This window comes from Balaenoptera physalus (assembly GCF_965194825.1).
Source record: "Balaenoptera physalus genome assembly, chromosome: 5".
Taxonomy (NCBI): domain Eukaryota; kingdom Metazoa; phylum Chordata; class Mammalia; order Artiodactyla; family Balaenopteridae; genus Balaenoptera; species Balaenoptera physalus.
Genome location: NC_138884.1, coordinates 87,788,609 through 87,932,787, shown reverse-complemented (window position 1 = coordinate 87,932,787; position 144,179 = coordinate 87,788,609). Strand labels below are relative to the sequence as shown.

The following is a 144,179-nucleotide window of genomic DNA, read 5'->3' as shown; positions in this document are numbered from 1 at the left end:
TGACGTAGCCAAATAAATAAATAAATAAATACATAAATAAATATATTTTTTTAATAAATTAAAAAAAATAATACTGGTAGTCACAGCCTCTCAGGGCTGCAGTTCCCAATCTGTAACACGTGGGCTAGAGTAATATTTTCTCAGGGCCTTCCCACCCCAAAATGCTGTGACTCTAACTTTAATCTTTATTCACAGCAGTTTAATAGCCATTTATTTGTTCTTATTGTCTCTCTCTACTAAGACTAGTAGCTTAGCCAGGGTGTCAAAACACTTCACAAATCTCACTGTAGAATGGGAGAAATTTAGCGAGGGACAGCTTAATTGACATGTTCAAGTCCCTCCTTTAATACATGTAGTCTCAGTCAGTCGTGGCGTGGCTGGCCAGCTTGGGGCAGAGAGTGATGGCCTCTTGGCAGCAGGGCCCTTGCCTGCCTACACAAGAAAAGAGAGGCCCAGGAGCTGGAGGACCATTAGCATCATAATAAAATCTGCTGGTGATTGATTGCTTACCTGTGCCAATACCATGTATGTAATCCATGGGATAACAGCTCTTAGGTTCTTAAGATGCATATACTTAAGGAATCACAAATAGTGGAGTCTCTACAACAGGTACATGAGAGTTGACTCCCTGCCCCTGAAAATGTCCCTTGAAGTAATTGCACAGAAACCTGTCCCTAACTTTTCTTTTTTGCATTACACTTACAGTTAATATACAACCTGGTTTTTCTAGAACAACCATAATGTCAGATCAAGGTCACTCAGAGGTTGAAAGAGGCCTGGATTACTTTGCTGTTGTTTTCAAGGCTATTCATATATTAAAGAAGTAAAATAATGACAAAGCAGGATTATGAAAATTGAAGGATATTTTAAATGCTTATCTGTACAAATTTGCAATATTGCACACATGCATAAAGGTGATAAAATTTTCCTATTCTCAAGGTAAAGTATTAGTTCATAGGGAACTGCTGGTGATTTACTAGGGAAACGTGGGGCTGAAGTTCAAAGCTGTGTGATGAACATTGTTTTCTTTCAATCCTGTCCGTGTAGCTCTGGGCGTATATTTGGAGATACTCGTCAAGAGTCTACATTGAGGCCCTTCATGAATGGGAAGCCCAGGTTAGTTGACCTCCTGTGTCCCATATTCCCACATTTCCTACCTGCCCCCATGATGATAGGCTTGATGACATGAATCCTGTCATATTGAAGACTTTATGGTGTGAATAAAAAAGCTTGAACTTTGAATCCTGGCTCCACCATTTACTAGTTGTGTAACCTTATATGAGTTAGTTAAGCTTGCTAAACCAGTCTCCATATTCATAAGATGGAGCTTGTAATGCTTATGTCACAGAGTTGCTGGGAAGAAAATGAAATAATGAGTGTCAAGTACCAAACACATACTGGATATTCAAGTGTCAGATACCATCACTACCACCACCACCACACACACACGCACACACACACACACCACACACACATACCAGATCCAGAACCCAAGTTTGGGTTTTGAACATCTGTTGAGTGTAACTACACTGCCTTCCCGGGCCCAGTGAAGAGTCCTATGCCCACAACTTCCCTGAGCTCCCGTTCACAAGTGAACTGACAGCCCCACAGCTGCGGTGACTTGGACCCCAGGCTCTGCCTCCATTTCATCCCCTCACCTGCCCTTGGTAAATGAAGGTGTGAGAGACAGCATGCAGCTCTGAGACACACTTCTTAGGCCACTTATGTGAGAAAACTGAGACGGAATAGGACTTTATAAGTAGAAAAGGTAATATCCAAAGGGCATTGGAGCACCTACAGTTTACAGGATGACTGTCAGCCGTTTCTCCTGGGGTCCCTGCTGTTAAGAGGGACCCACCTTAAGCCTCTGCCTGGGAAGAGCTTGTGCCGCAAAGAGAGAGAAAAAAAGATTAACTTAATAGAAGTTAAAAATTTGGGTCTGATTCCCTGGCATCTATTGTTCAGGGTCTTTAAGTGTTTGGGAAAAGAGGATTTCTGCCTGCTGGGCAGGTTTCCCTTGGTCTTTTACCTGTATAGAGCTCTGAATTTGAAGAGCGGTGATGCCTTGCAGATCCAGCATCTCCTGGTTTATGATGGAGAAACAGCCTCCTGGCTGTCTCTAACGACTGGGTCCTATAGATCATCTTTACTTTGTAGCAGAAGAAAATTAGGAAATGGAAAGGCAAGAAAATCAAAATCATGTCACACGTTACAGTTACATAAAGTTTAATAGTCAGCACCATGGACATTGAACTTGGAAACTGCAAGGAGGGTAACTTTACTGAAAATGGAAAGTTCCAAAAATGTTAAGCGATAGAGAAAAATGGTTAATTAGCTGGCATAATATATCTTCCGTTATTAATTATATAATAATTAATTGGAATAATTTGCAGCCATTTAAAAAAATCATCATGGGGACTTCCCTGGCCACCCAGTGGTTGAGACTTCGCCTTCCAATGTAGGCGGTGTGGGTTCAGTCCCTGGTCAGGGAGCTGAGATCCCACATACACAAAAATAAACTCAAAATGGATTAAAGACCTAAATGTAAGGCCAGACACTATCAAACTCTTAGAGGAAAACATAGGCAGAACACTCTATGACATAAATCACAGCAACATCCTTTTTGACCCACCTCCTAGAGAAATGGAAATAAAAACAAAAATAAACAAATGGGACCTAATGAAACTTAAAAGCTTTTGCACAGCAAAGGAAACCATAAACAAGATGAAAAGACAACCCTCAGAATGGGAGAAAATATTTGCAAATGAAGCAACTGACAAAGGATTAATCTCAAAAATTTACAAGCAGCTTATGCAGCTCAATATCAAAAAAACAAACAACCCAATCCAAAAATGGGCAGAAGACCTAAATAGACATTTCTCCAAAGAAGACATACAGATTGCCAACAAACACATGAAAGAACACTCAACATCATTAATCATTAGAGAAATGCAAATCAAAACTACAGTGAGATATCATCTCACACCGGTCAGAATGGCCATCATCAAAAAATCTACAAACAATAAATGCTGGACAGGGTGTGGAGAAAAGGGAACCCTCTTGCACTGTTGGTGGGAATGTAAATTGATACAGCCACTGTGGAGAACAGGATGGAGGTTCCTTAAAAAACTAAAAATAGAGCTACCATATGACCCAGCAATCCCACTACTGGGAATATACCTGGAGAAAACCGTAATTCAACAAGAGTCATGTACTACAATGTTCACTGCAGCACTATTTACAATAGCCAGGACATGGAAGCAACCTAAGTGTCCATCAACAGATGAATGGATAAAGAAGATGTGGCACATATATACAATGGAATATTACTCAGCCATAAAAAGAAACGAAATTGAGTTATTTGTAGTGAGGTGGATGGACCTAGAGTCTGTCATACAGAGTGAAGTAAGTCAGAAAGAGAAAAACAAATACCGTATGCTAACACATATATATGGACTGTAAAAAAAAAAAAAAAAATGGTCATGAAGAACCTAGGGGCAAGACAGGAATAAAGACACAGACCTACTAGAGAATGGACTTGAGAATACTGGGAGGGAGAAGGGTAAGCTGGGACAAAGTGAGAGAGTGTCATGGACATACATACACTACCAAACGTAAAATAGATAGCTAGTGGGAAGCAGCCACATAGCACAGGGAGATCAGCTCAGTGCTTTGTGACCACCTAGAGGGGTGGGATAGGGAGGGTGGGAGGGAGGGAGACGCAAGAGGGAAGAGATACGGGGATATATGTATATGTATAACTGATAAACTTTGTTATAAAGCAGGAACTAACACACTGTTGTAAAGCAATTATACTCCAATAAAGATGTTAAAAAAAAACAAACAAAAAAACAGGTATGCAGATGGACATAAACTAAAACAAATCCTGGGAAAAAAACTGAGCATCTAACACAGGTTAGATTGCTATGATTACAGCTGGCTTTTTTCTGCCCTTTTCCCAAACTTTGTATATATTTGTGCATGTGTGTGTATAATCACATCTATTTTATATAATATGTATTTTACATATAAATATGTACACATACAAACATCTTTTTTTAATGAGAAAAGTTCTTTAAGCATTTGGAAAAGATTGGAGATATTTATGAGCAGAGCAGCTACAAAAGAAAATAAAAGTTTTTATACTTAAAAAAAAGTACTTAGACTTTGTACCAAGGACTAAACTTTAAAATCCATCAATAGATGAGTGAATTTTACACTTTATACTGCAGATGATCGTGCTTTACTGAAGTAACTAACTAGGGTCGTTCTTTTTTTCCCGTAGAGATTCTAGATATCAATCACGGTTTTGTTTTCCCTTGGTTTAAATGGCATTCCTCTTTGATCATTACTTCGCACTGGGAAAAGATATTTCCTTGTGCAAAGTAGTGGTTAGCTTCTCATAACCTCAGACAACAAAGGGCCCCTGTGTGAGGACGAAGGAATTCCTCTTGGAATACAGGGAAGGCCCCCAGCTGAATCGTATCCAAGGAAGATGCTGCAAAGCTTGCAAAGCTAGTTCGGAGAAAGGAGCCCAGCTGGAGATCTTTTCTTTCTATTCAGATATTGGCCCTGCTTGAGGGGTGGGGGTGGGGGGAAGTCCATAAAAGGAAACCCGAAAACAAGCCTGAATGCATTTACAAATTACAAGGAAAAGTTAATTCTGGCAAGCAGCCTTGGTGCCAACTCAGGCTTATCACGTTTAGAATTTAACTCCACTTGGGGAGAAACTTTGTGTTTCTTCTCATGGAAGTTAAAGAAGGCAACAGAGATGGGCTGTATGGTGTAAGTTGTGAATAAAAGCCTGTCTGTGGGTAAGTCACAGGCTGGCTCAGCCCCCCTCGGCCACCTCTGCTCTCGGCCCACCGTGAGTCCCACGTGTTGCTGCCATTTATTATTGTGAACTGCGAATCTCATCAAGCCGGGCCCTGAGCATGGCGTTCGCAGCCCTCCTCTGCCTAACTCCCCTGTGGGTTTATGTGTGACCATACTTCCTTTTCCACCACCCACAAGCCTCTTCCCCTCCAGCCACCTTCTCATGCCCTTCAACTTCTCCTCGACCTTGGGGAGGGTTTCTAGAATGACACGTAGTACCTGCGGGTGGACGCTGGCATGTCCTGGGCTTTGGGTAAATGCCAGTACCCTTCCCCCTTCTTCCCTTTGCCCTTCTTTGAACTTAAATTCCTCTTCCTCTCATAGGTACTAAAGTTCCTGGTCAATGATAGATCCTTTCGCAAAAGCCAGAAATCAGGGCAGTGATGAGAAGAAATGAGAGGTGAGGAGAGTCAGCCCTCTTCTTCATTGAGGGCCCCTCTTCACCTGTAGATTAAGAATGACAAGAAGATTAGCCACTGCCATTTTTGTGCTTCTGCTACCTGCTTATCCTGATCCATGCATTATCTATAAACCTCACATCTGAAAAAACAAAGGCCCAGAGAGGTTGAGAGATTTGCTTGAGGCCACACAGCTATAAGTAGTGGAGCTAAAATTCAGACTCAGGAGTTTCTGAGTTCTCCAGAACTCTCCCCTCTTTTCACGACACGAAAGTGCTTTCCCAAAGGCTCAAAGACTATTAGTCACCAGCAGCACTTGCCCCCAACATCTGTGGTCAAACAGTATCAGGACATGTAAGAAAGACCCGTTTCTAGTTCCAGCGGTGACTCCAATTGAAATCTAAACTTGGAGTAAAAATTCCACTCCATGTACAGATAACTAGTTAAATATCAAACTCAGCAAGGCTCTACTTACTAATAGACCCATGGAATGTGATCCCTTCAGGGGTTTGATGTACTTGAAAACACCGTAAAAATCACCATTTAAGAACCTGTAGACCAGTACCATCTAACAGAATTTTCTGTGATGAGAAAAATGTTCTGTGTCTACCCTGTCTGATACGATAGCCACTAGCTGCATATGGCTTTCAAGCACTTGAAATGTGGCTGGCTGATGTAACCAAGGAACTGAACTTTTAATGTACTTAATTTTTAGTAATTTAAATAGCCACCTATGGCGCTAGTAGTTACCATATTGGGCTGTGTGGCTCTAGAATATTCTGACAGGTTGATTGCTGGTCCCCACATTTTCATGATGCTTTGCCTCTAAACTCTATTATGTCACTGGATCGTTATTATTTGTTTTTGTTTTGCCCACCCCACCAGGCTGTAAGCAGTTCATCCTGCTAAATCATCTCTTTTTAGCACGTGACCTGGCCCACGGTACTAGGAATTAAATAATTATTGTAGGTTAAATAAGTGGATGGGAGTCAGCTTTTTTCAAAAGCATCATTGTTATTGCTTGCTATCATCTGGTTTACCCTTTCTCATGACTTTGCTCTTAGGACTAAATTGGTTCCCAAATCTTCAGATAAAGCCCAGACTGCTTACTCGTGAGCACATCTTTCTTTCCTCAAAGGAAATCACTTCTTTCACTGATTATTTTGGTTATTTGCCTCAGTTTCTCTAAATGAATGTTTCTATTACCATTTCTTGATTTTTTTTTTTTTAAGGGTTTCAGACATTATATATTCCAGTGTGGTAAAAGGTGGTTCAGCTTCCACCCCCTGCCCCACCACACAGGAGAAATGTTCCCACTCCCTACTGAACGCCCCCCTCCAGTTTTAGTTAGATGAATAACTAGTATTTATTATAACTATGTAAATGCAGTTCACAGCTAAGCCAGGTAGGGAATTATAATTATATTTCCTTTCCTGAACATCTTTTTCTCTGGAGGTAACAAATGGCTCGTTTTTTTCATCTGTTCAGTATTCTACATCCTTACCACTGATTGGACCCCAAAGTCTTTCCCTATTGTATATATCTTTCTCTTTGGGACACTTCAGTGATTCTATCAATTTCATCTCTTAAAAGAAAACTGCCCAGAGCCTTCTCACGTTCTCCGGTCAGAATGAGCTGGCCTCCAGGCTGTGCGCATTGCTGGCATTCTGGGATCTCCCCATCACCATCGTCCTGGGGGTTACTTTTTTCTCTCTCCTGTGTTTAATACCCTATTTCCTGTATTCCTTGCCTTCCGCTCTTGGTTTGCTACCTCATTTGTTTGTTACATCTTCTAATAGTCTCCTTCCCAGCAGGGGAAGGTATATGAATGGTAACATTTTTGAGACTTTTCTTATCTGAAAATGTCTTTATCGTACCCTCTCACTTCATTGGTAGTTTGGCCAAGTTTAGAATAATTGTGTGTGTGTGTGTGTGTGTGTGTGTGTGTGTGTTGAAGTCTAAAACCATTCTGATCCCCAGCTCTTTGTATATGATCAGTTTTTTCTTTCTTGAAGCCTGTAGGAGCTTTACTTTTATGTCAGTTCTATTTAATTCTTCATGTCTTTATCTCCTTTGCGAATTTATATGAGATTTCCTCATGTTTTTCTTCTAGACTCTCCATTGAAATATTCATTTTTGCTGTCTTGTTTTAATTTCCAAGAACGTTTTATTGTTGTTCTCTCATTATTTTTTTTATTGAAGTATAGTTGATTTACAGTGTTTCAGGTGTACACTCAGTTATACGTGTGTGTGTGTGTGTGTGTGTGTGTGTATGTACGTTTTTAGATTCTTTTCCATCATAGGTTATTACAACATACTGAATATAGTTCCCTGTGCTATACAGTAGGTCCCTGTTGTTTATCTATTTTATATATAGTAGTCTGTGTCTGTTAATCCCAAATTCCAAATTTATCCCTCCCCTCCCTTTCTCCTTTGGTTTGTTTTCTATGTCTGTGAGTCATTTTCTATTTTGTAAATAAGTTCATTTGTATCATTTTTTTTAGATTCCACATATAAGTGATATGATACTTGTCTTTGACATTTCACATACAAGCAATATCATATGATATTTGTCTTTGTCTGGCTTACTTCACTTAGTATGATAATCTCTAGGTCCATCCGTGTTGCTGCAAATGGCATTATTTCATTTTTTATGGTTGAATAGTATTCCGCTGTATGTACGCACCACATCTTCTCTATCCATTCCTCTTTCGATAGACATTTAGGTTGCTTCCATGTCTTAGCTATTGTAAACAGTGCTGCAGTGAGCATTGGGGTGCATGTATCTCTTTGAGTTAGAGTATTCTCCAGATATATGCTCAAGAGTGGGATTGCTGATCACATGGTAACTCTATGTCTGGTTTTTTAAGGAACCTCCATGCTGTTCTCCATGATGGCTGCACCAATTTATGTTCCCACCAACAGTGCAGGAGGGTTCCCTTTTCTCTGCACCCTCTCCTCCGCTGAAGTCTTGAACCCCTCAAAGTCATCCACGAGGGCTGGGATCAACTTTTTCCACACTCTTGTGTGTGTTGATATCTTGACATCTTCCCGTGGATCACAGATGTTCTTAATGGCATCTAGAATGGTGAATCCTTCCCAGACTTTTCAATTGACTGTGCCCAGATCCCTCAGAGCAATCACTGTCTATGGTAGTTACAGCCTTTCAAGTCATCTTTCTTAAATAATAAGACTAGAAAGTCAAAATTACTTCTTGATCCATGGGCTGCAGAGTGGATGTTGTGTTAGCAGACATGAAAACAACATTAATCTCATTGGACATCTCCATCAAAGCTCTTGGGTGACCAGGTGCATTGTCAATGAGCAATAATGTTTTGAAAGGAATCTTTTTTTCGGAGCAGTAGGTCTCAACAGTGGGCTTAAGATAGTCAGCAGACCATATTGTAAACAGATGTGCTGTCCTCCAGGCTTTGTTGTTCCATGTATAGAGCACAGGCAGAGTAGATTGAGTATAACTTTTGAGGGCCCTAGGATTTTCGGAATGGTAATGAACATTGGCTTCACCTTAAAGTCACCAGCTGCATTAGCCCCTAATAAGGGGGGCAGCTTGTCCTTTGAAGCTTTGGAGCCAAGCACTGACTGCTCTCTAGCTATGAAAGTCTTAAACGGCATCTTCTTCCAATGTAAGGCTGTTTCATCTATGTTAAAAATCTGGTGTTTAGTGTAGCCACCTTCATTAAGTGTCTTGGCTGCATCTTCTGGATAACTTGCTGCAGCTTCTACATCAGCACTTGCTGCTTCTCCTTGCACTTTTATGTTATGGAGACGGCTTCTTTCCTAAACCTCATGAACCAGCCTCTGCCAGCTTCAAACTTTTCTTCTGCAGCTTCCTCACCTCTCTCAGCCTTCACAGAATTGAAGAGAATTAGAGCCTTGCCTTGGGTTAGGCTTTGGCTTAAGGGACTGTTGTGGCTGATTTGATCTTCTACTCAGACCACTACAACTTTCTCCATATCAGCAATAAGCCTGTTTCACTTTCTTATCATTCGTGTGTTCACTGGAGTAGCATTTTTAATTTCCTTCAAGAACTTTTCCTTTGCATTTACAACTTGGCTAACTGGTGCAAGAAGCCTAGCTTTCAGCCTGTCTGAGCTTCTGGCATGCCTGCCTCACTAAGCTTAATCATTTCTAGCTTTTGATTTAAAGTGAGAGATGTGTGACTCTTCCCTTCACTTGAACACTTAGGGACCACTGTAAGGTTATTAACTGGCCTAATTTCAATATTGTTGTGTCTCAGGGAATGGGGAGGCCTGAAAAGGGGAGAATGGGGAACAGCTGGTTGGTGGAACAGTCAGAACACACGAACATTTATCAATTAAGTTCGCTGTCTCACATGGCTGCGGCTTGTGGCACTGCAAAACAGTTACAATAGTAACATCAAAGATCACTAATCACAGATCACTGTAACAAATATAATAATAATGACAACATTTGAAATAATGTGAGAATTACCAAAATGTGACACAAAGACACTCAAAAAGTGAGCAAATGCTGTTGGAAAAATGGTGCCGATAGACTTGCTCAGCTCAACGCAGGGTTGCCACAAACCTTCAACTTGTAAAAACAAAACAAAACAAAAAAACATGCAATAGTTACGAAGCACAATAAAACGAGGTGTGCCGGGACTTCCCTGGTGGTCCAGTGGTAAAGAATCCACCTTACAATGCAGGGGATACAGGTTCGATCCCAGGTCAGGAAACTAAGATCCCACATGCTGCCTGGCAGCTAAGCCCACGTACCACAACTACTGAGCTTGCGCGCCTCAACTAGAGAGCCTGCATGCCACAAACTACAGAAGCCCATGCACTCTGGAACCCGCGCACCACAACTACAGAGCCCACACATCCTGGAGCCCGTGTGCCACAACTAGAGAGAGAAAACCCGCACGCCACAACTAGAGAGAAGCCCATGCACTGCAATGAAGAGCCCACGCACCGCAACAGAAGATCCCATGTGCCACAACTAAGACCCAATGCAACCAAAAATAAATAAATGAATAATAATAAATAATAATAAAACGAGGTGTACCTACACTGTAATCCAAGGCAGAAAGTGATCAGAGCCATCCAAACAGTTAAAGATTCTGTGGAAATTAAAAGAATGGAGTAATTACCTTTAGGTGGGATTTTTTTAAAATCTTCATGGAGTTTTGAAGGATCAGTAGAATTCTGCAAAATACCAATGGGCGTGGAGGCTTGCCAACTGGGGGGAACAATATGTGCAAAGGTATAGAAATAAGAAAAAGTGTATATAGACATGTTTAGAAAACAGTGAAAAATCCAGGTTGGCTGGAAATAGTAGTGGCTAGAGGAATTTCAGGGATAATCTAGGAAGGCCAATTGGTACCATATTGTGGCAGGTCTTGAATGCTTAGCTGGGGACATTAAAGATTGGTAGGCAGTGCAGAGCCAGTTAAGGCTTCTTAAAGGGGAGTGACTTGTTGAGAGCTATTCTTTGCACACCTAGCTCCATCTCATTCTTTGGGTCCCAGTTTAAATGCTCCCTCTTCAAAGGTCCATCCCTCACTCTAAGGAGGTTCTCACTTGTAACTCCGAATTGCCACATCCCGTTGGTTTCCTACAAAACACTTGTAGGAAAGTTGTAATATCTGTCTACCAACCACATGGCAAGTTCCAAGTTCTTTAAACACCAGCCAATCCAGAATATTCACTCTCCCGCACATAGGGCTGTCATTCTGTAGGGCACACAGCATGGTGTCCCATGCACTGCAGTTTAGTGGTGCCTGACACACAGTAGGGGTTGAATTATCTGGTGACTAAATAATACGCCATCCTTTCCTGACTTCTCTTTGTCACATTCCCTCTGCCTAAAAGGCCCTCCCTCCACACTTCACCATCATCATTTTTCTATCTGCCACAGTTCTTCCCATCTTTCTATGAATGCATAGTTTAGGTGCTGTCAGCGCAGTTACACAACCTCCCAATCCTGAACCCCCTCAGCTCTTGTGTTCCTTTGATGGCATTATGTGCACCCTGCCTAATATTTTAGTGATTTGTAACCTAACCTTTTCTTGTCTCCTTGCCCTTCCCAATAGATGGCTAGCTCTCTGAAGGCCTGGACTTTGTCTTTCTCGTGGCTTCCTTTTCAAATAATATTTGAGTTGAATTCTAAGTACTTGGTAAAAATTAAGAATAACATTTATGTGACATTTGAGCAATGTATTAGATTTCAAGGAATTATTAAACAGTAAGAAGTAATACTGAGTGAAAAGACATTGCTGACAGAATATGAAATTGAATTTCCAAAAGGATATAACCATTCTAATGTTATATGATAAATTTAAGGCAGAATTCATTATCCCAAAATGTAGTTTACTTGGGAGTGGTCTAAGAGCATTTCTCTAAAAAGTTTTGTCTGTGTATAGTGAATTATTCTAATAATCACAGAGAAGTTGGTAAAAATCTGAACATTTGCTTTACTTTCTCAAATTCTATACCTTGTTATTTTCATTATAAGCAAAACTATTTTCTAAATTAAGTATTTTATTGAAATATTATGCATATATTCATTGAAACTTTGATTGTTTGATATGTCTCCAAGAAGTAAATTCCTTGAATTATGTTTCTGCTTAGTTGAAACTTTACCCATCAGAGAAGAGGTGTATTGTCATGTAATGTTTATCAACAGCAATAACTAACAATAGCTTCTGGTTATTGAACAATTCCAACATGCCCAGCATGTGATAAGCAGCTTTCCTGTTGTGCCATTTAAATCTCACTATAATATGTTATAGATGAAACACTGACATTTGGGTAAATTGTTAATTGATCATTAATTATCAGGAGCTGGGCTGCAAACTCAGGCTGGCAAATTTCAAAGCCCTTGCCTGCCTGGGCTAAATGTTCTAGGCCAGGAATTCTGTTCCCACACATCACTGCCTGGGCCCCTCAGGAAATGCTTTCTGCTGTGGCTTTCAAGATGCAACTTGGCTGTGAAAAGGAGGCAACTTTTAGACCTCAGTTTTCAACTTTCTTTTTTTTTTGGTTGCAGGAAGACAAGTTAAACTTCTAGAGAAACCTAATGGACAATCTCCACAACAGGTAAGCTGTTCTTTTTTTTATGCTTTGGGAAGAAAGTCTATTCTTTCCACTTTCCATTACATTTTCTATTATTCGGTCTTCCACTACAGTTCTTATTACCTGAAACATTAAAGCCAGTAGACAGAGCAATCCCCAAAGTCTATTCTTTCTGACTCATTCAGGTTTGAGTAGAATTCTCTTATTTCCTTTTTACTTTTGTTGTTTAGGGGATACAGTTCTAAAACGGGACAAATGGTATGACCCATACAAGTCTTCACACTGAAAGGTTTACAATATGGGGCTGAATCAAGAAGGCTGAGTGTTAACCTGTTTGAGCTCAGCTAGAAACGTGCACCTCAGGCCACTCCCAATTTTTCACCATTCTGCACATGCCCAAAAATGACCCCCAAAACACAGCAATTATTCATCTGGGACTTACAATTAAATTTTAGCCAGTAGATAAATTCACAACTATGGAATCCACAAATAATGAGGACCAATTGTACACATAAAGCACGTGGATTAACACCTGGTACATAGGAAACTCTGTGTAAGTTTGCTGTTTTTATCGTCATCCTCATTATTCTATGTTGTTAAATATCCTGAGGGTCTTAGACACCTTTGAAAAGTTTTAGGCCCAGGGAAATGATAAGATTCAGATTTATGTCTTAGATCATGTGACTTCCATGTGGCAAATGTATTATTTTAGAAGACACAGGTGGATGCAGGAGATGAGGATTTTGCAGTAAATTCAGGTAAGAAAAAATGATAATGTTTTAGGCCAAAGCAAGGGTAGTGCACACGTAGAGAAAAGAGTGGGCTTACTAAGAAAGAGAGTGTAAGTGGTAGTATCCCCTGGAATGTGGTCCGGAACCCCACCAGCCCCATTATCTGCTCACCTGTGGCCACAAGTCTCCTCCAATCTTTTCCCGAGATTACTCAGGTGCTCCTTGCCTTATGTAACATGTTGCATGACATAGTTTAATCTCATACTTTTAATACTCTATTAGTCATGTATTTATATATCTGTCTTCCTTGCTAGACTGTGAACTCTTTTCAGCTCCCTGGAATCAAGTTCAGTACCTGTACATAATAGGTGCTCAGGAAATATTTGGTGCATGAATGATGGGTGGTGAGCCCTTTAACAAACTGCAGAGATCTCTACCTCTTTGTGTCCTAGTTACTAGCAGAGTGTCTTGTCCTCAGTTAAGTGCTCAGGGATATTTGAGACCTCAGAACCATGCTCAGTCTTTTCAAGTGCAAAAACTATTTTTAGTGTACTTCAAAGAAACATTGGTGACCCAATTCTGCACATATAGGGTTTTCTGCAAACATGGGACAATCTGTTTTTTCTTGTCCTCTGACCAGTCCATGCTTCCAGCCTTGAGTCCAGAAGCACATTTATAAAATAAGGTGGTTGGGTGGTAGGATGTTCTCTAAGATTCACTGAGGTTTGGGCATCTAGGATACTGGGAATTACCCAGAACTACTTCATTGCAAGCATCCACCCCTGAGCTGTGCTTGCTTTTAAAGCTATCATTATTTATAGTTTACAAGACTGTATTATATAAACGTCTCTCCACGTCGCCTCCTCTGCAACTTCCTCATCATTTCCAGAACTTAACTTTTTCTAAATGCTTCAGGTTTCTTCCAGACTTCTTCCACCTCCCAGATAAGGCTACTTATCAACATTGGAGACATACTGTGCGTTGGAGACACACCTAATTCCTATGGGGTTTCAGGGAGAATTTGGACAGAACATCACCCATTTCTATTCACAGTGTCTAAAAGTCATTAAGCCAGTGGTTAACTAATATTCTCATAGACGATGGCCATGAAGATGAGAGCAGCCCACATTTACTAAGAACCTACTACTTGCCAGTCATACTTTGCCAAGCCCATCACGTGTGTAAGCCATGTGATTCTCATAGAAACCCTGCACAATTAGATGTTACTGTTTCCCCTGTCTAATGGTTGGCAAAGCTGAGATTCAGAGAAGTCAAGCAGCTTACTCAAGATCATCCAGCTTAGAACAGGCCAGTCCAGATTTTGACTCCAGAGCCCACTCCCTTAATTACAATAGACAGACTGTCTTCTGTGTCCTGGATGTTAAAATTCTTCCTCCTCTTCTTCTAAACCCATGTATGATTTTATACATGTACTTTGACCAGTCCTTCTGTTAACGTGGCCGTAAAAATGAAATCAATCATGCACTAATGCAAGGGTGTCTCGGATGTTTTTAAGCAGATTCCCTACTAAAGATTGGTGACGCTGAGCTTCCAATCAGTCAGAGTCAAGATCAGCCCACCAAGCTGAGTTGAGATGAGTTTTGTCAGATGATACAGTTACTATGGTGGTCAAGAGTATGAAGGAAGGGGGCCACTGAATCCCACATGAAAAAGACATAGAACTGCACGTGTTAAGTGAAAACACGTCATCTTCACTTCAAATTTTTAAAATCCTCTTCTCAAATAAACTGTTTGTACCATCTGAAGATTCTCCAAAGTGTACTTGTGCATATTCCCTGAAACTAAAAAACACCCAGAAGGTCATGGCCTGCCCCCATCTTCAGTTGGGTCTGAATCTTGGTGCTGTGGTCATTTATCCCTGATAATGGTCTGGTTTGGTTTGGTTTGGTTTTCAGTGATATGGTATATTGGTTCATCAGTGAACAAGATTCTACCCAAGTAGTAGAATTCAGGGTAAATACCTAATCCCGTATCATTGATGATAAATTGTCATTTTAAGTCAGATTGTGTACGTGATTAGTTGAGCTCTCTATCTCTTTCACTTCAGAGCTGTCTGTGATAATTTGCATGACTTCCTAAAGGCTTACTTCAAAAGCAATTGATAAGCACATGGTGATATCTGGATTATCGACTCTAAGAGTTTTAGATATTTGTCTTAAACTGTTGAATTAGAGACTCACTGAAGGATTTAGGGGCATATTAAAAATAAACTTCCTGCCACTACATTGATAATGGGGAATGGGTTAATATGGCCAGGTGCCCATGTGAATAATAGGAGATACCCTTCGTATTTTAGCAGACATGAGGAACATCAAAACATATATTAACCACTGTCACCCACACGCGTGAATGATGTTAAGTACTTTCACGAGATTACTAAAAATAGTGCAAAGGTCCATGTGTCCCCTATACTTTCTCCTGTGGCAGTTTTAGAATATATATAGGAAGAGTTTAAGAGCTTGAAAGGGAAGATAGGAGACTTGTCTGGAAGTTACATTACACAGCAAACAGACTGATTTTGATTGGGAAAGGGAAGAGAACTTGATGGAGTTGATGGAGGGGCTAAAGTCCCTTCCCCAGCCACTGTGGACACCCCCTCCCATGTCAGGTATTCAACAAGCAGCAACCTATACAATAGATAATACCAATTTTTGCAGAGTCCAATACTGTTATTGTATATTAATAACTTAGCTAGAAAGCCTTTGACCAGGATATTATTTGTATTAGGCAAGGTCCAGCAAGGAATGGGAACTCTTCCTTTCAGACAGAGGGACGTTATAATCAGTGGGTTATGTGGGTATTGGAAGAGCTGAGAAACCAAATGAGATGGTGAGGCAACGCAGAGATGGGCAAGGCAGGGAGACATTACCACCCCAGGATGAGACACAGAACCAGATGCTGGGGCAATGGTTGGAGCCATGGTGAGGCACCATGGTTCTATCTGGCACCATGGAGGGTGGGGCTCTTGGGCATCTATTGCTGTGCAGGAGATTTGGCCACTACCAGGATGAACAGCATACTGTCCAAAGTAGAGAGAAAGGGAAACATACCCTGACATCCCCCATCCTCCCCCTCTAGTCTTCCACCAGCACCTTCCACTGGTGGGACTACCCAGATGCAGAGGGCAAGGGTTCCTCAGCATTACGGTGCCTTGAGAAACTGAGCGGGCAGGGGGCAGGGACCAGCCTAAGAGCAGACAGGCAGTGGACCAGCCCAATGTCTTGGGTTTGTTTCATCTATTCCTCAGTTAGTAAACATTTAGGTTGTCCAGGTTGATCCCATATTATTGGACACGTGGTTTATTTTAACTTTTTCCTGTTATAACGCCCATAGAGAAGGATAAAAGAACATAAAAACTGTTATAAAGCAAATTCTGAAAAACAGACAAAATTTTTAGAAACTTAACAGGATTGTAAACTGCACCGATTGGGAGTGCAATTGGCAGTAGTGACTACAGGTATTAGTTTCGGCCAACTTGGTTTGGGCCATATCATCAGTCACCAAAGGGGGCCAGTGGTAATTGTAGCCACCTCGCCGTTGCCAGGAACTCCCCACGCCACAGGCGTTCTTAGGGCGTTAGTCCTTCCCCTTTAAGTAGAGCTCACCTAGACCAACCAGCAACAGAGCAAAACAAAGAGGCCTGCCTGCCTTCATTTCCATAAAGCCGTAAAGCAGGAACTCTCAAAGTGTGGTCCCCAGAGGGCAGCGTTAGCACCACCTGGGAGCTTGTTAGAAATGCGAGTTATCAGCCCGCACAGACCCAGGAGGATGCCTTATGGACCCCGTGCCCTCTGCCTCTCAAAGTGCTTACCAGGACCCCCGCCCCGTCACCCATACACCCTAGTCTTTATTCAATAATGAGCTGCATCTCATCTGATCCAGACAGGAGCCTACTCCCAGGAATTTACAGTCCAGAGAATAGGGGCATAGCTTCTCAAACTTTCCCTAGAACTGTTCCCACCAAGAGTACAGGAAGAAGGAACTGGTCTAGAGGGCTGACCATAAGTTACCGACAGAATTTGAAATTTTCTGCAGAGCAGAAATTGAGACACAGAAGTAGAGAAAAAACGTATGATCACCAAGGGGGGAAAGCGGCGGGGGGTGGGGGTGGTGGTGGGATGAACTGGGAGATTGGGATTGACATGTATACGCTGATGTGGATAAAATGGAGGACTAATAAGAACCTGCTGTATAAAAAAAAAATAAAATTAAATTAAAAAAAATAAATTTATATGAAATTGCAAAGAGCTAAAAATATCCAAAAACATCTTTTAAGAAAACAAGATAGAAGAACTTTCTCTGTTATTACATATTGCAAACCTAGAGTAATAAGAACAGTGGTTTTGGCAAAAGTAGATCAATGACACAGAATAGAGAGCTTAGTATCAGCACTAAGTATAAATGGATACTTGACTTTTTACACAAATATTACTGCAGATAAGTGTAGAAAACTCACAAAATTTAAATAAACTATGCAGGCATAATTGCTATCAATATTTTTTTTAAGTAAACAACAACAAGAAAAAAAAGATGAATGATAACTCTGTTCAACAACCCTCACAGAATTTGTCTTCTTCTTCTATTCTGTTGTAGCTACTGTCACGTGCTTATATCAGGTTTTTTTCCCTTCTTTACATTCACTTTCCTCTCTCTAAAAAAAAAAAAAAAAGCCTTCTGTTTAATTCTAATAATTCATGCAAATTTTGCCTTTTCAAACACAATATTCTGAATTTATTTTAAATTAAAAATAATGGGCTTCTTCCCCAAAAACTTTCAAATTGGACCATATTTATTTTATAGCTTATCTTTACCTCCTAGTTCACGGCCACTTACCCTCATCCAGAAGATGGGCCCCCAAGACCAGCTCACACCATGGGCAGCACACAGGGCCTGGGGCAGCACAAGGATGGCCATAGGGAAGGAGCAGTGAAACGGGCAGGTCCAGCAGCATCAGAGCTAACACGGGAGAAACTGAACCCCTCCACACCCCATAGGCTCCTTCCTCCTGCAGCCTCTTCCACAGAATTATTGTCCAGAAAGACAGATCCCCATTTGTGTGAAAAGAGGCGTCTATAGAATTGCCAGAGTTTTTTGACCCCGCCATGGTCTGGCCAGACTACAGAATAAATCCCATGCCCAGTCAGAGCTGGAGGAAACCCTGCCATAAGGTGGTGCCATGGCCACCAGGACTTAACACAGTAATTGTCTGAATATTTACCACATCACCTACTCCCTAACTTCACCACATGGCAAAGCACCTACACTATTTGTGCCTTTAATTCTGTGTTTGAGGCCTTTCCCATACCAAGTCCTTCCCTTGAAATTAAATTAAATAACCACTATATACTGCCATCTGGTGGCCAATAGATGAAACCACACCTATGAAATTCTATCAGAGCCCAAATCAAGAGGATCCAGTTCCCTTTTGCAAAAGCTAATGGATCACAAGCTGCTTCTTATTGTGTAATGCAGTGGACTCAGAAAACAACAAAACCTACAAGAGGTATTAATATAATATGAAATATATAAATATTATATAATAAGTAATATATAATCAGGAAGTATTAATAATAATGAAAACAATAACAACAGCATTAATGATAGCCACACTGTACCACTTTCTAACTTTTATGTCCATTTACTTATGTATAAAATACTGGCTCCCAACCTTTGGGCAGTGTTGGTGGGAATGTAAATTGGTACAGCCACTATGGAAAACAGTATGGAAGATCCTCAAAAAATTAAAAATAGAGCTACCATATGACCCAGCAATTCCACTCCAGGGTGTATATCCAAAAAAGAAAATAAAACACTAATTCAAAAAGATCTATGCACCCCAATTTTCATAGCAGCACTATTTACAATAGCCAAGATATGGAAACAACCTAAGTGTCCATCAACAGAAGAATGGATAAAGAAGGTGTGACATATATAATGGAATATTATTCAGCCATAAAAAAGAATGAAATTTACATTTACTCATTTACAACAACATGGACGGACGTAGAAAGTATGATGCTTAGTGAAAGAAGTCAGACAGAGAAAGACAAATACTGATATATAAATATGATATATATGACATATCATATGACAAATATCATATATATGATATCATATATATGTGGAATCTAAAAAATAAAACCAACGAATATAGCAAAACAGAAACAGACTCACAGATACAGAAAACAAACTAGTGGTTACCAGTGGGGAGAAGGAAGGGGGGAGGGGCAGGACAATGGTATGGGATTAAAACTATTATGTATAAAATAGATAGGCAATGAGGATATATTGTACAGCACAGGGAAATATAACCATTATTTTGTGATAACTTTAAATGGAGTACAATCTATAAAATATTGAATCATTGTACTGTATACCTGAAGCTAATGTAATATTGCAAATCAACTACTCTTCAATTAAAAAAATAATAGGGAATTCCCTAGTGGTCCAGTGGTTGGGGCTCGGCACTTTCACTGCCATGGCCTGGGTTCATTCCCTGGTCAGGGAACTAAGATCCCAGAAGCCGCGCGGTTCAGCCAAAATAATAATAATTACTGGTTTCCATCTTAAAGGATTATTGTAAAGTTGAAATGAAATTTCTTAAAACAGTGCTTGATGCATATTAAACACTCAAATGTTAACTACTTGTAATCATTAATAAGTACTGGCAGGATGCCAAACATTACAGTAAATGCCGTACATACTTTTATCTCATTTAAATTTCAAAACAATCGTGATAAGCAGGAACTGTTATCATTCCCATTTTGCAGATTAGACAGCTGAAGGTCACAGAGGCTAAGAAATTTGCCTAGAGGTCACAAAGCTAATAAATGGTGGAGGTAGAATTGGAACCCACAACTGTGGCCCTAAATTACTCATTAAACCACTGTGCTGACTTGCTGGTGTGATAAATCTTCTCAGATGCTTATACGTCTTGCCTCACGCACATACCCCAACCCCGCCCCCCCCAACACACACACTCCCCCAGCGCATCCCAGTAAACGAGGTCCAGAAGGTGCACCTCCTCCTCCCTCAGGGTCCCCCTGACCTGAGTCTTCGCCCCTCCCAGGGAAGTTGCTGTTACACACACTCTCCCCATCTCAAGGCTCCAGGGCATTGGTCAGCAGGACCCTATGGCAAAGAAGCCAAGGAGACCTTTTCAAAGAGCTGCAGACCTAAGGGAATGAGATGAGAACTTGGGGCCTGAAGGAAGGAAACAGGAGGAGAAGCTTTGTGCATTCAGTCAGGATCATGGGTTGGGGTGACTGTGGACTTGGGACCCAAATGCAGCCCATCAGTATTGGGATGGGGTAGTTCACACACCACTGAGCAGAGCTCCCCACCTGCAAAACAGTGATATTTGTGCCTGCCTTGTCTCGGTGTTCAATGATAAAGGTGTGTGAGCCAAGTCAGAGAGAGGGTCATGAGGGGAGGAACCTTCCTTCGCTGATTCACCATTTCGATTGTTAGATTTGGAAGAGAGCTTTGATGTCATGGACTCATTGGGCAGATAAAGGAACTGAGGAATCAGGAGATTACACAACTTTCCCACATCCACATGGTTGATGATGAAGCCACTGCTGGAAGGTGGATTTCTCACACCTGGCACAGACTTTGCCTGGCTGAGTTCACCAAAACACCAACCACCACCTGGCAAAAATTAGTTTGGGGCGTAAAACCCCTCCTGATAATTAGGACTGTCATGACAGTTGTTTTTCCCAGAGGTCCACAAAACACAAGTTCTGTTGGTTGTTAATATCTTTTATGGGGAAAAAAAAAAAGTTCTGTGGTCAAATAATTTTGGGAAATACTGAGTTAAACAAGGTGAAATCGTTCTTTTTCATAACTATGAATGTGTTCATCTTTCATCTCTGCTGTTTCCAAACCTGTTTGACCAGGGAACCCTTTGGCAGGGGTTTGAACACACCTCTGCACAAATATTCCATCAAACCCAGTTCTAAGTGCTGCTGATACATATATGGTAGCACATTGACTATTGGGAGTGCATTGAATGGACTGTTTGATGGTGCTGATAATAACAGTCTTCTTATAGTCTCTCCAGTTCTCCAAAATCACTGAAGTTCAGCCTCTTTAGGAGAAAAGGGAACACACCGGAAAATTTTGTCCCAGAGAGTTTTCAAAGCCTTCCCGGAAAGGAGGATATGATTCTGCTGAGGAAAGAGATTGGGTAGTAGTCAAGAATTATCTTCTTGTCCTTTTTCCACTATAGATTCAATACTGTCTATGGAGTTGGGCAGGCAGTCTTTAATTTCTTTTATAAAGCACCTGGTGGTTTCTTCAGTGTGTGGTAATTATTTTTATCCAATCCGCTTGAGCCTAAGAGGTCAGTACCCAGAAGTGACTCACTACATATTTTTCAACTTCACCTGCTGGCCAGATTAAGGTGAAATCCTGGACTGTTTTCTAAACACTGGCAAGTTGGTTTTTCAAAACGGAGTTGAAATTTAAGTGTTTAATTTTATTGTGTCTCTTCCAAACGCTCCAACTTCCATCAACTCAAACCACTTGCCAGCAGCTGCTCTGAAAGCTCATTCATTGACTAGAGCCCTCGAAGCAGGATGTCCTTGACCCTTGGAATTACATAACTGTAATTCCCAAGCTGGGAAGAGGAACCACGGTTCCTCCCATCTCTCTCAGCTCGTGTCATGCACTTGGCTTTTGGTTTTGGACCACTGGGTGGAGTGAGATTTGATCATGGAAAAGGGTAAACCTTCTACTGGAATAATTTATAAAAGCTCATACTCACCATTCATTCATTTGCACCTGTCACTCACCAGTCATTCCTTCATTTGAATAGCAGGTGTGACGTGCTCCAAGCAAGCTGGATACTGCCCTGGCTTAGGCATTGCCTGCGAGGGGCTTGTGTTCAGTAAGGGAGGCCGACAGCTGATGAACACCAGTGCCCTAGACTATAAGTCCCCTTCTGAGATGGGGCAGCCCAAGGACAGGAAGCATCTTTGCCTTCAGTGTTGTAGTGCCTGGGGCTGGGTATTGAGGAAAGGTCTTTAGTACGTACTCAGAATGACAACTAAATCCAGAAAGGCCAGTGGGCTTTTGATGAGCTCCTTTCCAAGACCTTTCTCCATGTGCTTCTTTAGAGGGAATAGCTTAATAGCAATGGTTTCCTGTAGGTAACGGGTCCTAGCCCGGGGACAAGCAGAACAGAACTGACATCAGATTAGTGCTTTTTTTTTTAAACTTCCCACTTTTTTTTTTTTCCTTTTAACTTTTGATTTTGACATCATATCAGACTTACTGAAAAGTTGCAAGAAAAGTACAAAGGACCCTCATAAAGTCACAATCCGCAAATGTTAGCATTTGCTTTATTTTTTTCTCTCTCTACACATACACACATAATCTTCTTCCTGAATCATTTTAATAAATTACAGTTACCATGCCCTTCTACTCCAAAATACTTCACTCTGAATTTCCTAAGAACAAGGGCATGCTTTTATATAACTCCAGTACAATAATCAAAATCAGGACATTTACATTGGTTTAATACTACTACCTAATCTACAGACCTTATTCAGATTTCACCAGTTGTGTCAATAATGACCTCTTACAAAAAGATCATGATTGCATTTGGTTGTCGTGTCTCTTCCGTCTCCTTTAATCTGGAATAGCTCTTTAGTCTGTCCTTGTTTTTCAGACTAAATATCCCATCCTCCTCAAGTTTTCACCCGCTGGTCTCAGCATCTGTTGATGATTCTTGCTTACGTCAACTGTTACTGTGATGGTTGTCAAATGGTGATTTCTCTAGTTCCATTATTCCTTGTATGTTTGTTAGCTGACTGTCTACTTGTAAGTCAGGGCTTTCCCCTTTTTAGATTTATATCCTAAGGATTCATAGACCCTTGTTTTATTCAATGGATTATAATCCTTTATGTTAGTATTTATTCTGATGCTCACATTGTTCCGTATTTGGCCAGTAGAACCCCTGCAAGCTGGTCCTGTGTCCGTTTGACCTGTCCCTGTCATTCTTTAAGATCATCACTATTCAAAGGCAGCCCTTTCCGGCTGGGTTGAGCCTTTTTCTATATTCCTTGACTTCCTGATGGATACTCAGTGAATTTCTCTGTCTGGTTGCAAAACTCCTGCCTCCCCCCAGTCTCCCCGTTTCTCCCCACCTTCATCACTAACTCCCTTGTGAAACCAGATTTTCCCGCAAGGGGACTTGACTAGTAACTGATGGGGCTTTAGCATGCCCATCTTCAAACACAGGACTGTGTAATTTCAACACGAAGCACAGGACAAGAGTCAACCTCCAACACAGGAGTCCAGGAGCAGGCAGGCGCCAGCAGTGGGTGGACACGCCATCCTAATGGTGTTTGCTTTTCTCCTGTGGAAACCAGATGATGGTTGCGAAGGCTTTGCCTTTTGTTTCTCTGTTGCTCTTTTACACTCCAAAGAGAAAGCAAATTCTGATTCTGCTCCATAATAAAGGGCCCCAGACAACTGAGTTCTCACCTTTAAGCCAGATGTTGTCAAAGTGAGGGGGGAGAGAAAGAGACAGACTGCCCGTTTTGAATTGGGTTTTACTTCAGAAGAGCATATATTTTTTCCCCATGTCCATGTGCCACGCTGGACCTGGAGTATTTCCTTTTTGCACCTGGAGATGGGAGACCTCCTCGCTAAAAGCAAGATGTGGTGTGGGAGGGACACATGAAAAGAGAAACAGATCAGGTTTGATGTTAGGATTCATCATAGAAAGAAGAATCATTGTAGACACAGGCAGGCAGGGGTTGGGTGTAAATGCATTAGTCCCCACCCTTTTCGTCAGCGGTCACCCAACCTTGGATGTTGGAGCCTATCTCATTGAGAGAAGGAATGTTGCTGGGGAAGGAAAACACAGGGTGGTGAGAGAGGGCAGGACCTCTAACCAGGAAGAGGCTGCCTCTGCTGGGCTGGGGAGAGAGAGGCACAGAGCGTGGCCCTCGGTACAGGACCAGGTCTGTAGGAACCCCAGGGGGTGCACCCTAAAGGGAGGCAGCTGGGGGGGTCGGGGGACTGGAAACTTGACTCGAAAGGGGAGAGTCATCAAAACACCTTTTATAACTACATGGCTTTGAAGAAAAATACAGATCCTATGATTTTCCAAGGAAAGTGGGGGGGAGCGGGTGAAAGCCACAGATGACATGTCAGTTCTCCTAGAAACAGGGAAGCAGAGGCTCTGGAGTTGGGCTCTTAAATCTCAGCAGTAATCTCACTTCCAGAGGGTGGGGACAGCCAGCCAGCCTGGCGAGGGTGCCTCAGGGTCAGGATGACCTTGGTCAGCCTCAGAGACGCTGGGAAAGCCAGGTGTCGCTCAAGACAAGTCTCTTTCGTTCTTCCTTCTTTCCAGAAGAAAACCTTCCCTACCTACGACTCTGGAACCCACCTGCCTGACATTTTTCAGTGATTCACATATCACGATTGCTTCGATTACATTATTAAGACCTGTAGTCTGCCCCTCTCTCAAACACTCCAAAGCCCTTTTTTTTCTTTTCTTTGACTTTTTTCTTGCCTTCTATCCTCCTGACTTTTTAAAAACAGATTCCAAGATAAACAAAGGTACTGCAAGCATGGAAACGCGCCAGATTTTGAGGGCACAAGTGGGGAGGGGCGGGGCTGATGGTGGGGAGGAAGCGCCCAGGGGGCTCTTCAACCTGTTTATCCAGCTGATATATAAATTATTTGCAGCAAATGGACATAAGTGGGGAGCAGAAGCTGGAAACAAAATCCTGGACTTGCAAAATGGGGTAATTTCATTGAGGGTGCATTGAAAAAGGAAAAGGTTGTACACATACTGCTGGCTAAGCCACCAATGATTTCTCTCTCTGTGGAACTCTTGTTGCACTTGGGGTGTGTGTCTTTCAGTTGGTGCCCCAGTTGATAGAAATATACCATTTGGCCCTTATTCTGGAAACAAGTATTACTTGGTATTGTTAATGCTCTTGTTTGTATGTGTATGTATGTCATGACAACTAGATTCTTTCTTTCTTCGGTGCAAAGCTTCCGTCTTTTTTTTTAAGCATGCTGTATCCAGACAGAGCTGAGTAATAAGTATACGCTTATTATGAATATATTAACTCGTATAACCTCCAGCAATGCTATGTGGTAGGTGCGTCACTATCCCCATTTACAGATGACATAGCTGAGGCCTAAAGTTACACGGCAAAGCTGGGACCTGAACCAAATAACCCAGGCAGTCTCCCCGTCTCAAATCTGTAATCACACCTGCAAAGACTTTCTTTCTTGGTCACATGAGGTAACAGTCACAAGTTCCAGAGATTAGGATGTGGATGTTGGATATATTTGCGGGGGGTGGAGGGGGGGTGTAAATCTAGTTTCCTCTAAGCAACCAACTAGTCTATACTTCGTAAAAGGCACCAGTAATTTCCTCTGTGGTTAAAGGCTTATGAAGTAGCATCCTGGGAAATTCATCCGTGATGGAAAGGAAGGAGAGAGAACAGAGGAAGCAGTGACACAGCTGACGATGAGCGATCCCTCTCTCTCCCTAGCACACGCATCTTATGGAGACAAAGGGACTAGGGCTTTAGATTCTGTCACTGGCTTGTCTCCTGAAAGGTTGTAGCTGTTAAGAGATGGAAGATGACTTAAAGATTCTTCCATACTAATTTTTAGGATTTTTCACAGAAAAGACCAGAACAGTGTGGTCAGTTTTACATGAAGAGAAGGTTTTATTCAGAGGGCACTCATGAGGAAAAAATGCAACTTGGGAAAGGCCAGGGGACAGAGGGCAGGTGGGAAATGAAAGAAGCAAAGACGTGAGTCCGTCTGCCACCAGCAAGCCCGAAGGGGCGTGTCCTTGAACTGCCAGAGAGTGGAGTCCAGGGATCGTAGCCAGGATGGGACTCGTGGTGGGAAAAGCAAAACAGGAGCAGCTTAGTCCAAGTAAAGCTTGTGATGATCCCTGCAGCTCCAACCTCCTCGGGTCTGTAACATGGAACGTATAGATCAGCTGCCGTATCCTGACCTCTTTTAATACTGAGTAGCTAATCCCCTGGCGCGGAAACCTCTCCACTCTCTTATGCCATCTGCTGCTGCACGGGGGCTGCACCCTGGTTAAGTCCATGTCCCCTGTGGAAGGCAATGGCAGAGAAAACGCACAGGTCCTTTTCAGCCCCACCTTTCTCTCCCTAGCATTCGTCAACCTGTTTTTTCCTCATGTGCAAAATGGAGATGGCGTAACTCCCAGGGTTGGGGAAAGGTCTGGCACAAGAGACAAGTGTAAATAAATGTTTGAGAACTCTGAATCGGTGATTTTAGATACGTGAAGGTATTCCGGGTAACCAGTGCCCTCCCTGAATCACGTTATCCTTTTGCCAAAAAATTGTAACTCTACTAACTTTGAGTGTATCTAGGAAAGAAAAAGCAAACTTAATTCCTATTAAAATGTCATTCAGACGCCCCGGCCCAGTGCAGGCCGAGAGCGCCCGAAGCTCGGCCGGGGAGCGGCGGGGCCGCCGGCGGGCGGGGCCGGGAGAAGAGCGGGCGCCGCTGGCCGGGAAGGTGCTGGAGGCCGCGGTCCGCATGTTGAAGGTGCAGCTCCCCGCGTTATCTAAAGCAGCTCCCAGTCCCCGAGAGCGTTGCCGGGAGCGCCCGGCTCACAGTTTCAGACTGGCTTTGGTTATTGCCTTTCCTCGGTGTACTTGCACTACCTTGTGGTTCGTCCATTCCTTCCGAAGCAAAAGCAGCAGCAGGATAACTTGATTAATCTTAAAATACAGAAGGAAAATACCAAAGTGGTGAATGAAGTAAACGTTGAAGATTTGTGTCTTACTAAAGCAGCTAATTGTAGGTGTTGGCATTCTAAGACGTTTCCTGCCTGTGATGGTTCACATGATAAACACAACGAATTGACTGGAGATGATGTGGTCCACTAATACTGAAGAAGTATAATAGTAATGAATTAGGATGGAATTCAATTCTGTGCTGTAAAATCTTATAACAGTATTTTTTCATTCTTTGTTTATAGAAGATCTTTCAAATGGTAGTCTTAATATGTATTGCTACTGGTTGAATAATTATTTCTGCCAATTTATTTTACACTACTGTTTATATTTGACACTTTGTATATTCAGTCATTTATATAGAATTAAATCGTGCAACCCTTTCATTCTGATTTCAAAGAATTAATGTATCTTCCTACAATAAAACGAACACTTTTTATTTTTAAAATAAAATAAAATGTCCTTCACTCTGTTCTCTCCTTTTTATGCCTTGTTTTCCAGATGATAACAAAAAGTAATCCAGATGGGGTGCAGGTGCTGTAAAATGCTACAAAGGTAACATTGAACAAAATGTCTCATCCGAATGGACGAATTTGTGATTACCATGCAAGCACTTTAAACACTCTGCATGGGTTCAATGCATTTACCCAGCTTGGGGCATGACCACCATTGAGAGGAAATTAAGAGTTTGGAACCACTTTAATGTCATTTAAAAGAACACGAGGCCTGGATTTTTAAACTTTTTTTGCGCAATGCTCAGAGTGTGTTGGGAACGCTATCTTTCTCTGAGGCTGACTTTGGTTTGGGTTGAACTTACATTTCTCCAGAGAGCTTCAATGCAAAGAAAAGTTTGAGTTTTAGAAGATGCTTGAAATGGCATCATTGAAAACACCCCAGTCACATATGTGCTTTTAATTTTGTCCAGATTCTATTTCATAAAAATTTGGGCAACATGAATATAATTCTGTATAAAGTAAAGGGGAAAAATTAACTGATGATTTTGCTTCCTTAACAAAACTATCTTTATTATGTTAGTTCTATTCCGTATCTATATCGATCTATATATAGATATATATATATAGATAGATATAGATATATATACACACATACACCCACATACATATATAAGTTTTATTCTGCTGTAATTATAATCTGATGTTAGGCTCTATTCAAAAAAATATTTATTGTAATTATCTTTCATGCTAGTCCAGACTTCATATTTATTATTTTAATGACTACATAATATTCCATTGAGGGGTTGAACCATCAGTTCTTAACCACTTATTTTCCTGTGGTTGGATATTTGTTTTATTTATTTACGTTTTTTGTTTGTTTTTCAATTTCATGACCCACTTTGTTCTGTAACTTCTTCCTGCCCTTTTCTGAGTCCCTTCTTAAGATCTATTTCCAGTTGGTAGAACATTTTTATACCAACTATATATATTTAATGAGGCACACATATAGACTTAAAAGAGTAATCACGGAAATTAACAGGAATCGTAGAAAACAGCAGAGCCTGTAGCAGAAATATTAATAATGAAAGTTAGTTATTAATAAAGTTAATACTTAACCCGACTGGTCTCCTTTCTTCTCACCCCAGCTATCTCTTCGATCCAGTTCAAGTGCCCTCCCCTGGTTACGTCAACGAAGTAAACAGCTGCAAGTTAGATGAAGGCGATGCCGTTAAGGTAAAAGGCAAACAGAGCCGCGAAGTGCTGGTACACAAGGATGACCCTCCGAGCGAGAGCTCCAAGAGGACCGCGAGCAGGGGCCGAACGGCTGCTCCACAGGAGCCCTGCGGGCCGCCGCAAGGACCGCTTCTCCCGGGGGACACGGCGGGGGGACCCTGCGCCGAGAAGACTGGCGGGGCCGTCAATGGCCTCGGCCCCGCTGCTGCCCTGCAGCTCGCTGGCGATCCCGGGTGCCCCCAGGGGGACAGGGGCTCCTGGGCCAGTGCAACAAACAAGGGTCACACGACTCGGCCCTTCCTTGAAGGAGGAAGCGCCAGGGAACCGGACTGCGTGCTGCTGGCTTCAGGAGAGACCCGTGTCATCGGAAGTGGCGACTCCAGCGCGTCTTGCGCGGCGGGGCATCCCGCCTGGGGAGTCCCAGACCACGTCCTCCAGATACCCGCCCCGGATTACCCTCGGCTGTGGGGCCCAGCCGACGACGACGCCGATCACGTTGATGGCGAAGAAAAGGACTGCCTTTTCAAGGGCCACACAGAGGAGGAGCCCCGGGAAGGCGCTCACCCCAGGGCGGGGGAGCGTGGTTTGAATATGCCCTTCTCCGTGAAGAGAAGCTGGGATTCGTTAAACGAGGCCGTGGCGACTGCAGTTCTAAGTGTATACGTTAAAGAAGAGGACCCTGCTCAGGACGTGCCTGTGGTCGATTCGAGAAACGGGCGGGAGGAGACCCAGGGCTGCCCTGGAGATGCGAGCGGGGAGACGGCGGATGAGGACGCGGAGGTGGCCGAAGCCCTGGCCGCTTTAGAGGCAGCTACTGCGGGAGAAGATGTGGACGAGGCAGAGTAGGGGAGCGGGTTTGCGCCGGCAAGGAAGCCAGCGTTGAGCTGGGCGTATGGGGCTGGGTTTGCTCCTTAGACACAGCTGATGACTGCAGCGCACATGGGTGCAGCCTTACCGGTGGTTGACACCCAGCACCTGTTCTGATGGCTGTGAGCGCCTGGGCCACACCACTTGTTAAATATGGAGAGTGCCACCGTCTAGATGGGCTAAAACTCGAGACACGAGAATAAAAGTCAGAGTGGGCCACAGTGCTCGTGTCCACCGCGCACGCAGACATTAAACAGCCTGCTCGGCAACCCGCACGACTCCCCCAGAACATCTGGTGCAGATGTCCTTGAGAATGCGCTGACATCCCAGCGCTTAATCCCAAGGGCACAGATTCACAGAACATTCTGTTTGACTATAAATTCTCTATCTTGCTTTTGAGGGCCAAACGTTATACCCAACCCGAGAAAGGTAACTACCCCCACTTAAAGTGCCTAATGTATGGTTTACCTTCAGGGGCAACCACGCAGGGAACTAATAACTAACCACTTGTTGGACCGAGGGGGAAGCTCAGCAGCTTTCAGGGTGGAGCAGGAGCCGCCCGTAAACAAATGGTTAGTCATTAGCTGTGATATCAGGACACCTTGACCTTAATTTTTTTACATTATTACTTTTTAATCTCCTTTGGGATTGGGGAGTCTGGTCAAAATAATTATTTAAACTGCTTTGTGTCAAATTCAGGTTTTAAGTTCATGAGATTTGGAACAGCAAAGAGATAGATGGAGTGTTTTGTGCCATGTTAATGTCTGATTGTGATTAAAATATAGCAACATACGTGTCTGTGTGTCTTAACTCAAAAGTGCTTCTAATTTTCCCAGACTGAGCCTTAGTGACCCTTGATGTTTCTTTCAATTTAAACAGCTAGACTATTAGATGACAGATGAGGAGGAGACTAGGTTGGCTTGCCAAGAATGGCTTTGACTCTCTGTCCCTGTAGTTCAAACTCTTGACACCATGATTACCTGTGCAGATCTGACCTTTAGGATGAATAGCCCTCTCTGGGTTTCAGCCTTCTAATTTATAAACAAGGACAGCCATTTAGACATGGCTTCATGGAGAATTTAGAGGATGGTCAAGAGTATTTAGAAAAATATGAACATGGAGGATGCTTTATTATGGTGTTTCATAACACAGGCTCTGAAATCTGACCTTGGTTGGATTTCCAGCTTTGCATGTGACCTTGGGCAAGTAATGTATCCCTTCTATTTACCCATTAATTAAGTGAGAATAATAATAATATGTATTTCTAGAGATTGTCATAATGTCATCACTCCATTTTGGTACTTATTTAACATAAACATGATTTCTGAGCCTAACAGACAGACATTTCCCTGGGTTTGCTTGATGACAAGCCACCTCTACATACAAGGTCACTCAGAGCTTTTAAAGGCTAAACTGTTGGCATTGCTAATTGCATTGTTGGTTTACTATTCTATTTAGTACACCAGATGCTTAATATTTCAAAGTGGTTCCTTCAACAATTTCCTAAGTGTACCTGTTGGGATCAGGTCCAGCTGCATGGGATAAATGTCTTATAAAAAGAGATTTATTTACCTTTTATGTAAAAGAAGTCTGGAGGTAGCAGTCCAGGCTGGTAGAGGATGCCGTGGTATCAGCGACTTATGTACCTTCTACCATTTGGCTTCCTTCTCAAGATTACCACGTGGTCCACAATGGCTGCTGGGGCTCCAGTCACTCATTTGCTTTCCATGCAGGAAAAAGAATAATGGGTCAGAAGATCTCACTCCCTCTCTATTAAGGACCTTCTAGAAGTGTAATTCAACCTTTCCACTTGTATCTCATTGGTCAACATCTGGTTACTTGGTCACATCCAGCTGCCAGAAAGGCTAGGAAGACTTACCTTTCTAGCTATGAGCATGGCTTTCCCAACTAAATTCAGGATTCAGTTATGGAGAAGGGGGAGAATGGACATTGAGTTATGAGATGGTCTGCTTACAATCTGCCACACCAGATCCTCAAAACACAAAAGCCCGGGATAGAGCTGATTTGCAAGAGATTGAAAAATATTGTTTACAGTCAGTGTGACACAGGAGGGGTCTGAACCTTTGGTCCAAGGAGGAAGGAGGACTGGACAGCTACAGCCTTTGCAGCTTCCCACGGGTATCTCCAAAACAGAAGGATGAAAGAAGAAAAATCGGACAAGGAGAGGGGAAGGTGAGGTATTCCTGCAGACAAGTCTCTTTCCCTGGCACGGAAACACACTTCTGCATTTACATGTTTACCTAATTTTACATTTTAGGACTGCTACAGAGAGTTCACCATGATTAAAAACTCTCGACTTTTAAAGATTCTTTATATGTGAATAACTGCTTCAAAAAAGATTAACAGAATTTCATGTGTTTTGTTAAAAGCAGCCCTGGCCCCAATATCCAGGCTCCACAAAAGGACGTCAGGGCAAATGTCAGAATCTTTAGGTTGAGAAGAAACTCCAGATTTTAGCTTTTTCCCGCAGCTTGTCTAGCAGCTGAGAATCCTGCTCTGTGTAATGTCTTCTTTCTGCAGCCTGGTGCCACCCCTTATCAAAAGTGATGCTGATGATAGTGGTGCTTTTCAAACATTCTGGACAGTCTGACAGCATAGATGCACTCTGAATGTGAGGCACTGGCTGTGATTAGAAGTGGACATCACAATCCAGAAAGCAGAAAGGAGGGGATATAGGTATATGTATAGCTGATTCACTTTGCTGTACAGTATAAACTAACACAATATCGTAAACCAGCTATACTCCAATTAGATATATTTATATATATATATATATATATATATATATATATATATTAAGAAGTGGACATCACAGTCTCCATGATCTTAGCAAACTGCATTGCATGGATATTTACCATGTTAAATCTTGATTTTGATATAAGATTATTTCTATATTACATGTAGTTTTCTTGAGCTAGGAAGTTACATTTCACTTTTTACTGATAGCTGAACTATCATATAAATATGAAATTAGATGTTTTTCACTGGTTTCCAAGGCAGATGGTAGCATATTGTTGTAACTGTCAAAGCAGATCCGCAAGGGATTGAAGAGAATTTCAGGTTCTTAGCACACGCCCATTTGTCCACGTTCAGTAACTGTTAGCCAGTCACCGTTTTCCTCTTCCTGTCTTCCTCTGCCCTGACCCTAAGGGCAAGATTATCTCTTCTTTTTTTTTTTTTTTTTTTTTTAAATTGAGGTATAGTTGATGTACAGTATTATATAAGTTTCAGTTGTACAGCATAGTGATTTACAATTTTTAAAGGTTGTACTCCATTTATAGTTATTATAAGATATTGGCTGTATTCCCTGTGTTGTGCATTACGTGCTTGTAGCTTATTTATTTCATACGTAGTAGTCTGTATCTCTTGATCCCCAAGGCCTATCTTGCCCGCCTGTCCCCCACCCATTCTCATCTTAACTCTTCATCAGTATCTCCCAGCAGGAGGCCTTAGGAAGACTGAAGGAAGCACCAAATGCAAGTACATGAGTACAGATCTGACTCCCTTAGTTTTGTCATCTGTGTGCAGTCACAGGAACGTGGCCTCTGCTCTTGAACTTGGACTTTATTCTTCATCAAGGGGACTCCTATTTGTACAATGAGTCTTTATGATGAAAATGTGGAAATTCTTGCTTTCTGTTTATTTATTTTTTCTTCTAGAGTAAACCTCATTGCTTTTAAAACCTGCTATTTTAGAGCTGGTGATAATTAAACAGAGACAAGCTGACATTTATTTTTCATGGTAAACGCTTTCTCTGTTAACTTACGGAAATAAGTTGCTCATTTATTTATGTACTAAATTTATAAGTTCCTCCAATGTATTAGGTTATAGTAGACATATAATAGGCTGACTTTTGAAGCACTCTCAGCCACTCTAAGAAACAACATGCTAGGCAAATCTATTAAATATGCTTGGAGTTGACCATTAGCAATTTTTTTTCAACGGAAGTGACTATAATAAACAAGCACCTTTTGCCTAGATCTAGGATGGTGTGTGGCACAGGTGAGACTCAGTACATTATTTGTTGAATGAAAGACTAAAAGCTTTTCACATGTAGTGGAGGAGACATCATGCAGCTGATTAAGATTCCGAATGCTAACTGTGAGATTGGGATATGTTGTGATAAAGGTATAAATGCAGGGCTGTGGAAGCATAGTCTAGATGAATATGAGAGAAAAGAAATTACATGTATTAGTCACGCGTTTCACTCTGGTGGCCCTGCTCCGTTTGAATAAGGAGGCTGCTTGGCGGTTTGTGGAAAGATGAGCACAGAGTGGAATTGAGTAGCCAGTGGAGATTTGGTCTCCATCACGAGGCCATGTTACCCTGAGGACCTTACTCCCAAACTGAGACAAAAACCTTAAGAAAACCAATGTTTGGGGCCAAGCAGTGGGAAACTTGGCTCACCACATTTTTCAGTCATCTTGAACTCAATCTTTCAAATCCTGGAGGGGAAAGAAGGAAAGGGTGTGTATTTGTCACATGAGACTCAGATGTCACTCTTCTCTTGGCGCCTCATGGTAGAAAAAGTACATGGGGGTTGGCTCCGCGATTAACCCCTGCAGCCATGCGTGGTGACCTCCAGGTCTTCGGAGGTTCTGACCACACAGCATGGGCCGGGCACTCACACTCGTGCCCCTCTTCAACCCTAATCAACCTGGGGTGGAATCAGCCTGTGCCTCTTGCTCATTGTATGACCTTGGATTTAAGTTTCTTAACATTCCTGAGCCTCAGTTTCCTCATCTGTAAAATGGGGATCCTTCCTACATCCCAAGTGGAAGGCAGACATTCTCAAATTTCAGGGTGCTTGTTTTATAAAAGCAGGTTTCTGGGTCTCAGCTCTTAGAGACTTGGATTCAGCAGGTTTTGGGTGGGGCCCCAGCATCTGCATAGTTGATGTGGGTATTTCTCCAGCCACACTTGGAGAAACTCTGAGACTAGAGCAGGACTTGCCACACCTTTTTGATCTTGCACCAGTTATCAGTAAAAAATGTCACACTCCTACCCCTAATAGAAGTATGTTTACAAATAAATGTACTGTCCTCTTGTACTATGTCATATACTTTGTAGAGCAGTATTAACATAACAAATATCAATCCGGGTTTTAATATTTTCTTCCCACACCCCTGGGTTATGTGAAACCTACTTTGAAAACCACCGATTTAGAAGCTCAAATGAACTATCTATAAAATCACTCTAAATAGACAAAACTGGACTAAGATTTTCAACAAGATACATGGCCTACATATGCACGTGAGCCATACACTTAGAATACAAGCAAACGTGAAAATACCTCGCCAATACCACTCATCGCTACTGTTCACCCTTATCTCACACTTTGAGCTTGATTTTTTAGGGGACTTCTGTATTTTCTGCTTTTAAGCATTTTGGAATGGTTAATACAAAACAAGGGTAAAATATGACCCAGAGACCAGAAGGTAGACAAAGAATTTTACTCATTTCCCTTATCAAATTTACACATTCCCAATTCACATAAGTGAGACAGTTGGAGGACAGGCTGATTAGAATATTTGTTTAGTGGGGCTCTTGCTGTTTCAAAAACAAAGCCATAAAGTTCTCTCTTGACATCAGTTACCAACCTTAGAAGAAACTCCCACAAAAATAATTTCATTTCCAGGTTCTACTCATCCTTTTTCATTCTCCAAAATAGCTCTAAAGCTATCAAGATTGGTACATATAAACTTTGGTCCTTGTATAAACAAGGGAAGATTTTTACAGGCCAAGGAGAGTTGCTGGTCTCTTCTCATTAACTAATGTGCTCTCCCTGTCTTAAATGTTCATGCCTAGAACAGAATCAAAAGTTTTAAATTACCCATTTATGAAGCCATATGATCAAGGCTCTAAGATTTTCATGATGTCAGCCATTGGCCAGGAGACAAACCAAGAACTGTACAGTATTTAAATTAAAAGTTTATAGAGATGGACTTCCCTGGTGGCTCAGTGGTTAAGAATCCACCTGCCAATGCAGGGGACACGGGTTCGAGCCCTGGTCCGGGAAAAGCCCACATGCCATGGAGCAATTAAGCCCGTGCGCCACAACTACTGAGCCTGCGTTCTAGAGCCTGCGAGCCACAACTACTGAAGCCCACACACCTAGAGCCCATGCTCTGCAACAAGAGAAGCCACCGCAATGAGAAGCCCGCACACCGCAACAAAGAGCAGCCCCTGCTCGCCGCAACTAGAGAAAGCCCACGCGCAGCAACGAAGACCCAACTCAGCCAGAAATAAATAAAATTAATTAATTTAAAAAAAAGAAATGGACTAAAATTATTTTTTAAAGTTTATAGAGAAAAATTTTATAACAAAAACATATCTGCAGACACTTTCAAAATAATTTGCCAAATAATACAGTTATTGATATAGAAATTTTATTCAGTAATAACTTCTGAGAGACAGCAAGTTACGGTTTTTGTTTTTTTATAGGTGCAAATATAGCTTAACTTTTTAAAAAACTACCATTTGTTAAGCATTTAGTACAGTTTAAGTTCTGCATATGCATCATCTTGCTTAAGTCCACCATGACCCTATAAGTTGTAGGTATGATTATCCCCATTTCACAGATGAGGAAATGGAGTCTCAAAAAGCTATCTGATTCATCCGTGGTCACACAGACAGTCAGTGGCAGAATCTCAACTGAACTCAGTTTGAACAGCAAGCTTCCTTTTAAGGAATAGGTAATACAGCCTCTCTGTGGAGACAGGCATGTTGCCATCAGAAAAAAAGAAGGGCTGCATCAAAATGTGAAATTTCTAAGAAAAAAAGCCTTTGGTCTCCATTATTTCAGGGAATGCAGCAATCACAACAATCAAGTGAATTCTGAGATCGGAAAGTTGGGGGAACTTTAAACCAAGGTGGTGGAGATAAGAACAATCCAATATTGGAAAAGTAAACTTACATGTATTGTCAATTGGGAAAGAAAGGTTTTTGGTTTTTTTGTTTTGTATTTTTTCTTTTTCTGGTTCTGAGGAAGATTTTAATAAAGAATTGAAACGTTAGTCAAGGCCTTATCTGTAAAATCTCTGAGATTGTCTACTACCAATGATATTTGTGTTTTTACAATGATCACGTGAACGGCCAGTGCAAAGTATCTTGAAATTCCTTTCCTCAGTATTGTCACCTGTAAAATGGAAGTGGTGGCTATGCCTGCCCTGAGCTGTAATGCAACTTACAGGAGATACAGAATATAAAGTGCTTAGCACATACCCAGCACCGGGTAAATAATAAATGTTAGATGTGCTTCTATTACCCAGTGAAGGTCATCTCACACTGGACCACTTTTTTATGAGTAGCATTTACACTTTTTTTTAATAACTAAATTTTGATTTCTATGACCACCAAAGCTTTCTGCACCACTTCTAATCATATTGAATTATTTCTAAACTAGATAAGTCCCTTTCTACTTACATTATTAACAATCATCTCAAGGTAAACATGCATCTTGGGGGCACTTCAAATTTAATACATTTTGTATTCTCATCATTATTTATTTTCATTATTTTCATCATTTAACCATTGGAGGATACACAGTAATTTATGCCTAGTCACAATTTTGTCATGCTATGTTTGAAATGAATATTTGAGGCATTAAAACTAACCTACTTCTTTAATCCTCCCTTGCCACAAATACATTTTTATTAAATAAAATACATTTTTAATGCAAGATAGAAATCTTGGGTTTGGTAGGGTTAGTTAGTTATTTCAGAGGGATTGTTTTGTTAGGTGTTTTTTTTATTTGGCCAACATTAAGATATTCAGCCATAATCAAACCCAGAAATTTTGTAATTTAGGGTTCATGTTATGATTCCAAGAGCATTTTCTCTATAATTTCTCAGTTAGAATGACTTGCAAATAAAAAGAAGTCAAGTTCTTTTTAAGACTATACCACATTCATGTTTTATCCTAAGAGTGATAAGATAAAATGAGAGCCTGAACATGCAGAGAAAGAACACACCCCTTGTCTTGTAGATCCGGCTCCATTTAACATTGGAGCAATGAGATCATCCTCTCACTTAAGGCATTTGACCTGGTTCCAGAAGAATCTCAGGCCCAGACAGAATCTCAGAAGTTTCCTCTTCTACCTGATCCCTCCTACTCTCCAATCGCCCCCATCCCCACCCGGGATCCATCTTCAATGTGAAGCAATTTTAATGTGGCAAAAACATCAAGAACCCACACTCAAATGGCCAAATACTCATCACTCTATCATTTATTTCACTAAAGAGGGGCTGAGTTTGGCAACTCCGAGGCAGCTCATTGAGTCAGCGCTGGCTGTGTCCGGCCCCGTGCTACATGCACTATCTGCCCACGCTCTTATAATCCTGACGGCCTCCCTGAAAGGCACATATTATCTTCAGTCTATTATCTTCAGTTAGAAGATTGGGATCTGAAAACCTTAAGGTCACAGATGGCCAGAGTCATCTGAATGCCAAAGTTGTGCTCTGACGGGAGCTACAGTCGCGAGCCCTATGGCAAATCAAGGAAAGATGGTGGAAGGGAGGTTATCCTAAGGCAATGAAGTCTGGAGAGGGTTTGCAAGAGCATTTCAGAGCAGATGCCACACCAGGGCCGGGGCCCCTGGCTATGGATCTGAGGCGGCGCTGGGCAGCCTCAGCTGTAGGGCTGGATGCCTGGGCTCCACTATTCATATGGCTCTGATACTCCTCGTGTATCTACTTTTCTGAGAATAATTGCACCGACTGTGGGGTTTTGTGATTGTTGTCAGAAGTGATAGAAACTCAACCCAAAGGAGGTGAGACAAAAGAGGAATGTCCTTGGAATGTTCCTAAAGCTCGGAAGGGCAGCTGGGCCTCAGGGTCAAATGAATCTAGGCCTTGACAGCAAACCAGGACTGCCTCTCTTCCCTCTGCATGTTCCCTTCCTTTCTTCAGACCAGCTTCCTCGGCACGGCCTCGGTCACATCCAGCTGCAGTCAGGGGAGCGGGGCGCCTGGCTGGGTTCTAAGAGGGAGGAGAAGAGCTCTCCAAAGGAGGGGGCATCATCCCAGAAGGGAGAGGCGCTGGGCTGATGGAGTTTCAGCTGCCCCCTGCACACACTACCTCTTCATCCTCAACTCTTTTTTCTACCTCTGTGCTTCTGCCTCCCCAAAATTTGGACTCTCCTCTACTCTGTGGTTCCTCCATGAGGCTTCTGAACTCTAACTGTGGTTCAGCAAAAAGTGTCCTGGCTCAGCTCCACACTTGGACAAAGCTATGTGTGCCTGGCCTCTTCACAAGCCACCTTGCTCAGCTGTGGTGGGACAGACACACACAGACCCTTTACCAAGCTACCAAGCTTGGCTGCTGACGATGACAGGGCACTCCATCAGGGTGGCCATGGAGACCATGGCAGGCACCATGACTTTGCATGCATTTTCCTAGTCCTTAAAAGTCCGGAGAGATAGGTCATTTTACAGCTGAGGCAATCGCATCTCAGAAGGTAAGGTAAGGGACTTCCCTGGTGGTCCAGTGGCCTAAGACTCCACACTCCCAATGCAGGCAGCCCGGGGTTCGATCCCTGGTCAGGGAACTAGATCCCCACATGCCGCAACTAAGAGTTTGCATTCCGCAACTAAAGATCCCGCATGCTGCAACAAAGATCCTGAAAGCCGCAACTAAGACCCGGCGCAGCCAAATAAATAAATAAATTTTTTTTAAAAAAAAAAAAGAAAAGAAGGTAAGGTAATTTCCCCAACATTACACAGCAGTGAGTGTCAGAGCCACGATTCAAACCCAGCAGCAAAGTCCAGGGCTACTTCTCTGAGACCGCACTGCTTCTCACAGTCACACCACTTCCATGGCAGGGTTCAGGGCATGGGGTTTCCTCCAAAGCAGAACTCAATTATTTCTACCAGCATCCACACGTGCAGGGAAATAAGTTCCCAGGTGAGAAACTGGGATTTCCTATGAGAAAGACAATAGAGACCAGCTAGTAGGGCCAGAAAATGAGTTGGGAAAAAAATACAAACTTCAATTTTTACTCCCATAAAATAGCTGATGATAATCTTTCATTTTTAAAGGTAGACTTTTGTTTATTTATTCATTCAGTGAATCATCGTGAAATCATGCCTACGTACTTTCTGAGCGCCCGGCCCTGAAAGAAGACACACCACCACCAATAAATGGCCCAGGAGCTATGCTTCCTGCACTTCTCTCATTCGGCCGGCAGAGGGGGCAAGTGCCAGCTCTGTGCGAGGCGGACAACCGCCTGCCTGGGCAGCCGCCGAAGCGGGTGGGCAGCGACACCAGCTGGGCGGCCACAGAATGCCGGGGACAGAGTCCCAGGTGCCCTTTCAGGTGTTTGGAGCTACCATGAGGGATCTCCAGGAAGATCTGAGAACAGTCCTGAAGAATGGTCCTGGGAAGATGAGGAATGAACAAAGGAAGCCCTGGATAGAACCTGCCCTGCAGACAAAAGGGTCAGAGGATTTGAGAACTGGTAAGGACCTCGGGTGAAAAACGGAGTCTCCTTTGACCACAGCCAAGCCCTGAATGGTGGGACCCCACTTCCAAAGCACCAACATCCTGCTGTCCTCAGTGGGAGGGAAGGAAGTGTTTCTCCACACTTCCACTATATCAGATCAGGGTGGAGGAAGGCTCGATATCTGGATTTGAAAAGGAAGTGCAGGAGCATACAAGGCCATGGACCGTCAGTCCCCGTGGCAAGTTCACCCAGGACCTGCCGGTGAGAGAGCTGAATCCTAGGGAGGATCTTAGAGAGGATATCAAAAGGCTGACTGATTAAGAACAAAACCTGTAACCCCAAATGACCCCTTTCTACTATAAAATGAGATTTGGGGGAATTCCTAGCATCCTCCCTGGTGCATATATGCTGGGTTTCCTGGTTTTCAAGAGCTGAAAATTGTAAAATCAGCTTTTCCACTTCCTTAGCATAAGCTGTTATTGATCATCTTGTTTTCAAGGCAGACACACACACACACACACACACACATACACGAAAATTCAAAATCAAAATCCAATGAGGCACCCCAAAGAGTGAAGTTTGCTGTATATAATTTTTTTTAATATTTTAATTATTGTTTATCAAATTAGAATTTGGCAGTAAACATCACTTTTCATAAAGACATTACTTATATATTAACAAATCAATCGATGCATTCAGTCTGGTAGCTTTGTAAGAATCCATGACTTCAGTTTTTCTAGCTCAGCTTTGCTTAACGCATGGTAAACACCTGGGAAGCTAGGAAACGTTGTGCTCACTCCTAGAGATTTTAACACTGAGTTTGTCTCTTCATCCCAAGAATGAAGAACTAACTCATCTGCAGTACCATGACACTGAAATAATTCAGGAAGGACACCATCACTTTTCTGAAGAGGTTGGTAAACAGCAGGTGTTTTATTCAGAAAACTAGAAAGAGCAAGTACTCCTGCCACATCTTGATGATTTCTGTGTGCTAAATGCATCGCCACGCACCCTCCCATAGAAAATCCTCCTACCGATATCCTGTTCTTCTTGATACCACTTGTTACTTCACCATCAATCAAATCTGTAAGCACCTGACACATGACATCAATTGATTCAAGGTGCTCTGGGCAGTCATTAGATCTTTTAAACCTGTCAAACCATACACTGGAGATTCCTCCTTTCAAAGAAGTGTATGGCCTGGGAGGAGCTGTTAGAGAACTAACTTTTATGTGTTGGAACGTTAAATCTTCATTTAAAACTTGCTTGATCCACGTTCTCAATCCTTGTCCGGAATCTCCTGAGCCGTGCAGGAAGATCAGAGAGGTGCTGTGCCTTGCAGCCGGTGACCCATGCAGCGGGGCAGGCGCCCTGAACCCGACAGAGCCGCCACGACTGCCGCCACGACCCTGCCGCATATAAATTTTAAGAAATTTAACCGGGATGTGAAGGGAAGATGGAACGCAGATGATGACAAATGACTCTGTGTTAAAACTGAATCACACAAGCCCGCCCGAGGTGTGGGGAACAAAGGCGCTGACCTAAGTAAATTTGGCAAACAGGCTTCTGGCTGTCGAATTCTCTAAGGCTCAAAACTAGAAGAATAAGTACACAGCATAGTGCTCTAGTTGGAAACCTATTCCTCACAGGAGTATGTATTCAAACTACTTGATACGTATGCTAGGGCTGAGACATTGTATAAAAATATTATAGATTGTAAGAGCCAGGTTTCTTTACTGTTGGGGAAAAGTCACAAAGAAGGAAAGTGGGAAGGTCAGAGGGAACCCCGTGGAGCTAGACTTGGGTCAGAGGCAGCAGTCACGACTCATGCTTTTGTTCTAAAGAGAGTTACATAAAGATGTGTGTATATGAACGGGCTAGTAGTGTGTGTGTGTACGTAGTTGTGTGCTCAGAAGCAGTAACACCCCAGTATCAATGAGCACACCCAGTGCTCTGATCTCTAGTTCTAAACACCATTCTCCAATAAAAGGAACCAGGGCTCCTTGATTAGTTAGTGGTGGATTCCAAGGCTAAGACAAGGAAAACACAAGATGAGAAGACGAGCCTGGAGCAGCTCGTGGTTCTAGAAAGTAAGAAAGGGCAAAAGGGATAAAGAGGAAGGCAGAAAGAAATAAAGAGAAGGAGCCATATCGAAAGGACACAGGCACCAACCTGAAAGAGCCCCTCCCACAGTAAAAACAGCTGCAGACAAGATCCACCAATGGATGGTGCAGTGGGTTGAACTGTGTCCCCTAAAAAAGTATGTTAGGGCTTTCCTGGTGGCGCAGTGGTTGAGAATCTGCCTGCCAATGCAGGGGACACGGGTTCGGGCCCTGGTCTGGGAGGATCCCACATGCCGTGGAGCAACTAGGCCCGTGAGCCACAACTACTGAGCCTGCGCGTCTGGAACCTGTGCTCCGCAACAAGAGAGGCCGCGACAGCGAGAAGCCTGCGCACCGCGATGAAGAGTGGCCCCTGCTCGCTGCAACAAGAGAAAGCCCTCGCACAGAAATGAAGACCCAACACAGCCAAAAATAAATAAATTAATTAAAAAAAATTTTTTTTTAAAAGAAGTATGTTTAAGTCCTAACCCCAGGTTCCCATGAAGATGATCGTATTTGGAATTAGGGTCTTTGCAAATGTGATCAAGTTAAGATGAAGTCATCCTAGATTACAGTGGGTCCTATATCCAATGACTAGTGTCCCCACGAGAAGAGGAGAGGACAGAGGCCCACACCCAGTGAAGCCAGTCATGTGAAGACAGAGGCAGACAATTGGAGGGAAGCAGCTACACAGCATGGAACGCCAGGACTGCCAGCAACCACCAGGAGGCAGGAGGGGGCGTGGGACAGCTTCTCCCTTGGGACTCAGAAGGAACCAACCCTGCAGACACCTTGATTTCAGACTTTTGGCCTCCTGAACTGTGAAAGAATAAATTTCTATCGTCTTAGGCCACCCAGTTTGTTTTTTACAGGAGCCCAAAGAAACTAATATAGGTGGTAAAATTAAAGGGTGAAAGTTTAAGCAGAAATAGGGTATGTGCCTAATCTCAAAATATCTCCCCTCAAATACTTATTAATTACAAAGGGAAAAATAGTGACTTTACCAGAATGAAAGCTGGTGGCCACCACCTTGACCAAATGGTGGAGGTTGACATCATTAGTGATTCATACCGACATCATGGCCTCCCCCACCAGCCCCCGATACGGAGCAACGGGAAGGGCGTCCTTCGCATAATGCAAACCCTCAGTCTAGTCAGGAGGAACAGCTGGTACACTGAGGTTGAAGGGCACTCTACAACATGACTGACCAGTACACGCTATAACATGTCAAGATCATGAAAAATAAGAAAAGACTGAGGGAAAATCACAGGTCAGAGGAGATTTAGGAGGCCGAAACTAAATGCAGTGGGAAATCTGGAACAGAACAAGGATGGTAGTGGGATAATTGGTGAGACCGGAATAATGCTGTGACTTAATTCGTAGTATTATACTGATGTTAATTTCTTAGTTTTTTTAGATAAATTTATTTATTTTATTTATTTTCATTTTTGGTTGTGTTGTGTCTTTGTTGCTGCGTGCAGGCCTTCTCTAGTTGCGGCGAGTGGTGGCTTCTTTCATTGCGGAGCACGGGCTCTAGGCGCACAGGCTTCAGTAGTTGTGGCGCATGGGCTTAGTTGCTCCGCGGCATGTGGGATCTTCCCGGACCAGGGCTCAAACCCTGGTTCAAATCCCCTGAATTGGCAGGCAGATTCTTAACCACTTCGCCACCAGAGAAGCCCTAATTTCTTAGTTTCGATCATTGTTCTGCGGTTATGTAAGATGATACCATAAGGGAATGTGGGGTGAAGGGTATACAAGAACTCTTTGTACTGCTTTTGCAACTGTTCCTTACATCCAAAATTATCTCCAAATTTTAAAAATAATAATCGGGGGTGAGGATGGTATTACTATGGGGGGAAGGAGGAATCCAATGGGGAAAGTCAGCCAAATGATCACTTGACAATTCAGACGTAAGAAATCAGGCACTGTGATATTAAGCTCGATAAATTATACCAACCACAATTGTACTTTCAGTACCCAAGGCACCAACAATTGGATCATTCAAAAACAACTCACTCTGTTTAACGTTTTTATTTTTAACTCTGCTTTGGTAGTACAAAAGTCATAGAAGTACAAACCAGACAGTTAAAAATACATTTGACACTCGGTGAAAAATTTCCTTTACAAATTTTTACATTGAGGTGGTAGCCAACTCATTTATTACATCAGAAGTTAGTCCATCATTAGTGTTTTATACAGTAACTTTGTTGTGGGTCTCCAAGCCTTCTAAAGGAGGAAAAACACAAAAGGCCTGTAAACATCCGTTGCTTTGGGAACACTTGAAGATTCTTATTAGGTAATATAAACCAGTAAAAAGCATACATGTTGAAAATATTGAATGCTTAACTTTTGGCATATTTGGAAGCCAGTCAGACAACAACTGCTCAAGTATTAGAAAATATTTAAAACACACTCTTGGTATAAATACAATTTAAATATTTTGAGTATTCTCTTGCCTGTTGTATTGCTATTAAAAAAAAACAAGCGATCTGACCTGAATAAAATTATAAAATAATTAAAGCTGAAGAATATCTTACACTTTATCCCTCACCATTCCGGGGGCATAATATTTTTAAAACAAAAAATGATTCCTCTTTATAAAACTAAAACTATTGGTCTAGACTGCACGCATATTATTTACACTAATACACACCCCCAAAATTCCTATATTGCTACTTTCTGGACCACCATGAAATTTATTTCCATATTGCCTTCCCCTGGTCTGCTGTGTGTATGCACGTACACATGTACAGCTTTTAATTAGTTGTCAGCAAAAATTCACATGAAATTGAACCTACCATTCATTTAAAAGGTTAGAAATTTTTAGTCTGGTGCCAGAAAAAGAATGGATACTTTAAAGTACATTTTCATGGGAATCATCTTTTGGGAGTCAAATGAGAATTGTGCTTTCTTTTTGAAATAAAGGAAGTGCCAAGGCACCATACCAACATGGAGGCAGGTCTTGAAGATTTCCCTATACCTGGACTCCCCAACCCCTTGGCCCAGACCTCCCATAAATGTACTACTACCTTCACCTCTGGGTTCTTTGAGGTGTTTTGTAAACTGTAAAGCTTTTTTTTTTTTTTTAAAGTGGGGTATTCCACACCTACAGGGGAAAGTAACCCTCAAGAATCCTTTAAATAACAGGCACTAGCTACAAGATGGAGAACAGGAAGAACACCAAGCAAAACATACCAGAGGAAGGTGTGGGTCCATCTTGCACCAGAAGCGGAGATCGTCTTGTTTTGTTTTAGCCTTGAGTTGTCAAAACAAGACTTTTTTTTTAGTGACTTTAAACCATTTCCCCCTTTATTCAATGGCTAAATAAGATTTTCTTAGCTTGAGTTAAAACAAACAAACAAACAAAAAAACAACCAAAACTCTCAATATTTTATAAGTGACCTAGGAGTGGCATGCTGGTAGCAGGTCAGTGCTGATTTTTTGTCTCTGAATCCAAAGTCTAGCATCTGGTTCCCTCTGACTCCATGATCTCTTGGGGGATCAACTGCCCAGGGTTAGACTATATCTTCAAGGAGCCTTAACCACCAAAGATTCATCTTTTATCTTTTGTAACAGTTAAACTGTAAGGGGATCATCTTACAACCAGTAGCAAAATGAGATCTAAGGGTTGGGGGAACAGAAACCCAGGCACACAGACATGTGTGCACATACACACACACGCACACACAGACACACACACCCTGAGCATTAGCTCAGACTATACACATATAGTTCACAGACACACACACCCTGAGCATTAGCTCAGACTATACACATATAGTCCACAGACACACACACCCTGAGCATTAGCTCAGACTATACACATATAGTTCCACTGTACATAGTTATCATACTGGAAAAATTGCAGTGTGTACACCAAGGCCACAGATGGGGGATTGGGAGGGGTGGTGGTTGGGAAGACAAAAACATGAGCTCTTTTCCTCCCTGGAAATGTAATAAATTTTGCATCAGACATTTTTAAAGCAAAACTTGTTTCAAAGCAAACTGAATTCTGTATCCAGCATAGCAACAGTATTCCCTTTTAGCTTTCATCTACATGCCTGCAGACTCCACCATAGAAATTGTATAAAAGATAAAAAAATAATTCCCTAGGCAACTTTATATGTCATAAGTTTTCAGTCTCTTAGAAGTCTTCACATAAAGTCACTCCTGCAAGAGAAAACAAAAAAGGTAAAGCTTGACAAGCATCATATCACATGTTAATCTGGCCTAAATATTTAAGAACACAGAGGAATTGTAATCCATCCTCACCCCGTCCCACCCCATCCCACTGCATTCCTTCCCCCATTACACATTTCTTCTTTGAAATCAGTCTAAGGAAATCTAAGCACGAAAATTTCCAAAGGGCCTCTTTATTGAGGTTTTATAAACCAAGAAAGAACAGAACTTGAGAACCACAGTAGACTGACGGCAGCAGTCTGTTTTAATACAAGTTTCTGGGGTGACTGGTGGGCATTCTCCCTGTGAGTCCTTTAGCACTTCTTCTCAGGAACCTGTTCTTTAACTCTTCAGCTACATTCTGTCAAGTAATGAGCAACAGGGCGAACGTGGTCAGTCACAAGGAACCCTGTATGTGTCAGGTAATGTGACTTTCCCAGGCCACACCAAATTGAGTTAACTCTGCATCTCCACTGAGCAAACGGTGCAGCTTGGCTGGGACTTCACTGGGCGAGTACGAACACAATGATAAAATGCTCAATCTTCAGCCTTCATTGTACCTTGGAAGGCTCTGTATTATATTTTTAAGTTCTTCTAACAATTGGCCCATGTCAACATCTGTGTTTACATTACAAATGAAGCCCCCTATAAACCTGCAAAATAATTTTTTATTTTTCAAAGTTTTGTGTTTGTTTTTTGTTTTTCTACAATAGTCTCATCTACGTGACAGTTGTGTACCCCTTTACTTTCCTGTTTTGAAGACCCAGGATAGGATTAAAATTCTACACTTGACTGTGTATATTGAAACATACACACAATGCAGGCAAACCTACACCAGGTTAAGGAACAAAACATTCTCTTGTCTCCCCAAATTGTGTTTCCTATAAATGCTAAACAAAAACAGAGATGAAACCAGCTTACAGAAATATGAAGAAATAGCAAAAAGTCAATAGGTTGTCTTCACTGAAGTATTACTTTGTACTTATTTTATAGCTCATCCTTCACATGTAGCCTAATATTATCCATATTAATCTTTTCTGTCACTATGTCATTTATAATAATCAGTGTGTGTGTGTGTGTGTGTGTGTGTGTGTGTGTGTGTGTGTGTGTGTATACGTGAAGGAGAGAGAGACAGAGAGGGGAATCTCCCAAACTAAATGGGTTGGGGAAAGGACCCTTACCCCCTTAGCTGAAAAGGAAATAAAGCATTGTCCTCTAAAACAGCAAGAACCAAGTTCTTAATTATAAATGAATAAGTAATTCCCTGCTCTGCATTGCTACAACCTAGCATGGCTAAACTATGGATTTGTACAATAAAACTGAACAAAGTCAAGTCTGGGAATACTGTCATTTGAGAGTCGATTAATGTGGAAGACACTAGCAGGGAAACAAGTAGAAAAGCCAGGGGTGGAAAAATAGAAAAATTGTCCTAAGAGGAAAAAAAAAAAAAGCTAAAAGATAGGAGAGAATTTTCCCAGTAAAACTTCAAACTAGGCCATTATCTAGAAAAAAGGTTTTCAACTACTTTTATGTCTCCTCTTTTTATCAGTGGCTCCCTTAGACCTGGACTTTTTTGCATCAAGGAAAAGAAGAAGGTCAAGAGCAAGGGATGTCAGAATGAAATGTTTCATCACAGTAAGAGTTTTCATTCCAACGTAGTAGAACTTCCCATTTAGAGTTCTTTGCACAGGTTTGACCAAGTTTAAGAAGTGGGCATGTAAGACCAAGGCTGGGCTACAAAGGAGGGGTCTGGAGCCAGTGGCCTGTCCCCAGATCCAGACCCCTGTGACTAGCTGTTGAACCTTGGCCTCTCTGCAGCATCCCTCGTAGGGCTGTTGGGGGTTTTACATAGGATGATATATGTACAATGCTTAATACACGGCCAAGCAGTCAGTACCCTCCTAAAAGTTAGCTATCGTGACCATTACCAGCATCCCAGCACAGTGGCTCTCTTCCACAATGGCCTTCGGCAGCTGATTAAAACTGCACTGCACACAATATCTTTGAAAGAGAATGTGAAAAATACAAAATGCTGCTTAAAAGTCTTCATTACTAGTACCAGAAACAAGGCAGAAAAAAGGAAAGTTAACCTTTTCAGGCTCTATTGAAAACTACCCAGCACTGATTCACAGTTCTGGGCTCTCTGTCTTCACACACACTTAACAAAAGGGAAGCTTTGACCAGCACAGCAGCTCTCAATTTCCAGATAAATACCTGTCTTATCTGAGTGATAATCTAGAGGAAAGAAGATACCACATTTTGTACAGCTTGTAAACTTCCAACTGCAGCCTTATTTCTGGGACTGTGTCATGGTGCATTTGACATTGTTGAATTTCTTCTCATTTCATTCTACAGCTGTGCATATGACCATATTGGTAAACAAACACATACTTTAAAATAGTATTTCTTTACCGCAACATATTAATATTAAAAGGTGCCTTCTCTACAGGCACACAGCAGTCAGAGACCAGGAGCAGGCCGGCATGAATGCTAGGGAAGGCTAGCAGCCGCGGACCAGAGGGAGAGAAAACACTCCACCCACCTTTTGTTCTCAGGTCGCATCACCGTGGGACCCCACCATATTTAACAAGACTGATCTATCTTTTTTGGGTGGGATAGGATGGGGAAATTTGGTGATTACTGTCTTACACAAGTGAGTGCTCAAGCTGGGAGAAATGAAGCGAAACTTCCTTACATTGAAAAGACGATTCAGAAATCCCAAGTGTGACCACGTCCATCATACAACAAGACTGATGGAGAGAAATTAAGAACCTCAGAAAAAATTTATCTGGAAAGAAAAGGTCATCTTTTTCTCTAGAGTTTATTGCTTTTTTACACAATTCTAATTAGATAAAGCTAGAATTCCATTATGGTGTTAAGGTTCCACAGAAGCCACAACAGAGGTTTGATTAGGACACACGTGTGCCTTGTTCAAAAAGGATTCTCTAGAAAAAAGGATCTGGTCCCTTTAAAAATGAGAACCATGTCTTAAGAAACTAGAAGCCTAAACAGATTAACAGACAGTGAACACTAAGACCTCAAAGGACAGGGGATTAAGGAAGGAAGAATGTCTGATTAATAACAATAGTGGCTGACATTTACAGAGTGCTTTCTACGAACCAAGCACTGCAGTGCTAAGCGCTCCGGATTCAGTAACTCAATCTTTTCAATGACTCCATGAGTCAATGACGATTCTCATTTTCATAAGTGCACACTGAGGCTTGCAGGTTCAATAGCTTGCCCAAGGCCATGCAATTACTAATAAGAAAGCAGTGATTCCAGCCCAGGCTGTCCCACCTGGAAGCCACAGTCGCCGCCACACCAATCACACGGAGATATCCACCGAGCCGTGAGGTCTTCTGCGGCCTGTCCTTCTCTGCTCTTTCCTGAATAACGCCAGTGGGAAACTGTGCACTCCTTGTAGTTTTGAATTTTCTCACATGAGATTTGGATCTTACTGGGAAGTCTGAAGGTTGCTCTTTCCTGAGTTATAGCTTCACAACAATTTAAATGTGTTCATATATTTAGCAATAATGGGCTTCCCAAGTGACAATAGCTGAACGTTTGTGATCTACCAGCCCTTGGGATGGTGAGAGTCAGAGCACTTTATTCCAAGTAAAATATAATTGACATCAAAAGTTATTCTGTATCTGGAAACACAAGGGTTCTCCTGGGAAGGATTTAAATGCAATTCAGCAGTTCCCTCTTAGTCTCAATAAACCTCTGATTCAACGTCTACGCTAGCTACAGGTAGAATAATTTAAGACTCTGTAATTCTACAGGTAGAATTAATTTAAATTAATAATTTAATGGTCCCACCTCTTTCTAATAAGGAAAACAAAACAAGTTAAACGTTGCCTCTCGACTGCCTTGTGAGCAAGAGTCCAGCTACCAGCATTTAGTAAGCCTCTACCTGAGTGTCAAACAAAACTACAACATCTTATAGGTTATGTTTAACCTGCCTCTCTGAGCCTCAGGAAAATTAAGAAATATCAAAAACCATTAATTTTTCACACTTTTATTTGCTAAGTGTTTAAATAGGTCTCACCTGACATAATATTATAATAATAACATCAAGTATTTGGCTATTTAGCGCTTGCTAAGCGCCAAAGAACAACATCCCTATGAGGTAGGTGGTATTATAATTATTAAACCCACTTGACAGATGGAGAAGTCGAGGCATCAGAGGCTAAGGAACTTGCCCAAGATTACACAGCTAAAAAGTGTCCGGCCAGGACTTGGGCACAAGGAGTCTGGTTCCAGAACCTATACTGTGGAGCTACTATAGCATCGTACATCCTTGCAGAAAATAGACAACTTACAGAAAACAGGGACTACTATTTCCTTAGCTATTTAATGTTAGTAGATTCAAAGTTTCGAGTTACAAATGAAGAAAAATAAAAATCCTGATTATAACGATTAATTCCCTCTTCTATCTCGTTCTAGGCCAAAATGTCGCCAAAGGCATTTCATTTTCTGCCTCCCTCGAGCCCCTTAGGTCTGCCTTTTCGTCCTCCGAAGTCTCCATGAGCCTCCAGTGCTGCAGTTTCTGCGGCAAAAAGGCAGATGTTGCAGCCCTCTTTCCTAAGCCTTGTCAGAGGGCTGGCAGGGCCACCGGGGAGGACAGATAAGCTCCCTGAGGGGTCACCTTCTGGTCAGCACTAGGGAGGCACCCTGGAGCAGACCCTGCCGAGGGAGATAACTGAGGAGAGGAGACAGCTTTGGTGGCAATTCAAAACAAAACAAAACAAAACCCTCTGGGCCCTCATGTTATCTAAATTCTGGGAATACTCACAAATGTTTCAGTCTCTTCTGTACACAGAACAAGGCTGTGCAAGAATAACTTAGAACATCAGTGTTGATGACAGCAAAATATGTTTTTAGACCCACCCAAAACTCTCAGATTATGTCTGTAATGTTTCAGGGCTATTCCCAACAACAAAGAACAAACAGGACATACGACGTTTTAAACGTGTCCAGCATTTTCACTCCTCATGGCTCAATCAATGTGGGAGCATAAAAAATAGTCCACAGACCTTATCAGTCATCGACTTCAATAAAAAGCAAGGTGCAGACAAGTATCTAAGCTCTCATTCGTGGAAGGGCAAAGGAGGGGGCTGTAGACACATATATATGTTGTTTAAGTAGGTATACGCATAGAATAATCCTGAAAGGATATAGAGGACACGGACAACCGTGGTCCCCTGTTGGGAAGGGGACTGCGAGATGACATGTGTGTGGTGGGTAGAAGGGGAGTAGACAGGGTGAAGACATTTTTTTTTTCATCCTGCAGCCTTTTATGGTGCTTAAATATTGTATTGTGTTCATGCCTTATTTTTCAATTTTAAAAATGATTCAATTTCAAACACTTGGAATATCCAGGACCTCAGAGACAGTGAAGGGACTGAACTATCAGGAAGCCCAAGTCCAGGCTCTGGAATAAACCATCCGCATGACCTTGAACAGCGTAATGTCCTAGGGCCTCCTTACTCTAAAACTAGGGGACCAAGGGGGCATGGGGAGAAAAATTACTACAAAAACTAGAACAGAAGCTCCATGAAAGCATGGCCCTTGTCTGTCCCTTTTCCACACTGCTGCATTCCTAAGGCCTGGCAGAAAGTAGGGGCTCAACAAATACTTTTCAAAGATGTTAATTGTACTTGAGTTGACCTGAACTAGCCATCACAGCTCCTCTGATATCTCGAAGTCTATGATCTTAGTCGACTTGTTAGAAAACAGAATAGCTCACAAACCTGGACTGATCCAGGCACAGCCAAAAGCCATCAGATGGTCCCCATAGGAGACCAAGCCTGGGGAAGGTTGATAATGTTGAAATGATCACTGCTGTGAGTTACTGGGCTAAACTGAATGCAGATTTTTTTTCTTTGTTGAAGCAAAGCTCCCTTGAACTTCAAAGCCACTGAGCATATCGGCCCCAAAGTATGGATTTCTTCCCACCCGAGCCCTCTCCCTCCCCAGCCCAGGGATCTGGGAAAAATTCATCCTTCTGAGCCTGGCCCTTCCACTGTAAAGTGGAGAGATGAGATGATCACCCATGATCCATCAGGTTGCATTTAAATTTCTGTCCCCCACTCAGCTCTTCTCCTCATCTGCCTAGTTCTACTGCCTATGCTTTGCACAGACAGTGAATGGTCAAGGACAGACATTAGCTTCCCTCCACTTCCATATTTAAGATGGGCTCAATGGGACTGGTCTTCCATGTAAGAACAACACAAGTATCACAGTACTGCTATTACTCTTTAGAAATGTATTCAGCCATTTCTAAATCAAGCCAGGTGGTCCTATCCACGCCTATCTGAGGTGCAGCTTCTGTTTATAAAGGCCAATGAATCACATTAAGGGGTTTCCATCAAATCTGTGATCCTCCTGCTTTAAAAAAAAAAAAAAAATGTGTTTTGCCCTGAAAAAAATATAAGCTATGGAGAAAAAAATTAACTCGTGATACCTAAAGTTTCTTACTATCCTCTCCTTCCCTGGAGAGTTAACAAAAGAATGAGCCATGCAGAGGACTGCAAATAAAGCAACACATCATCAGGGGAGGCCACCACCGGACCATCTCTGCACTGCCTGTCACCAGAGTTCAAAAGCAAAGAGGAGAAAAGCTTGCCTTTCCTCACTGTTAGAGGAGGAAATGAAAAGGCCCCGGAGATCTGGAGAGCTGACCTTGTGCCAGCTGTGGTCCTGAGGAGGGAGGGAGCGTGCTCATGAGTCTTGGCAAAAAGGAGACTTTCATCCCAGGGCAAAGCCCCAGCCCAGCAGTAGCACGGTGAGGTGAAGAAAATTCAGTCCACACTACCTCTTAATAGAACCCTTCCTCTGATCTGTATAATAAAAAGAACTTAAGTTGCAACACTTTTCAATTGCCTTGTTACTAATTCTGATTCCACCTCCAGTAAGAGGGGCATGTTATTTCTAAGGCCCTCTTAACACACACAAGAAAATGGCCCAAATTCCTAAGGGACTTGCCAAATATCTATTTCTGAGATGTCATCAGACTCCAAAGCTCTAATGTTCTTAAGAAGTAAAACGGGAGTTACAGTATCTAAAAGTGATGCTTGAGGAATGGGCTAATAACTAACTAGGACCCCTGAGAATGGGATGGAAATTATTGATAATAGTGAATAGTGAGTTAGTGAATACTATCTCTGTGCCAAAGCCTGATTTAAGAACTGTACACATATATCATGTCATTTACATCCACCACCGCACCCTACACCACTTTAAAGATGAAGAACCTGAGGCTTGGAGAGGTTAAGTAACTTGCTGAAAACAACCGGTAGTTAGTGGCACAGTTAAAATGAAACCTAAGCAGTTTAAAACTCAGCTCTTAATCACTAAACTAAATGACTGAAAAAAGAATTAATAGAATAGCTTCAATAATAAAACGATTTAAAACAGAGCTATCTAATATGATGAATTTCTGTTTTGATAAAAAATATTTTCTGTAAACTTACCAAATCAACGTTTTCAATAAGATACTACCATAAACTGGAAAAGGGGGTAGATACTTCAGAAACATGTGCGAGAGAATGCTTACGACGGCATCATTTTGAAAAAGCAAAAGCCCAATGATAATGAAGACAAGGCAGTGGCATTTGGAGGCTGAAAGCAATTTGATTTATTTAACTTTGAAGAACAAAAGCTTATTCTTCTAAGAAGAAATCAAAACACATTTTCTGTGGAAAAAAGAAACCATTTTAACTGCATTGCCAAAATAAATCAGGCAGAGTGCAAGTCAGATCTAGCTACAAAAAAGAACTCAGGCAAAGGAAACAGGGGGGAAATAATAAAGGGGGGAAGAAATGCCAAACAGCAGATTTTGTTTTTTAAAAAGAGAAGGAGAAAGAGAGAGAAATCCTAAGTCTAGTTGGTGGTATCAGCCACTGAATTTTTTTTTTAAAGAAGGAAACCTAACCAATGAGTAGGTATGCATTTGCATTTGAATATTTGAATCAGTTCTACATTAAAACAAGGCATTCCAGTAAAACAGCTTGGCCAAAAATCCAAATTTAAACAAAAATATTTTTCAGGAAAAAAAACACAACTCTAAAAACTGTATTAGACAGTACAAAAGGTACATAACACTCCTGTCTTATTGTATTAGTTACATCCCAGTGCAGATCTTCCGATTCAGCTCAGAACCAGAGATCTTCTGGGCCTAGAAGGAAAAACTTCAGGATCTCTCTTGTTGGAAAATCAAGTCATATTAAATCGCCCAAACATACTCTTTTGGAGGATGAGAAATATTAAGGAACCAAGCAAGAAAAATTTTCATAAGTACATACATATTTTTGAGTGTCAATGAATAGTCCCTTCCCTCCTTTCTCAGAGTCCATTCTCTGGGGGGCTCATCAGACATCGTCACTCAGCAGGTCCCAACCTCAGCAGGCTCTAACCACAGGACCTGTTTTTCCTCGGACCCGGCTGGGTGGTGAAGTCTGGGACTCCAGGAGCCAGACTGCCTGGGTTGGACTCTAAACTCTACCACATTCTTGTTGGTAACTCTAAACAAGTTGCTTCAACTCTCTCTGCTTAAACTGGCACCTACTTATTGCTGTTGTGAGGATTAAATCAGTTAATACATGGAATATGCCTTCTAAGGCATGCCCGGTACCATAGTAGATACTCAATACGCAGCACGTATTATAATTAAATTAGTCCATCGGCATTCGTGACATTATTCTCTCTACTTTTGGGTCTGTTTGAAATTTTCCATAATAAAAATTATTTTTTTTAATTCCAAAATTAATTACAAGTATGTTGAAGGCTCGGAAAACACATCCCCTTTCTAAAGTCACTCATGTGCTCGTTGCACCTTTGGAGGGCACAGCACCGCTGAGAGCCAATGACATGCCAGATGCTCTCCTGGCACTCACCTTCAATCGATGAATTTAATATCCTATTTCACGTTCAAGGAAACCTGGAGTAAGGGCAGTTAAGGACAATTTCCAAGCGGCGAAGCTAGGATGAGAGCCCAGGTCTTCTAATCAAATCCAACGCTCTTTCACAAAATCATGGTAAGAAGATTGTGTACTTTGCAGAGAGGATCAAATTGTAAACCAGTCAGATGTGGTCAGGATTTTCAGATGACTGGATCAAATCCAGATACGGACAGAATTTGGACCAAGAAAACTAGCTGAGCAATCCTAATTCTATTTTTTTTTTTTTTTAATAAATAAGCTTTTTTGTGTGTGTACATGGCACTACAGTTACTCTTTTATTTATTTACTTATTTATTGTATAAATAAGACTGTGTTGGGTCTTCATTTCTCTGCGAGGGCTTTCTCTAGTTGTGGCGAGTGGGGGCCACTCTTCATCGCGGTGCGCGGGCCTCTCATTATCGCGGCCTGTCTTGTTGCAGAGCACAGGCTCCAGACGCGCAGGCTCAGTAATTGTAGCTCACGGGCCTAGTTGCTCCGCGGCATGTGGGATCTTCCCAGACCAGGGCTCGAACCTGTGACCCCTGCATTGGCAGGCAGACTCTCAACCACTGCGCCACCAGGGAAGCCCCTCAATCCTAATTCTTTTAACCTTCCCAGATCTTGAGTGCCTCCCTCCGGGCAGTAGTGGCCAAAACCTGCCACGGCACTTTAGCAAGGCTGGAATCTGGCTGAGCCTAACCCGGGATCACCTTGCGCTTCCTGCCCGAGGGCAAGCAGTGTCTCCTTACCCACGGGCTGCTCCGGCTCTCAACACACTGCCAGGTTGATGACTCATATGCAGAACTGTCTTTACAACTCATGCTTTCTCTTTCTTTGCAGCTCAACTGGCTGGGCCTTCCTCACCTTAGACTTGAATAGCCACATACTTCTCGTCCCAGAAGGCAAGTCCTCGTGACTTCAATCAGAGTGTTTCTCTAATTTACCAAAGTCACTCAGGATTCCAATTCTAACATCTAAGGTACCGTCTGCTCTGTTGGTAACACTTTCTGCAATGATGGAAATTTGCTGTATCTGCACTGTCCCGTGCAGATACAGTATCTGGCAGACCCTAGTCATCTATGGCTACTGAACACTTGAAATGTGACTAGTGCAACTGCAGAATGAAACTTTTAATTTTAACTAATTTAGATTTCAGCAGCCACAGGTGACTAGTGGCTACCATCTTAGACCACCAGGTTCCAGATCATTGGTGGGAATGTTCCTCATTCACGGATCTAGCGCTGCCCCTTCATGAGCACCCCAGGATGGCAGAAGAGTGCAGCTGGTCTTACAGTCACAGACCTCAGTTCAAATCAGCTCCTCTTGCCAGTTATGTGATCCATAACATGTAACTTACCCTTTCCGTGCACTGGTTTCCTCATCTATAAAGCTGGGCTAATAGTATCCATCCCACTGGGAGATGTTTATAATGGTGACATGTGAGATACATCTCAGTACAACACCCAGAAGACTAGAATACTGAATTGACATCAGCTGCTTTTATGATCTTCATCCTCCTCTTCCTTTTCCTAAATTCCTCTTGGTTCCCTTCCCAAGGCACCAGTAACTGGCTGAGAAGCCAAAGACAGACTTTTCTGCTCCGTGTCTCTTCTTTAAAGAAAGCCTCTGTTGGGCTCCTCAACTCAGGGGAAGGGGCCAGATCTTCCCAAGGGCGAAATGGCAAGAACCAGTGCTGGAAAGCTATCAGAGCCCCTACGTCTTACAGAAGTCAGGAGCACAGCTCTTCCAGATGACTTCTGGATCCATCCTCAACCCCTCTGAGCCCGGGCAGGTTATCAGAAGCTTCACTCCAAAGCCCCTTCTCCGCCAAACTGGCCACTTAAAATAATCAGTAGCACTGACTGGGCATTTCCTATCCGCCAGGCCCTGGGCTTCCCATGTTATTTCCCTGATATCTCATTGCCATCCTTCAAGGCAGGCAGCATCATTTTTATTTCCCAGTGAGGAAAGTGAGGCATAAAAAAGCCCAAGCACCTTGTCCAGGTCCCAGGGCTAGTGAGTGGGAAACGGGGACCTGAACCAGGCAGCCTGACTCCAAGGCTCAGGTTCGACCTTGCTGTTTCCCTGTACCTTCTAGCACCTGGCTAGTCCCCTCCCCCTTACCCCGCCTCCCCCTCCCTTTGGAAGTGGAACCTCTTCTGCCTTAACATTCAGGCTCTGACAGTTCCATTGGAGACTTTGGAGCTGGTCACTCCCGAGTCCTCACACGCAGCCTCTTACATATAATAAGTAACATGAAAGGGATGAATGGGACTCAAGCCAGAGCAGGAAGCAAAGAAGATGAAGGCTAAGCCAATATCAAATTATCACAGGCTTTTTTTTTTTTTTTAAGTAATATCTCCCAAAGTTAAAACTGCCAAACCAAGACGCATTCACGTTTGCTTTTAAATTGCTTCAAAATATTTGGTGGAAAGAGTAATACTTCTACTGGGGGTATTTTAGAACTGTGACACATCAAAGAAAACTGGTTTCCAACTCAAAGGAAAAAAGCATTGCTTTGCTTGCTCAAGCCTTTTCCAAATCACAGTTTACCTAGAAATGATGACAAGATTACATTTCATTTGGCCTGCGTGGTTGTTTAAAGGATTTTTAACAAGCAACCAACATTTAAAAACCTGTTGATTTCACCTGTAAAAAAGTCTAGATTTCCACCTTTTTTTTGCCTAAGCTCTAGCCACACTAAGTGCGTCCTGCCTTGTAGTAATGCAAACCCTAACAGATGGGTTATGTGATTTCTAGTTTGCTCCAGTCCCCACCACTCCACAGTGCCTCCTAAGTAATCCTCCCCACTCATTATCATGCAGGCCAGGTCCCTGGAGGCACCTGTGTTGATGGGCTCTTCACAAAAAGCTCTGGGCAGACAAGTGATGGTGTTCCGTCCCCTACAGCCTTACCAGCTCCAGGAAAGCACTTCTCATGTCCCTGCCAAGTCACTCCCGTATTACCACGGACCCCAGGGAGGCTCTGGACACCTTCTCCCTGCCATGTACCACCCACCCCCAATGTCGCCGCAACTTCAACTTACCTGCTACTCTGTGCCACTTCGCTCTCTCTTCACGGGTGTCATAGGCACCTCCCCGTTGACGCTGTCGGTCCCACTAACTGACATTAAACTTCTCCGCTCCTTCTGATTTGACTTGTGTTCCACTTTCGTAACTCTAAACCTGAGCGGAGGAAACAGGAGATGTGACGGGTTTTGCTTTTCCACTGAACGAGAATCGTGAATGAACTAAAAATCATCCACCTGGAGGATCCCAAATAAACTCAGCTAAAAGTTAGGACGGCAATGAAAATCACCATATTCACATATACACACGACTATATGTAAAATAGATAACCAAGAAGAACCTACTATATAGCACAGGGAACTGTACTCAATATTTTGTAACAACCTATAAGGGAAAAGAATCCGAAAAAGAATATATATATATTAATATATACATATTATATTAATATATATATAGCTGAATCACTGTGCTGTACACCTGAAATTAACACAACATTGTAAATCAGCAATACTTCAATAAAAAAATTTTAAAAAAAGAAAAGAAAATCACCATATTCAACAGGAGGAGCCGTCCTACACAGCAAGGCCCCTGTCCCCTGCCAAACCTCCCAGCTGATGTTCACTCAACACATCACAGACTCTGCGGCACAGTTTACAGAGCATGGGAAATGCACTAAGAAACACGGGTACTCAAATATGAAACAGCCTCAGAGCTGTGGTTTCTAACAAGGACCTGGGCTTAAACATCAGCTGTTTTAACAACAGAAGGCTGGATAAAAGCCCGACTAGTTTACAAATCCGATGTTCACTAGGGAACTGTCTTCTCAAATTTCACCCAGCAGAGGGTCTGTCTCTATAAACAGGGCCCCAAACGCACATTTATCAGCATCAGTTGGCGGCAGAGTTTTTGTGTCTGCTTGGGTTTTGTCTGGGTTTTTTTGTTTTTGTTTTTGAAGCAAATTTGGGTTTTCATTAAGGGTTAAGGAATTTAAGAAAGAGATTTTCCTTAAGAATTAAGAGAGAAGTTAAAGAAATGTACTCAGTTGGACTGCTTTTCTCGTCCATTACCATCAAAACCCTAAAATCTTTCACGGTAGTTTCTCTCTAGTCTTGGCCTTCATTTCCCTCAAAACCATCTAAAATAAATTCTCCTTCTTTGTCCAAAATGAGGTCACCCACCAGAAGGAGGAAGGAGACTCTGAAGGAGTGAACGGAGGATCAGGAAAAAGTTGTCACCACAAACCTATTCGGTCAAACTTTAAGACTCTCTTTAAGCAACACTTGCTGAAAAGCAGCCTGTAATCACTCAGCAGTCATAGTATTTATTCTATCTCCAAGACGGAGAGTTGGATTGGGGGCATTTAAAAAAGCCATGTTGAATCTGAGTTGAAAGTTTCAGCAGATTTTTTTTAAAGCAAACAAAATACACTTTGTCCAAACAAGTTACAGGTTCTCACCGCATTCCACATTCATAAGTTCCCATGACTCTGCTCTGAATAAAACAGTGTGGTCATGAGTTGCACTGTTTTGTTGTGAGTGGCAAAGAGCCAAGGAGTCTTCTCCTTGTTGCTTGTGCAACACATGATGAAACTCAATGGAATTCAAATCACAGTAATAATAATAGCCAACAATTCTTGAGTATAGAATAAGCACCAAAAACTGGTCTAAGACCTTTACCTGAATCACCTTATTTAGTCTTCACAGCAACCCGATAAGGTGAGTGCTACTGTCATCCCCATTTTATAGAAGGGAAAACTGAGGCACAGAGAGAAGTAACAGTTTGTAAGTAGTGGTGTCAGGAGTCAAATGAGGGTGATTCAGTGAGTCCAGGCTACTCTTCCCAGAGTTTGTCAGTAAGGAGAGAAGGATCATGTAGGCAACACTGTCAGCTTTTGCTCAGGGCTTTCCCAGTTTTGGTGCCAGCAGGCATGCTCTCGACCATTACTCTCTACGGCCTTTGCACATGCAGCGTTAGCCTTGCAGTTCCTGCAGGAGGCTCAAAATCAACCAAAAATGCTCTGCATACAGTATCGTCAAATTGTTCATCACTTGAACTGCAAGATCTCCACATCACATATGGGTCACAGGTAAATGGAACTTTAGGACTGGGAAAGGAGGAGGTGAACTAAAAGCAAGCAGTCCCAGGGGTCCACATGGATCTTACACGGCAGAGGCTGGAGAGCAGTGGACCAGGCTGCATCTCTTCCCTTCTTCCTGGCCAACATTTCCTACCTCCCTGGCCATTAGGTGTGGCCGAGTGATCGAGTTCCAGCCAGAGGAACGTGAGCAAGAGTGAAATGTGCCACTTCAGGCCCATCTCCTGAAAAACCTCTTGTGAACAATCCTCTGTGTACTTTCTCCTGCTAGCAAATCCAGCAGAGGCACAAGATGGAAAGGACCCAGGGCTCTGGGTGACTGCTTGAAGGGCCACCACTGATCTTTCGATTTCCACAAGTGAAATACAAACTTCCATTCTTTAATGGTTGAGATTTGGGCTTTATCTATTAGAGCAAGTGTGATGGTTAATTTTATGTGTCGACTTGACCAGGCTAAGGGCTGCCCAGAGAGTTGGTAAAACATTATTTCTGGGTGTGTCTGTGAGGACGTTTGCAGAAGAGATTAGCATTTGAATTGGTAGATTGAGGAAAGGTCACCCTCACCAATGAGAGGAGGCATCATGCAGTCCCTCGAGGGCCTGAACAGAACAAAAAGGCAAAGGAAGACTGAATTTGCTCTTCTTACTTGAGCTGACACATCCCTCTTCTTTTGCCATAAGACATGAGCATTCCTGGTTTCTAGGCCTTCGGACTGGGACCGGGACTAATACCATCGGCTCCCCTGGTTCTCAGGCCTTTGGACTTGGACTGAATTACCACCAGCTTTCCTGTCTTCTTGGCCTCCATAATCGTGTGAGCTAATTCCCATAACAAATCTCCTCTTACAGGTGCGTCTGTGTGTATATATATCTTATTGAGTCTGCTTCTCTGTAGAACCCTAATACAGCAAGTAATTAACTTGTTACCTTAATTAATACAAGTCACACCTGATCCTGCAATAGCCACCTCTTAGAATTCTTCTGCTGTTGGAAAAATGCAGGACTCAGACCGGAGAACATCAAAGAAGCCCAGACATAGGACCTGAGCCAGGCTCAGGAGAACACACTGTACATTTAACGGGTGTACAAATCCACACGGCACAGCAATCATGTTACACAAACCCAAAGCACCCCCAGGACTCACCTGCCCACAGAGAGGACAGTAACTTCTCCTTGGCGCCTTGAGCGGCCCTCTTTGGCCTTGTTGGTGGGTTTTATGAAGTGCCACCGCTTGTGCCTACATCGATGACACACGTCCCGCTCGACAGCACCACCCACTGTGTGCAGATGGTGGCCGCAGATGTGCTTCCCTGGGGTGCCACCTGGCGACAAGGGCCCGGGGCTCACAGGCGGGCTCCCAGGAGTGCTAGGGGACCCTGGGCTAAGGTGGGAAAAAAAAAAAAAAAGGAAAAGGTCGAACTGGTTATTAAAAGAAATACCAGCTAAGGCATTCTCTCCCCCTGCAATATAAGAAGCAGGTTTCAATCAAAAGGAAAAAAATGCCTCTTCCAATTATACAGATGGGCTTTGTGAACTGATCTCAGGCAGCAGGTACTCAGCTCTTATGACTATACAATGACAGTTCGTTTTAAACAGTAACAATGTGATTTATCACTTCTAGCATGGAATTAACTGGCCGGAAATAAACCACTGCTTCTAATGATGATGCACTGTGTGTCTTTCAAGTATTAGGTCTCTTTCCAAATGGCCGATCTCCCTTTTCATGCAATCTAATTTCAAGTAAACTAATTTCTCACACATACCCAAGTTCCTCCTAGATCTCTAAGCAAAGAGATGCCCTGAATATATGTGCCCTGGAGGAGAGAAAAACTTAAATTCCAATCAAATTATCGGATGACTTAAGATAGAATATTTGATCCGATCTGACTATTGTGTCAAAGGAAGAAAGCTTTTAGGTCAAGACATCAAAAGTGATGCTCAAGACAGATGTTGATCATAGTAATAATAAAAACAGCTAACACTTAGCAGTCTACGCACTTGATATATATTAATTCCATTGATCTTTACAAAACCTTGAGGTAGGTGTTATTAGTTTCCTCATTTTAAAAACAAGGACACTGAGCCTCAGAGCAGTTAAGTAACTTACCCAAGGTCACACAGCTAGTAAGTGACAGCTGAGATCCAAATCTAGAAAGACTAAATCTAGAAACCATGATCTTAACCATCATGCTACAGTGCTTCAGAAACAGGGGAGCTCACTCTGATAACCTGGAAGAAACCCAGCCCTACCATCCAAAATATAAAAAGCAGAAGTATATAGGTCAGCTGCTGGCTGCTTTCAAAAGGCACGTGTCAAGGCTCTGGTCCGCTAGGAAAGGAGGAAATAAGACAGGACAGGGCCAGCCCAACCAGGAATCAGGCCTCTGACCTGGTGTAGGTGGGGCGGGCAGGGCAGCACATAATAGCAGAGCCTGACTCCTGAGACCGGGCTGAGAGCCCCAAAGGCACATAGAAGTCTCATGACAGCATAAGCCAGCCTTCATGCTGCTGATAACCAGCCCACTCGCCCACTTCAAAAGTAGACAAAAAAGTGCCTGATCGAAGAGATAGTCTCAAACACCACAGAGAGCCAAAAGTTTCCTGGTGTTCGTTAGGAATGCTCTTTAGCTTGTTAAAATAAAAATACACAACCGCAGCTTTCTGAGGTAAACCAATGTTCACACCACATATTAGGAGGTTGAATTGGAAAGTTTAACAACATTCAACAAACGTTTATCTAGTACTCGCTGTGCACAAAACCCAATGACAGGGACCACAGGCTGCCCTAAGATAACTGAGGCAAAGATTCGATGGGGTGACATGGTCCTAACACAAGGAGTCGGTGGTCAGGGCTGGAGTGTGGCGGAAACCACAGCTCGTACGTCTCTATAAACTACACCACCAGAGCTCCTTTCACTGGCCTTCCGGCACTAAGTCACCTCGCTGAAATGCAGATCTAACGTGGCCAGTTTGACAAACATGTATGAAATAGCTAAGATGCGCTGGGTGTACCACCCACAGAGTAAGCAGGAAAAGGTCCAGACTCCTTGCCATGTCACTCAAACCCCACTTGTCTTCCTGGCCCTTCTTGCTTCTGTCCATAGCATGTACTCGGGCCACCCCGGACCGAACCTTACCGGAGGCATCCCACACTTTCACTCTCCCGGGCCTTTTGTCCTGGACTTTCTCTGCCTACAAGCAGCCCCTGCTTCTTGTCTCCACTCCCCACTAGACTTCGTCCTCCATGGCAAGGATCTGTGAAGGCCCGGCTCCAGCATCATGCCCAGCACACAGCAGGCACTCAATAAATGCTCCATGAAGCATGAAAAATTACATAGAAATACAGTTACCTGTAATTAATTAGGAAGGACTATGATACTCAACCACCGTAACCTAAAACTGGTACAAAAACAGAACTTAGCAGGTGCCCCCAAACCAGCCTGGTTTTTCGTTTAATCATCATTGTTCACAGAGGTCTTTCGATGCCCGAGGTATTCGGTATTCCTCATAATATTCCAATTAAGTTGGTACAGTGGTTATCTCCAGTTTATAGATGATGGAACTTGAGCTCAGGGTGGTCGGTTAACTTGCCCGAGAAGAGGGGATCCAGAAGTGGTGGAGGTAAGACTCACCCAGGTCCCCAGTTCCAGGGCTACTCCTTCCTCTCATCCTTGTTCTCTAACGCAGCTGCTCTCAACCAGGGGCGACTTCGCCCCCAGGGTACATTGACAATGTGTGGAGGCGTTCGTTCTGGGATGTCACACAGCAGGAGAAAGGGACAATGGCATCCAGTAAGTGGAGGCCAGGAATGCTGTTAAATGTCCTACAATGCACAGGACAGTTCCTCACAGCAAAGAATTCCCTGGCCCAAATGTCAATAGTGCCAAAGTACAGAAACCTGCTCTAGTGGATAACTGAAAACGACAGCCCCATAAAATCAGGGGAAAAGCACTCACCTTTCAGGATCACCCAGGTTGTTATCTGCTACCATTGCCTTTAAAACATCAGCATTTGCTAAGGAAAAAAAAAGAGGTCAAGAATTAAAATGGGGGACTTCCCTGGTTGCGCAGTGCTTAAGAATCCGCCTGCCAATGCAGGGGACACGGGTTCGAGCCCTGGTCCGGGAAGATCCCACATGCCGCGGAGCAACTAAGCCCATGCGCCACAACTACTGAGCCTGTGCTCTAGAGCCCGCGAGCCACAACTACTGAAGTCCACGCACCTAGAGCCCGTGCTCTGCAATAAGAGAAGCCACCTCAATGAGAAGCCCGCGCACCGCAACAAAGAGTAGCCCCTGCTCACCGCAAGTAGAGAAAGCCCGCTTGCAGCAACGAAGACCCAACACGGCCAAAAACTAATTAATTAATTAATTAATTAAAAGAATTAAAATGGAATCAATCAGATGAGTGATCATAGAATTATCATATCAGAAAAACTGTTGGAAAAACACCTAATTGAGTTCCTTCAGTTCACAAATGAGGCCCTGGGGCCCTGGAGAAGGGAGAGTCTTTCCCAAGAAAAACCCAGATGTGGCACCACCTGCCAATACTTTTCACCACGCAGGAATTTAGTGAGAGTGACAGAGAATCTATGCAAAGGAAAGCAGATCTACTACAGAGCTTTGTTTCCTACACGTCATTAGCCATATAACATAGAAGACATTTCTTTCTCCCCTTCTCTAACCAAAAGGAAACTGAATTTAACTCACTTTGCTAAATATGTCATAAAATGTATGTTTCAAGAGACCTGTATTTTAATAACTTATACATGCTCAACGAATTAGCCCTAAATTCTGGATACCCATGTAGTATCAAGTCTATCCCACATAGAATCAGGGATGAGAAAGGGTTAATTTTCTAGGTGGGCCATTCGGACCATACAAGACCTTAACTCTAGCCAGATAGCTTTAAATTTCAAATGTTGGTCACACCCATCAGTTAAATTAGACTTCTAATGTTAACTTTTTAAAAAAAAATCCAAATTTGTAGGGGGGTGCCCAGGCTGTCAACTAAAGCAAATTGAATCTAAGCTTCTTGGGTGCCTACCCCACCGCCATACACAGACACACGTGTTCTTTTCGTCTTTTGTAGGGTGACAAGTCTTAAGGATAAAAGACTGAAGTGAATGGTCAAGTTTCTCTTGGGTATTTCCTGGCAAGGCCAAATGTTACAACGGACTCCTGACCCATTGCCTTTGATTTTTAAAGCAGTGTCCTCAGGACTAACCACAACAAATTCCCCAGAGACAATGAAACAATGAAAAAAATCACCATTTATCATGTGAGCTAACACCAACATTTATCATCTCAAATGACATCCGAGAGGAGGAAAATTAACTCTAGTTTCGACACTGTTGCTTTTAAGTGCTAATAGCTAAGGATGTATCCAGTGTTTCAACTTTTTTTCGTTATTGCTCCACCCAGAAGCCTTCTTTTTGACATTTGTTTCCTAATCACCCTCCCATGAAACTATAATACTGCAGATATACATGTTTAGGTACTATATGCATATCTGTGTTTTACATATAAAATAGTAAGGGGGTTTTGCCCTCTACAATCTAATTTTCTCCCCTTCACAACCCTTGCAAATGTATGGGGCTTCTGAAGAAATATTGATGGAGCATACCATCCTTTTCAAAAAGAAATACTTTCTTTGCCTTTCATGACTATCTGTGAAGATGCACAAATGCATTTCCAAACACAAGTTTTGATCTAAATAAGACTCTTATCATTACAAAAGAAGTGCTGAAATGTATCAGCGGTATCTTCTCCCACATGACAAAAAAGGCACATTACCCTCCGTAAGACAAATTTAAGTACGATCTAATCATTTTCCCTTTAACTAATACTAAGAATTCAGAACAATAATTTTCTTTCAGATAAAGAGTTCAGGGAATACACAATAATTTGCCAGTTGAGATTTATAGTCTGCCATCATTTACTAAACTTCAAAACTATAAACAGAAAAGAGGGGAAAATAACAACAACAAAAAAGGTATGAAAACAAAGATAACACTAACAGCATTCACTTATAAGAATGAGCTTTTCAAAAACAAAAGTTTAGTCACCTGAGAAAATTAATTAATCAAAATGATGACCTCTGTTAGAAACATCAGATGATAAAATGCTCCCAGAGAGATTATGAAAATATATTAAAATCATTACTAAAACTTGCTTTTATAGGCTTGTGTTGTTTCTCACGTATTCATGTATTCCTATATCTTGCCCTTATTTCTTAGAAACAACAGTAAACAACCCCTTTGTTTGCTATGAGTGATGCTTTAAGAGTAGACTCAAGTTTTGATCATTCATACCCATTGAGGGTGGGTGTGTGGGACCTACACATACACACGCACATATGCCCTTGTCTCTAGCCTACCCTGCAATCTATACCAGGGAGTAAATCTCAGTAAACTAACCCTTGGGAACACCTTTGGTTTCCTGTGATGAGAAAACTCTTAACAGAACACCACCATTAGCACATAAACACATGCTTTAATTTGGCTGTAAAAGAGCAGTAATCCAATTAAGTTCTAATGAATATATTTCTCCTCCTTGTGATTACTCATAACTCCAAGAGGCCGCAAAAGATGGTTTCCCCTACAGTTGTCAACATTCTGTCCGACTATACTTCCCTTCATGGGCATCCAAAGGATGGAAGGAGTCAATTATAGGGCAAGCAAAGCCTGTCAAGAACAGGGGAAATTTTCCAGTGGGCAGTAATTTCCAGAAACTGCTTCCTCTCTTCTTTCCTGAATTTCTGCCTGATAATATGTATAGACCAGTCAAAATCAGACAACAAAAATGCCTTGTCTTCTCTCCCACCATTACTCTTTTCAAAGTTTTCCCTTACATTCAAGGCAAGATCCCGGTATGTGTCAGTCACTGGCTAAAAGCTTTGCAGACCCTGTCACGTTTGATTCTCCCCAAGAGCGGGCAGAATTATCATCCCCATTTTAAAGACAGACACCGAGGCCTAAAGACTGTAACTGACTGGCCAGAGTCCCACAGCTAGAAACTAGAGCTAGAAACAGACCTAGATACAAACCCTGGTCTATCTGACTCTGGGGTGGGTGCTTTTCACCCCGACATACCCCGACCTACTCCTTCAATGTCCAAGTCTCTATCTAAATGATGAGTAGTTTAAGAGTTCACAGGATGTCTGCATAATCATTATAGTAAGTTTCAGAGATCTACTCAGTAATGATGATAGTTTATGAAGGAATCCTTTTTGCCACCACACAAATTGAGCCCCAAGGTAAGAATTTCACCAAGGGATCCCTCTCTCTGCCTAGTGTGAATAACCATAACCAGGGCGCTTGGAGAGTAATCACAATACTCTGAATTGTTGCTATTTTCAGACAGTGTCAGGGCCTGGCAGAGAAGCTCAGCTACGGAGTTGCAGGTACTTTCCAAACTTCCATACAGTGGCCACCCAAATGCTCTTCAATTCAGCTCTATTTAGAAAGGATTAGGAATTAGGGGGAAAATAATCAGTCTGCAGGTCAGCCAATAAATTCATCCTTCAAGAGATACTTATCTAAACAAAACTTGATTTGCAACATTCAAGACACGATAGGTTTAAACCATAAGCAAGAATGTCCCCATGAGTACAGGTGAAATATTACCCCATTAGCCAAATTAAAAATGCAAAGCAGAAGACGAGTCATATATCATGACTGCAAATGTTTTAAAATATGTAAATATAGGCAAAGAAAATGTAAATAAACATGGGAAAATGGTAATGGTTTGTACTCAGTTTTATTCCTTTTTTCTTCAATGTTTAAAGAAAAATTATGTTATGTGCTGATAATTTTTTTAAAAATAACCTCAACAGGTTGTTAAATTTTTTAAAAAACAACCTCAACAGGTTGTTAAATTAACCTCAACAGGGAAGTCTTAATTGATATTAAGTTCAGAGTCTGTTAATGACAAAGAAAAGAAAAATACATTTTGTTCTATAGAGAAGTCTCAAAGGCAAACTAAAAAAGCTAGGTTATCAACTGGTAAGAGACCCAAGTATGTATCTAATACCCCAGCTGCGGTTTTGGCACAGGCTGGAAGCTAGAGAGGGCCACGGCTGGAAAAGGGTGTCCAGTGAGGTCAGATGTCTCCTGGTGGCCAAGGAGAACCAAGGCCACACAAAGGATCAGAGCCCCCAGCCTTCCTCACAGGTCACTGGAGAAATCACAGGCAGACAGATGAAGGCCCTGACAGGGAAGAGGGTCAAGAATAAGAAAGACAGAAGGGAAAGAACCGGGGAGCAGAGGAGAAAGAATGAAATCAGTGCCTTGGTATTATTCCAACATACCTACTGGTAATCAAGGCAGCAGAAACCAAAAGGCTACTTTCTGAAAGGAAAAGGACATAATTAAAAAAGAAAAGAACAGCCCTATAGTCTATGAGTGTGGAAGGTGAGGAAATTATATAGTCTGCTTGCTCCAGGGACCCAAAGGCTTCTCATCTGCTGTAATTAGGAGAAGGGGCCCACTGCTGGCACCATCCTGCCACATGCTGGCTGTGTGACCTTGGGTAACTTTCTTACCCTCTGGGCCTCTGTTTCTTCATCTGCAAAATGGGGTGATAACAGGATCTACCTCATAAGGTAGTTTGGAGAATTTAATGAGTTAATGTTTAGGAGTTCTATAAAACACCCCAGCTGTATACGGTGTCTCTTTGAAAGGAGGAAGTTTATCATCCGTCTTTCCTGCTACCAGGAAAGAGGCAGTGACAGCATGTGGGTAAGTATGACGTCAGATGCTAGAGTTCAAATCTCAGCTCTGCTACTTGCAGCAGGGTGACGCTGGCAAGTTAGTTAAGTGCTGTGGGCCTCAGTTTCTCAACTGTAAATTGGGAACGAAGTATCTGAATCACAGCGTTCCCAGAAAGCCCCTAGAACGAGCCTGGCACACAGCAAGCACTCAGTGTCTACTATGAAGTTATACACGAGAACTTCAGCCCCCCGCAAAGTTTTCACAGCTGACTTATTTCAACCAGTTCACCTGTCAGTAACCCCCTCATGCAGCACTCATTAACTCAGCAACCGCTCCAGCTCTCAGAAGCCCAGGTCCCAAAGGCCTCCAAGCTCCCCAAAGTCCTGAAGGCAGTTTCGAACGCACAAGGCACAGGAGCAACCTTACCCTGTGCACTTTTGTCATGGCTTCAGCTTCTATTCCAAGAACACATTTGTGTATTTCTTATGCAAATTAAAATCCACTTTTTTTATGTAAAAGAAATATGAACCACTGAGTCCTCAAGAATAGCATCACCAAATACTGTTCCCTGAGGGAAGGTCTTTAGAAAACAGACATCAAATCCAAGTGATTGCTGTCTTGTTATTTTAAACACCATATTATTAAGTTTGGCTATCTGGTTTTCCATCCTATAGAAACTGAAAGCTACAAAGTAGAAGAGAGGCGAGGCAATGTTGTATAGATGAAAGAGACCCAGGTAGGGCCAGGCTGCTCCTTAACCGTGTGACCAACCACTTGGAGTCTTCCTTTCTTCATCTGTAAAATGGGTATAATAATATCAACTCCAGAGGAATATTTTGAGGATTAGATTATGCACACAATGCACCTAGATCTATGCCAAATACGTAAAGTCGACTCTGTGAAGAAGAATGAAAAGTATGCTGAATCATGTGAAATTGCTGCTTCTCTAAGTCAGAAAAACTGACCAGCAGCCCGGGCCAGGCAGGTGCTCCAGCTGATAGTGAGGATATGGGGGCAGAGGATCGCCGGGGAGCGGCTGGGGATGGAAGAGCAGATATTTACTGAGCAGCACGGAGGTATTTCTACTTTTGGACAAATGGCTCAGGTGCAGCAGTGCATGCTGCATGTGTCGGCACTGACCAGGGCGCAGACAGAGCCCAAGGAAAACATTTTCTTTAAAATTCTCATGAGAATTCAAAGTATGGGGATCTGCGGATACCGGATATGTCGACTGAAGAAAATGCACGACCTAAAAGTTGCGAGGTTATGTTTTATTCGGTGGACAAATCTGAGGACCTAAGGCCGGGCCACAGCGTCTCAGACAGCTCTGAGGGAGTGCTCTGGAGAGGCGACCCCAGGATATACAGGGGGTTTTGCAACAAAGACCAGGTAGTGGGAACATCAAAAGATGACTATTAATTAAAGAAAACCAGACATCTCTGAGTTAAGGAATGCAGCTCTTTTCTATGTATGGGAAGATGCAAGAGTCTGGGTTCACTGAAGTCATTCCTTTGATATGCACCTCAGCTCTCTGGGGCCAGTATCCTGTGCACCCTGAGTCTCCTCAGGGTGCACCGCTGGGGCGGCTGTAATGTGATGGCTTGATGGCTGCAACATCCTTTGTTTACTGACATGACAGGTGACATTTTTAGTTCACAGGTATATAGGTAGGAGTGCCACACACCTCACAAGTCACTCGGGGTGTGGAACCTTATGGAGACAATCACCTTCAGAACAATGACCCTGATTTATCTAATCAAGATTAAACTAATCCTGATTAGTTTAGGAAGATAGGGGTTTAGAATACATTTCAGAAGGGAAAAAAGTGCTTAAAGCCATAAAGGTTAGATATTTTTAAAGTTTTAACACTTAAGAATAGATCGCAGAATGGGCAAATCCATGGAGACAGAAAGCAGAGGAGGGGTTGCCAGAGGATGGAGGGAAAGGGGATGGAGAATGGGGAGTGACTGCTTAGTGGGTACAGAGTTTGGGATGATGAAAAGTTCTGGAACTAGATAGTGGTGATGGTTGTACATTATTGTGAACGTACTTAAGGCCAATGAATTGTCCATTTTAAAATGGGTATAACGGTACATTTTATGTTATGTGTATTTTACCACAATATTTTTAAAAGCACAAAAAAAGGAATCGATAATATTCGAGTGCTTATTATACAAGCACTTTATGTGCAATATGTCACAACAATGCTATGCGGTAAATATTATTTCAGAGGAGGAAAGCGAGGCTCCATGATGTAATATGACTTTCCCCAAATCGAGGCGAGGCCAGGATTAAAAGGTAAGCCTCTGGGGCTGACTCTACAACGACTGACTCTTAGAAAACACTTCTGTGAAACTCTCCCGGTCGGATAATGCTGGAAGCTGAGCTATTTGTGAGCTTAGGTAAAAGGTGTCAATAACTTCAGAAACGTTGACAGGACAGTCCATACAAATCACGACTCTCTGAAGCAGGTTTTTAATAAAACATATGAACACTGAATTGTTCTGGACACTAAAACAACCATACCTTCGTTTTTCATGATGTAGTGGACAATTTGCCCAACGGTGTCACTATTTTCATTTACACTGTCGTTCAACTCTGAAAGAGAAAGGGGAGGGGAGGACAGGTTACAATTGGTCACTTGCATCAGGTCAACGAGACGTGCAGTCTCAGAGCCCAAGACCTCTCTGAACAGTCTCCAGAAAGTTCAGCTGATCACCCATGGTGCTAAGAGCTCTGCTTTCTTCCTTCAACCCCAAGCTGCCTGACTGAAAGCACACAGTGACTTCCCCGGCATAAGAGGCATAAAAAGCATCAGAGTTGTGCATTGATCTCAAGTCCAAACACACATTCAGTTTCCAAGACAACAATTCCATGTATCTATATCAGTCCTTACAACTATTATTTCTCTCTCATCGTTTTGTTAAACCCTTAAGGGAAATGGAAAGAAAAAAGACAGTTAAAAGAAAAACTTCTTGGATTTCATTTTAATTGCAGATGTACTGTATAAATTTAGAAAATTAATTCATTTCTTAAATTGGGTAATTATTCGTCTGTGTTTTTACAAGACTCTTCTTTTAAATGTACTTCCAAATGATCTAAATGTTGGTCGCAGTTAATTGCCTACCAACTCAGTTTACTTTGAGAGACTCTGCACACGGGATAGTCTTTGAAAAGAAAAAAATCAAATCTCCACTCTGAAACTGATCCTTATAATTTGCTTCCGTAACACAAGAAGGAAGAGGGAGGGTTGACCTAGCTCACAAAGAAGGAATCAAGGTATGCGGTGTCCTACCCGTGTATCTGGAAAATGGTCTTCTCCACCCAAGCTGCTTCCTCTCGTGCATACGCATGTTTGGTTGCACAGTACACATGCTAATGGCTAAGCCAACCTACAGAGCATCTACGAAGGAGGAGGGGGAGCCCCCGCCTTCTGTTGACAAACACTCAGCCTTGGTTTGCTCATAAGCTCACATATGACTCATCCTGTGCTCTCTCTCTGGCTCAAAGGTCAGTGGGGGTGGGAAAAACCAACAGGCCAGCAAGCTGGCAAGGAATGAAGAAGCTCCCGCACTCCGCCCTTGGGGCCGGCTTGAAGGCTGACCTACTCCAAACGTCACCTTTCTGCAAAAACTGTCCTTTGAGAGGCTGAAAGGGATAAGGAGAGTTACCTACTACTCCCCAAGGCCCTAAAGGGTGGTTGGAAAGTACATCTGTGGAGAAAACAGGACTTCATCTCTCAGCGTTTTCCAAACACAATCCAGCAACTCCATGTTAAGAGGAAAAGCTGAGACAGTCTGAAGTCAATACGAAGGCACCAGCTCTTGCCATATTTTCACTGCAATGTTCACACAACCATTTACTTAATAAACATAGACTCTAACCTCGTAGATTTAAGATACAACTCCCCCAGCAAAGGTAACAGCACAAAAATGGTGAGACGTATTCAGTTTTCCCATCGTTCTTATTGGAATCTAATTCAATAATAGTAAGGGTTAATATTTACTGAGTGGCCATTTGTGACAAACACCAAATATATATTCTCTATAAATTTCACAATAATCTTACAAGGTGGAGATTACTGTTCTCACTTAAATTAAAATTTTAATTAAATTAGTATTAAATTAATGAAATTAAATTTAAGTTAAATTATATATAGCAGCATATATAACATATATAACTTGCCCGAGGCCACAAGGCAAATGAGAGTAAATGATTTAGTAGGTATTTAATAAATGAAAGCAAGGTTTATAACTCTAGGTGTGCTTCCTGTGAAATCGACAGTGACACTACACCACACCATCTGCCTTTAAGATGGATCATTTTGTAAAAGTGTTGGCAAGGATGCAGAGAAAAGGGAACACTTCTGCACAGCTGCTGGGAGTGTAAACTGGTGCAGCCACTGTGGAAAACAATACGGAGGTTCCTCAAAAAATTAAAAATAGAACTACCAGATGATCCAGTCATTCCATTCCCAAAGGAAATGAAAACAGGATCTCGAAGATTTATATGCACTCCCATGTTTATTGAAGAATTATTCACAATAGCCAAGATATGGAAACAACCTAACTGCCCATCAAGAACTGAATGGATAAAGAAAATGTGAGAGATATATATATATAATGGAATAGTATTCAGCCATGAGAAAGGAGGACATCCTGCCATTTTTGACAACACAGATGGACTTTAAGCACATTATGTTTAGTGAAATAAATCACACACAGAAAAAGACAAGTACTGTATGTTATTACTTGTATGTGGAAACTAAAAAAGCCAAAGTTGTAAAAATAGAGAGTGGTTACCAGGGCATAAGGGATGGGGAGAGAGTGAAATGGAGCAGGGCCCTGTGGTCTATACGCCCACGTCCTCTGCCTGCCTTTTGCCTGTGGAAAAACTTTAGCCAAAGAATAAGTTTAATCAGAGAAGTGAGAAAATGCAGAAGCAGAGAAAAGCAGTCAAACAGGACCAGACAATAATAGTTTAGTCACTAAGCAAAGTCAAGCTAAGGCAAGGACCTCTAGTTCCTCCTCAGGGGCTATAGATAATATTCTGAGCCACATCCTGTGAGCTGTCTTACAGATACTGAAACCGCCACCAGATGGAAGGAGTTAACTACATGATGACCAGACTGTAGCCATGACATAAGCTGCCACAATTCTGAGAATTGGCCTCAAGGAAATGGGAAAAAACTGACCCTGGAAGTGAAGATTAACTGCACTTAAAACAATCAAGATGGGCTTCCCTGGTGGCGCAGTGGTTAAGAATCCGCCTGCCAGTGCAGGGGACACGGGTTCGAGCCCTGGTCCGGGAAGATCCCACATGCCACGGAGCAACTAAGCCCGTGCGCCACAACTACTGAGCCTGTGCTCTAGAGCCCGCGAGCCACAACTACTGAAATCCACGCACCTAGAGCCCATGCTCTGCAATAAGAGAAGCCATGTCAATGAGAAGCCCGCGCACCACAACAAAGAGTAGCCCCCGCTCAACGCAACTAGAGAAAGCCCGCGTGCAGCAACGAAGACCCAAGGAAGCCAGAAATAAATAAATAAAATAAACAAATTTATAAAAAACAAAACAAAACAAAAAACCAATCAAGATGACGCTGGTCAGACCACCACATGACTAATTTCAAGATGACTGTCAGAGCTGACTGTGCTGTTTCTGCATGTAGCCCCCTCCCTCCGTCTATAAAATCTCTTTTGCCCCCGATTGTCGGGGGCGGGGGGTAGTCAGCCTTTGGACAGGAGTCCATTCACCCTCCCCCCCACCACCCCGGTTGCCAGCATCCAAAATAAACCACCAACATTGTCTCTTTATTGGCTTTTGAGCAGTGAGCAGCCAAACACCACCTTCGGTTACAATAGGGCAGATGTTGCTTAAGGGTACAAACTTAGAACAAATAGTAAATAAGCCCTAGAGATCGAATGCGCAGTATAGTGAATATAGGCAACAATATTGTATTATAATCATCAAACCTGCTAAGAGACTAGAACTTAATGATTCCCACCCACTAAAAAGAAATGACAATTATGTACTGTGATAGAGGTGCTAAATATCGCTACAATGGCAATCATATTACAATATACAAATGTATCCGATTAACATGTTGTACGCTTTAAGTTTACATAATGTCAATATATAAAAAAAGATGGGGCTTCCCTGGTGGCGCAGTGGTTGAGAATCCGCCTGCCAGTGCAGGGGACACGGGTTCGAGCCCTGGTCCGGGAAGATTCCACATGCCGCGGAGCAACTAAGCCCATGCGCCACAACTACTGAGCCTGTGCTCTAGAGCCCGTGAGTCACAACTACTGAGCCCGCGTGCCGCAACTATGGAAGCCCATGCGCCTAGAGCCCGTGCTCTGCAACGAGAGAAGCCACTGCAATGAAAAGCCCACGCACTGCAATGAAGAGTAGCCCCCGCTCGCCACAACTAGAGAAAGCCCACATGCAGCAACGAAGACCCAACACAGCCAAAGATAAATAAATAAAATAAATAAATTTATAAAAAAAAAAAAAAAAAAGATGGATCATTTGCCTTATAGAGATGGAAAATATACATTACTGGTTTCTGATTTAAAAATCGTCTGCACTCACATTCCCATAAAAAGAATCCAGGTTATTTACCTATCTTTTCAACCTTTTCTTCTTCCACGTCTTGCTCGGCTTCCGTTGTACAACGATAGCCTTTCTTCTTAAGCAGGTGGCAGATGAGGACGCCGAAGAGACCCATGATGAAGAACACGGGGACAAGCGCGTACGCGATGTATTCTGGGTGTCCATTTCCATTGTTCGTGGGCGAGGGCGTCGTCTCAGTTCTGGAGTGTAACGGGCGGCTGCCATCATTGTCTGAGGAAGAAACATGCCCAGCTGCATCAGACGTCTACTGGGGACAAGGAAAATCTGACAGCCTTGGGAAATGTTCCTGTTAAATGCGAGTCTGCTTCCGAAACCACGGGCCACGCAGAGACTGGCAGGTCTGGCAGGCCAGGCACACAGGCTTGTGCTGAAACAGTCTTGAGTTCCCATCCTGTCCCTGCTACTCAGAACCTGGGTCCCACCCTGGGTAATTTTTTTTTAATCCTCTCCAAACCAGCCTCTGCTTCTTCATCTAAAAGAGTACCTACACAGCGTGGAGTGAATGTACAGAGTTTCAGTGAAGGGTCCACACAGAGCAAACACACCGTCACTAGGTGGTATCACAGCAGAGTACTTAGTGGTTAAGAGCACAGACTCAGGAGTCATGGGGTCACATCCTGGCTCTACCGCTTAGCAGCTGTGTGACGCTGGACAATGACTTCATCTCCATGCCTTGGTTTCTTGTAAAATAGGCACACTAATAGTAGCTACCCACCCTTCTAGGCTTGTTATGAAGATGAAATAAATTAATCCATGTAAAACATCCAGAACCATTTCTATAACACAGTAAATGCTCAGCTTGGCTCAACTACATGCCAGGCACCATTCTAGGCATCTGGGACATACCACTGAGCAAAACAAAGATCCCTGTCCTCATGGAGTGTATGTCCCAGAAAGAGTTAGTAAACTGACAGATCTAGTGTATGAAAAAAGAGAGAAAAATCCACGACGGCATCAAGTTTTGGCCCAGGGGTACAAACATAAAAATGGAAGCACGTGCATTTGTTTATTTGTTTACTAACCCAAATTAGCATTTATGGCATGCCCATTATGTGAAAAGCACCAGCTGGGAGCTGGAGAGAGAGTGGAAAATAACACAGCATGACCAACGCCATCTTGGAGCTTGTAGGGTAGTATCGGAAACAGGCACTAAACAAGTGAACACCTGGGCAGGCATGAGAGATTGGGAGAAAGGCCGAGGAAGGTATGCATGGGGCATTAAAAGAAACAGTAATAGTGGGGACCTATTTTATGACTTCAAAAATGGGGCAGCTGGGAAGGGGGCATCTTTGGGAGAGGAGACATTTGCTTTTGGACAAGTCAAAATGCCACATGGACTTACACCAGAGGCAGCCGGATATCTGGGCCCAAGAGCATGCTACGTAGGCTCCCAAGAGGTTCCCATATATGGGGACTGAGTCACATCTATGAAGGAGTGAGAGGGAAAAACAGTGAGCCCGGCTCGTACAATCATAAGATACGGCCAGTTAAGATAACGGAGAAAGAGCCGACTGTGTGGAAAATCAACAAAGTACCAGTTCACACACATAAAATGAGAAGGGAGTTATCAAACAAAGGAGAAGGGACTTCCCTGGTGGCACAGTGGATAAGACTCCATGCTCCCAATGCAGGGGGCCCAGGTTCGATCCCCGGTCAGGGAACTAGATCCCACATGCATGCCACAACTAAGGAGCCTGCCTGCCGCAACTAAGACCCAGCACAACCCAATAAATAAATAAAGATTTTTAAAAAACAAAAACAAAGGAGAGGGTCAGGTAGGATGTGGACTAAAGAAAAATGTGGGATTTCACTGAAGTGAAGTCTCATTATTTGGGATACTCAGATTCTGAAGTAATAAAATGAGCCTTTCTACATCACGGAGAGTCACACATATTGCTTGCTTGAGAAACCCAGAAACTGAAAAGCTAGATGCATTTAACTATAAACTCTCTCAAGAGTATTTTGATGAAAAAAAAAACCAAAAAAACCCCTGTGTTGTAATGATTACATGGGGACAAAGACTAGGTGTGAAGTGACTGCAGCAAATAGTATCAAACAGAGGCCACAGGACAAAAGGCTCTCGCTCTTTCGCATGGAACTATCCATTATCTTTGAACATGAAAGGAAATTGCTGGTTTCTCAGGTTTGTAAAAGGTTGCATGCATTATTTTATCATGCAACCTCTAGAATTTGGCATAATCTATATATTTTTTCTGATTTCTCTTCCAAGAATCAATATAATTAATAAATGAATGAATAAATAAATAAGAGTATACACACACACACACACACACACACACACACACTTCCCTAAACATATGCAAATATATCATCTAAATTAGGGTTTAACCTCAAGACTTACTTTCAGTAAAAACCAGAAATATTCAACTCCTTTTATAATTCTAAGTGTGTTATTTATTAATTCCTTTTTAAAAACACATATGCCATGCAACAGGAATAGGTAAAGCAGGCAACATGCTAAGACTGAAAGAGTTTTACTCAGAATCGTGGTCTGTTTCAATCTGGAGGTGATAATAAATTCTCTTGGGGAAGCAGTAGAAACAGAGATGATGAAAGCAGAGGGGCTCCAAATTGGAGCCAAGCAACTCCTCCTGAATCAGGTGGTTGAGAATGTGTGTTCATCATTAATTTGACATCTAGCAAACCCTTGCAAATACTATGTATTTACAGTTTGTGATTTACAAACATATAGCAGTCGTTTAATCTCATAATTATTGCACCATGGACAAAACTGAAGAAGATATGAATCTAAATTAGTGAAACATGAATTACAGAGATGCACTGTAGTTAAAAAAAGGTCAGACTGCCTGGCATAAATAACAGCTTGGCCACTTACTAGGCATGTCACCTTGGGCAAGTTTTTTAACTGCTAGGTGCTCAGTTTCCTCATCCGTAAAACAGAATCAAAATGATTGTACCTTTCTATGATGACTTTAAAACATGTCCCCAAATTCTTTGGCACTGCTCCCATGGAGAGGTGAGGTCTATATCTCCTCCCCTTGAAGACATAGTCTGTGTTTTGCCTGACCAATAGAATATGTTGGAAGTGATATTTTGTCAGTTTCTAAGCCCCAGGCCTTAAGAAACTGACAGCTTCCACTTCCTGTCTCTTGGGACACTTGCTTTTGGAAGCCAGCCACCATGCTGTGAGGAAACCCAAGCTGCCCCAAGAAGAAAAACCACTAATAGTCATCAACATGACAACTGTGTAATTGAGATACCTTAGAAGTAGACTCTCTAACCTCAGTTGATGCTGCATGGAGCAAAGATGAGGCATTTCTGATGAACCCTGCCCACATTGCAGATTCACAGGCAAAATAAATGATTGTTATTGTTTTAAGCCACTCAGTTTTGTGGTACTTTTTTATATAGCAATAGTAACTGGAAGACTACTTCCTAAAGTCATTGTGAGGATTAAATACATTAATATGTAAAACACTTAAAAGTACGTAGGAAAAGATAAGCACTATAAAAGTGTTTAGTCATCACCTTGATAGAACTGCACTACCCAATATAGTGGTTACCTATTTAAATCAATTAAAAATAAATAAAATTTAAAATTCAGTTCCTCAGTTGGACTAACCACTTTTCAAGCGCTCAATAGTCACATGTGGCTAATTGCTTCCATATTGGACAGGTCAGATGAAGCACATTTCCATCATTGCCAAAATTTATATTGTACAACCCTGTTATAGACTATAAAGAATCACTGAAGAACAAAATGTTGACTGGAGACTCTACTGTGATCTACCTTAACAATTTAATTAAGAATAACTTTTAAATCACAAAGTAACTACTCACAATTAACGCCTAAGATATTTGTTAACTTAGGTAGGCTTAGCTTTCCTTCAATTTACTCTAATAATTTGCTTAGAGATACTGTGTCCACCTTTTTTCTTTATCCCCTGCTGACTCATACCTGAATTCTGAAAAAACTATTTATTTGAGTCCAAATTAATAGTAAAGGTTGTCATAGCATTATTGATAAAAGTCAAAAAACAGCAACGACCTGCATATTTGACAATGGGATAATAATAAAATATCTAAGTCAATCATTATCTATCCATTTGGTGAAATAACACACACCATTTAAAACTATTTATGAAGATTTTGTGAAGATATGGGAACACACGTGATTTAGTGTTGAATTTTAAAAAGTTGGATTCAAAATCTTACATACAGTATGCTCCAACTAGTAAAAAAAAAAAAAAAAAATGCATGAAGGCATAAAATGTACGAGAAATGACCAAAATAATAAGTGATTCTGGGTAACTGAATAATAGGATAATTATTAATTTTATTTTTATGCTTTTCTGTAGTTTTCTAAAATTCTTATGTATGTTATTACTTTTGTACCAAGGCGGTAGACACTTAAAAAAAAAAAAAAAGATACAGAGCAGAGGTTGTCAGCCATTTGGGAGTCACAGATCCCTTTGTAAACCTGTTGGATGCTATGGTTCCTATTCCAAAATTGTGCCTCCAAGTTCTACAAGCTCTAGATGCTAGGTTAATATAAAGGCACGTGATTTGATAAGGATGATTCCCAAGTTTCTGCTTGAGTAACATGGTGGACATTGGTGCCATTCATTGAGATGAGAAATACCTGAAAAAAAATCAAGTCTGCATGGTGCTATGGGTTGAATTTTGCCTCACTCCCAATTCTTATGTTGAAGTCCTAACCCTAAGTACCTCAGAATGTGACTATATTAGGACATAGGATCTTTACAAAGGTAATCAAGTTAAAATGAAATCATTAGGGTGGGCCCTAATCCCATATGGCTGCTGTCCTTTAAAAAAAGGGAAATTTGGAGGCAGACAAGCACAAAGTAAAAGCACCATGTGAAGATAAAGGCAGAGATCAGGATGACGCTTTATAGAAGCCAAGGAACATCAAAGATTGCCAGCGAACCATCAGAATCTAGAAGAGAAGCACTGAACAGATTCTTTCTCACAGCCCTCAGGAGAAGAAACCCTGCTGACCCTGATCTTGGACTTCTAGCCTACAGAACAGTGAGACAATAAATTTCTCCTTTTTAAGTCACCCAGTTTGTGGTACTTTGTTTCAAGGGCCCTAGTTAATATACTTGCTTGGAGAAGACAATAGCACATGTTCAGTTTTGAACATGTAGTGATAAAGGTAAGCACGGAGACATCCAGATGGAAATATCCATTGAGGACCTGAGGAAGAGAAGCCAGGGTTCTACCTTAGAACAGAGAAGAAGTTTCCAGAAGGAATCAGCAGTCAGCTAGGTCAGATGCTTCAAGAGAGAGGAGCTAAAATAGGATGGAAACATAAAATGGTACATCCACTATGGAAAACAGTATAGAGCTTCCTCAAAAAACTAAAAATAGAACTACCAAATGATGCAGCAATTCCATTTCTGGGTATCTATCCAAAGGATTGAAATCACAATCTTGAAGAGATAGCTGCACTCCCATGTTCTCCGCAGCATTATTTACGATAGCCAAGACATGGGAACAACCTAAATGTTCGCTGATGGTTGAGCGGATAAAGAAATGTGACATATACATATAATCGAATCCCATTCAGCTTTAAAAAAGGAGGAAATCCTGCCATAAAGGACAACCAAGATGGACCTGGAAGACATTATGCCAGGTGAAATAAGCCAGTCACAGAAAGACAAATACTACATGATTCCACTTACATGAGGCATCTAAAATAGTCAAATTCGTAGAAAGAGAGTAGAATGGTGGTTGCCAGGAGCCAGCTTTGGTGGCGGGGGGTGGGGGGGGAGGGGTAGTTGCTATTCAACGGAGATAAAGTTTCAGTTATGCAAGATGAATTAAGTTCCAGATATTTGCTGTACAGCATTGTGCCCTCGGTTAACAATACCGTATTGTGCACTTAAAAATTTGTTAAGAGGGTAATTCTCATGTTAAGTGTTCTTATCACAATTTAAAAAAAAATAAAGAAAAGAAATAGAGAAACACCCTAAGAAGAATCTTTAGAAAGAGAATTCAGAAAAACTCAGACAAATTGGGCCACTAGAAAGAGAATTCAGAAAAACTCAGACAAATTGGGCCACATAGAAGTTCCAAAAAACACACGGAAAGCCTTTAGTTGCTGAATCAGGAAGTAACTTGGAATTTTTTTAACTTTTGCCTTGTTGTACTTTGCTCCCTTTCTGTTGCCCCATAGTTTCTTGCAGTAACTTAAAATCCTAAAATAATCTTTAAAATCCTAAAATACATACATACATCATACATAAAATGAAAAAATAAATAAAATAAAATAGGAAGGAAAAAACAGTTGGCAGGAGATCTTTGTGGCCTTGGAGGGACCAGTTTTTCATAGACCAGAAGGTGAAGTTAGATTCCCTGGGTTGAGGAGCAGAAACAGGTCAGTTTGCTCTTTCTAGAAGCCCACTGTGGGCATTAAGAGTAAGGGAGTTCACTTTCAGCATGAAGGGAAGAAATTTTTATTTGGAGTTTTGAATTTTTTTAAAGTGGCTGAAACCAAAGTGTTTATTTACATGCAGAAGACAAGGAGCAAAAAGGAGACGGATTAAAAACTTGAATAGGAAAAAAGATACTTCGTCCTGAGGCAGGGTGTCCATGAGTTAGTTCTTTATGGTGGATGGAGGGGAGGTGAGCGAACAGATGCCTGAATATGAGAGATGGCATCTCTTGAGAACTAGAGGGGCCAGGGCAGAAGAGGGGCTTACGGAGACAGCGAGGCTTAGTGGAGAGACAGAAGGAATGTGAGAGGCCAGTGAAAGGACTGCAAAGCCATTCGGGGCACAGCTGAGATGTGCACCCCAAACCTGTAACTGGGCTAACTCATGCAGGGTGGGCCACCCGAGCAGGAAAGAGAATAAGAGACCCAAGGGAATCAGACACCAGGGATCATGGTCAGAATGGAAAGTAGGCTGAACCAGAGGCAGGAAGGGGATGGTTTCAGGTGGGAGGGTTCCAAAAGTGATGGAAGTCTGGCTCAGACTAATTTGTTATTCCTCTGTAACTACTAACAATAAGCACCACCCCATTTATGGAGCATTTGCAATCCAGCACTAAGCCAAGCACTGAATCTTCACAATAAACTTATGACATAGTTACTGGTATTCTCCCCACGTCACAGATGTGGAAAGGAAGCACAGAAAGGTCAAGCAGCCTTCCCAAGGTCACAGAGCTGCTATACGTCAGTGGCTGGATTCAAACCAGGCAGTCTGGATCCTGCCTGCTTGGACGCTGCTTCCTCTTACCTGACCTGAGGTCATCATTTACCAACTCTTCTGTTAAAATGCTAAATGCTGGTTTGCTCTCATATTTCACAACTTAGATTAAAGGCTCCCCACATCGCAAAACTATAGATTCCAATTAGCACAGCTGGAAGTAGGATGTTTTGAAAATGCCCACCACCAGACCTCAGAGCAGCTTACCCGATGAACAACTGCAAAACTCTTTTTTGTCCCCCATCTCTGACCTCCCTTCCAACTCCCAAATCACAGCCCACCTTATGCAGACCACAACCTCAGGTCCCTCAGCCTCTTCAAAACAAGCCCATCACCCCATCTCCAGTATCCTCTGCACACAGCAAGAGCCATAGAAACAGAGAGCTCTCAGCTCTTACTGATAAAAGTGATTCCCCTCCACATTACAAGTAAAACAGGTCCAGCAAAAGCCAGCGGTTATCAAAATCCTTAGCGTTTTTCTTAGACCCAGCCAGGTTTGGTTAATTCACCGTATTTTGAAGACCCACTATGTACTGTGCTTTGCCAAGATCCTATTGACAAAGTCACAAAAGAAGATGTTATATAAAAAACATTAAGACAGCAAGAAACTGACGAAGAGTTATGAGGAATGGCTCGAAGTCAACCCAAAAAATCAAAAGCAGTTTTCTAGCTTGGTTTCCAAGTAATACTTATATTTCTAACTGACCCCAATGGTCAGAGGAGCTGAGAAGAAATGGCGCAGAAATGGCATTCCTCAAACCCAGTGGGCATAGCTCGAGGGTTGCTAAAATACACATAATGGGGATGACGGTAATAACCTGAGACTCCAGAGGCCCTTGTGACTTCTCCTAAGCAGCTTTGTTCCAACCAGGGCCAAGAGCATTTTGATGGTTCTGATAGCAATTCTTCCTCCCCTATCAGGAAAGGGTGTACATTCTCAGAAGCTAGGGTTTCCCAGCAGTGACCCAACAACTCTGTGATGGGAAAAGGACTTGGCTGGTAAGTAGATAACCCACTAAGCTTGGCTGGAACCTTGTTTTTAAACACACAGATACACACCTTATTTTTTTTCAGCAAACATTCAAATCACAGTACCCAAAAGTAGTCTATTTTTGATTTAGGTTACTGACTAAGATGGCTAGATATGCATTTTTCTAAAGGGGTTTTTCTTCCTCCTGCTTTGTCCCCAGCTACCTCTGTGATACTGAACAAGTTCCTTCACCCCTCTGCACCTTGGTTTGCTCAGCTGAAACATTATGTGCTGGACTTCCCTGGTGGCGCAGTGGAAAAGATTCTGCGCTCCCAATGCAGGGGGCCCGGGTTTGATCCCTGGTCAGGAAACTAGATCCCTCATTTATGCTGCAACTAAGAGTTTGCATGCCACAACTACAGAGCCCTCGAGCCACAACTAACACCCAGCGCAACCAAATAAATAAATAAATATTTTTTTTAAAAAAGAAAATTATTAACCATTTAAAAAAAAATTATGTGCTAGAACCAATGTCTTTCCTGGTTCTCAAAGTTCCATATTCCCCAACCTTTTCCAGCCCCAACCACATTCACTCTGGGTTGATGCTACTGGAGAGGAAAACACAAGCCCACCCTCCCGTGTCCACAAGGCAAAACCCAAAAAACTCTGAAACAAAAGGTTTTATACCTCATTTCATAGCAAAACCAAATCTGACAAATTCATTGGTAGCAAAACCTGTTCTGATCTGATGTGAGGCTATTTACAACCTCTATTCCGCTGAGTCTGCTGCATAATCATTAATATATTTGATTAGATCTCTTGAGGGGGACTTACATATTTAGAGTTTAGGCCATGGGCCCCAAGGGTTTCTGACGGTCACAACCCTATGAGGTGGGTACTATTATTTTAGAAAGAGAAGCTGGAGGTTAGGGAGGGTACGTCACTTGCCCAGGGTCACATGGTTGAAAACTGGTAAGAGCCCGGAGGAAAACCCAGGCAGATCCTGTTTCAGGACAGAGCCTTTCAATCCTACTCTGGCAGAGCTAAGATCTACTAGCTCCTGAAAAACAACCCCCTTTATTAAGCTAATTGTTTAAACACGGTTTAAATCAATTATGTACACTAATGAAAGGGGAGAATGCAAAGCAAACTCCACAAAACAAAATCATCCCCAAACTGTTTCTGGTTTTAGCTGTGGGGATAACCGAAACCATAGAGCTTTTAAGATATTCCCCCAGCGCCAGTGATTGAGACACAGCATTTGCCCAAATTTTAAAAACTTAAAATGTATGAAGAGAACAAACAAGCTTATATGGAAACTGGAAAACAATGGAAGTCAGTATATAAATAAGTGCTAAACTTTGTAGTGGAACTTCAGGCAGCTGCCAACTTCCAAATGACTCCCAGATAAGCAGCTGCTACGGTCCCACCCTCCCCAACCTCCCCAACTCCGCAGCTGTGACTAGGCAGGGTGGGACATCCAGACAGGACCCACCTGCCCAGAGTCTACTCACCCATGATACAAAGTCCCTCCCAAAGCATACAGCTACTCAGTTACCTCTATCTTGTCAAATTCCTTGAAATGCTCCGCTGATGCTGGAAAACTCTTGATACTGGACAGTAAAACCCACTAGGGGAACAGATGGAGGCCCAGAAAGCTTCCCCAGCAAAACATGCATAAATCAGCAATGTCCGGCTATGAACCCCTGATTTACAGATGCATTTGGCTAAGAGGTCCCTGTACCCTGGGGCTGGGGGTCTGGCCAAAATGGAGAGCTCAGGGCAGCAGGAGCCCCCCAGGATCCGGAGACAGGCATTAAGCGTGGGAGAGTAAAACAGGGAGGGGCAAGTACACAAAGATTTCAAAGTTCCTTCCCTCCCCCAGTACTTGGCTAAATGTGGCTTCAAATAGATTTTGTTAGAAACTAATAGGACAAAATGCGGTTAGTAAACCTTGACTGGAGCCTGATTCCAAATTCTAAACAATAATAAAAATTTTAAAACAGCAATAAAGGATATTTTGAGGTCAACAGGAAAATGGCATAGACAGTAGTACAAATTTATTTTTTTTTTTTTTAGCTATGATCATGGTATTGCAGTTATGTTGAAGGAAGTCCTTAATCCTACAAGACGATGGCAGAGGGATTTAGGGTGAAATGTAACACTGTCTGCAACTTGATTTCAAATAGTTCAGCAAAAAAAGTAGGTAGATAGAGGTATGTGGATGGGTGGATGGGCAGATAGATAGACAGGGTGAGCAAGTGAATATGGCAAATTACTGAAACCAAGTGGTTAGTGTACAGCAGTCCACTTTACTATTCTTTCAACTTTTCTATAATAAAAGTTCACAAAGTCCCATTTTATCATTTTTTAAATACCCTTTATGGGAGCCTAATTATTATTTTTTTTTTAATTTTTATTTATTTATTTATTTATTTATGGCTGTGTTGGGTCCCCGTTTCTGTGCGAGGGCTTTCTCCAGTTGCGGCAAGCGGGGGCCACTCTTCATCGCGGTGCGCGGGCCTCTCACTATCGTGGCCTCTCTTGTTGCGGAGCACAGGCTCCAGACGCGCAGGCTCCGTAATTGTGGCTCACGGGCCTAGTTGCTCCGCGGCATGTGGGATCTTCCCAGACCAGGGCTCGAACCCGTGTCCCCTGCATTGGCAGGCAGATTCCAAACCACTGCGCCACCAGGGAAGCCCCTAATTATTATTTTTAATGGGAAAATGCATTTCAATTTCCAACCCAATTACTCAAAAAGGAACGTCTGGAGCACAACCCTTCCCTAAGCTGCAGTTCCTTTGTATAAGTACCATAGGAGTTGAGAAGGGAAGTAATTAGTGTGGATCCAGGAAGAAAAAGGACTTTATATTAGGTTTCAAAAGAAAAACTTAATTTGGCTGGACAAAAAAGGGAACAAACATTCTTGACAGGCAGGAGGTTGGGGGACAAAACTGAATTACTCCTGAACCCCAAGTAGCTACCAGAACAAAGAACTGAAACTGGGGTGATGTCAATATAAAGAAACAAAGACACAAAAACTATGATGGAAACTATAAATATTTACCATCTCAGGTTTCCATTTAGACTAGAAGGGGAAAACTAACTTTGCAAAGTAAGAGAAAGTCCCTAGCATTCTCCACAACTGTCTTGGATTTACCAATTCTTCAAGAGCACCAAAAGATTGAAAAAAACAGAAAAGAGCTACAGCCCCACAGCTACTCCTTGGGAAGGAATTCAGTTCAGGACACCAGTGTTTTGAGAAGTCAAGGATCTCAACTTCTGGACTCTTCCTGAATCTTCCAGAATACCTCAAACAGTGGTTTGCATTCAGATGACACAGAAGGCTCATCTGACCTGAGCTCACCCCACATGGGGCAAGGTCAGCTTGCCAGTGTCTGCATTGGGACACAGGCCAGGAAGCCACCCACCATGCCTCTAAGACAGAAAAGCCTGAGGAGTCCCAAGGGGACTCCAAGGGGTGGGGCACATCATGGGGTCCTCAGAGAGGGGTATAAGCGAGGGTGATGCCCAAGGGGCTGCAGGGACTGGGAGAGCTCAGCAGTTTGGACCCCAGCTGAATCTCCCCCCTCCTCGTTTCCTATTCTACCCCTTCCTCTGCCCCTTCTCTTTCTCTTGCTATTTTCAGTGTTGTCCATTTGGGGATTTTTTTAATCTTTAGTTACTGTAGCACTGTCAGTCTCCTGGAGATGGGGTGGGTGGGTGGCTGGAGGACAGGAGTGGAGTGAGACTTTGACTGTAGACCCTTCCTCACCTTTCAAATTGTAAATTACATCAACTCAAGAAAAAGTAGAATTTTTTAAAAGACATTTGCTTGATATGACTGCAAAGCAATGGGCTTCAGAAATTTAATAATCACTTCAGATTCTTTTCTAAAGGTGGTGTGTTATAAGGAATGAGTTGCTACGTTAAGGTAACTGTGGGCAGCATTTACCGAGTGTTTGCGGTGTTTCATGCACAATTCCATTTCATTTCCACATCTTAAGGTAGGTTGTCTCATTATCCCCATGCGCAGATGAGGAAAATAAGGCCCATGGGGGTTCAATAACAAGTCCTAACATATAGTGGGACAGGATTCAAGCCAAGCCTCGAGACCCCAGGGCCCTGCACTCTTATCCACATTGTTTAGCAGCGTCTGTAAGAGTGGAGATTGGTTTTCAGTTTTACCTAGTAAGTGACACATGCCTCACAGTAAACAGGTGGCTTAAACCATCACCAGTTCAGCACAGAGTTGGGCTGGAGCCCAGGTCTGCATCCACCCACCCGAATGCCCTTAAACACTAAAAAGGTGCCTCTCGCCAAATGACCCTATCATGTGTGATAAACATTGGAATCTGCATGCATCTTGTTAAATGTAAGAATCATCTTCATGAAAAAGTATTAAAGTCAGCTACAGCAAGATAAATTTGTATTGACTTCATTTTTAAACATATTCTCAGCAGCATAAAATTTCCCAATATTAATTTCTACTACAAAAAGCAAAAGATCACTCTAAAGTAGAATGCTATTTTACTGCTCCATAACTATTATGAAAGTAAAAGGAAGACTTTTTTCTATCTATTGAAAAGCATCTTGTTCACAGGTATGTTTTCACATTATTACTCACAAACTATTATACTTAGAAGCAATTCAATAGTTGTCACAAACATAATTTGTGCTAACAATGTTAGTTGCATGGCACCTAAAAGTCTTTCAGAAAGAAAGAAGGAAGGAAGGAAGGGAGGGAGGGAAAGAAAGAATGGAAAAGGAAAAAGAAAATCTTCAATCACATACATTATTAGCGGGAGACATCATATAAGATATAAAAGTTTCCGCTCAGATGACACTTGACGCTGTCATTGTCTTATCTGAAAAGTCTAATCCCAAGGAAGTAGCCAAGAGGGTGGATGAGATCCTCATTTTGCAAATAAATCAGTGGTCTAACATGACCTCACTGGGGAGATACAGAAATGAGCTAGGCAGAAGAACCAACACTCAAGAACCACTGAGAGCCCCCCCACCCACTTCATGACAAGCACATCTCTCGGGCATACTGTGGTCAACGTTAGGAAACCCAACGTGGGTGACAGAACTTGCAGGAAAAGCCTGATTTAAGTCAAACACTCCTGTTTCCCCAAGTAGCGAGGAGAATGTCCTAAGCTTGTACCCTGAACCCCTATCAATCACAGCTCCTGGAACACGGTAGGAGCACTTTGAACTTTTGCCGCATGCAACCTGCGAATTGTGAAAGCAGGTTCCATCCTTCCAGAAGGATTCCTCGATTACTGATCAAGCGTCCACTTTCACTGCAACTGGATCAGCAGTTTTGTTAAGATGCTATTTGGTGGGACAGAATGTCCAATGCACTTGTACCTTCATTTGCCAAATGCTGACAGTTTTTAAAAACTTATATAAATAAGTTCTTTTCAGAGCTGGACGACTGATCCACCCCATAGCTTTACCCACTTGTTGGGTAAGCCCTTTCCAAAAGATGTAAATATACCAGCAAACCCCTGTCTGTACTCATCCAAATCAACGGAAGGTTCCAGATAGCAAAGATTCAAAGGAAGGCCACGAATGGCAGCACGCTCCCAAGCCCAGCTTTAGGAACTGGCCCTCCACTGGATTTTCACAGGACTCCATCATTTTCCACACTGCCGCGTCCGTCAAGGAGTGGAGCTGACGTACCCTCACCAAAGGCGCTGCCCTCTTTCCACAGGGATGCAATCCCTAACCGATCTGTTCCTGAACATTCCTCGCAAGAGGTCAAGCAGGGACTAGGTTAGGAATTATTTAAACTACGGGAGGAAACTAACCAGCAAGTGCCAGGACAAAACCACCAAATGGGGAGAGGACAGGCCCAGATAGTCTATTTCTGGCAGAAACTGCAAGAGGGGGGCCCAGGGAGGAGGGGGTTCCCTTAGGAACCAGTGACCGCCCTGGAGCTCCGCAGAGAGGGCGCTGACTCAGAGGACCAGGCCACCAGGAGCTAGGTCCCCGGTTTCTGGCTACAACCCGCCCCTGCCAGAGTGGGAGTACAGCCAAGTAATTTCTACCGTGCAGAAGACAACACGAATTACCCACGTGGGAAAACGAGGGGTGTTGCGGAGCCGGGTGGGCTTCAAAAGGGAAAACTGCCGGGTGACAGGCCCTACAGAGGGAGAGAGGAATTTAGTGACTGATTCTCCAGGGGTGTGTTGGGCGTTCACCATCCCACATCCAGGGCCTCTGGGAGTTCAACCACTATACCACCAGTCACTAAGAGCAGCAAACCTCTACCGAGTGCTTATTTCTGAGCCGGGCGTCCTTACTCGCGTTATCTTTTTTTTTTTTTTAATCTTCAGGACTCTTAGATAGGTGTTGCAATGAAACCCATCTTAGAAATGGAGACATTAAAGAACAAAGTATTGAGGTCAAGGTCACTCATCTGGGGAATGGCCAGGATTTGAACCAAGGTCTGTTGCAAGCAGGGCCCAAGCTCTCAACCAAAGCTGCTCCCTAGAAAGAAAGAAGGCAAAAAGCAGAAGCTAGCTTTTTCTTACTTCCTGCCTGTGAGACCCCAGGCAAGACCATTAACTTCCCAGTGCCTCAGTTTCCTCATCTCTAAAATACAGATAATAATAGAATGGTTTCTGAGCAGTAATGATATGAACTCAGGTTTAGCCGAGGTCCTAGCACAGAGTAAGTGCTCAATAAACATTAGCTAGCATTGCTGTGATGCTTGTTATTAGAGGTAATAAGTGTAAACACTGCTATCCTCACAAAGCTTCCAGCTCAGCTGGGAATACAAAGCCAACAGACAGGAAAAGACACTGAAGCACTTGAGCCCAACTGGAGGGGCAGAGTTAAATGTGGGGGCAGAGAAATACCTTAAACCCTGGAGGTGAGGGAGCAGCTGCCCAAGGCAGCACCGCGGGGGCCAGTCTGCAGCTCCCATAACGCTGACATCAGTCCAGTTTCTATTCCTTCCAGGAACAGGAAGGGGTAACAATTAAACAGAAAACTACAAAAGTCCTAAATGCAGGGTTTTCCAATTAGTCACAGGTTAAGCCAGGCAGTGTTCCTGCTAGACAGGCACGTGGCCAGCCTTCTGTGAATATGGGAACTGGCGAGCAGAGATGGTATATGTGGGGGGCCACGGTCCTGTCCTGGGGAAGTCATGAAGTCCTCTGCCGGGAATTCTCCCCTGGGGCTGTTAGAGAGAGCAAAGGAACAGGAACTAAGATAGAAAATAAAGACCATTTCGGAAAAGGCAAACAAAGGCAAGATTAAACAGAAGTAATTAGGAAAACCCTAGATATAGAGAACCTGATTTAAGGGGAATAAATGAACGTCAGTAGCCTGAAACTCAAATAAGAACTCTGAAAACCAGTAGCAAGGGTAAGACACACAGGAAAATACTATTAATATTAGTCACGTACTGATGCATACTTTGTATAATTACTATTCCAAGCACTTTACAGGTATGAACTTGTTCAACCTTTACAATAACCCTATGAGGTAGGCACTATTGTTTTCAACCCCATCTTACAGATAGGAAAACTACAGCACAGAGAGGTCAAGTAACTTATACCAGGTCACACAGCTAGCCAAGAAGCAGAGGTGAGATTTTAATCCAGGCAGCCTGGCTCCAGAGCCCCATACTCTGTGCTCAATTGCCTGTGAGAGTTACCAGTTTTGAAATTCAGTAAAGTTCCACAAAATGGGATTATCCATAGCTCATCTCTATGTTGAGTTAGTGTCTTGAGTAGACTAATCTATGAGTAATTATTACTCATCTATTTCAATAAGAAACCTAGAATGAGAGAATGGTTTTCCCTAGTGAGTCAACTATTGGGAAGAGAAGGTGCATTTAAGTTATAGTCTCTCCAGGTCAATGTATCTATTTTTTTGGCATTAAATACCTATTTCAAAAAAAAAAATCCTGTTACCATTATAAGAAACAAAATCAAAAAGCCATCTGATCTACACTCCACAATGTTGAAATTGCTGATTACTTATTGAAAATCCTAAACTTCCCTTTGTTTTAAAACAATAGAAACTATTTGTATGATGGGATCGGATTTGCCATATCCCTTTGCCAAAATGATCGAAATTGTTAATAAAAAATGTTAAGTGAAGAAATAAACACAAAGCAGTATTTTGAGCTAACATGATCTCAGTTTTATTGAGACAAATTTTTTTTTTAATTTATTTATTTGGCTGCATTGGGTCTTCGTTGCTGTGCATGGGCTTTCTCTAGTTGCGGCGAGCGGGGGCTACTCTTCGTCACGGTGCTCGGGCTTCTCATTGCAGTGGCTTCTCTTGCTGCGGAGCACGGGCTCTAGGCGCGAGGGCTTCAGTAGTTGTGGCTTGCAGGCTCAGTAGTTGTGGCTCGCGGGCTCTAGAGTGCAGGCTCAGAAGTTGTGGCGCATGGCCTTAGTTGCTCTGCAGCATGTGGGATCTTCCCAGACCAGGGCTCGAACCCATGTCCCCTGCATTGGCAGGCAGATTCTTAACCACTGTGCCACCAGGGAAGTCCCATCTCAGTTTTTTGAAAGAAAAAGTACCAAAATGTTTACACAAAACTATGGCACAGAGAGGTCAAGTAACATACCAGGTCACACAGCTAGCAAATAGCAGAGGTGAGATTTTAATCCAGGCAGCCTGGCTCCAGAGTCCCATACTCTATGCTCTATTGCCTGTTATCTCTGAGTAGTGAGATTACAAGTTATTTTTATTTTCTTTTTAGTATTTTGTATCTTTTGTTGGTGGAACTTGGGAGTATATATTTTTTTCTTTTTTCCCTGTTAGTATTTTCTCAAATGCCTTTTTTTTTTTTTTAATATTTATTTATTTGGCTGCGCCGGGTCCTAGTTGCGGCACGCGGGATCTTCGTTGCCGTGTGCAGGATCTTCCTTACGGAATGCAGGATATCTTAGTTGCTGGCATGCTAACTCTTAGTTGTGGCATGTGAGATCTAGTTCCCTGACCAGGGATCGAACCTCGGGCCACCTGCGTTGGGAGCGCGGAGTCTTAGCCACTGGACCACCAGGCAAGTCCCTTAAATGTCTTGATGGCAGTCACGACAGTTGTTTTTTTTTTTTTAAACTTCAGGTAGAAAGTCAATAAGAACTTAATTTCTATTAAGTTTGAACCATATGAAACTGTTGTCACTGTAGGTCAAAAACAGTAGAATATTGGTAATTTCCTGTGGTTTATCCTAATAGTAATATTAATGCTGTGGAGGTAAACCAAAGCACTGAAAATCCCTTAGTGAGGAGACTACCTATAACTGCAATCCATAATACTTACATGCTAGATATTTCCACTGACTGAAGGCAGAGAAAAGGCTATGAAATCTTTGGTCTACACCTTAGGAGAGACGGGTCAATGGAAACCACAGAGTGGTGTAACTTCTACTTTATTACACTATAAAACACAATGTAAATACATAAATAATAAGGCATTGGCCTGATAACTTTTTTTCTTTCCCACTATACTTTTTTTTTAAAGGACTTTTCAGTCTTTAAATAGTAAACCACCATAATTTCAGAGATTATTACAGCCACAATGTTTTAATATTATGCATTGATATTTCACAATAAGAAAGACTTGACTGCTTCATTTTCCAACAACTAATTCTCCATCACCAACTGGGCATCCTGCAATGCAATTCATTTCTGACACCAATTGCCTGGAGTTAGTGCAAACCCCACGTTAGACACCGGCTGCAAATGGCATCTAACCACTTAACCAGGCTAACCCACTACAAAGTCAGGGCTTCCCATCATCTCCCTCAGGTTCGACAATTTGCTATGATGGCTCAGAGAACTCAGGAAAGCGCTATACTTATTGTTTATAATTTTATTATAAAGGATACAACTCAGGAACAGCCAAATGGAAGAGATGCGTAGGGCAAAGAATTGGGGGTGGGGAGGGGAGGTGGCGCAGAGCTTCCATGCTCTCTCCAGACCCACCACCCTCCCAGCACATCCATGGGTTCACCAACCCAGCAGCCCCTTTAGCCTCCTTGTTTCAGAGTTTTTATCGAAGTTTTAAGAAATTTCACTGCATAGGCATGATTAATTAAGTCACTGGCCATTGGTGATTAACTCAATCGTCAAAACCTCACCCTTCCCTGAGTTCAGGGGATGCAGCTAAAAGTTCCAAACCACTATAATCATGAAGTTGGTTCCTCTGACAACCTGCCCTCATCCTGAAGCTATCTAAGGGCCCACCAAGAGTCATTCATTAGGGTGAACTCAGGTATAGTCTAAAGGGCTCATTAAGAATAACAAAAGACACTCCTATCACTCAGGAAATTCCAAGGGTTTATGAGTTTTGTGCTAGGAACATGGGACAAAACTCAAATATATATATATATATATATATATATATATATATATATATATATATATATATATATATATATATACACACACATATACATACATACATACATATATATACACACACACATATATATACACACACACACATATATATAGCCTTTATTATACCACATTGACTCAAAGTCAAGAGTCTTATTTATATATCAAGGTGCATCACTGAAAGACATGGAAAGGATCAACTACTTTATCATATGGTTCAAGCAAAAGAATTCTCCTTCCTTCCTTGAAGACTCCCCGCTTCCTATCCCACCGGCTCCCAGGCACTAAGACACAACAAGTCCTCTGTCTCTGTAAGCACTATGTCCATAATGTGAAGGTACCTAATGTACACTAAATTACTTGCAAGTGAGTTATTTTTCCTCCCCCAAATCTATTCGGTCACGTTATAAGAAATCAAGGGACAAAGGAAACGGACTTGCCAGAAGTGACGGAGAGATAGAGCCCTTAGCCAAGCAGGGTTTTATTAATCAACGCAGTGTTGATCTGCATGTTTTATTTAAAGACACGACCCTAAACACTGATGGCCAGCACTGCCCTCCTGACCTGGGCTCGCCCGGAGAGAGAAGAAAACAATGAGAACTTGACCAACAATAGCTAGCGCAAAAGCTGGACATGCACAACAGTCCTCTAAAAATAAATGTTAAGCAATGAAGAATTCAAGAGGCAAGATGATTTGTACAATTTCCTTTACCATTCATGAGCACTTTCTGGCCTTCACACCACCAAGACGATACACTGCACTTACTTCATGACTCTAATTTCCCAGCAAACTTTGAAAACTTGTTTCTATCTATATATCATATGCATTATATTAAACCTATACACTATATGGGTCATATTTGTATTACTTACAAAGGACTATATTATCCGTTTGGTCCTCCAAACAACTTTGAGATGTATAAAGAACAGGTATATTCATTCTCTCTCCCTCTCCTTCCCTCCCGCTCTCCCTGCCCACCCCCAACCCTCCCCACCTTTTCTCCAGATGAGGAAACAGCACAGCAATCTCAACAGCCTTGTTGAAAGTACTGAGGCCATGTCTGGTACTCAGGTCTTACTCAGCTCAGCATCTGGAGCTCTTCCGTCACACTGCAAGCCTGAGGGCCCTTCTGGTCCCCTATCCCCCACTGCACCCCATCCTTAGCCCCCAACTGCCTGCACAATCAAGCACCTAGTTTCAGGAGCCCCACAGCCTAGCCTCAACCTGCGCTCTGCAGTCTCACCGGGTCTGCACTGACCTCTCCTGACCTATCTCCACACCTCTGCACAAACTGTTCCTTTTGCTGGGCTGCCATCCCCGCACTCCCCTTTAAGGTCCGCTTAAAATGCCAAGTTTTAGGCTCTCAAGGCTTTTCCATCCCTTCTATCAGAAGGAAAGTCTCTCTCCTCTGTGATCCCACGTGGCACTTTGTCTGTAGGTCTCTGATGATACCAAATACATCCTCCCTGTTATTCTATAACAATTTGTATTCATAGCTTATCTCCTCCCCCTTCTCAATCACAAGTTAGTAGAGAACGGAAACCAAGTTTGTTGTTCATTTTATATACCTACACAACACCTAACAGTAGCTCAAAGAAGGGCCTCATTTTTAAATGAATTGCATGCTGTTTGTATGGAATATCTACATGTTTTACCTGCAAAGACTATTAAGACACTGACTTGGCAATCATGCATGGGAAATGAGTTTTACCTTCAAAACCCAGCTTCCTTGGCCCTATCATCTGGCTTTAAGCGATAGCCCATGCCTCTTTTCTTCTTCCTATGGGTGGGTGTTTTGTGTTTTGCTTTAATAGAGGAGGAGGAGGTTGGAAAGAATTGAGGAAGCCTCCGAAGCATTCAGGCCATACAACTATATAGCACAAACATGCAAAGAAAGATGAAGGAATGCCTGTCCATTAGCCATCTGCCACTTCACCAATGCCAGGAAATTCCGGGCTGCCGTTTCTTATAATGTGAATAATTCACATGATTGTGTTGGAGACTTCCAGCTATGGAGAGCCGTTGGAATATTTGAAAATTAGTGTTCCAGAGTTATACTGTGAGACAGAAAACCCAGTGAATTCTTCCAACTTTTACCCGTTACAGGAATCTCAGAGAACCACATTATGTTCGTATATGCATGGGGGAGGAAGGATTGGCATGTTACTGATATTGAAAAGAATTTGTTGTTTTTCTGTGACCCTTACCTATCACGTGACATTTTATGTACAGGTTCTTTATAAATCTCCGACTACTCAGCTAAACTTAGCTGGCCACTTAAGAAGGGTAATGGCATAATTGTTTAATCTGTGTCTTTTCAGGAAACTGAAATAGATTTTTAAAAATATCTCCCTCACACCAAAACTTTATAAAAATCATTTCAAAATCTAATGACATGTAAATTGAATTAGTCCCTTCAAATATTTACTCTAAAAGTAAACAGACAATTCCTGAAGAATTCCTTAGATAATCGCTCATTTTCCACTAAGAACAAAATCTACATTCAATTAATAAACTGCCTTAGTTTTTCTCTTTCAGTAGATGGCCCTACAATGAAAAAGTAAAAAAATAATAATAGTAAATAAATATAAGACCATCCTTCCACCGGTAGCGCTGAGCATGGAGTACATGCAATTTCACATAACAACAAAGAACATTTGAGAACAATGAACATATATATAGCTTTGGCTTCCCCTCATCTAGGACGTGAATGAGACATTTCACTTCTCTTCGTCTTGGTTATCCCTCTGTACATCTGTTTCCTCATCGCTACAAAACAGAATACAGCAAAGTGCTCCTCTTAGAGGTTGCAAGAAATAAACCTGATCAAGTAATCAAATATTTGAGTGTGTCTTATATGCTCTGCTGTCTAGTTAACACAAAACACAGTGGAAACAACTGCCTATGATTCTGTGTTAAATAACATACTATAGATCCAACATGTATTCATGGACTCGAGATGTATATTCACAGGAGATAAAATCACTGAGAATGCCTAGGAAGGTTTCCTGGAAGTGTTATCCTAGAGCTCAGCTTCAAGGATGGGCAGGAAAACAGGACAACTAGCCCATGAAGAGGGGATGGATTTCCAGGTTAAGATACTTAGCATCATTTGGGAAGCAGTTAGAAATGCAAATTCTCCAGTCCCTTCCCAGAGCTACAGACACTGGAGGAGGGGGAGAGTGATCTATCTGTGTTGTGACCAGCATTCTAGTTAATTCTGATGCATGCTCAAGTTTAGGGACCAATGCTATGGCTTTGCTCGTTCTCACCTCCTCTGTTCCACAACCACGTGTCCCCTTCACCTGGCTAATGCCGACACTTTTACAACTATAAATTCAAACTTCATTTCCTCTAGAAAGTCTTGCTCAACCTGTACTCAACTCTTGTCCCACCCCCAGCCCCGGTATTCTGGCCCTGTGCCATACTTTCCTTATTGAGGTAGTAATGACACTTTATCATTATTGCTTGTTTAATCGTCCTCCCTGATAACCTGCACTGGCTCCGTAAAGGCACAGACTGTGTCTATTTTGTTCGCATCACTTCATCCTAGTGTCTTGCACCCCAGTGAGGCACTTGGCTAAAATCTGCTGAATGAGTAAATAATTTAAAGAATTAACCTGTGAGGTAAAAAGGAAAGGTATAAAGTATTATAAAATTGGAAGTATGATATATATATACATGAAACTAATAGACGCATTTAAAGTACTGGTGTAGCAACACAACTGAATTCAGTTTGTCTTTGAAAAGAACTTAACGAACAGATTTGAGTTTTGAAAACCTTTGCACTGAAAATTTTCACTAACACTTTCAAACGTGTTGATGTCCCACCATATTCACCTGATAAGGCAGTACCTGCTTACTTTTTTATTGTCATTCTTTTTTTTCTCCATGACCAGAGTCTCTGCCTCAGGCTTTCAGAGCAATATAGCCCATAGAGGCTGACAGACAAAGCAGCCTCTTTCCATTTCGGGAGGGGAGAGGGGGGAGGAGACTTACAGCTAAGACTTAGGGATGATTTTGGAAAGCGTTAAGTCGTTAAGTCTTCGCTTTATTATAAAGAAAATGCCTTGGGCTGTCAGAACACCTGGATTCCAGCCCTGGCTTCTTTCCTTCCTTCTTTCCTTCATTCATTCATTCAAATGTTTTTAAGCATCTGCTCTGTTCCGGGTCCTGTGCTTGGATCTGAGCCTTGGACAGTGACCAAGACACACACACAGGCCCTCCGTCACCAAGCCTAACGCTCTGCTCCTCGACTACGGGCTGCGGCCCTTCCTGATTCCCGCAGGCCCCTGAACCTGAAGCTTCCCCATCTGCAAAGGGAGGGCTGAATTATAAGAGGACCATTGAGTCCCCTCTGACGCTAACTTTACGTGACTAAGAACAACACAATTACTCTCAGGAGTCGGTTAGCCAAAGTCATTCTTCTCAGGGCCCGCTCACCCCAGATCCAGAGAGCTGAGAAACCAGATCCCCGAGCGTGAGGACCAAGTGCAAGTGTAGACCTTGCCAGAAGCAGCAAAGCGGGGTCCACTGCAGTGGAGAGACAGCTTTCACACAGTGGGAAGCGTCCTAGACAGAGTAAAGAACCCCCTTAAGACCTGGCTAGGCCGACTCAGTATCCTTGTCTGTTAAATAAGCTTTGAGGAGATCGTCAGCCTTAATGCTACAGGGTTCTACCTCCTCATTCCAGCATGTGTTTCCCCCGCACCACCAAGCAACTAACTCAATTCCTACACTACCCGGAGAGAGCATCCGATCCCACAAGTTAAGGGCTCAGACCCAAAGACTCCCCACCGCACTCCCCGGGCCCCCATCCGTCAGACGCCAATGCTAAGTCCAGGTTGTCACCTGTACTTCTGATCAACTGGCTATAGACTGAAGGTTCCAATGACCCCCTCCTTGAGTTCAATTAATTTGCTAGAGTGGCTCACAGAACTCGGGGAAACATTCTGTTTACTAGATCACAAGTTGATTATAAAAGTACACAACTCAGGAACAGACAGATGGGAGAGGTGCACAGGGCAAGGGATGGGGAAAGGGGTGGGGTTTCCGTGCCCTCTGGGTGCACTACTCTCCACACATGTCCATACCATCGGTTGCCAACCCAGAAGCTCATCAAGTCTTGTTATTCAAATTTTTAAAGCGCTAAATCTGCAGCCCTCCTCCTGCCTCCTCCCCTTCCCTCTGGGAAGAGGTGGCTGGGTGAGGCTGAAAGTTTCAACCCTCTACTCCCACCCTCCTTCAGGTGACCAGCCCCACCCTGAGGGTATCAAAGGCACCACCCTAAGTCCCCTCATTAGCATACGCTCAAAGGGGGCTCCTCGCAAAAAAAAGACACTCCTATCATTTAGGAAATCCCAAGGGTTTGAGGAACTTTGCGTCACGAACTGAGGACAGAGACTAAATATATTTCTTATTATACATATATTATACATATCGTATATTATATATTATTATTTATATTGTATATATTTCTAATTATATTCTTCTTCAACATAACATTCACCGGTGAACAATGAGAAGATGAACAAGGACAAGTTCAACCCTGGATAATCAAACAGGATGTCAATGGGATGATTACACTAATCCTAGGGGAAAACTGTCAAAACTTTGTGATGGTAGCTACAGATCCACCGGCTAAAGAAAAACCAGTTGGTGAATTTTTCAAAATTCTTCCCAAAGAAACTGCCACATTCTACCCTTATAAAGATTAACGGTTTCTTTCTTTTTCTCCTTCCTTGCCTAATTTTGGTAGCTAATGGCTCAGCCCCACACATCCCCTGCACCCCGAGAGAGCTCCCTGCCAGGCTCACTGGTCCCTACTCCTCCCCTGGGACCTTGGCGCTGCCCAACTTGCCTCCTCAGCCTCGTGCCCATGACACCACAGCCTCAGCAGCCTGGGCTCAGGAGCAAGATGAGTCAGGGGACACCTCAGGCAATGGCAGAGAACCAGAGAGGAAAATTCTGGAGCAGCCAGCAACTTTGTCCCATCTGAGAGCTATGACAGGTAGTATTTGGTTAAGGACAAAGTAATAATAATATATTTTTTTAGCATTTACTACATGCCAAACACTGCGCCATGCACCCTTATATTTTTATCTCATGTAATTGTCACAACGACGCCAATGAGGCAACTCTGCCATATTTTCTCCACAACACAGATGAGGAAAGTGGTTCAAAGATTTCTTTGCCCTCTGTACAATAGGCACTTTCTTAGTGGTTGGAATGCAGTTATACCCAGGGGTGTGCAAACAAAATGGGGGGAGGGGAGAGTCGGGAAGAGCTGGCAGCTGTTTGGGATCCTGAGATGAACAAAGACAAGAAGGCAGGAAACTTGGGGCGCTGCAAAGGGGGGATAGAAGAACCCTGAGTTCAACAAGTTTGGCACAAGGATCCTCAAGGTGAGATGACTGGGCACGGGAACTCAGTTTGCCTGGGGTATCCACCACCCTCTACCAACCTTCCCTCCCCAAAAAGTCCCTTGGGCGGATTCCGTTTCTTTTCTCCCTTACAAAGAAAGCTGTGTCAATAACTGGCAGAGGAAAGCAGAGTTTCCATTATAATGGGCATCCATCCCTAAATCCACCTAGAACAGAGGAAACCTCAGCTTTGCCAAAGTATCTTCACTTTATTAGATTCCCCACTAAAATACCAAAGCAGTGCTTCTTTTCACGAAGTGCCACTCACTTGAGGAGTTCTTTCTCTCCATAGGGTATTTTACTATTTTGAGCAGTTTTACATTTGGCTGCCCATAAACAAGAGCAGATGAGTCACGGAAGAGGAAATGCAGGACCATAATCCCTTATCTGAAAACCTGGAGGTCAGATGTGCCTCGAAATTCAGACTTTGTAATTCTAGAAAGGTAACAAGGCATTTAGTACACATTATGTAACACTCAGAAATCAAACTCATTAATATTACTGCAGCCAAAACTTAGCAATACTCACACTGGTTCAGGTTAGGTTTCACCCACCAACGAGGTATGCAAAAAGCCTCAAAAATCTTTTGGTTTTCGGAGTTTTTCAGATTTCAGAATTGTCCGTAAAGGATTACAGACATGTGCAAATGGCTCAAATATTATACTAGAAGAAAATAGTCAACCTATTAGTAATCAAAGACATACACATTTAAACAATCAAGGTATAAATTTTTGCCTTATAATTTAGCAAATATGTTTTTCAGAGAAAATGCCAACGGTATGAAAAGTGAGTCCTTTGACCACTGCTGTGAGAATGTAAACTGGAACAACCTTCAGGTCACTAAGATTGGTGGCATCAATGGCCTCAAACATGAATACCTTTGACCCCAACATTGCCTTTTCAGGAACCCATTTTCTATGGAAGTCGTCGATATCCAGACAAAGCTTTGCATAGATGTTCACTAAACAATGAGTTTTAAAATTCGTTTAAAAATAATTAGCAAAAACTAAAATCTAAAATGGAAGCACAGTGAGGTAGAAGACAGAGAACCATGTAATGAGATATTATGCAGCCACTTTGTGAGTGTGTAGGGAACTGGAGAAACCTTTAAGTATAACATTAGGTAAAAAAATGCCAGGTAAAAAAGTATCTTTGCATTATGATCCCCTCCAAGTAGAAAATACATACAAAGAAGACCAGAAAGAAATAGGCTGACAGTGACAAGTAAGTGTCTTGGAGTAATGAGATCAAGTGCTATTCTCTCCCCTTCCCCCAAAACTTTAAATCTTTGGGGGAATTATCCAGAAATACCAAGAGCACTGTATTTTAGCTGAGGAGAAATGGGAAAAAAAGGTTTGGCTACTTAAAGGTTTGGCCTTAAAAAAGGCCAGTCAGTGGCAGCAAACCCATGAATCTGAGGTGTCACTCCAGACTTTATATATTTACAATGAACCTATGACTGCAAAACCATCACCACTTCCAGAATGAAAACATGTGTGGTCTACATTTATTAGACAGTTTGGTTGACATTATAAGTCTAGTCTAATGGGCACTTTGGGTAGGAAATACAGGAAAAAAGATACACAGGATAGAAGATATATACCACTCTGCCATTTGCCAAGACCTTTCAGAGACACCAGCTCATCTGCTCCTCACTAGCAGCCAGTAAGGCAGAAAAAGATAGGGGTTGGCACGCACCCATTTTCCAGGCAAGAAAATGGAGGCGGAGAAAGCCACACTCCCGAAAGCGGCAGGCACACTTCAAGTCCAGGGTTCTGACTTAGAGCTTGGTGCTCTTTCTACTCTATCATGCCATTACCCTATTAATGATTCTTTATAAATATGTTACAGTAAAAAGAAATTCCTCACTCTAAAGAAAAACAAAATGATTTGGTAACAATAATAGGCCTCAGAATTGAATAGATGTGAGTCAGCGTCAAAATCCAACTTACACATGTAAGTGACTCTTTCAAGTTAACTTCTCAGAATTCAATTTCCTCATCTCTACATGGAGGAATAAAACTATATAGCTGACAGGATGTTGTAAGAATTAAATGATCTGAGGACTTAGACCAGAGCCTGCCACAAAACAGGTATAATAAACACTGCATTCCTTCCTCCGAAAAGGGCCCACAGTGTACTAACTGCAGATTCCAATTTTAGCCAGACTCACTGTTCTCCCTGCTTTCAGCAGCCCACCAAATCTTTAGAATTTCTGAAGCAACTGCCCTAAAATTCTCAGAAACAACTCAACATAATAGTTTTAACCAATGACAATTTAAATCATTTTTTTTGTGGGTTTCAAATAACTACTCTTTTGTCCCAATGTATAATTAAACTTCAACATCAGAGACAATTCTTTAAAAAGTAACAATGAAAACTTTTTTCTCTATCACCTGGGGCTTTGGTCTCTCTCATTCATATGCGACTACTGAAACTCCCAAATAGTCTGTTTAATTTATTTGGGGGCTGGGGTGGGGTGGGGATGGGGAGATAGGGAAGGGCAGGCACGCCTTGAATTTTGCATTTTCTCTTTAAATGGAATTTGGGCATGGAAGCCCAAGCTCCAAGGGGTGCCTTCTCAAAACATTCTGTCCACTGACTAAGATTAATGTACGTATACAGCTAGGCAGCCACCTGGCCAAAGGAGAACCCAGAATTTACTAAAGCTTATCCTTAGCATCTAAATGAGGAATCAGGAGGCTGTATGGAAGCCCACAGAGCCCCAGGAGAGGGCACCTCTCATTCACCAGCCCCTGGTCCTTTTCAGCCCACTCCTTACTCAAAGGCCATGCCCATTATCTGCAGAGAAACTAAGCCCTAAGTAACCAGAGAACTTAAAAGACATAAATAAGCCAAGATGTGGAAAATCATCCCTTCTGGTGCTGGTGGTATATAGTTTCGAATGCTGCTACTAAGACAGAAGCTTAATGAGATTCTTCTACTAGGCAGGAAGTCAGAGACATTGCCACTACCCACTGTGAACTTAACTGTCCTTCTTTTCTCTACTTCCCATCTTCTGATAACCCCATGCTTACAATATTATGATGTCCTAAACTCCCTCTCTTAGAATCTCAACAAGACGGCTGAAGGTGATTTCTTTTCTATTTTCTCTCTGGGGAGCAGTGCAGTAGAGTGGAAAGAGAATGAACTTTGGAATCAAGCAGGCTGGGTTATCAAACATATAGATACGCGTAGACACACACACACTCCCCTCCTAGTGATTCCTCTTCAGACTGAATGCTGACGGATACACTAGCTATGTGATGTTGGGCCAATTGTTTAATCTCTCTGGGCCTCAGGTGCCTCACTGGAAATAAGAACTTCACAGAATTGAGAAATAAGTATAAAAATGAATATAAAGTGCCCAACTCAAAGCTTGACACATAGCAGGCACTCAACATTACTCCCCATCTTTCTCCCTACTTCCCTAAAACATTCCCTACAAACATTAACACCGTCTTAGATTCCACGGGGACCAGATGTTGGCTGGTCAGGGCATCTTTTCTTCACAAAACAGGTCTCAAGTCACACTGGCACATTTGTACTCTGTACCCTTTCCTTTTTAGATACCTCATTCTTCTAAAGAGTTATACTGTGTAATTAAGAGTTTTGTCATCACATTCCAGTCCTGAAAGCTGTGTGTTGCTCAAAGATCCATCAAAACACAAACTCACTCTACAGATGATTTCTCCTGCTATGACTGATTACATGCATCATGGGCTGAATTTTTAACAGTTTCCCTCCCGGGTCAAGCTCTTCAAATTCTGGAGCAACTGACTCTAGCCCTCTAAGTACTGTCTACAACCTGGGGTCCAATTTGAACCTGATGATGCAGGTACCTGTCTCAGCAATGAAATGCAGGGTGAAAACCAAAATCTCCCATCCAATAATACATGTCACTAGCGGCCATTTCCTCAGGGTGGGTGGCTGAAGGAAATACAGATCTGCTAATAAAGACTCAGGAGACATATGTTCCCTTCCTAACGTATTCTGGTTTCTACAAAAAAGTGAAGGCCAGAGTGATAAGCCAGTTTAAAAGCTGTAAGCAAGTGGATTCTTCTTAGGAGTGAAGAGCAGTATATGTGTTTTTATGGAGGAGATAGTCATGGTTGGAAGGCTTTCAGTTATTGCTTATTATTTGGACTGAAGAGGAGCCGCTCAAGCTTGGAAGAGCTTGCTGACGTAAGATTCCAGGCTCTAGTAACCCCAGCTGGACAAGAAGGTATACTTTTTTTTTTAACTACTGCTGTAAGGTGGCAATTAAGAGGGGGCTCGGTGGTAAGGAATCCCTGGTGTCTATAATTATAAAAACAAGAGTGTGAGAAAGAACTTCCGTACAAGTTACACCCCCTCTTAGATTTCAATTAAAAACTCCTGCTCCAAGTTCATCATTGGGGACAGCATTTTATCGTCTCTGCTGGTGGCTTCCTGCTCACCACAGAAGGTTCCTTTTGTGGTGACAGGAATCAACTCAAAGAAGAAAAACAAAAAGGTAAGTTTACAAACGCGCCTTCCGTTTTTCCAAGCCTGATTTATCCAGGATATGTGGGAGGAAATCAGAAATCCCCAACCTGTTACAAGAATCCATCAACCACGAAAATAAATGAAAACTTGGAAAGGAAAGAAATTGTAACTCCTCAAGGTTTGAAGATTAAAAAAAAATAATAAAGGAAGGGGGAGGAAGGCGGCAACAGCGCACCCGGTGCCCGGTGTCACGATCTTCCGCTCGCGGGGCCTTTGAGGACAAGGGCAGGAAAGGGGTCCGCAGGGCTCCAGGTTGCTGGGCCCGGGCGGAAGGGCTTCCGAGGAAGGCAAGAGCCGGCCGGGTCCCTACACGCCAGACAGCTCAGAGGTGGGGCCGGGGGGTAACAGGTCCTCGGAGGAGGGAAGGCGGGAGCCGAGCAGGCTGGGAGGGACGGGAGCCATCTCCACGCGCCGCGCCCGGCCCGGGCCACCCCCAGACAGCCAGATGTTCAGCGCCTGGATCCCGCGGCTGTGCCAGGACCAGGGCAGCTCGAGGAGCAGCGGGACTACAGCCCCGATCCCTCGCCTCCTCCTGCGCGCCCCACCCGCTACAGGGCACTCACCCGGGGCCACGAGCGGCGAACTCACGGCGCCTCCCACGAAGACAGCAGCGGCGAGGACGGCGGACTCCAGGAGCCCCGGCAGAGCCATCGCCGCGGCCCTTCGCCCTCCTCCCCCGGGGCGCCGCGTCCCGGGCTCCGGCGCGAAGAGCAGCTCTGGAGCCCGCGGGCTGACAGACTGGCTGGGCTCAGCCTCAACGCGCTGTGCACCCCGCCCCGCCAGGGACCCTCCCCTCAGGCCCCACCCACCTCCGCTCTGCCCTGCCTCTCCCAGCTTAGCCCCGGGCTCCGCTTACACAGGCAGGCGGCACATCCAGTGATCCCGCCCCCGAACCCGCCCACCTCAGCCTGGTCCAGCCTCTCCCCTTCGCCCCGGCTTCCTTTCCAAATCCGTCCGCAGCTCCCGCCTCCCGGATTAGGCCATGATCCCGCCCCGTACCCCGCCCACCGGGCGAGGCCCCTCCTGTCCGCTCGCTAGTTCCCTTTCCTAGACCCTCTGGACAGCAGCCGTCCACATAGCGCTGGAGCACGGGGTCGGGGCAGGGTCGCCGGGGCTTGTCCTCCCGGGCGCTGGGACTAGGTGGGCGTGGGAAGAGGAAAAAGAGCAGGTCGGGAAGCTCTGGACGGGTGGACATGGCCAGCATTGGAATGGGCACGATCTTCTTTCTCTGTTGGCGTTATCTATTCAGCTGGCATTCCCCTAGGTGACTGGTCCGGGGAGGGGCGCTGCGCGGGATGTCAACTTCCAATGTTTGAAAATGAGAAAAGCCAAATCATTTAAATTTCTTCCTATCTCCACTTCCATTTAAGCTGCTCTTATTGGGAGAAAACACCTCTACCTACCTCCAGGAACAAATCGCCTATTTTAAAAAATGCTGTGCCCACATTGCACCTTGCAAATACTTCTACGAAGTAACTCTTCAAGTGCCTGGTCACTTATTATCTCCTTGTATCGTCCCGCCAGCTCTGTGAGGTAAGTAGTATCCTTATTTCACAGGCTAGGGAGTAAACCCCCGATGACCAGGCCACCGTGATAAATTGGGATTAGCTCTCCATTGTGTTTGCTCACCACCGTGCCCTCCCTGCCTAGCTCAATGACAGCATACACTAAGTAAGAGATCAGAAGTGGTTTTTGAAGTTGAATCATCATCACGAGCAGCAATTGGAGTCAGGGTCTTTCTATGAATAGTTCCCTCTTTACTGCTCTTTAGAGACTCCTGAAACAAGGCGGTCAGGCCTTGAACAAAAGTTCAAGAACACCAGCAAGAGGAGGGAGTGGGCATTGGAGGTTTTCACAGAACCAGGCTCTTCCTTGGCCTGTCAGCCTCAGCTTTTCAAAGGAGGACTCTTTCATCTCCTCGCTGAGTTCTCTACACAGTCCACTAGACTCTTACAAACATCTGCACTTAGGTGGGAATTCCCAGAAGCTCAGGCCACTACAGATGGCTGGAGCTGAAGGATGGAACCTCTGCCCTTTGAAGCCAAAGGAGGGCACTGTGTTTCCTTTGCACAGTTGTCCGCACATCCTCAGTCTGGCAGGTGAAGCAGTTTTATACCAACACAAATACAGAGTGGCTGCAGGGGAAAGAGGTCCATGTGGGTTTCTAACTAAAAAAAAAATGAAATAGTCCTGGGCCTAGAAATTAAACACACACCTATAAAGCCGGCTCTGGTTTTGGAACTTAGAATGTAGCCAAATGATTGGACCAAGATATCTATTCAAAATGTAAAATATCATTTTAAAAATGAATAGTGTTTCACTCTTTCTTACAGATTGAACTTACTATTAAAAAGACCAGGCCATTTTTAACAACCTATTTGAATTGGATGTCTGTGGCTCTCCAGAAATAAGAGTACAATCCAGTAATTAAAGCTAGAAGCAACCTTAGTAATCATCTACCAAGCCACTTATTTTACAGATGAGAGATAGTTAAGTGACTTGCCTGCCGCAGACCGGCTGCAGAAAGCTAGAAGTTCCTGGCGGTGAGGGGTAAGGAACTGAAAAGCACCAGTATGGGGTCAGAAGGGCCAAGACAACTGATGGTTGCAAGGCAAGTTTATTCAAAGAGCATGAATGTATATATAGGTTTAGTACGGAACGAATACTAAACAACAAATCAGTAAACCTTGTATTTCCACATAGTTCTGTCGCCACTATCTATGCACCACTATCTATGCACCACTATCTATGCACCACTATCTATGCACCACTATCTATGCGTCAGCATGCCTTATGGGCCATTCTTTGGAGATGCAGACTTCCCCCTCAGGGCAGCACGTCCTTCTTCTGGGGAACAACCAGGGGCTCTTAGATTCAGAGCAGGCACCTGGAACGAAACTGGCTGCAAGCCATTTTCCTTTTTTACGCTCAATACCACAGCGTCAGGAGTGCATACCAAGAAAGAGACAAGCAGTTCTCCGGAAAGCAGAAAGCTGAATAAGCTTACAGCTTGAGGGCCACCACATTTCCCCCTTTTTTATTATTTTTTAAAGCTTGATAATGTAGTTTTAAGCCATGAACATCCTGACGCAAGACAGCGAAGCGCCCCATTATAAATCTAACAACACAAGGTAATAAACCGATCACCAATAAAAGTAGTACACCAATTGATATCAGGCCTGAGAGCCCTCCATGAATCCATTGTATCGGATTTAGCCCTTGTAGTTGATCTAATAATCCTTGAATCAAATTCTGGGGTCCATCTTCGTCCAGGTGGGCCTCTTGAATAGCTTGTATTTCGGCATTTAACTTTTGAATATGAAGGCTAATGTGTCCATCAGTCCATACACTTAATATATGCATTTTTACTTTTTCCCAATCCCATTGTGAATCATTATATAAATGTTGAGTTACACAAATCCAGGTATATTTGGCATGACAAATCAAACGCATTTTTAATTTTAAAGCCATAACTTGATCCCCTATTCCTATTAGAACATTTTTTAATTCATCTACTTCCGTTTTTAGTTGGGTATCAATATGACTTTGCAGGGCTAATGCTACACTAGTATTTTTAGATAACTGATTAACATAATGAGCCTGGTGAATAGTTTGTGAAAGAGCAATCCCAGCAGTGGCCGCAGTAGCAGTTAAAGCTGCTAAGGCTAGGATTGCACATATTAGAACACCTATAAATCTCTTTGGTCGTTTTAATGCTTCAGTCAATTCCAGCCAGGCTTGCATGCCAGTGTTATGATACCATGGTTCAGACAAATTAACAGGTAACATTATATAAGAAGGTTGCTTCATAATCATAACAGATGTAGATCCTTTAACGGGCAAAACACAACTACTAAAGATACAATTAACACAAGTAATATTATAACCTATAGGATTCATAGTGTTTTCTACAATTAAATCTCCAATCAATAAAGCATAAGGAGGAGCGACGCAAGTAATCACCGGTCTATAAGAAAAGGATAAGGCAAGTTTCCAGAATTCCCATTGCTTGTAAAAAACAAGGCTGTTATTATTAACGGGGACAGAAGAAACTAGTATGGTGCCATTATCATAATCTAAAGTACACCAGACAGAGGCTTTAGTCCATGTATCATTACAAACAGGAAAATCAAACTGCGGGAATTCAGAAGCCATAAAAGCAGGAAATTGTAGTCCTGTGACAGTCTTTACGACCGTAATTTGATGTCCAGCTAATAACGTCCCTTGATTACCTATGGTAGTTTCAATACACAAATAATGTCCAGTATCTTCAATCCTCAAGCGATATATGCATAGAGAATGATCCAACGAAGTATTAGAAGCAAGCTTAGTTACTCTAGCATTCATGTGAATGGGAACGTTATCCTTATACCAAAATACAAAGGTGGATAAATCTTCTCGTCTAGAAACAGTCTGTTTGCAAGGAAGACAAATATTAGATCCCACAGCTTTATAATTTTTACGTAAATGAGTAAAAAATTGAGAATTTACAGTGGTTTGGTAAGAAATAGCATGTTCTAAAGCAACAGCCTTAACACAACCCGAATTGGTACTCATAGGACTTAAACAAACAGGGGGAGTATTAAACCAATTAGAGTAATTAACAGAAGTATTAGTAATAGGCAAATTTCCTAGCACTCTTCCAAAAGTAGAATCATTATAGAAAATTGGAAGGTCAGCTTCAGACCATGTAACAGGTTGTAATAAAGGAGGATCGGGTACATAAGCCCAATAAGATTTAGCCTCTATAGGTGGGGCTGCCAATACAGCTATCATGGCTAAAAAAAAGGTAAGAGGAGAGCGAGGATGAGCACTCTCCTCCATAATCCTACGTGCTTGAAATACTAAACATTGCAATTGATACCAAGTAATTTGATTTCGATCTCCCCTCGCCTCCCTGACAAGTTGTCTCCTACTCCGTCGCTGCATTCTTCTCGTCCGCCGGGGGAACCGGTTGGGGTGTGCTGTGGTCGATTGCGAGAGCCTCAGGCGACGCATTCTTCGAGTCAGGATGTTTATTGGTGATGGCATGATAATGTCGAACCAAGCGCTCCGGGAGCCACCTAGGAGAGTCTGCTTCCCTAGGGAAAACACAAACATGGCCTCGGCCCCATACTAAAACAGGGTCTGGTCCATGCCAAAGGTTAGTCATGGGATCTTTCCATTTAACAAGCGCTTTTTCAGGAGGGGTTCCAGAAAGACCTGTAAACAATCGTTCATAAGGCGTGTGACTAAATGCATCTAAAGTTAAAAAATTTAAAATAAATAAAGCATGATTAAGCATAATCTGAGGAGATCTATCATATTCCCCCTTTTTTATTTTTTGTAATGTAATTTTTAATTGTTGGTTGGCACGTTCTACAATACCTTGACCCTGAGGATTGTAGGGAATGCCTGTTTTATGTGAAATATGGAAAGTTGCACAAAAATTGGCAAAAGCTTTACTCGTATATCCTGGAGCATTATCTGTTTTTAAAGCTTTAGGAATTCCCATAGATGCAAAACAATGAAATAAATGAGTAATTACATATTTAGTAGATTCCCCAGCCAAAGGCGTAGCACATATAAAATTAGAGTAAGTATCAACAGTTACATGAACAAATTGTAATTTACCAAAAGAGGGAATATGAGTAACATCCATTTGCCAAAGATGATGAGGGAGTAAACCCCGAGGATTGACTCCAAATTGTGGAACAGGAAGGTGGGGTAAACATTTAGAGCAGGACTTAACAATGTATCGGGCTGTTTCTCTAGAAATAGAGAATTGTTTTTGAAGCATAGCAGCAGATTGATGATGTAAATTATGTGATTGAGTAGCAAGATCCTGAGGTTGAGATAAACTTAAGCCTATAATCTTTGTATTTTCGTCAGCCAATTGATTTCCCAAAGACAATGGGCCAGGGAGACCTGAATGGGCTCGAATATGTAATATGGCTACAGGAAAGTCATGCTGACGAATAATCTTTTGTAGTTGAAAGAAAGTCTGAAATAATTGAGAATCAACAGTATTGCCAATTATAGCAGTTTCTATGTTACGCAAAATAGTAACCAAATAATGGCTATCCGTATAGAGATTAAAAGAACAATGTGAAAATATTTGAAAAGCCAAGGAAATCGCATGTAATTCAACTCGTTGGGCAGAGGTATGATCTGTTTGTTCTTTATGAAGTAAGTCATCAGAAATAACAACAGCGATGCCATTGGCAGAACCATCAGTAAAAACATTTGGGGCATTGAGAATAGGAGTTGAACAGATAGTTTTAGGAAAAATAAATAGATGTTGAGTAGCAAAATGAAGGAGCTTATTAGAAGGATAATGATTATCAATAATTCCTGAATATCCAGCAAAAGCAAGAGCCCAAAAATCAGAGACAAATAATAGCCAAGAATATTGATAAGTAGTATAAGGTATAATAATAGAATTTGGTTCATATCCTACCAACTGAATATTTCTTCTACGACCCAATTGAACAAGGGTTGCTATTAACTCATAATAAGGTGTAATGACTTTATTAGGCGTATTTTTCATATGAATCCATTCAAGAATTCCTGTTTCTTGCCATAATAAGGCGGTAGGGGTATGTGACGTAGCACAGATTATTAATAGTATAGGTAAAGAAGGCTCAATTCTAGTTAACTGAGCAGATTGTATTGCTTTGTTTACAAGCTTGAGTGCTTGTTGAGCTTCAGAAGTTAAAATACGAGGGGAAGAAGGATCAGAACTTCCCTTTAGGATATTAAAAAGAGGCTGTAACTGACCCGTAGTTAATTTTAAAGAAGGTCGCAGCCAATTAATATCTCCTAATAACTTTTGAAAATCATTTAAAGTTTTAAGAACGTCAGTCCGTATCTCTATCTTCTGAGGTGTAATATTATAATTTGTGATATACTTACCAAGATATGAGAAAGGTGGGTTCATCTGTACTTTGTCAGCAGCAATGACTAGTCCTGATCGTGACAAATGACTTTGAAGGGAATTATAAGCCTTAAGTAAAATATGTTTATCAGAATAAGCAAGTAATAAGTCATCCATATAATGAATAAAATATATCTGAGGGAACTGTTTACGAACAGGGGCAATAACTTGAGCTACAAACTGTTGACATAAAGTAGGACTATTAGCCATACCCTGAGGCAGCATTTTCCATTGATAACGTTGCATAGGTTCTATAAAATTTAAAGAGGGTAAGCTAAAAGCAAATCGCAACTTATCAGCCGGAAATAGAGGAATAGTAAAAAAGCAATCCTTAAGATCAATAATAATAATCATATAATTTTTAGGTATGGCTGCAGGAGAAGGCAAACCTGGTTGCAGAGCTCCCATAATTACCATAGTTTGATTAACAGCACGTAAATCTTGCAATAAACGATATTTTCCCGATTTTTTCTTTATAACAAATATAGGAGTATTCCAAGGGCTATTAGACTTTTCTAGTCTGCCCAAAGCAAGCTGTTCATTAATTATATTATGGGCCGCCATTAATTTCTCCTTAGAAAGGGGCCATTGGTCCACCCAGACAGGATTATCAGAAATCCAAGTTATAGGGTCAGCATGTGGTGGAGGAGAATCCAAGGCCCCTAGAAAAAACCCAAGCCTGTTTTATCCCGTTTATTATCAGTCTGTAAGGGTAATTTATTTCCCTGTTGATTTTTTCCCAAACCATTCCTAGGATCATACCCTTGATTTAACAATATATTAGTTACAGTAGGGTTGGGACTAAGCAATAGGATTCCCATTTGTTGTAATATATCTCTTCCCCAAAGGTTAACTGGCAATCCGGGCAATACGTAAGGTTTGAATATTCCTTGATTACCTTCAGCATCCTGCCAATGTAGGTATTGCGAACTTTGTTGTGGAGAATTAGATTGGCCAATACCTTGCAACTGTGTAATGGTTTGGTGCACGGGCCAATTTTTTGGCCAATGTATAAACGAAATAACAGAAACATCAGCACCAGTATCTAATAACCCAGAAAAAGGCCTTCCATTTATTTTTAATACCAATTGTGGTCTTTCCCTACCAATTTGTTGAATCCAGTAAACTGCATCAGAGGAACCGAAAGCCCCAGTTCCTCTTTTGTTATGTTGTAAAATTTTTCCTTCTGGTATATATGGAATTAATAGAAGCTGAGCTATTCGCATACCAGGCATGATAAGAAAAGATCCTTTTGATGTTTGAACCATAACCTTTAATTCCCCTTCATAATCAGCATCAATCACCCCAGGAATAATAGTTAAGCCTTTCATAGACATACTACTTCTTCCAAGGATTATACCAACTGTTCCCTGGGGTAAAGGCCCAAAAGTTCCCGTAGGAAGGGCTTGGGGTCCCATATCCGAGGTTAATAAGAATTGGGTGGAGGCACAGAGGTCCAGTCCTGCACTATTTGGCGTGGCCCTTTGAAGGGAGGAGATTCCATTCCCTGAGGCACAAAGGTCTGAGCTGGAGGCGGTGGAGCAGGGTGTGGGGGGATTATTGACATTGCTCCAATTGTTTGATGGGGCCGGAGCAGGCCCCTCCGGAAGTTTCCCGACAAGGGAGTTCCATCTTTATGAGTCACTGATCGACATTCTTTAGCCCAATGCCGTCCTCTTTGGCATCGGGGACAAATTGTGGGAGGAGGAGATTTACCTTGAGGCACAGAATTTACGACAGGCATATTAGGAGTATCAACAGTACAATTTTTTGCAAAATGACCTGGCTTCCCACATTTAAAACAGTTTTTACTTTTAGCATTTGGCCCAAATCCTGCCTTAGTTAGGGCTGCAGCTATAGCTGCTCCCTGTAAGTAAGATGATCCAATATCAGAACAAACTCGAATATAATCCTCTAAATTTCCTTTCCTTTTCCATGGACGTAGAGCTGCTTGACAAATATTATTAGCATTTTCGAAAGCCAATTGTTTGACGATAATTGCTCCAGAAGGACCATCAGAAATAATTCTATTAACAGCCTGTAATAATCTAGCCACAAAATCAGCATAAGGTTCATCTGCCCCTTGCCTTATTTTAGCAAGGTCTTCAGTCCTAGTGGAGGCAGGTAAATGTTTCCATGCATGTAGAGCTATATGATTGATCTGAGCATAAGCCACAAAAGGGAAAGCTAATTGATCCTGTAATAACTGATGTTGTCCTTCCCCAATTAACATCTCATAATTTACTAGCACATTATGTGCAGTATTTCTTTCAGCTTGTTCAGCAGCCTTTTCATAATATTCTGATTTCCAAAGTAAATAGTCGCCACCAGTGAGACAAGCACGAGCAATAGATTTCCAGTCTGCTGGAGGCAATGCTTCTGTTGCAATAGTATCCAACATAGTAATAGTGAAAGGGGCTATAGGCCCATATTGTGCACAGGCTGCTTTTAAATCTTTCAAAACCTTAAAGGAGAGAGGCTGATATTCCCGATTATTTTGTTGTGGATTTTGAGGATTGGGTCGTTCCACCACCGGACAGCAGAATAAAGGATCCTCCCCTCTATTAAGAGCTCCCCGTACTGCTTGTTGTAAAGGACTAAGCTTAGGAGGGATAGGGACAGAGACATGTAATTGCTGTAACCGCGGAAGAATATTTTCATCAGGATATTTTTCAGCCTCATATTTGGTTTCTTCACCCGCTAAATCAAAAGAAAAGTCATCATCATCAAGTGAATTAACACTGTTTATCCTCGGTGGCAACGGAGGAGCAGTAGCTACTGCAGCAATATGTTCTACAGATTTAGCTGTTAATTTTGGAACTGAATCATAAATTGGATTAAAACAATCTCTTATTAAATTCCACAAGCTAAAAATGGAAACTGAAACAGAAGATGGTCCATGAGCTTCATGATATTTAGATAATTCATCTCCTACACGAGTCCAAATTGTTAAGTCCATTGATCCTCCTTCAGGGAACCAAGGACAAGCATCATATACTAATTGCAAAAATTCCAGAAGTTGTGAGGTAGTTACCTTAGTTCCACGGGCTTTTAACATTGAAAGCAAAACCTGAGCAAATAAATCACGCTCCTTAGAGCCCTTTTGTCCCATATTATTTTACTTCTGACTCTTTCTCGAGTTACCGTCCTAAAAACGAAATTATTTCTTGTGGCCACACTATCTCACTCGAGAGTTCTACTTACCTGAAATCTTCCGAGATGCCTCACGCACTCAGGTCCCTGTTCGGGCGCCACTTGCCGCAGACCGGCTGCAGAAAGCTAGAAGTTCCTGGCGGTGAGGGGTAAGGAACTGAAAAGCACCAGTATGGGGTCAGAAGGGCCAAGACAACTGATGGTTGCAAGGCAAGTTTATTCAAAGAGCATGAATGTATATATAGGTTTAGTACGGAACGAATACTAAACAACAAATCAGTAAACCTTGTATTTCCACATAGTTCTGTCGCCACTATCTATGCACCACTATCTATGCACCACTATCTATGCACCACTATCTATGCACCACTATCTATGCGTCAGCATGCCTTATGGGCCATTCTTTGGAGATGCAGACTTCCCCCTCAGGGCAGCACGTCCTTCTTCTGGGGAACAACCAGGGGCTCTTAGATTCAGAGCAGGCACCTGGAACGAAACTGGCTGCAAGCCATTTTCCTTTTTTACGCTCAATACCACAGCGTCAGGAGTGCATACCAAGAAAGAGACAAGCAGTTCTCCGGAAAGCAGAAAGCTGAATAAGCTTACAGCTTGAGGGCCACCACACTTGCCTACTATCTCATTGCTAGTGTGAGCCAGGGTTGGAACCGAGGCTCTAAAATTTCCCTTCTCAGACTTTTCCATAACACTTAGCTGCTTGACACACTCTCTATAGATAGTTCACTGTCACAGAACCTCATATACATGCATTTGCACATCTTGTTAATGGAGGGAGGGAGAAAGGGAAGAAGGGAGGGAGGGAGGAAGGAAGGAAGGAAGGAAGGAAGGAAGGAAGGAAGGAAGGAAGGAAGGAAGGAAGGAAATAAATGAAGCTTAAATTATTTTCTAGGTACTTAACCCTACAGATTTGTTCAGCTGATTAAAAAAGCCCCACATATGCATATCTAAAAGCTATTGCTTATTGTTTTATTTTAAATGTGAAAACTTCAGTGTGATCGAAGTCCTCATTCATATTAGCAAGGGGATGTCATATTTCTTCTGAGGAAATAAAAATTTAACATCACAAGACTAAATGATCTTCCCATTTTTTCAGAAATAAAATTAAAGGATCATAGGTAGAAATAGTTGTAACATTAGCTCTCCTTTACTCAGCTCTTAGATTTAGCCTGATCCTGGGGCAAGCACTTTTCCTGTGTTCCTTCATCAAATCCTCACAATTTTATGTTTTGGGAAGTATTCTTACTTATCCTCACTTCAAAGCCGAGAAGGCTAGGATTTGTGGGATTAAGGCATTCACCAAAGTCACACAGCTGCTCCGGGTGCTGCCAGGACTCAAATCCAGAATCAGCTCACCCCAGGCCTACACTTGAACTTCTGCTTATACTGCTCTGCCTCTGAAATGCAGAATACTAGCCAATTAGCTCTCCTTTTCCAATATAAAGTCTTATTGTCATTTTTTACTTAACCTGGACTTCTTGAACTCTGTGTCAACAATTGATTAAATGCACTTTTTGGGGGGAAAATTAGTTATTTATATATGGGAAGAGCGTCTAGGAATCAAATTTACAAACTTATACAATCTTCTGTCCTTTCTGGTTTTTGTCGAATTTTGTTTTGTTTTTTCCAGTTTCTCTATAAAATTCAGTTAATCCTTCCCCTTAGTAGAAACCTTTCCTGTTTTCCTCTGTGCTGTAAGGTGGTAATTTTCATCACCATCATTTAAATGTGTAAGGCTCAGTTGGCTGGTATTTACCCTAATTAATGTTGAAAATACTTCTGCAGAAGGTCTCTGTAGAATTCCTTCTTTCTGTGATTTAGATGTAGTCATCTTTCCTTTTGAGAGGTTACATCCAGGAAAGAAGCCTTCAGTTCTTTAAAAAATACGTTTGCAGGTATATCAAGTGATATTTTATAAAATCTGAGGCTATTTTGATCTGACAAGTATGTACTGTGTTCCTAGTACTGGGCTGAGGGGAGGAGATTGGAGAAGAGAGTCACTACATGAGTCATAATAGATCTTAACCTGGCTTATAGAAGCCAGGTTAAGAAAGGAAACAACTGCATCATGAAACGGGAATGGTCAAAGGCCCAGGGATCAGGATAAAGCCGTGCCACTGACTCACTCTATGACTTTCACCAGCTGCTTCTTACCCAGAAAATTCAGGCAGACGATAGGATGATTTCTAAAGGTTCCCATCCAGCCCTAAGATTCTACACCATAATGAGTAATCAAATGATAGGGTGCATGGTACCAAAGTTGGGCCCGACTGTAGGGTTTCTCAACATTATCGACATTTGTGGACCAGATAATTCTTTGTTGGGGGGACCTGTTTTGTGCGCTGTAGGATGTTGAGAAACCTCTTTGGCCTCTACCAATTAAATGCCAGTAGCGCTCTCCCCTTTCCTGATTGAGACAAACAAAAATATCTCCAGATGTTACCAAACGTCACCTGGGGGCAAAATCGCCCTTGGCTGAGAACCTCTGGGCTATAGGAATTCCAAAACCAAAAGGATTGCAACCGGAGGCTCTGAGCAAGCCTTCATGGAGAAGGTGCAATTTGGGCTAAATTGAGGGAAGTACAGGGATTAGTGGAGAGGTGGGGGAAGGGTGTAAGTACCTGTACAGTGACAGAATTTAGCATGGTGTAGGCTGCACGGTGATGAGTACACAGAGGGAAAGAGGGAGAGGAGAACAGGTCAGCTATAACTGTGGGTCAGAGCTGAGCACAGTGGTCAATAAAAGGAGAACTGAGAACTTTAAATGCCCAGGAATTGTCATAAATTATACCAAAATAGATTGTTTTAGGGAGGTTGAGATGAATTTCAGTTCTTCAATTAAATATTTTTTATCATCTGTCAGGAAGCTGCAAATAGAGCAGTCCCAGTTTTGCCAACATGTTCATCAGAGGACATCAGAGGAATCTGATTGCTGGGTTAGCAGTGGTGTCCATAATCGCTGCCTCATTCCTGACCACCAGGTCAAGTTTTGTTTCATGGGCACACAGTCCCCTGAAAATTGCACATAAGTGACTCAGACCATTTGCTGCTAGAGCCTCAAAATCGGGTGGACATACAATGATATGGTTATTCCCTGTAAAGAGCAAGGGAGAATTATGGTAATGAACCCCATGGTTTCGGCCCAATAAAACCCACAAATGCACATTTTGGAGAAGAAACTCAACAAAGTACAAGGTATCTGTCTTAGTCAAGGTTCCTTTTGATTGCAATACACAGAAACATCAACACTAGCTGAATAAACAGTAAATTTATTATAAAGGTAAAACACTCACAGATATAAAAATGGCCAAGTCTCAAACCCTCAAACAAATCAGAACTGAGAACAGTAGATAGTAAATGCAGGGGGTGTGCTTCCCTCTCTATCTCTGCGCTACCACATTGTTCTCATTTCTACTTCTTAGCAAGTTTATACTTCCTCTCTCTCTCTCTCTGTGTGTTTCTACCTCTCTCTCTCTCTCTCTCTCCCTCTCTCTCTCTCTCTCTCTCTCTGCTGTCTGCTAATTTGCTATCTGCCATTGCTTATTCATCTTGGCAGGGCCTTCCCATGGCTGCTTTGCACCCAGGCCCTGCTTAGCTTGATCTCCACAGACTGGCTGTGGATTGGTTTCCTATGTCTCAGGAGAATATGGGGCTGCCACGTGTAGGAACTCTGAGTGTAGCCTCTAGTCGGGTATGTTGGGCGTGGTCCTCACGCGGACTGATAGATTCTACATAGGCAATTATTATGGAAGCAGAATAGAGGCAAGATTGTCCTAAAGAAAGAAGTGATGGTCAGCATCATATGTGCAGAGTAGTCCAGTAAAATAAGGACTGAAAAAGATATCCTCCAAGTCAGTAACCTTCTCAGAGGTTACTGAGAACTCCTGTGAAAGAACATTAAGGAAATGATGGAGGGATACCAGAGTGTAGAGGATGAAGAAGTGGAAATTGTCGTGGAGAGTTCTTTTCTCAGAAGCCTGGCTGAGAGAGAAGAGGGAGCGAGTGGTAGAGGGACCTTGGGAGCCAAGAGAAGATTTTTATGGAATGGAATTGATTGTATGGGACAACTGGAAAATAGACAGAAATGAAGTAGTGAAGAAGGGCATAACTAACGTCACAAGGTCCAGAGGAGACCCCTGATAGAAGCATAGGGGTTGTTAGCCTTGAATAAAAGGCAGACACCTCATGCTTTAAAATTGAAGGGAAAAGGCCAAAGAAAGGCACCAAGATGAATATATTTGCAGTTGAGAAAGAAAGTTGAGGAGGTTCACATTGATGGAGGCAAAACCATCCTTTGCCAATGGAAGGAGTGGGAATGATGCAAGGGCTTTGAGGAGACCATGGTCAGAGCCATCAGGACAGGTGTCTGAGTCATGTACCACACTAGGCACCATATATGAACTTATTCCAGAATGTGAAGGCAAGAGATTCTGGCCTCCTGATCAACTCTTGGAAAAGCAGGGGAGGGCCTCGTGCATATAAGCCCACACTGCAGACAAAGCCATGCACACACTTGGAAGACTACACATGCACACGGTCACTGGTGCTCACACTCACATACACACACACGCATGCATGATTGTGTCCTATGTCAGTCTTCGCTGAGCATCCCTTGAGGTTTCTTCTCTCACCTGCAGAAGCCTGATTTGTGACAATCAGACTCCAACCCTACTTCTCTTTCCCTGGGGATGTGTGGAGTGTGCAGGCTGCTGACACTGTGGGGACCCAAGGTCTGGAGGTGGGGGCGGGGCGAGTTGTCAGAATTTGGGCACATGTATATGTGCAGCCAGGGATGCTTCCCCCTGGGACTCCGGAAATCCCATTTCCCCCTACCCCCAGGGCAGAGCTGTCCAGATTGTACAATAATATCAGAATAAACTAACTGGAGGGAGGGGCACTTTTTGCTGATTCTCAGAGATTCTGAGAGTAGTAGAAGTCACTGAAGGGAAGAGGAGAGCTGCCCAGTATATATGCTACTGCACATCTCGGAGGGTACAGCTGGGGCTGCAGCCCATGAATTTTTCATGGACCAATCGACTTGACTGAGTGATTCTCTGTAACTATGCCTAGTGGCCCAGAGGTAGGAATGAAGGAGGCAGTTGAGGAAATGGATCCCAGTTTAGGGAAAAGCGTGACATCTTAGAGGTTTTTCAGGGCATTTGGCAGTTTTGAAGGATAAGGGTTTGAGGTGATAAGCTTCATTGTAGGCTGGTTAGGACACCAAAGGGCTGATGTACGGAGAGAACTTAGGGGTCTGGTGTGCCTGAGGTGTACCACAAGGGCAGTGGGGCGGAGAGGATGAGAGAGCTGCAGGAGGGGAAGGCCCTTTCTCAACATAGTCCAAGACTCTGAGAATCCCATATGGGCCATTCTGTTGCCAAGACCCAGGTCAGTAACAAGGATTCTCCCCGTCTTCCTTTCGGCCCGGCCAAAAAGTTAGTCTGCTTGGTCAGCTCCTAGTACCAGCTGCCACCAGCTCTGCCCCTCTGCATGAGACCATTAGTACCATGTAGGTCTGGGCTAGAGACCCTAAGTCCTTCCTGAGGCGGTGACTGAAAGGCCGCTGGTCTTCTCCCCTCTGCTTTTACTCCCAAGGGTCATGCTTATCAAGACTCCTCTATTCCTTGAGGGTAGATGCACTTCTGTGCATGAACCTATGGCAACTCATTTTGCAGGCAGGGTTAAAGGTCGTAGCAGCTCCATTTTCCACCGGTGAAGAGTCACAACATGCCTTCTGCCAAGAGGGTGCTGAGTACCAGGGAGAAGGGCCTGCTTGGTCATGCACGTTGATTCAGCTGTTGATTTTGATCACAACCCCATGCGTGGTCTTATATCTCTTTGTGCTAAAGGAAGAGAGCTATTGTGGTCCCTGCATGAATAATCTATTATTTTAAAATATCAATTTTCCCATTACTCTGTCAGCCATAAATACCTTCTTTGATAACATGTTGTTCAGAATCACTGTAATCTGGAGATAGCCATTTTATATCCCCCGTTCACATGATCTAAGCAACATTTTTGCATGTCTTTGGGGAATAAAACTAGGAAAAGGGGGAAATTTTTTTAAATACAATAAGCTTAATGGCTTTTTCACTTATCATTTCTTTAACCACTTTAATATACGGTGGTGGGATAAGCACTAACCTTTGGTAGAAAGGGGTCCTGTTTTGCAATCAAAAGAAAGTGGAAAATATTTCTGGAACATTTTGACTTTCTTTCAACCTGTTAAATAACTCAAAAGAAATATGGAGTAATAAAATAAAAACTTGAAGACTGCCAAAAAAAAATTTCTCCATTCTTGTTGTAACTTATATAATATTGTACATTAACTATATACTTAAGTAAAAAAAATTTTTTTAATAAATTAAAAAAAAAGATTCCTCCATCCTTCTGACCCTCCATTCTCTGCTGATACGGTGAAGAAGCAACAGTACAAACTAACGATATTGCAGGGGTGGTGTGAACTAAGTAGAGCTTCACAGTTGTGGCTGGCGCCCGGCACTCACGAGTGACTCTTTCACCAGAAACCCGCTTGGCCCGAGAGGGAGCCTGAGGGCAGTTGACAGCCCTTCCCCTGCCAGCACCCCACCCCCAAACCACTCCCCACCGTCAGACTTAATGAGGAACTTTCAGTGCTGACATTCTAAACAATCTTTTCTTCTGTGAGCACACACTGCAATGGAGGAACTTGGTGGCCAGTTCCATCTGCTGCAATCACACAAGTTGTTTTGTTTTATTTTTTTCTTGCTGAAGAAACAGTACAGTTCTGTTTGACTTCGGAAAGGCACAGCCATGTCCACAACTGCTTCTCCCTAAAAGGCACGATTCTAAGGGACTGATCCTCCTTCTGTGTTCCTGGTGGTTCCAAGTCCTGCAATTGCCTCTGAACAGTCTGTTTCCAGCGTGCGCTGTTCTACCCGATTCCACATTCACCGCCACGGTGCTACTTCTAAAACCCCACTGATAGCAGACATTTCTCTGCTCATTTCCCTTCTAGGACCCAACCCTTTGTTGCCTACAGGGTCACGTTCAACTCTTTAATCTGCTGTAACCTCAATGTCTACCCTCATATCCATGCAGGCAGAATCCAGCTTCTCCCTTTCAGTCAAGGGTCACTTACCTCTAGCACATTTGGGTTGAAAAAGGGTGGCCTCTTGGCCATCCTGACTCAGTCCACACTGCCAGCCACTTATTCATGGTCACCTGGCTCCTAGCGGCTCTCTGTGCAATTCTGGGACGGCCACCCTGGCCTCTGGGAATGGCTGCCACTCTCTTCATTGCCCCCTCCCCAAACATGTACGCTGCCCATTCTTTTTCCCCCAGACATACTAACACAGAGGTGCTTTGTGTAACAGACTGTTCCTGAAGGTTTAGCCAGTATCATCTGTGGGCCCGGCACAGATGGAACAGGAAATGAGGTGGTTCTCAGAATCCCCTCAGCCATCACAGCCATGGAAGTTTCCTCACTGTAAGTCCACCACATTCCCTGGGTCCCCACTCACCTCTTCGCTGTTTTTTTTTTTTTAAAGGAAACTTCCTTAATCTTTTTTTTCCTTTTTAAAATATTTATTTATTTATTTATTTTATTTTTGGCTGTGTTGGGTCTTAATTGCGGCGCGTGTGCTCAGTAGTTGTGGTGCACGGGCTTAGTTGTCCCGTGGCATTTGGGATCTTAGTACCCCGACAAGGGATCAAACCCAAATCCCCTGCATTGGAAGGCGGATTCTTAACCACTTAGGTCAGAGCAAAGAGCCCTATCTCTCCTCTCCTAGAATTCCAAGCCTTTCAATACACTCTACTGCCAGCTCACTTCCCCCAGAAAACACTCTAAAACTTCTCATTACCTTATTATCATGTAGAGGATCAGGTGATCCTATTCCAGATTGCAGGGGTTCTAACCCAGAATCCAAGGGGACTGTAAATAGAACTCAGGGGAGGTTGTTGTTTCTAGTGGGGAAAACATTACATCCTTATTAATCTTGAAATTATTCAAAACTGTTTTCAATAATCTTGAAGTGAAGTTTTGCATTTCCTTCTTTGATAAATGTAGCAACAAACCACAGTGCCTGCAACACTGGCACCAACAGAAACCACAGATATTTTCATATTATATTACAGTCGTGCAGATATCTCAAAATACTGCTTATACCCATTATTATTTGGAAATTACTTTGAAATTTTAAATTACACGTTAAATAACAAGACTTAAAATAAAATCTTGTTTAATGTGTGAAGTAGCACACATATCACTATCAGAATTTTTTTAATATTTCAATAACAAAAGATTTCAACATCGTTGGTTTTCTTTGTATTACTAATTTTAATTATGCATTTGAAAATATGATTCTGAGATGAGTCTCCATAAGCCATACCAGACTGCCAAAGGGGTGCAAGACGCGCACACACACAGATGAAAGTGTAGAACACCTGCTCCAGGGCCTGCCTTTGCATAATCACACCTACTGAGGAATTTTCCTCTGCAAAGCTTATCTCCCCTGATGCTGCTTCTCTAGAAACTGATGCAGTTATAATCAAGGTTTGGGGGATGTAAGTAAGCTTACCTAGCTAGTTAGCTAGATGCACATTTCTGTAAATTTATTCTATGGGGATATTTCTTTCCTTCCTCATGGATAAAATTTAGAGCAAGCGTCATGATTTTCCCAGTACTTCAAGGTAATAAAAGCTACTCTGGACACTAATTAAAAGTCCGGTAACCATAATGGTTAAAAACTCCTCCCCCTCCACTGCCCATGCTCCTGCAGACAGGATGCATGCACTGGGAGGGCGGTGTTGTCAGTGTAGTGACGCCGTATTTGCCATCCACGGGCATGCCCCCCCAGTTGTTCCCCAGCTGCCAGAGGATTGGTCCTGAGGGTTCTCAGCTGAGAGACTCTCTGGAAATTGGCCTCAGCAAAAGAGAGCTGCCTCCTCCCCAGGGGCAGCCCTTATCCAGTGATGGGTTAGTGGGGTAAAGGAGGATAGAGTGCCCTCTGCTAATGAGGGATGACTTCAGAAGGGCAACCCAGCTCTAGAAGTACCCCGTGGGAAAGGCTGCGGCCTCTGTAACAAACAACTGCACCCCAGTTCAACGTCTTCCTCTGCCCCATCCCACTCACCGCCCCCCACAGAGTCAGTCTTGGGGGCCCTCCCTCATCAGCCTTCTACATGCAAGTCTCTGTCTTGTGTCTGCATCCTGGGGAGCTCGGCCTTTTCCTCTCCTTCCCTGTCAGGTCCTTCTACTCAACATCCCCATCCTGCAGACCACTTTTTTTTTTTTTAACCTTCACAGGCTTGGGCTGTGAGGGAGAAGAGAAGAAGAGAGGACAAGAAAGTTCCACTTTAGAACTCTCATCAGAGCTGAACTGGTAAGGAAGGGGTTAAACGCAGACTCTGCTCTCTTACGAACTTTCAAGGGTTCTTTGGAGACACCTGCAGCCACCATATCGCCTTCCAGCCCAGGAATCTATCTTCCTCAATTCTCATCAAAGAGGGGGGACGTCTTCTCTGGCTGTCTCTTCACTACTTCCTCAGGCTCTAGGCATCCGGTGGTACTTCTGGCTTCTTTTCCCTGAGGGCTGCTTGCCCCTCCAGATGCCCTTGTAGACAGGACCCTAGACCCCCTCACAGTCTCTGCTCCAAAAAACTGTGGGCAGCACAGTCACGCCTTCCTCCAGTGAAGCCACTTCTCCTTTGCTTCATTGTCAAAGCAGCTGACCAGGCCATTCCTCACCATTTAAACTTTTCAGACGGAAGACAGGCACCAGGAAGGGGACGCACGTTAAGCTGAGCAGTGTTGCCAGAGGATCCCCTTGCCTTGAAGTAAAGGATAAAGCACACCCTTCTCTCTCCTCCTTGATGGTGATGGGGGCCGTGGTTAATGCCCAAGAACACCAGCAACTCTTTGTAAAACTCCTCACTCCTTTTCAATTATTTCCAACCTTTTTATACCTCAATTATGAGTGAGGAACTCAGAGTCGTGTTACTGGTGTTCGAGGACCTCATTGGTAAACCAGTGGCCCACACCTCACTTTGGAACATGGTATCGGTTATAGCTTGATGACTTGGCTGAAACAGCAATCTGCCCCTATTGTAATCCATCTTCTTTCCTTCCTTCATTTCTTTCTCTCTCTTTTTTCCTTTCTTTATCTCTCTCCACAGTGTTGACCTCTATTTCCTTGATCTCTCATTATTCCTTTACTTAAAGTCTGTGCTCCAGCCAAGTGGGCCTACTTTCATGTTCACCAAAGGCCCCAGAAATATTTCTACCTCCTCTGTCTTCAACATCTCTCACACTTCAGTGTCCTGTGTGCTCTTCACCTTTAGGGATCAATTCATGTCCCGATTCTTCTGTAAACCCTGCTCTTGACCACACCTGTCATCAGTTGCCATTCTGTCCCCAAATTGAGCAACTTGGTTCTCTTGTTGTGTTTTGTTACTTACAGGTCTGTGGGATGCCCCATCCTCCCAACTAGACTGAAAGATTGCTGAGGATACCAACAATGTTTTATGTGAGCAACAGGGGACCAGAGAAGTAGAATTTTAAAAAGGATACCAGCACATTCTCTGCCTAGATGTTAAGGGAATAAGTCCTTTTGAAATAGATATTCCCTATTAACATGGAAGGGGTAACTTGAGTATTTCCCATTGACCCAGGATAAGGGTGTGACTAGACTTCTGTGGCCTGAACCAAGGTGCCCTCCAACCCCTGTGGGTTGCAGGGCTAGTAACTACAAAGGTGGTAGCAAGTTCACGGAGGGGAGCTTCTTGGGGAGAAAGGGATCCCCATATTTCTAAAACTTTAATGTGAATATATAAAACACCAGAGGATCTTGTCAAAATGCAGATTCTGATTTAGTAGATCTGGGATGGAGCCTGGGTTTTTGCATTTCTAACAATTTCAGAGTCACACTCTGAGTAACAAGCATCTACACTTCAAGCTACACTTTGTGTTTTTTTTAACAAATTATTTTTTCCAAGGACTTTTTAAAAAAATTTATTTTTGGCTGTGTTGGGTCTTTGTTGCTGCGCGTAGGCTTTCTCTCGTTGTGGCGAGTGGGGCTACTCTTCGTTGTGGTGTGCGGGCTTCTCATTGTGGTAGCTTCTCTTGTTGCGGAGCACGGGGTCTAGGCGTGCGGGCTTCAGTAGTTGTGGCACGCAGGCTTAGTAGTTGTGGCACACAAGCTTAGTTGCTCCATGGCATGTGAGATCTTCCTGGACCAGGGCTCAAACCTGTGTCCCCGGCATTGACAGGTGGATTCTTAACCACTGCACCACCAGGGAAGCCCCAAGCTACACTTCTGAGGTTCAACTTTATGAGCAGCTGCTTTATGGATTAGGATATTCCCCACTGAGGTCCTTTGGCAAGTGCATTAGATAACAATTGCTCTGTAACAAAACTGTCACAAAGCTAGTGCCTTAAAACAGCACACATTTATTATCTCATAGTTTCTGTGGGCTTGGAATCTAGGTATGACTTAATTGGATCCTCTGCTTCAGGGTATCTCATGAGGCTACAATCAAAGTGTTGATGGAGGATGAGGTCATATCTGAAGGCTCAAGTGGGGAAAGATCCACTTTCAATTTCATGTGGTTGTTGGTTGGATTCAGTTCTTTGTGGCACGTTGGCCCTCAGTTCCTTGCCATGTGGGCCTCCCCAACATGGCCACTTGCTTTATCAAAGCGTGTAAACTGAGAAGGCAACAGAGAGAGTCTGTATCAAGATGAAAGCTATAATCTTATGGAACATAATTATTGACATGTCATTCCACTGCCATTGCCATCCTATTGGTTAGAAGTAAGTCATAGGTCCCTCCCACACTCAGTGGGAGGGAATTACACAAGGCCGTGAATACCAAGAGACAGAAATCATTGATGGGTCTCTAAGAGCCTGCCTGCCACAGTAAGAAAGACTGGAATAGGCTTCAAAGAGAAGATGACCCTCAGGGAAGAGAGTCTGAGCTAGTGTAATAACCAGAATAATGACCTCCCAAAGACGTCCAAGTTCTAATCCCTGAAACCTGTGAATATATTAGGTTTCATAGCAAAGAGGAATTAAATTTGCAGATGGAATTAACGTTGTTAATCAGCTGACTTTAAAATAGGGAGATTACCTGGGGGGACTCAACATAGTCAGAAGGGATATAAACACAGAAAAGGGAGGCTGAACAGTAAAGTCAAAGGGATATGTGACTATGGAAGAAAGACACAGAGGGATGCAATGTTGCTGGCTTTGAAGAGAGAAAGAGGCCATGAGCCAAAGAATGTGGGAAGCCTCTACAAGCTAGAAATGGCATGGAATCAGATTCTTTCCTGGAGCCTCCAGAAAGGAATAAATCCCAGTGAGACCCATTTCCAACATCCACCCTACAAAACTGTAAGGTAATAAATCTGTGTTGTGTAAGTTGCTAAATTTGTTGTAACTTGTTACATCAGCAATAGGAAACTAATACAGCTGGGTAACTCAGCCTCCATATAATGGCTCTTGGAGTGTTAGTGGAGAGAGGCAAGAGTGTAAACCTCTTGAATCCAGCCCCATGGGTTTTACTTTGGAAATAATGTCTGGGTGTGTAAACATGAATTAAGAACTATAACCTTTGAACAACTCCAATGTGATGCTGAGGGTCTAGACCAGCAAGGGATCACAGAGTCCTGAAAAAGAATTTACAACTTTCAGAGACTCCACTCATCATCAGTACCGGTGCAGGGACCAAAATAAAGATACAGGTGCACTGACCAAACCCTCCCTCCCCCATTCTCTCTCTCCCAGTGAATTCGAAGTAAGACAGTCTCCATATTGTGTTATACAATTTATTAGAAAAATGACATAAGGCCGCAAATGCTGAAGCTGGTTATATCTGTCATTGTAGTCTGGCATTGGCCATATACTCATTACACACTCAGTAAATGTATTGACATAGTATCTTAGACTTTCTTTGTGATGTGAATAAATTCAGCTGTGCTATGATAAGACACATAAATTTAAATGACAATCTAAGCCAAGACCATTATGCCAAGTTCCAGGGAAATAAAGAACAGATGAATGATGCTTTTTTCTCTAATGAATCTCATCATAATTTCTGAGTTGGAAGCATAATGAAAAGATCAATTCCAATATTTCTAACACCCGCATTTTGCTGATTAAAGCTTTACATTCAAAATTAACATTTGGAAACTTAGTGCAGTTTGTTTTCTTATTCCCTCTCTTGGAGTTGAGGACTGTCAGAAGTGATAAGCAGTCTGGTCATGGACATGAAGGAGCAAAACAGTAGATTGAAATGTCACCTGGAAAAATCTATTTCTAGACCCTTCTTAAGCAGCTGGCAGCCAAATGGGGGGAGAGGGTGAGGGAATGCTGGAATGTTGTTTTATATGCAGAATCCAAATAGAGTCCCCAACATCTTTGCAGGGGATTGGTTTCAGCCCCTCAGCCCCACCCGTGGTTACCAAAATCCAAGGATGCTCAAGTCCCTTATATACATGGTGTAGTATTTGCATATAACTTACACACATCCTCTCTTATACTTTAAATCATCTCTTGATTACTTATAATACCTAATACAATGTAAGTGCTATGCAAATTGTTGCCAGTGTGACATTTAAGTTTTGCTTTTTGGAACCTTCTGGAATTTTTTTCTAATTTTCCACCCAGGTTGGTTGAATCCACGGATGCGGAACATGTAGGTACAGAGGGCTGACTGTACTCTGAAATGCAACAAATATCTCCACAGGGGGATTAATGTAAAAGTTTCAAATTATTTGATCATCAAATAAACCAAAGGTGACTTGGCAAGCTCTCAGTTGATAGAAGGGTCCTTTGTCTGGTCTGCAGAACACTCCAAGCAGACTAACACATATGGGCCATGGCAAGATGATTTTTAGGATCACGGCATCCACCATGGTTTTGGACAACATTGCAAAATGGATGAACTTTGCTTTTAGTGCCTTCACACATTGTATAATTCACTCTCTTCCAATTCTTCCCCTACTCAAGAGGTGTCCCCCAGCCTAAAATTATGTCTTTCCCGTTCTCCAGCTCAAAAGTCAATGTAGTGGTCTCTGCCAGATGACAAGTAAGTCACTGATTGACTCTCAGTCCTCCCAATAAATTTTTTTTTTAATTGGAGTATAATTGCTTTACAATGTGGGTTAGTTTCTGTTGTACAACGAAGTGAATCAGCTATATGTATACATATATCCCCTCCCTCTTGGACCTCCCTCCCACCCCCCCATCCCACCCATCTAGATGATCACAGAGCACCAAGCTGTGCTCCCTGTGCTACACTGCAGGTTCCCACTAGCTATCTATTTTACACGTGGTAGTGTATTTATGTCAAACCTAATCTCCCAATTCATCCCACCCTCCCTTCCCCCCGTGTCCACACGTCTGTTCTCTACATCTGTGTCTCTATTCCTGCCCTGCAAATAGGTTCATCTGTACCGTTTTTCTAGATTCCACATATATGCGTTAATATACAATGTTTTTCTCTTTCTGACTTACTTCACTCTGTATGACAGTCTCTAAGTCCATCCACCTCACTACAAATGACCCAATTTCGTTCCTTTTTATTGCTGAGTAATATTCCATTGTATATATGTACCACATCTTCCTTACCCATTCATCTGTCGATGGACATTTAGGTTGTTTCCATGTCCTAGCTATTCTAAATAGTGCTGCAATGAACATTAGGGTACAGGTGTCTTTTTGAATTATGGTTTTCTCAGGGTATATGCCCAGTAGTGGGATTGCTGGGTCGTATGGTAGTTCTATTTCTTAGTTTTTCAGGGAACCTCCATACTGTTCTCCATAGTGGCTGTATCAATTTACATTCCCACCAACAGTGCAAGAGGTGGGACCCTCTTCTCCACACCCTCTCCAGCATTTGTTGTTTGTAGATTTTCTGATGATGCCCATTCTAAAGGGTATGAGGTGACATCTCATTGTAGTTTTGATTTGCATTTCTCTAATAATTAGTGATGTTGAGCAGCTTTTCACGTGCCTCTTAGCCATCTGTATGTCTTCTTTGGAGAAATGTCTATTTAGGTCTTCCACTCATTTTTTGATTGGGTTGTTTGGTTTTTTTGATATTAAACTGCATGAGCTGTTTGTATATTTTGCAAATATCTTCTCCATTCTGAGGGTTGTCTTTTCATCTTGTTTATAGTTTCCTTTGCTGTGCAAAAGCTTTTAGGTTTAATTAGGTCCCATTTGTTTATTTTTGGTTTTATTTTTATTACTCTAGGAGGTGGGTCAAAAAAGATCTTCCTGTGATTTATGTCAAAGGGTGTTTTTCCTATGTTTTCCTCTAAGAGTTTTATAATGTCCGGTCTTACATTTAAGTATTTTTATTTTTCACTAAGAATTTAACCGGTAAATCAGCCCCTTGCTAATGTTCTCAATTGACTACTTTTTCACATTCACTAGATAACTACAAAATGTCCATGTATGTGATACAGTTGTTGAAAAGAAAAAGTTGGACAAAATTATATAAAGGTTTATGTATTATAATAGCTAATATTATAATATTAGCTATTATAATATAATATAATACTTGTACATATTCCATTTGTCTTTATATAAATCATTATATATGTGTATGCACATTACAAATATATAGAAAATTTACAGTGTGTGACATTAGGATGCATTTATAAAACTGCTAAAATTTCAGCTAGGCTGATTCATCTGCAAAATGATAGGGAAGAACTGCCTGAGTGTTGAGAAAGAACTTGAAAAAACTGATTGTATCAAAATTACTTGTAAAAAGTTGAGAGTTTAATTTTAAAATCATGAAAGGTACGAAAATGACTTTTAAAATGACGTGATCGTTTTAATGAAGAATGATGAGGTTTTAAATTAACTTGCTTTTTATGCCGTGACATTTCAATTTCTCTGTGTTTGGAACGGTTTCCTCCTTGCCATCTGCAGATGGCCTGGCGTGTTGTAATTCACTCTATTATCACCTTCCTTAACGCCACCAGCCCACACACTTATCTTCTAAATCACATTTATTAGATCCCTGTGGGTAATAAGAATGAACACAGACTGAAGACAGATCCTAGACTTTGATATTGCCATCAAAATGTTCTTAATAGCACCAACCTTTCAATTTACCATTGAAACAGAAAAGCAATTCACTAATGACTTGCTTTTTGCTTTGGATTTTATTTATCTATCTGCCCTAGACAGCAAATATTTGTACTTTAAAAAAAAAAAAAAAAAAAAAAACTTTTTTTCTCTAGCAACTAAATAGTTCATGCTCATTGGGGAAAAAAAAAATGTGAAAAATCCAACATAAGCTAATTGCCAAGAAATTACCATGTTTAGTACATTTGGGTATCTTATTGTATTGTTGTTTTTTTTTTTTTTCAACTAATATCATTAGCATTTCTCATGTCATTAAAGGCTCCCTAAAAATATGATTTGGGTAACTGTAGACCATTAACTGTTCTCTTGCCATGAACATCTACATTAGTTAATTTCTATAATAATAGCATGAGAAACAGTTTTGTTCATTAACCATTAGCTGCGTATCTACCTTTTAAAGGATACATTTCCAGAAGTGACTGTAATGATTCTTAATGTTCCTCTAGGAATAAAGGAAAACCCATTTCTTCCAGGCTTGTATGAGAACGTTTCATAGTTCTTTTTGCTAAGTAGAACTTCTAAGGCAGTGCTGTCCAAAAGAACTTTTGGTGATGACGAAAATATTCCATATCTGCACTGTCTAATATGCTCACCACTAGCCACATGTGGCTACTGAACACTTGAAAGGTGGCTAGTGAGAATGATAACCGAATGTTAAATTTTGTTTTAATTAATTTAATTAATGTTGTGTTTAATTTCTGCTGTACAGCAAAGTGACTCAGTTATACATACATATACATTCTTTTTCATATTCTTTTCCATTATGGTTTATCACAGGATATTGCATGTAGTTCCCTGTGCTATACAGTAGGACCTTGTTGCTTATCCATCCTATATATAATAGTTGGCATCTGCGAACCCCAAACTCCCAATCCTTCCCTCCCCCGCCCCACCTTAAAAAAATTTAAAATAGCTACCTGTGGCTAGTGGTGGCCATATTGGATGGCAAAATGGGAAAAAGCAGAATATACTGATATTGTCCCGGGAATTTACCAAATAGGATTTTTTAAATTTTGCTTTAAGTGCAAAATCCACATTTTCTCTCATCACTGGCATTGAAACCTTAATGTTTTAGCCACAGCACCTCTCCTTTGCCCCTTATTTAGTTTAACAATAGGCTTTGATAAATGGCAGTATACACATGATATCCACCAAGCTAGACAACTTGTATCTTTACAGAAGTTGTGTGATTTTAATTACCACAAAGGAACTACAGACACTTAAGAAATTCTGTTTGAGGAAGACCAATTATGTTTTTCAGAAGTAGCTTGAGGTGTAATAAAAATATGACATGATTCAGAACACCAGAGAGATTTGAAAGACAAATTAGCCCAGAAATGGGCTAATTCCTTGTTCTGGAAAAGGAAGCACAAAAATCAACTCACTTTATGGTTCTTAGTTCATATCTGAAAAAAATTAAATGAAATTTTGGCTCATTTTTGGGACGAAACTTGCCAAGTTACACATTTTCAGGAAGAATTTCCTCTGAGCTATGATCTTACCTAATTCACACTTATTTCAGTCCCATCACCCACTTCTTCACTATTGACTCAGCCAACACCAGCAAAAAGCTCAGAATCGTCATACATGTTCCCATTTTGAATACTTTTCCTGCCTCCTACCATTTTTGTCTTCAACAAGATGATTTCTACTCATTTTCCGAATCCCTATAAAGTCAGAAGTTAGTATCATTCATTGCACTCCTTACTTCTTATTCAATACCTGTCTTCTCCTCTATACTAAAAACTCCTTGAGGTTGGGTACTATGGATTGCGTTGTCTTCTCGTTGCTGTAACTGCAGTGCCAGATAGATAGGTAGACAGATAGATATAGATGATAGATAGATAGATAGATAGATAGATAGATAGATAGAGTTATATATATGTGTGTGTGTGTGTGTTTGTGTGTATATTTGGATAGGGATAGATAGATATAGTCAGTGCTCCATAAATATTTCATGAATGCATGAGTGAATTTAATCTTCACAACTGCCATGTGAAGAATGTATTTTCAGTTCCATTGTGGACGAGGAAACTGAGGCTCAGAGAGTACAACACTTGCTCTGGGTCTCATGGCTGAGAAGTGAGAGAAGTGGGATTTGAACCCAGGTCTCTAACCCCAAGTCTGGAGTTCTTTCATTACCTGAGAGCTGCCCTCTCATTCTCCTTCTCTAGGGTGGCTTTGAACATTCATCTCTATTTCCCTAGCCAAAGAGATACATGCGCTATGGAAGCAATTCCAGTAGGGACAGGGTTGCAAAGAAAATAGCTGCTGCCGCAGAAGAGATAAATGCAAGAATGAAGCTGCCTCTAGGGCTAAATGCTCTTCTCATTATATGGTGAATTACCATGCTCTCTCCAGTCAGAAAAAATAAGGCCACAGACTGCAGCTCTGTTTCTTTGTAATAGATATTACAGCTCAATTTAACCACCTTAAAAAAAAAATCCACGTGGAATACTGTGAAACTTTTGTAAATAGCATAAAGCTACTGTCCCATGGATTCAGCTTTAATTAACCAAATTACATGGCTCTTCATACAGTCATCCTTCGATATCCATGGGGGACTGGTTTCCAGATCCCTCACGGATACCAGACCCGAGGATGCTCAAGTCCCTTATATAGAGTGGCATAGTATTTGCATGTAACCTACACGCATCCTCCCGTAGACTTTAAATCATCTCTAGATGACTTATGATACCTAATACAATGTACACCTATGTAAATAGTTATAAATACAATGTAAATGTTATGTATGTAGTCGCTGGGCATGTGACAAGTTCAGATTTTGCTTTTTAAAACTTTCTGGAAATTTTTTTTCAAGTACTTTCAATCCATGCTTGGTTGAATCTGTGGGTGCAGAACCTGAGGACTCAGACGGATGACTGTAAAAACACTTATTTCACCAAATTAGAATAAGAATGGATTTTAGATACACACTTTTCCTGCCCTCTCTTTTTTCAGATGTAGGAAGTGAGGTTCAGAGAAGTGAGAAGATGTGCCCAAGACACACAGCACTAGGGCAAGAACAAAACGATCACGCTTCTCTGCCTGGTGGTCCATCCACTCTACCAGTGATCTTCAGACACCAGGCTGCAGAGGGATGCCCACCTATGACACAGCTGCTATCCATCAGAGACATGAGAATGCTCTCAGTACACTGAGCTTTATGTTATAATTACCACAATGTGTAATTTGTTATTTGTTTATTTGTTTGTTTTCTACCTGTCACCCTCACTAAAATATTAGCTTCGCATGTCAAGGAGCATGGCAGTCTAGTGACAGTTCTTCCTTTCACACCTGGCAAACTCCTACCAGTGCTTCAAAATTCAGCTCAAGGGACTTCCCTGGTGGCGCAGTGGTTAAGAATCCACCTGCCAATGCAGGGGACACGGGTTCAAGCCCTGGTCAGGGAAGATCCCACATGCTGTGGAGCAACTAAGCCTGTGCGCCACAACTACTGAGCCCACGCACCGCAATGAAGAGTAGGCCCCACTCGCCACAACTACAGAAAGCCCGCGAGCAGCAACAAAGACCCAAAACAGCCAAAAATAAATAAATAAATTAATTAATTTAAAAAAAAATTCGGCTCAAGTGTCTCCTCCTGAGGGAAGCCTTCCCTGATCTCACCAACCAGAGCAAGTACTACCTCCATGCTCCGTCTATGGTAACTTCTATCTGATGAGTAAATGAGACTTACATGCTCTTTTTTTCCCTTTCATTCTAAAGACTTTATTTATAATATATGTTTTAGTTTGCTAGGGCTGCTGTAACAAAATACCACAAACGTGGTGGCTTACAACAGCAGAAATTTATTCTCTCACAGTTCTGGAGGCTAGAAGTCTGCAGTCAAGGTGTTGGCAGGGCCATGCTTCCTCTAAGCCTCTATCAAGGACCCTTCCTTGCCTCGTCCAGCTTCTGGTAGTCCCAGGCGCTCCTTGGCTTGTGGTAGTGTTTCTCTACTCTCTGCCTCCACCTCCGCGTGGCTGTGTTCCCTGTGTGTCTTTCTCTCTTCTTCTAGGACACCAGTCATATTGGATGAAGGTCACACTGTACTCTAGCGTAACCTCATACTAAATAATTACATCTGCAACGACTCTATTACCAAATAAGGTCACATTCTGAGGTAGCAGGAGCTGAACATATCTTTTTGAGGAACACAATTCAACCCGTAACAATATATATCAAAAAATGTTTACTCAAGTGTGCTGTCCTAGCTCAAAGTGAGCTGAGCCATGTAACCAATACCCAGATCAAGAAACAACATGACCAGCACCCCAAACTCCTCTCACTCTCCCTTCCATCACTTGCCTCCCCCATCACCAGTAACCACTCTCCTGCCTAACAAAATGGATTAGCTTTTTCTTTTCGTCATAATTCACACACCATAACATTTATCTTTTAAAGTATACAACTCAGTAGCTTGTAATATATTCACAAAGTTGTGAAACCATCACCACTATCTGATTCCAGAACATTTTCATCACCTCTAAAAGAAACCCCACACCCATTAACAGTCATTCCTGTTTATCCCCACCCCTGATAACCATGAATCTACTTTCTGGCTCTATTCATTTACCTCTTCTGGATGTTCATATCAATGGAATCATACAGTATATGTCTGGCTTCTTTCATTAAGTATAATATTTTCAAGATTCATCCATGTTGTAGCATGTATCAGTACTTCATTTCTTTCTAGGACAATAATAATCTGTTGTATGGATATACCACATTTTGTTTATCCATTCTTCAGTTGACAGACATTTGAGTTGTTTCCATTTTTTTAGCTCTTATGAATAATGCTGCTATGAACATTCCTGTATATGTTTTGTGTGGATATATGTTTTCACTTCTCTTGGGTGTGTACTTATATGTTTTTGTACCCTAATCATCCAGCACAGTTCAAGGCTTATGGTGGATATCAACTGATTGATTGCAAGTTAAAAGCAACCCTAGCCTCTGAAAAGGCTCTCTTACGTCAGGGAATAATTTGGACACTTGAGAGAATTGTAGCTCTCCTTTGTTTGATCCCCATTGTCTCTTCGCATTCATCCTTCCAGATAGTTAATAGTCATCTGCTTTTCCACATCAGTGTTAGTGCAGGAAGCAGCCCGCCGCTCATGTGCTCAGAAAATGTCATCTGGGGTCACAGTGAAAGAGCATGTGCTTAAAATAACAAAGTAAAATATTTTGGAAGCTGTTGATTTGAAAAAAAAATTGCAGGAAACAAAGCATATACCCATCATTTTTCCCTGGTGAGGACATCAAAGAAGTACAGTGTTAGCGAAATCCCCTGGACTCTGCTTTGTACACCTGGCAACAACTATGTGGACATAGTAATAGATGAATGCTTCCAACTCTCTCTCTCTCTTTCTTTACGTTTTATGTTTTGAAAGAGTGGTTCCTTAGTTAAACAGGTAGGTAGATAGATAGATAAATTCTTTGGAATGGATGTATAGTATACAAGACATAAAGATTAATAAAATGGATATATGTGTACCTACCAACCAGCTTAAGAAACAGAATATTATCAAAACTGTTGAAATTTTTCTACCTTCCCCAATGAATCCACCATGCTGAATTTTGCAATAATTTCATTATAATTTTACTACATTTGTATGTATCTCTAAACAGTATATTTAGTTTTGTACCTCTTTGAATTTTATATAAACAGTATCCTATTGTTTGTATTCTTCTGCCACTTGCTTTTTTGACTCAATATTATGTTTGTAAGATTAATCCATATTGATACATCTTGCTTTAGTTTACTCATCTTCACTACTCCATTTTATGTAATTACTACAAATTATTTGTCCTTTATGATGTCAGACACTTGGATTCTTGGGATTTTTTGCTATTACAAACAATGTTGCTATGAACATTCTTATACACATCTCTGGAATGTGCATTTTCCTAAGATGTACATGGAAACACACATACAACAGGAATGTAACTGCTGCGCCCTGAGGTATTTTCATCTTTATAAGATAATGGTACATTATTTTCCAAAGTGGTTATACTAGTTTGTGCCACTAGTGTGTTAGGAGTTTCCTTTGCTTTGTACTCCCACAAACTCTCGACATTGTCAACTTCTTAATTTTGCCAGTCTGATGGCTGTAAAATAATAACAATATCAGCTAGTCATTGCCACATACTATCCCAAAATTTAGTGTCTTAAAACAATACCCATTTATTATTTCTCACTAGTCAAGGTTAAGCTGGATGGTTCTGCTGATCTGGGCCATGCTCATTTGATCTCACCTGGGCTTGCTCATGGCCTGCAGACAACTGTCAGGTCATCAGTGCATTGGCTGGACTAAAAGGGCCTCATGATTCAGCTCTGTTACATGGGTCTCTCACCCTCCAATAGCAAAGTTTAGACTTGTCCTCATGGATAAGACAAACAAGCAAGAGAAAGAGCAGAAACACACAAGTGCTTATATAAGCTCTGCTTGCAATAGGTTTGCTATTGTCAGGTTGGACATGGTCAAGTCCGGATTCAGTAAGGGAAGGCAGTGCCAAAGAGTGTGTACACCGGGAGGCATGAAAACTTGGGGCCATTGGTACACCCAATCCTCCTAAGTGGTTTTAATTTGTATTTCCTTGATTAGTATGGTGGTTAAATATCTTATATGTTTATTGGCCATTTGTGTTTTCTCTTCTGAAATGCCTCTTCATGTCTTTTGTTCATTTTTATACCAAGATTTTGTCTTTTTATTCATTCAGAAGAGATTATTATTATTATAAATGTTAACCCTCTATCAAGTATATGTGTGTTTCAACTCTTCTTCCAGTTTCTATCCTTCTTTTTACTTTTTTCTTTACTACAATCAATTCATAATTTTTTCTTGTGTTTTTGGTGTACATGTATTTCTTTTATATCTTATTTATGACATCTTTCTATATTCCAAATATTTGGATACATTCTTATATTCACTTCTAATATTTTTAAAGTTTTGCTTTTCACATTTTGGTCCTTAATATATCAGGAATTGATTTTTGTATCTGATATGAAATAAGGATCCAACTTTCACTTTTCCCCATATGGAAAAACTCCATCCATATCCTGGCACCATTTATGGAATACACTCTCCTTTGCCCATTGATCTGACTTGCCTCAACTATCATATATCAGGTTTCCATCTGTGTATTATCTGTACCTGGGCTTTCTGTTCTGTTCCACTCATCTCTTTGTCAATCTACATGCCAGCATTATACTCTCTTATAATTGTAGCTTTACATTTAGTATCTATTATAGCAAGTTTCCACACTTTGCTCTTCTTATTCTTGGCAATTTGCTTTTTCATTTAAGTTTTAGAATCCAGTTGTCAAGGTTCATGAAAAGCCTATTGGAATTTGGATTGAAATTGGAGTTTCCCATGGATCAAATTTGGGGAAATACCATATTATGTCTTCCTTGCCATTAACATGGTATAATACTACATTTATTTAGGCCTTATTTTGTGTTTTTCAATAAATTTTTATAATTTTCTTTCTAAAGTTTTTGCCCACATTTGTTAGATTTTTTCATAGTTACCTTAATTTTCTTTCTGTGGCTATTGCAAATTCTCTTTTTTTTTTTTTAAGTATGATTTTTTTTAACTTTCGCTAGTGTATGAAAATATAACTGATTTTTATAGTTCCTTGTGAGGTTTTGGTGCTTTTTGTTTGTTTGTGTGCAGATAATCATATTACGATTATAGTTTTCATTAGAGTTTTGTTTTTTTCTTTCTAATTCTTATACTTTTTAACTTTTGTCCTATTATTCTGGCTACAACCTCTAGTACAATGTTGAATAGACTATAAGTGGTGTTAGTGGCATCTTTATTTTGATCTTGATTTTAAAGGGAATGCTCCTAACATTTTATTCTTATGTCTTTCTTCTTTTCTTCATGACATCGCTGCTCCAATGGGTTGGCTCAGAACCCTGAGAAATATGCAGCAGCCTCAACTGTAAAATATTTCTTTCTATTTAAAAATAAAATCAGTTTACTGATTTTTTTTAGTGTTTTTACAATTGCAAAGCACAGTTATTTTCTAATCTTCATTAATTGGTTTCTAAATTTATTAGACACGATTCTCACTTCACTTCAGAGTTTAATGCTCTTTTCTCCCTTATTTTGCCTCATTAATTATCTAACGTATCAAGGTTCAATTGTTTGCATAGCTCTTGTTTTTTCAAACAGACTTTCTCACTCTTGTACACTTCCTTTCCTCTATCTGGTTGAATATAATAGTATGAAATTAGTGTGTTTCAAACATTTAAATTGTTTACTAAGTAGTTAAAGGGAGGAGGAACTAATTAATATTTATTAATTGCCTTCTATATGTGCTTTACATATTTTAACTGTAATATATATTTACTATATATTATTGTTCTATAATATATATTATAAAATATCCATTTTAAACCACACAAGAATAACTTCTTAAGGTATTGTTCCATATTTTATTGACTCTAAAATGTATCTTTGTTCATATTTTAACATCTCTGAATTCAGGATGCATCTTAAAACCCACGTGATAAGAAAGCATATTATTATATTTAATTGTCTGCTTTTTAAATTTCTTAATTGTGCATAAAATAATGGTGCATCTTATAACTAATGACGTCTTTGATTCAATGGAATACAGTGTGTACCAATTTGCAGATGAGAAACCCTGGCCTCAAAAATGTCAGGTAATTTACCCAAAGTACTCAAGTAGCAAATGGCATGAACCCAAGTCTATCTTACACCAAAAGAGTGCCCAAAGTATATGGTAATTAGAACATGCTCATTAACTGTTAGTTTCAACAATAGCAATTGCCAACTACCTTGCTAATAGCTTTCATACTTATTATCTAGTCTAATGATAGACATTGTCTTTGATAAACATACATTTTTAATAAGAAGCTCAATTTAATAATTTATATCAAATGAGGTGATGGTAAGATTCCAAGGGCAGACTCTGGCATCCAACTTCGTTGGTTAAATTCTGCATCTCCACACCCTCCTATGCCTCCTATATTTCTTAGAATAGAGAAAATGATAATATCTTGCTCACAGAGCTGTCATGGGAGTCAAACGGGTTAACACTGTACAACACTTAGAAAACTGTCTGACACATAGGGCTCAATAAATATTAGCCATTTTTCAATTCGTCCCTGATTAGAGCTTACACTTTCTTTTGATGTCAGGATTTTTTTGAGCCTGCTATTCAGTAACTAGAGAGAAAATACAATAACTCTATTATGTTGTCACTTTAAGCAAAGCGAGAAGTTAAAGGAAATAACTTATTTTCTTTGTCACATGCCATAACTAATTCAGGACTGAAATCGTTCTGAATTGGCCAAGGACGATTATCTTGGAAAGCACCATCTTACCTCTCACCTCTTACCTATATTGACAGGAAACCTGCAAAATGAACTAGCACAGTCCTGAATTGCCTCTTCCCTCCTCCAATGAGGCAATTAACTTGAATTATCTAATAGTTCACGTGAGGAAAGGAACAACTGCAAAAAGTTGGCAGGCTCCCAAATGCCTGGTGGCACAGTTGACATAAAAATATAGGTGTTTATATATGATGAGATTATTGGGGTCACAAAGTTTTCCTAGGATATGCTCTGGCTGGCAAATGGCTCTGTTCTCCACTCTGTCTGCAGGCTTGCCTCTTGCAGGGATTTGTTGATTTTAGTAAAGAAACATTACAGTTACTGTTCTTAGAGTTGACTTCCGTCCATTAGCTCACTTTATCCTCACAATAATCTGGTGATGCACGCGGAACCGGTAGTTTTATATTCATATCTTACAGACCCATCCGCTGTTAGGCTTAAGATTGTGTAGTTATTCATATTCAGCCCTAAAAGTAGGACCCGCTTTTAGGGCCATTTGGACTAGGACCAGGTGGTTCCCTTTTCCTTACCCTATTTTTCTGCCTGGAGATCAAATCAAACCTAACCAAATAACAACAGTAATAACAGCAAAAATATAAAACAAAACAAAAACGCTTTGAGTCTGTACCTAACTTCAGTCAGATGTATCTAAGAAGCTTCTGTCTCCTTTATGACATCTTACAAGATCATATAGGAACTTAAGAAAGTTTACTTTCCATGGGTTGTTTGTTCTAGAGGAGTGGAAGGAAAATACAGATAGGTAAACAGGCTTCCAGAGGAAGACTCAGCTCTGAGGTGGTCCCAGCCTGATCAGAATAGTTTCAGCAGGAATACGGGTTCACTCTAAATGTTCGGGTGCCGAGACAGCCAGGACGAGACACAAAAGCATGAACTTTGGAGTCAGACCTTGAGTAAGTGTTTAACTTCTCTGTGCTTCAATTTTCTCTCCTATAAAAGCTAAGGCCCATAATACCACGCATACCTACCTTGTAGGATTAAGTACAATAATGTAACTTTAAAACAGGCAAAGTGGACTTCCCTGGCGATCCAGTGGTTAAAGCTCCACGCTTCCACTGCAGGGAGCGCAGGTTCAATCACTGGTCAGGGAACTAAGATCCTGCACATTGCACAGACAAAAAAAAACAGGCAAAACTTTCTTTTTTTAAATTTGTATTTTATATTGGAGTGTAGTTGGTTTACAATGTTGTGTTAGTTTCAGGTGTCCAGCAAAGTGATTCAGTTATACATACACATGCAACTATTCTTTTTCAAATTCTTTTCGCATTTAGGTTATTACAGAATACTGAGCAGAGTTCCCTGTGCTATACAGTAGGTCCCTGTTGTTTATCTATTTTACATATAGTAGTGTGTATATATCAATCCCAAACTCCCAATTTATCCCTCCCCCCCCACCTTTCCCCTTTGGTAACAATATGTTTGTTTTCTAAGTCTGTGAGTCTGTTTCTGTTTTGTAAATAAATTCATTTGCATTTTTTTTTTTTAGATTCCACATACAAGCGATGTCATATGATATTTGCCTTTCTCTGTCTGACTTACTTCACTTAGTATGATAATCTCCAGGTCCATCCATGTTGCTGCAAATGACATTATTTCATTCTTTTTTATGGCTGAGTAATATTCGATTGTATATATGTACCACATCTTCTTTATCCATTCATCTGTCAATGGACATTTAGGTTGCTTCCATGTCTTGGCTATTGTAAACAGCACTGCAATGAATATTGGGGTGCATGTATCCCTTTAAACCATGTTTTTCTCTGGATATATGCCCACAAGTGGGATTGCTAGATCATATGGTAGCTTTATTTTTGGTTCTTTAAGGTACCTCCATACTGTTCTCCATAGTGGCTATACCAGTTTACATTCCCACCAACGGTGTAAGAAGGTTACCTTTTCTCCACACACAAAGAATTACTCATAAAATGAAAGATGGAGATAACCAACAAGGACCTACTGTATAGCACAGGGAACTATATGCAATATTTTATAATAACCTATAAGGGAAAAGACTCTGAATATATACATATACATATATACATATAACTGAATATATATATAACTGAATATAAAATATATATATATATATATAATTGAATCGCTTTGCTGTACTCCTGAAACTAACACAACATTGTAAATCAACTATACTTCAATTTTTTTAAATGTATTAAAAAAAAAAAAAGAAAAGGTGGGTACATTGGACTTCCTTAAAATCAAGAGCTTTTATTAACTGTAAGATACTATTAGCAGTGTGAAAAGGAAAGCATGGCAGATTACATTTTCCAGAATGTCTGTAATAATATTTCCCATCTCATATGCTCATTCAGAACTTTGCCACTGTTCCATCAAAAGGGACAGTTTATGTCCCTCCCTTGAATCTGGATGGACCTTTGTGACTATTTTGACTAATGCAATATGGCAGAAACAATGCTATGGGACTTCCAAGTCTAGATCATAAAAAACCATAGTTTCCACCTGTCTAGGGACATTCACCCTTGGAACCCAGCCACCACGCTGTGGAGAAATATGAGCCATATGATGAAGCCCATTTGGGTAGGAAACAAGGCCTCCACCCCTCAACCCAGCTAACAGGCAGCATCAACTTGCCAGCCATGTGAGTGAGTCACCCGAGAGTAAATGTTCCTGCCCACTGTTGAGCTGCCCCAGCTGATGCTGGTGGGGGGTAGGGAGGTGCAGAGAAGCCTTTCCTGTTGAATCTTGTCCAAATTGCAGTTGCATAAACAAAATAAATGAGTGTTGTCATTTTCAACTACAAAGTTTTAGGGTAGTTTGTTACACAGCAATAGATAACTTAACTAGGAAAGTCTGGTACATAGAAGTGAGCTGCTGCCATAACAAAACCTAAAATATGTGACAGCACCTTTGGGAGGAGGAGTTGGGCAGAAGCTGGATGGGCCTTGAAGCTGTTGTGAAATATGAGGGCCTTAAGTATGCAGTTGGTGAGAGCTTAAAGTAAGTGAGGAAAATGTTTGGAAAGCTGGGCGCAAAGGAACCCTATGATATAGTGATGGAAAGTTTAACAACACTGTAACCTATGGTTACATGGAAAATAGAAAATCTACTTAAGGAAGTAGGTGATATAGCTGAGGAAATTTCCAGGCAGAGTGTTGTGCATGCCACCTGGCTTCTTCTCACTGCCTATAGTAAAATGGGTGAGGAGAGAGATAAACTAAGTAAGGAGAGAAATAAACTGGTAATTATAAAGGACCTGGGACTTACTGGGTTCAAAAATGAAATTATTTCTCATTCCCAGACTCTCCAGTTGGGAAAAAAAAAATGCTAAAATTAAGAAATGGCTTCAGGCAGAGATCACATCCAGGGCATGATCATGAAAAAATGGTCTAAAGATGAAACTGAGGGAGTGCCATGAAGTGTCTTTGTTAAGACCTTATGTCAGTATGTCATAGACCCTTGCAAACTGACAAATAGCCCTTAATAATGAGGATCTTAAGTAATAGGGCTTCTCAGAATTTCAGTTTGTTTAC

General features: G+C 42.0%; 3 protein-coding genes and 2 pseudogenes across 10 annotated transcripts in view; 2 read left to right on the top strand and 3 right to left on the bottom strand.

Annotated features, from left to right (window-relative positions):
* LOC309662133 (large ribosomal subunit protein eL39 pseudogene) overlaps positions 1–1,041 on the bottom strand; it is a 16,894-nt pseudogene extending 15,853 nt beyond the window's left edge. The window contains exon 1 of the transcript in view: positions 1–1,041. This exon is cut by the window's left edge and continues 15,853 nt beyond it. The product of the transcript in view is annotated as a large ribosomal subunit protein eL39 pseudogene (transcript).
* PGCKA1 (PDCD10 and GCKIII kinases associated 1) overlaps positions 1–30,187 on the top strand; it is an 83,293-nt gene extending 53,106 nt beyond the window's left edge. Inside the window, exons 2-5 of one of the 5 annotated variants that reach the window (XM_082464577.1) lie at positions 1,048–1,116; positions 12,306–12,355; positions 27,342–27,395; positions 28,441–30,187. In XM_082464577.1, coding sequence (XP_082320703.1) covers positions 27,364–27,395; positions 28,441–29,374 — 966 coding nt within the window. In that variant the 5' untranslated portion in view covers positions 1,048–1,116; positions 12,306–12,355; positions 27,342–27,363 and the 3' untranslated portion in view covers positions 29,375–30,187. Of the gene's footprint in view, positions 1–1,047; positions 1,117–5,199; positions 5,276–12,305; positions 12,356–27,341; positions 27,396–28,440 lie in introns of all 5 variants that reach the window. The other 4 variants (XM_082464579.1, XM_082464581.1, XM_082464578.1 and 1 more) reach the window with 4 other exon arrangements.
* A 5,589-nt stretch (positions 30,188–35,776) lies between these two features.
* Positions 35,777–54,950, top strand: LOC309662131 (uncharacterized protein). Its single transcript, XM_082464585.1, has 3 exons — positions 35,777–39,871; positions 47,687–47,772; positions 50,584–54,950. The coding sequence occupies exons 1-3, from the start codon at positions 39,697–39,699 to the stop codon at positions 50,665–50,667; spliced, it is 345 nt and encodes a 114-aa protein (XP_082320711.1). The 5' UTR covers positions 35,777–39,696; the 3' UTR covers positions 50,668–54,950.
* On the bottom strand, positions 39,096–42,399 carry LOC309662121 (lysophospholipase-like protein 1 pseudogene; annotated as a pseudogene). The gene has a single exon. The product of its transcript is annotated as a lysophospholipase-like protein 1 pseudogene (transcript).
* On the bottom strand, positions 43,975–105,828 carry RELL1 (RELT like 1). Of its 2 annotated transcripts, XR_014264520.1 has the most exons (8): positions 105,621–105,828; positions 75,539–75,760; positions 71,441–71,512; positions 64,159–64,216; positions 61,347–61,583; positions 58,126–58,264; positions 45,154–46,128; positions 43,975–44,184 (listed from the first exon to the last, which is right to left on the bottom strand). XR_014264520.1 is itself a non-coding variant. In XM_082464582.1 (7 exons), exons 1-6 carry the CDS (start codon positions 105,706–105,708, stop codon positions 58,129–58,131), a joined length of 813 nt encoding a protein of 270 aa, XP_082320708.1. In that variant the 5' UTR covers positions 105,709–105,828; the 3' UTR covers positions 43,975–46,128; positions 58,126–58,128. The 2 variants fall into 2 exon arrangements, 1 of the variants encoding a protein (XP_082320708.1); XM_082464582.1 differs by having other exon boundaries at positions 43,975–46,128.
* Positions 105,829–144,179: the final 38,351 nt, after the last annotated feature.

Bases quoted from the DNA above. Each gene is read 5' to 3' on its own strand.
- LOC309662131 (XM_082464585.1), top strand. From the start codon at position 39,697: ATGCCGGGGACAGAGTCCCAGGTGCCCTTTCAGGTGTTTGGAGCTACC. The intron at 39,872-47,686 runs GTAAGGACCTCG...TCTTTTTATCAG, and splicing joins GTCAGAGGATTTGAGAACTG to TGGCTCCCTTAGACCTGGAC. The intron at 47,773-50,583 runs GTAAGAGTTTTC...ATCTCGTTCTAG, and splicing joins GAATGAAATGTTTCATCACA to GCCAAAATGTCGCCAAAGGC.
- RELL1 (XM_082464582.1), bottom strand. From the start codon at position 105,708: ATGGCTCTGCCGGGGCTCCTGGAGTCCGCCGTCCTCGCCGCTGCTGTC. The intron at 61,584-64,158 runs GTGAGTGCTTTT...TTCCCACCTTAG, and splicing joins AACCTGGGTGATCCTGAAAG to CCCAGGGTCCCCTAGCACTC. The intron at 58,265-61,346 runs GTGAGTCCTGGG...TCCTCCGCTCAG, and splicing joins ACTGTCCTCTCTGTGGGCAG to GTTTAGAGTTACGAAAGTGG.